Source organism: Coregonus clupeaformis, unplaced genomic scaffold, assembly GCF_020615455.1.
Source record: "Coregonus clupeaformis isolate EN_2021a unplaced genomic scaffold, ASM2061545v1 scaf1837, whole genome shotgun sequence".
Classification (NCBI taxonomy): domain Eukaryota; kingdom Metazoa; phylum Chordata; class Actinopteri; order Salmoniformes; family Salmonidae; genus Coregonus; species Coregonus clupeaformis.
This window is the reverse complement of record NW_025535291.1, coordinates 1-107426: the sequence shown is the minus strand read 5'-3', so window position 1 is coordinate 107426 and position 107426 is coordinate 1. Positions and strand designations below refer to the sequence as shown.

At 44.4% G+C, this 107426-nt stretch overlaps 1 protein-coding gene across 1 annotated transcript; it reads right to left on the bottom strand.

Annotated features, from left to right (window-relative positions):
* Positions 1 to 23633: 23633 nt before the first annotated feature.
* LOC121549204 (fibronectin type III domain-containing protein 4) lies at positions 23634 to 85193 on the bottom strand (the record flags this gene model as incomplete). Its single annotated transcript, XM_045218830.1, has 3 exons — positions 84520 to 85193; positions 35060 to 35175; positions 23634 to 23838 (listed from the first exon to the last, which is right to left on the bottom strand). Coding segments are annotated over exons 1-3 (397 nt in total), but the record flags the coding sequence as incomplete, so codon positions are not given.
* Between the last annotated feature and the right edge of the window lie 22233 nt (positions 85194 to 107426).

The window sequence follows — 107426 nt, the reverse complement described above, 5'->3', positions numbered from 1 at the left end:
TGGAGTGGAAACCTGGCACCATCCCTATGGTGAAGCATGTGGTGGCCATCATGCTGTGGGGATAAGTTTTTCTGCGGCAGGGGAATAGGAGACTAGTCAGGATCGAGGCAAATATGGAGCCAGCAAAGTACAGAGAGATCCTCGTGATGAAAACCTGCTCCAGAGTGCTCAGGACCCTCAGACTGGGGTGAAGGTTCACCTTCCAACAGGACAACGACCCTAAGCACACAGCCAAGACAACGCGCAGAGTGGCTTTGGGACAAGTCTCTGAATGTCCTTGATTCCAACCCAGAGCCCGGACTTGAACCCAATCTAACATCTCTGGGAGACCTGAAAATAGCTGGGCAGGCAATGCCCCCCATCCAACCTGACAGAGCTTGAGGAGGATCTGCAGAGAAGAATGGGAAAACTCCCCAAATATTTCATTTACATGTCATTTACATTTCAATCATTTAGCGACGCTCTTATCCAGAGCGACTTACACTTAGTGAGTGCATACATTAATTTTGTTTTTTTCTATACTGGCCCCCTGTTGAATAATAGGAACCCACAACCCTGGCATTCCAAACACCATGCTCTACCGAACTGAGCTACATCCCTGCCCGGCCATTCCCTCCCCTTACCCTAGACCAATTGTGCGCAGCCCCATGGGTCTCCCGGTCGTGACCGTTTACTACGACAGAGCCTGGATTCGAGACCAGGATCTCTAGTGCCAAGTTTGTAGCGTCATACCCAAAATACTCGATGCCTGTAATCGCTGCCAAAGGTGCTTTAACAAAGTACTGAGTAAAGTGACTGAATACTTCACAGTGGGAAAAAAGTGTTTAGTCAGCCACCAATTTGCAAGTTCTCCCACTTCTAAAAAGATGAGAGGGCCTGTAATTTCATCATGGTACACGTCAACTATGACAGACAAAATGAGAATTTTTTTCCAGAAAATCACATTGTAGGATTTTCCAATGAATTTATTTGCAAATTATGGTGGAAAAAAAGTATTTGGTCAATAATAGGATGTTCTCAATACTTTGAGTTATATACCCTTTGTGCAAGCAATGACACGGTCAAACGTTTTCTGTAAATCTTCACAAGTTTTCACACACTGTGCTGGTATTTTGGCCCATTCCTCCCATGCAGATCCTCTGAGCAGTGATGTTTTGGGGCTGTCGCTTGGGCAACACAGACTTTCAACTCCTCCCTGAAAGATTTTCTGGGGTTGAAATCTGAGACTACAAGCCACTCAGACATTTGAAATGCTTCTTACCGCCCACTCCCGTTCCCGGGCGTGTGTTTTTAGGATCTATTGTCCTGAAAGACCAGCCACGTTTCATCTTCAATGCCCTTGCTGATGGAAGAGAGGTTTTCACTCAAAATCTCACGATACATTGCCCCATTCATTTTTCCTTTACACGGATCGGTCGTCTGGTCCATTTGCGGAAAAACAGCCCCAAAGCATGATGTTTAGCCACCCCTGCTTCACGTGGTATGGTGTTCTTTGGATGCAACTCATAGCATTCTTTATCACTCCAAACCACGACGATTTGTATTTTTACCAAAAGTTCTGGTTTTTGGGTTTCATACGACATTCTCCCCAATCCTCTTCTGGATCATCCAATGCACTCTAGGAAACTTCAGACGGGCCTGGACAACTGGCTTAAGCAGTGAGGACACGTCTGGGCACTGCAGGATTTTTTAGTCCCTGGCGGCGTAGTGTGTTACTGATGGTAGGCTTTGTTACTTTGGTCGTGCTCTCTGCCCAGGTCATTCACTAGGGTCCCCCCTGTGTGTTTTGGGATTTTTGCTCACCGTTCTTGTGATCATTTTGACCCCACGGGGTGAGATCTTGCGTGGAGCCCCAGATCGAGGGAGATATCAGTGGTCTTGGTGGTGTCTTCCATTTCCTAATAATTGCTCCCAAAGTTGATTTCCTTCAAACCAAGCTGCTTACCTATTGCAGATTCAGTCTTCCCAGCCTGGTGCAGGTCTCTGGTACACACAGGTGTCCTTTGACAAGCTCTTTTGTCTTGGCCATAGTGGAGTTTGAGTGTGACTGTTTGAGGTTGTTGGACAGGTGTCTTTTATACTGATAACAAGTTCAAACAGGTGCCATTAATACAGGTAACGAGTTGAGGGACAGAGGAGCCTCTTAAAGAAGAAGTTACAGGTCTGCTGAGAGAGCCAGAAATCTTGATTGTTGCAGGTGACCAAATACTTATTTTCCACCATAATTTGCAAATAAATTCATAAAACTCCTACAATGTGATTTTCTGGATTTTTTTTCCTCAATTTGTCTGTCATAGTTGACGTGTACCTATGATGAAAATTACAGGCCTCTCTCATCTTTTTAAGTGGGAGAACTTGCACAATTGGTGGCTGACTAAATACTTTTTTTCCCCACTGTATGTAAATGTGATATTTCAGTTTTTTTCTAAATATAAATTATCAACATTTCTACTAACCTGTTTTTGCTTTGTCATAATGGGGTATTGTGTGTAGATTGATGAGGAAAAAAACAAATACATGTTTGAATAAGGCTGTAATGTAACAAAATGTGGAAAAAGTCAAGGGGTCTGAATACTTTCCGTAGGCACTGTATACACACACAAAACAGTTTGTTCAATCAATTAAACAAAGCACACTAATTACAATTGAACATAGACTCAGTGTAAAAAAAAAAAGAATAAAAAATTTGTTTTTGTGTGTAAAGGACATCACGCTGAATACCACTTCCTCCTGATTCAGCTCATACCAAGGCTCGAACCCAGGACCACTGCCTTGCTAACACATGACTGCCCTCCTGAAGCATCTCACCAGTCCAGTGCCTACAGCTAGCAAATTTAGTGGTGCAAGGACAACTTCAGGCTGAGGAGTACGTTTTTTACACATCACCCGTATGCTGTGTATATTAGGCTGCATCAGGGGATTACTAGTTTGGTACATCAGGCTGACCCCCTAGTCTATGCTTGGTAGTTTGGTACATCAGGCTGACCCTAGTCTATGCTTGGGTAGTTTGGTACATCAGGCTGACCCCTAGTCTATGCTTGGGTAAGTTTGGTACATCAGGCTGACCCTAGTCTATGCTTGGGTAATTTGGTACATCAGGCTGACCCCTAGTCTATGCTTGGGTAGTTTGGTACATCAGGCTGACCCCTAGTCTATGCTTGGGTAGTTTGGTACATCAGCTGACCCTAGTCTATGCTTGGGTAGTTTGGTTCATCAGGCTGACCCCTAGTCTATGCTTGGGTAGTTTGGTACATCAGGCTGACCCCTAGTCTATGCTTGGGTAGTTTTGGTACATCAGGCTGACCCCTAGTCTATGCTTGGGTAGTTTGAATACATCAGGCTGACCCCTAGTCTATGCTTGGGTAGTTTGGTACATACAGGCTGACCCTAGTCTATGCTTGGGTAGTTTGGTACATCAGGCTGACCCCTAGTCTATGCTTGGGTGAGTTTGGTACATCAGGCTGACCCCTAGTCTGCTTGGGTAGTTTGGTACATCAGGCTGACCCCTAGTCTCGTGCTTGGGTAGTTTGGTACATTCAAGCTGACCCCTAGTCTATCTTGTAGTTTGGTACATCAGGCTGACCCCTAGTCTATGTTAGGTAGTTGTATATCAGGGCTGACACCCTAGTCTATGCTTGGGTAGTTTGGTACATCAGGCTGACCTTAGTCTATTTGGGTAGTTTGGTACATCAGGTGACTAGTCTATGTCGAGGGAGTAGTTTGTACATCAGGCTGACCCCTAGTCCCATGCTTGGGTAGTTTGGTACAAAGTCAGGCTGACCCCTAGTCTATGCTTGGGTAGTTTGGTACATCAGGCTGACCCCTAGTCTATGCTTGAAGTCACTGAGGGATGATGATTCTTTGGCAATGTGAAGATAACAATTCGCAATGTGAAGACAAGAATGTGAAGAGAACCTCTGTATTGACAGACCACAGACCCTGTTAATACCAAAACCACCAGACCCTGTTAATACAAAACCACCCAGACCCTAGTTAATACAAAACCGACCAGACCCTGTTAATAGCAAACAATGCAGACCCTGTTATTAGCAAAACCACCCAGACCATCACAAGTGAGAGCGAAACCACCCAGACCCTATTAATACTAAAACCACCCAGACCCTATTAATACCAAACCACCCCGACCCTGTTAATACTAAACCACCCAGACCCTGTTAAATACCAAACCACCAGACCCCTATTAATACCAAACCACCCTGACCCTGTAAAACCAAACTACCAGACCTGTTATTACTAAACCACCCAGACCCTGTTAATACCAAACCACCCCAACCCTGTTAATACTAAACCACCCAGACCCTGTTAATACCAAACCACCCAGACCCTATTAATACCAAACCACCCCGACCCTGTTAATACCAAACCACCCAGACCCTGTTAATACCAAACCACCCAGACCCTGTTAATACCAAACCACCCCAACCCTGTTAATACCAAACCACCCAGACCCTGTTAATACCAAACCACCCAGACCCTGTTAATACCAAACCACCCAGACCCTGTTAATACCAAACCACCCCAACCCTGTTAATACCAAACCACCCCAACCCTGTTAATACCAAACCACCCCAACCCTGTTAATATCAAACCACCCCAACCCTATTAATACCTACCACCCAGACCCTATTAATACCAAATCACCCAGACCCTATTAATACCAAACCACCCCAACCCTGTTAAAACCAAACCACCCCAACCCTGTTAATACCAAACCACCCAGACCCAGCATTTATAATAAAACCACCCCAACCCTATTAATACCAAACCACCCAGACCCTATTAATACCAAACCACCCCGACCCTGTTAATACCAAACCACCCAGACCCTGTTAATACTAAACCACCCCAACCCTATTAATACCTACCACCCAGACCCTATTAATACCAAATCACCCAGAACCTATTAATACCAAACCACCCCAACCCTGTTAATACCAAACCCTCCCAACCCTGTTAATACCAAACCACCCAGACCCTGTTAATACCAAACCACCCCAACCCTATTAATACCAGACCACCCAGACCCTATTAATACCAAACCACCCAGACCCTATTAATACCAAACCACCCCAACCCTGTTAATACCAAACCACCCAGACCCTGTTAATACTAAACCACCCAGACCCTATTAATACCAAACCACCCAGACCCTGTTAATACTAAACCACCCAACCCTATTAATACCAAACCACCCAGACCCTGTTAATACTAAACCACCCAGACCCTGTTAATACCAAACCACCCAGACCTGGTTAATACTAATCCACCCCAACCCTGTTAATACCAAACCACCCAGACCCTGTTAATACTAAACCACCCAGACCCTGTTAATACCAAACCACCCAGACCCGGTTAATACCAAACCACCCCAACCCTGTTAATACCAAACCACCCCAACCCTGTTAATACCAAACCACCCAGACCCGGTTAATACCAAACCACCCAGACCCTGTTAATACTAAACCACCCAGACCCTGTTAATACTAAACCACCCAGACCCTGTTAATACCAAACTACCCAGACCCGGTTAATACTAAACCACCCAGACCCGGTTAATACTAAACCACCCAGACCCTGTTAATACTAAACCACCCAGACCCTGTTAATACCAAACCACCCAGACCCGGTTAATACCAAACCACACCCAACCCTGTTAATACCAAACCACCCCCAACCCTGTTAATACCAAACCACCCAGACCCGATAATACCAAACCACCCCAACCCTGTTAGCATACCAAACCACAGACCCGGTTAATACCAAACCACTCCAGACCCTGTTAATACTAAACCACCCAGACCCTGTTAATACTAAACCACCCAGACCCTGTTAATACCAAACCACCCAGACCCGGTTAATACCAACCCCCCCACCAACCCTGTTAATACCAAACCACCCCAACCCTGTTAATACCAAACCACCCAGACCCGGTTAATACCAAACCACCCCAACCCTGTTAAAACGAAACCACCCAGACCCTGTTAATACCAAACCACCCAGACCCTGTTAATACCAAACCACCCAGACCCTGTTAATACCAAACCACCCAGACCCTGTTAATACCAAACCACCCCAACCCTGTTAATACCAAACCACCCAGACCCTGTTAATACCAAACCACCACAACCCTGTTAATACTAAACCACCCAGACCCTGTAAATACCAAACCACCCAGACCCTGTTAATACCAAACCACCCAGACCCGGTTAATACCAAACCACCCCAACCCTGTTAATACCAAACCACCCCGACACTGTTAATACCAAACCACCCAGACCAGTCCCAAAGGAGAGGAAGTGCTGGTCAAAACCACACATCAATCTCCACTATTAATAATCCTAATTTAAAGGGATTGGCCAAAACTAAGGATCCATTTCCTTAAAGATATTATATTCTTTAACCTGTATCATGGTGGAATGCTTCCACAGCCACTATTCTTTAACGTGTAGTGTTACGGATTCCCCTGCCTGCGAGTTTTATAAATTCATGCAGCTCACTCCACCCATCCCCCGATCGTGCCAGAGAGACTAGGGGATTATACACTTTTTTCCTTAACTCCCAGTGATCTCTGCTACCAGGCCACAGATAGGTTGCTAGGGAGGTTGCTAGGGGCAGGACACCTACATTATACATTTTAGTCATTTAGCAGACACTCTTCTCCAGAGCGACTTACAATTAGTGCACTCATCATAAGATAGCTAGGTGAGACAACAACTCATCACAATCGTATCATGTACATTTTCCCTCAACAAAGTATTTATCAGCAAAGTTAGCGCTTAGTGGGAAAAGAGAAGTGCCTTTTTTATCTGGCAAGAGACCAGAGGTGGCGGGAACGAGTGCTCAGGTTGGGATGTAAGGTTTGAGCATAGCCTGAAGGTAAGGAGATGCACTTCCCCTTGCTGCTCGGTAGTTGAGTTTAATCTGCATAGCAATGATAGGCCTAGAACCGAGTCCTGGGGGACACCAGTAGTGAGAGCATGTGGTGCAGACACAGATCCTCTCCATGCCACCTGGTAGGAGCGACCTGCCAAGTAGGATACAATCCAGGAGTGTGCAGAGCCTGAGACGCCCAACCCTGAGAGGGTGGAGAGGAGGATCTGATGGTTCACGGCGTTGAAGGCAACGCCGTGAATAGATCTAGGAGAGGAGATAGAGTCAGCTTTGGCAGAGTGGAGAGTCTCTGTGACACAGAGGAGAGCGGTCTCAGTTGAGTGAGCCGTCTTGAAGCCTGCCTTGTTAGGGTCAAGAAGATCGTTCTGAGAGAGATAACGAGAGAGTTGGTCATAGACAGCACGCTCAAGTGTTTTGGAAAGAAAAGAAAGAAGGGATACCGGTCTGTAGTTTTTTTTACATCAGAGGGGTCGAGTGTTGGTTTCTTGAGGAGGGGAACTCTTGCCATCTTGAAGTCAGAGGGGACACAGCCAGTGGTCAGGGAAGAGTTGATGAGGGAAGTGAGGAATAGGAGAAGGTTTCAGAGCTGGTCTGGGAGAAGGGAGGAGGGGATGGGGTTAGTGGGCAGGTTGTCGGGCGGCCAGACATCACTAGTCGCAGGATTTCATCTGGAGAGAGATGAGAAGGAGGTCTAAGCGTAGGGTAGTTCTGTGTGAGTGGCACCATTGGACTCAGTAGGCTGAGTGAAATAGGAGCGGATGTCGTCAACCTTTTTTTCAAAGTGGTTGGCAAAGTCATCCACAGAGAGGGAGAAAAGAGTGGGAGGAGGTGGAGGAGGATTAAGGAGGGAGGAGAAAGTGGAGAAGAGTTTCTCAGTGTTGGAGGCAGAAGCTTGACATTTAGAGTGATAGAAAGCGGCTTTAGCAGCGGATACAGAGGAAGAGAAGGTAGAGAGGAGGGAGTGGAAGGAAGATAGGTCCTCCGGAAGTTTAGTTTTCCTCCATTTCCGCTCAACTGCCCGCAGCCCTGTTCTGTTAGCATGCAGTGAGTCACTCAGCCACGGAGCGGGAAGGGAAGGTCGGGCCGGCCGGGAGGAAAGGGGACAGTGAGGTCAAAGGATGCAGAAAGGGAGGAGAGTAGGGTCGAAGAGGCAGAGTTAGGAGACAGGAGAGAGCTGGATTTAGCAGAAGGAAGAGAGGATAGGATAGAAAATGAGAGAGTAGCGGGAGAGAAAGAGAGCGAAGATCTGGGTAGAGTTGGAGGAGAGATGGAGAGAAAAGGAAACAAAGAAGTAATCAGAGACATGGAGGGGGTTGCATTGACATTAGTAGGTGAACAGCCTCTAGTGAAGATGATGAGGTCAAGCATATTGCCTGCCTTGTTAGTGGGAGGTGACTGTGAAAGGGTGAGGTCAAAAGAGGCAAGGAGTGGAAAGAAATTAATTGAAGTCAGACGTTGGGAGGTTAAAGTCGCCCAGTACGATGAGTGGTGAGCCATCGTTGGGAAATGAGCTTATGAAGGTGTCAAGCTCATTGAGGAACTCTCCAAGGGCACCTGATGGGCAATATATGATAACAATGTTAAGCTTGAGTAGACAAGTGACAGTGATAGCATGGAATTCAAATGACTGGGGAGAGAGGGGGGAAAGCGAAAATCTCCACTTCTGAGAAATAGTCAGAACACATAGTCAGATGAAGAGAGAGCAGCTGGAGTAGCAGTGTTCAATGGGGTGATCCATGTCTCCGTCATGGCCTAGAACTCTTCCACAGCAACTATCCTTTAACCTGTAGCATGGTGGAACTCTTCCACAGCAACTATCCTTTAACCTGTAGCATGGCGGAACGCTTCCACAGCAACTATTCTTTAGCCTGTTTGGTGGAACTCATCCAGAGAGAAGAGACACTTTGGGTTTGGGTTAAGTTTAGGAGTTAGGTTAAAGGCTTAAGGTTAGGATTAGGTGAAGGGTTAGCTAAAACGGTTAAGGTTAGGGGAAGGGTTAGCTAACATGCTAAGTAATTGAAAAGTATTAAAAATGGGTAAAAGTTCCTAATTAGCTAAAGTTGTCCATGATGAGATTTGAACTCGCAACCTTTGGGTTGCTAGACATTCCCATTAAACGCCAACCCATCCACCCCTGACCAACAACCTTCCTTTCATTTTTGCCTTAAGTAACCATCTGTCTTATGTAACCATACCTAACGTAAAATATCATACTAAATGGAGTGTTATATATTTACGTACAGAATAATACGAAATGCTCTGAGACCAGGTAGCTAGCTAGCTACAGTTACCCATAGCTAGCTAGCTAGTTTTATAGTTTGGTCATTTATTCCAATACATTTCAGACTTCCCCAAAATAAGTTTATGAAACTAGCTACGTTTTATAGGCTCCTCACCACGAGACTAAGCCAATTTGCCAACGCTAAAACCAATGTTGTCTATGTATATTCTTTAGCAAGCTAGCATCATCATTTTGTCTGACATGCCGAAAATGCAGCCGTGATGATGAAACTTGACACTTCGCGGCCACCGGAGTATGACACGTGACTACAGTTTACATTGAATTGTGGGTCAAATCATCCCCACAAGTGATCATCCCCACAAATCGAGGGCCGAAGGGACAACGTTACTGAATTGGACGGCACTTAAGACGGCAATCAAACTGCATCCGCTTTCGACTGGGATTCCCCCTAGGGAAAGTGGTTAGCGCAAGGACTGTGGGGTTTAAAATAATGTGTTTGGACTGCAGCCCTGGACTTTGAAGACCTGATATAAAATCAATGCAAACCCTCCCCAGTTTCTACCATGCTCAGCAGATGCAATTGTACACACAATCAATAAAACCTGATGGACTGTCACTAAGTTGGTATTGTCTTCAGATGTTCACAGTTCTCTCTCTCGAACGCTTTCTAGTCTGGTTTAATGGTGATGATTCGATTTACATCCGGAACGATTCTTGAGAGATCTATTAGTATAGTTTGTCTACAGTTGTAGTTAATTTGATGTAAACTGAACAAGCTTATCTTTTTCCTGCCCAAGTGTGTTTGTGTTTTATCTGCTGTCTCTCTAGAAATGTGCATTTGTTTACATTTATTTATTATTTATTAAATTAGGCAAGTCAGTTAAGAACAAATTCTTATTTACTGACGCCTACCCGCCAAACCTGGACGACACTGGGCCAATTGTCGCCGCCTCATGGGACTCCCAATCACGGCCGGGGTTGTGATACAGCCTGGAATCGAACCCGGGGTCTGTAGCGACGCCACTAGCACTGAGATGCAGTGCTTTAGACCACAGCCACTGGGAGCCCGATCACACTTACTCAAAACAGACAGACACAGACACAGTCAAACACCCACACACACACAGACAAACACACACACACACACAGACAAACACACACACACACACACACACAGACAAACACACACACACACAGACAAACACACACACACACACACACACACAGACAAACACACACACACACACAGACAAACACACACACACACACACACACAGGCAAACACCCATACACACACAGATAAACACACACACACACACACAGACAAACACACACACACACACACACACACACACAACACACACACACACATACACACACACAGACAAACACCCACACACACACACAGACAAACACCACACACACACACACAGACAAACACCCACACACACACACAGACAAACACCCACACACACACACACAGACAAACACCCACACACACAAAGACAAACACCACACACACACACAGACAAACACCCACACACACACACACAGACAAACACCCACACACACACACAGACAAACACCCACACACACACACAGACAAACACCCACACACACACACACACAGACAAACACCCACACACACACAGACAAACACCCACACACACACACACGAGACAAACACCCACACACACACACAGACAAACACCCACACACACAGACAAACACCCACACACACACAGACAAACACCCACACACACACACAGACAAACACCCACACACACACAGACAAACACCCACACACACACACAGACAAACACCCACACACACACACAGACAAACACCCACACACACAGACAGACAAACACCCACACACACACACAGACAAACACCCACACACACACACACAGACAAACACCCACACACACACACAGACAAACACCCACACACACACACAGACAAACACCCACACACACAGACAGACAAACACCCACACACACACACAGACAAACACCCACACACACACAGCCAGTGTTGTGTTGCTCTCTGTAACTGCTGTCTGCTGCCAGGACCAGAAGACTGGTTTTAGATAGCGAGTGACTCAGCAGTCAGAACCGAATCGCTCCGTTTAAGTTTCACACCAACTGTGTCTCTTACTGAACCTCTTTCCCAGCTGTGTTTGACAGCACAGATCATCTTTATTCTCTGACATGTTGTGGCCTGGAAAAACACATGTATACATTTGTCTGTTTTTACTAGGCAGTAATGAAATTGAACTATAGTCTCCTTTTAGAAGACCGTATATATATATAACACAATAAAACATCACTCAAGTTGCTGTTTCCTGTTCCTGAGGGGTAAGTCCCCACACGTAGATGTGTCTCAAATAAAGGGTACCCTATAAAGGGTATAGGGTACCATTTGGGATGCTGAAGTGTGTATCCGGAGGGCAGATTTGTCCCCTTTTAGAACACTGTGTAAATAAAACATATTAAAACTTCACTCAGTGTTTTTTTCCCAGCTGCCCTGAAGACTGTTCTGAGAGCAAGGAGAAACTGTCTGTCTGGGGGTTTAGGGCTTTAGATCTGGGTCTGCATCCTAAATGGTACCCTATTCCCTTTATAGTGCACTACTTTTTAACTCTGGTGCACTATGTACACTACATGACCAAAAGTATGTGGACCCCTGCTCGTCGAACATCTCATTCTAAAATCATGGGCGTTGATATGGAGTTGGTCCCCCCCTTTGCTGCTATAACAGCCTCTATTCTTCTGGGAAGGCTTTCCAACTTGATGTTGGAACATTGCTAAGAGGGACTTGCTTCCATTCAGCCAAAAGAGCATTAATGAGGTTGGGCACTGATTTTGGGGCGATTAGGGCTGGCTCGCAGTCGAGCTTCCACTTCATCCCAAAGGTATCGATGAGGGGTTGAGGTCAGGGCTCTGTGCAGGCCAGTCAAGTTCTTCCACACCGATCTCGACAAACCATTTCTGTATGGACCTCGCTTTTTGCACGGGGGCATTGTCATGCTGAAACAGGAAAGGACCTTCCCCAAACTGTTGCCACAAAGTTAAAAGCACAGAATCATCTAGAATGTCATTCTATGCTGTAGCGTTAAGATTTCCCTTCACTGGAATTAAGGAGCCTGAACCATGTAAAACAGCCCCAGACCATTATTCCTCCTCCACCAAACTTTACAGATGGCACTATGCATTGGGGCAGGTAGCATCTCCTGACATCCGCAAACTCCAGATTAGTCCGTCGGACTGCCAGATGGTGAAGTGTGATTCATCACTCCAGAGTCCACTGCTCCAGAGTCCAATGGCGGCGAGCTTTACACCACTCCAGCCGATGCTTGGCATTGCACATGGTGATCTTAGGCTTGTGTGCGGCTGCTCGCCCATGGAAACCATTTCATGAAGCTCCCAACGAACAAAGTTATTGTGCTGATGTTGCTTCCAGAGGCAGTTTGGAACTCTGTAGTGAGTGTTGCAACCGAGGACAGATGATTTGTACGCACTACGCGCTTCAGCACTCAGCGGTCCCTGCTCTGTGAGCTTGTGTGGCCTACCACTGCAAGGCTGAGCCGTTGTTGCTCCTAGATGTTTCCACGTCACAATAACAGCACTTACAGTTGACCTTGGCAGCTCTAGCAGGGCAGAAATTTGACAAACTGACTTGTTGGAAATGTACCATCCTATGACGGTGCCACGTTGAAAGTCACTGAGCTCTTCAGTAAGGCCATTCTACACCAATGTTTGTCTATGGAGATTGCATGGCTTTGTGCTCGATTTTATACACCTGTCATCAACGGGTGTGGCTGAAATAGCTCGAATCCACCAATTTGAAGATGTGTCCACATACTTTTGGCCATGTAGTGTAGGTAATTGGGTGTGATTTGTGACTCATCCTCTCTTCTGAAGGCCTCTCTTTAATCTCTGACATGTTGTGTCTTGGAAAAGCACATGTATACATTTTAATGTTTTTATATTTTTACTAGCAGTAATGAAATGTAACTATAGTCTTGTTTTACCACGTTGATTCTTAGGCTTTACAAATTCCACAACAACACCCTATTCAAATTCAAAATTCCCACACACATCCATACATACTGTAATCTCTGGTATTAAAACGCCGGCTTTATCATTGTTAGATTTAATGTATGGAATGTATAGGTTAGGCCCCCAAGAAGAACAGGCTTTACGCTCTCTGGGCATATGCCGATGCATAAACATATTCTATAGAACAAAACGTTTAGATGCGTTGGTGGGAATCCCTCCACAGCTGTATAGATGTACAGTATCTCATCAGAATGAATGCCTGTAAGATGTATGTGATTGAATGGGATAACGGGAAAAAATCTTTCTGCTTTCGGCTGTAACAAAGAATCCCTGAAAAGTTTCTGTTATGTTGTGGGGGAAACCAGATTAAAAAAGGCTTTTTAAAGCACAACGGTAGCTTGGTCGGTCGGTTTGAAGCTCTGATAAAAGAAAGACTTGTGACATTACATTAAGGAGGTGGGTTGTAACTTAATTGTGTGGTGGAGATAGGACTAAGAGGGGGACAGAACAGATTAGGCTATTTTGGGAAGGAGGTGGAGGTTGAATTTCTCTCTCCCTCTCTCTCTCTCTCTCTCTCTCTCTCTCTCTCTCTCTCTATCTCTCTCTTCTTTTTTCTCTCTCTCTCTCTCTCTCTCTCTCTATCTCTCCTATCTCTCTCTCTCTCTCTCTCTCTCTCTCTCTCTCTCTCTACTCTCTCTCCCCCCCCTGCATCCCACTTTTTTCCACATTTTGTTGTGTTACAGCCTTAATTTAAAATGGATTACATTGAGATTTGTGTCACACACAATATCCCATAATGTCAAAGTGGAATTATATATTTAGCACAGGAGGCTGCTGAGGGGAGGACAGCTCATAATAATTAATGGCTGAAACGGAGCTAATGGAATGGCATCAAACACATGGATACCATATGTTTGATACCATTCCACCCATCCCACTCCAGAAATTACTACAAGCCCGACCTCCCCAATTAAGGTACCACCAACCCCCTGTGTTCTTTAAACGTTTACAAATTAATAAAAAAATGAAAAGCTGAAATGTCTCGAGTCCATAAGTATTCAACTTTTATGTTATGGCAAGCCTAACTAAGTTCAGGAGTACAAGTCACATAATACGTTGCATGGACTCACTCTGTGTTCAATAATAGTGTTTAACATGATTTTTAAATGACTACATCGTCTCTGTACCCCACACATACAATGATCTGCAAGGTCCCTCAGTCGAGCAGTGAATTTCAAGCACAGATTCAACCACAAAGGCCAGGGAGGTATTCCAATGGTTTGCAAGGAATATTGGTAGAAAATACATTTAAAAAATAAAACAGACATTGAATATCCCTTGGAGCATGGTGAAGTTATTAATTACACTTTTGATCACTACAAAGATACAAGTGCTCTTTCTAACTCAGTTGCCGGAGAGGAAGGAAACCGCTCAAGGATTTCACCATGAGGCAAATGGTGATTTTAAAACAGTTACAGAGTTTTATGGCTGTGAAAGGAGATAACTGAGGATGGATCAACAACATTGTAGTTATTCCACAATACTAACAGAAATGACAGAGTGAAAAGAAGGAAGCCTGTACAGAATACAAATATTCCAAAACATGCATCCTGTTTGCAACAAGGCACTAAAGTAACACTGCCAAAAATGTGGCAAAGAAATTAACTTTTTGTCCTGAATACAAAGCATTATGTTTGGGGTAAAAACAACACAACACATCACTGAGTACCACTCTTCATATTTTTAAGCATGGTGGTGGCTGCATCATGTTATGGGTATGCTTGTCATCGGCAAGAACTATGGAGATTTTTTGTTGTCGATAACACAGGCAAAATCCTAAAGAAAAACTTGGTTCAGTCTGTAAATTCACCTTTCAGCAGGACAATTACCTAAAACACAAGGCCAAATATACACTGGAGTTGTCAGCGTCTGGGTGAAGTGGAGAAACGGAATCAGGCGCAGGACACAGAACTGAGAAATGAATGACTTTACTAGACTCAAAGTAAACCATAGCAAACCCTCCACGCAGGGAAGAGCAAAAACAACAGCTCAACAGACGACGTAACAACGAACAATCACGCACACACCCAGGAGGGAAAACAGAGGTAATATAGGGATCAAATAAGCCTAATGAGTAACAGGTGGGAATAATAAAGACAGGACTAGTGTGACACAGAAACATCGATCGGTGGCAGCTAGTACTCCGGTGACGACGAACGCCGAAGCCTGCCCGAGCAAGAAGGAGCTGTATCTGTGACAGGAGTTAGCTTAAAAAGACAACAATGAATGTTTCTCAGTTGCCTAGTTACATTTTTTTTATTTAAATCGGCATGAAACTCTATGTCAAGATTTGAAAATGGCGGTTCTAGCAATGATCAACAACAAACTTGAAAGAGTTTTGAAGAAATGTTTAAAGAATAATTGGCAAATATTGTACAATTCAGGTGTGCAAAGCTCAGAGACTTACCAAGAAAGACTCACAGCTGTAATCGCTTCCAAAGGTGATTCTAAAATGTATTGACTCAGGGGGTTGAATACTAATCAAGATATATTAGTGTGTTATTTTCCATAAATGTTTTACAAATGTTAGAATTTTTCTTTCACTTTGACATTACAAAGTACTTTGTGTAGATTGTTGACATAAAATGACAATGAAATCCATTTTAATCGCACTTAGTAACACAACATAATGTGGAAAAAGTCAAGGGGTGTGAATACTTACTGAAGGTATCCTTTCTGTATACCAGAGAATAAACTGATCGCCTGAAAAGTAAACAACACATGAAAAACAGTCTCACTATATCTCTTCGTAGTGCTAGGCTGTCATCATGTATTCTCAGGGCAGTACATGTAGAACACCCACAGATTCAAAACAACTACGAGTTAAGGCCACCTGTAGCTATGGTTACCACATTACCACACTATATAGATCATGTACGGATAACGAGGATGCGGTCCAGAAAGTAAACAAGGAAAAATACGTTTAACTGTGTTGTAAACACCGCAAACATTAACGACCACTCACACAGGAAGCTCAGAGTGATTGGATTGGCTCAGGACATCCAGGGGGTCGCCACGGCAGCCAGCAGACTGTAGATTTATAGGAAGTAACTGGTTGTTTACATCATTCACATTAGTCAACAGCTCGATCAAATATCAGTCAAAAATGAAAAATGGTGAAAGAGCTAGACACGGACACTGAGAAATTAACAGATGGGTTGATTTTGACTATGTCTCCTTCAGCTCTTTCACTTCTGCTGATCATGCAGAATGGTACCCAGCCTTTCCTAATGGTACCCAGCCTGAGTCAGCCAAACTAGCATCAGCTTTAATCATGTACAGCACCTGATAGACTACCACACCATCACTGCTTAAATCATGAAATAGAGCACACTTTTAATAATGTCAGCACTCTATTAATGGAGCCACAAAAAAACACGGGACACCTTGGGATAGGAATCTCCATGATTGGCTGTATAGAGCAGCCATCTTTCAAATTCAGTTCACCAGTCCAATAGACTGAGAGGATAGAGAGCTAATGAAGCCATTGGTCCCAGACCCATCATTTACAGCCACGGCCATCAGCATGGCCCATATGGCAGGTAGCCTAGCAGTTCAGAGCATTGTCGAATCCCCGAGCTGACTAGGTGAAAGATCTGTCTATGTGCCCCCTTGAGCAAGGCACTTAACACTAATTGCTCCTCTAAGTCGCTCTGGATAAGAGCGTCCGCTAATTGACTAAAATGTCAACTGTAATAACCAATCTGAAGTGTTTTAGGGTGTGTGTCAGAATCCTGATTAGCCACCCTGGGTTGAGATTACAGTTGCATAAATTCACAGCAGCGAGAGGAAGAGCGAGAGAGGGACCCAGACTATCTATAATGAATTGAGAGAGAGAGAGAGACACGGACCGTGTCAATAATGAATTGAATGGTGGTAGAAAATAAACTAAGATAGAGACCGTGGGCACCCCCGGGGGATCCTGAAGGCTACAGGCACATAACTGGTCTCACCAGCCTACTGTACTACAGACCTTACAAATACGTTCAAATACTTTAAGAATTTGCTTTACTTCATGTTTTGCCTAGAGTGCCAGATGGGTGGGGTTTGCAGTTTTACAACTATTCCATTGGTTCCATTGCTAGCTCAATCAAGCCAAGCTAATGTATTTTAAAATATTTAAAATAGCATTTCAATCCAGTTCCACACCTCATTCTGTAAATACCTCATTCTGTATCTACCTCATTCTGTATCTACCTCATTCTGTATCTACCTCATTATGTATCTACCTCATTCTGTATCTACCTCATTCTGTATCTACCTCATTCTGTATCTAACCCATTCTGTATCTACCTAATTCTGTATCTACCTCATTCTGTATCTACCTAATTCTGTATCTACCTCATTCTGTATCTGCCTCATTCTGTATCTACCTAATTCTGTATCTGCCTCATTCTGTATCTGCCTCATTCTGTGTCTGTCTCATTCTGTATCTGCCTCATTCTGTATCTACCTAATTCTGTATCTACCTCATTCTGTATCTGCCTCATTCTGCCTCATTCTGTATCTACATCATTTTAAATCTGCCTCATTCTCTATCTGCCTCATTCTGTATCTGCCTCATTCTGCCTCATTCTGTATCTACCTAATAATAATAATAATAATATGCCATTTAGCAGACGCTTTTATCCACCTCATTTTATATCTGCCTCATTCTGTATCTACCTCATTCTGTATCTACCTCATTCTGTATCTACCTCATTCTGTATCTACCTCATTCTGTATCTACCTTATTCTGTATCAGCCTCATTCTGTATCTGCCTCATTCTGCCTCATTCTGTATCTGCCTCATTCTGTATCTGCCTCATTCTAGCTCATTCTGTATCTGCCTCATTCTGTATCTGCCTCATTCTGTATATACCTCATTCTGTATCTACCTCATTCTGTATCTACCTAATTCTGTATCTACCTCATTCTGTATCTACCTCATTCTGCCTCATTTTGTATCAAACTCATTTTAAATCTGCCTCATTCTCTATCTGACTCATTCTGTATCTGCCTCATTCTGCCTCATTCTGTATCTACCTTATTCTGTATCTACCTCATTCTGTATGTACCTCATTCTGTATCTACCTCATTCTGTATCTACCTTATTCTGTATCTACCTCATTCTGTATCTACCTCATTCTGTATCTACCTTATTCTGTATCAGCCTCATTCTGTATCTGCCTCATTCTGCCTCATTCTGTATCTGCCTCATTCTGTATCTGCCTCATTCTGCCTCATTCTGCATCTGCCTCATTCTGTATCTGATTCATTCTGTATATACCTCATTCTGTATCTGCCTCATACTATACCTGACTCATTCTGTATCTACCTCATTATGTATCTGCCTCATTCTATATCTGCCTCATTCTGTATCTGCCTCATTCTGTGTCTGTCTCATTCTGTATCTACCTCATTCTGTATCTACCTAATTCTGTATCTAACTCATTCTGTATCTGCCTCATTCTGCCTCATTCTGTATCTGCCTCATTCTATATATGCCTCATTCTGTATCTGCCTCATTCTGTGTCTGTCTCATTCTGTATCTATCTCATTATGTATCTACCTAATTCTGTATCTACCTCATTCTGTATCTGCCTCATTCTGCCTCATTCTGTATCTACCTCATTTTAAATCTGCCTCATTCTCTATCTGCCTCATTCTGTATCTGCCTCATTCTGCCTCATTCTGTATCTACCTCATTCTGTATCTACCTCATTCTGTATCTACCTTATTCTGTATCAGCCTCATTCTGTATCTGCCTCATTCTGCCTCATTCTGTATCTGCCTCATTCTGTATCTGCCTCCATTCTGCCTCATTCTGTATCTGCCTCATTCTGTATCTGCCTCATTCTGTATATACCTCATTCTGTATCTACCTCATTCTGTATCTACCTAATTCTGTATCTACCTCATTCTGTATCTACCTCATTCTGCCTCATTTTGTATCAACCTCATTTTAAATCTGCCTCATTCTCTATCTGCCTCATTCTGTATCTGCCTCATTCTGCCTAATTCTGTATCTACCTCATTTTATATCTGCCTCATTCTGTATCTACCTCATTCTGTATCTACCTCATTCTGTATCTACCTCATTCTGTATCTACCTTATTCTGTATCTACCTCATTCTGTATCTACCTCATTCTGTATCTACCTTATTCTGTATCAGCCTCATTCTGTATCTGCCTCATTCTGCCTCATTCAGTATCTGCCTCATCCTGTATCTGCCTCATTCTGCCTCATTCTGTATCTGCCTCATTCTGTATCTGCACCATTCTGCCTCATTCTGCATCTGCCTCATTCTGTATCTGCCTCATTCTGTATATACCTCATTCTGTATCTGCCTCATACTATACCTGACTCATTCTGTATCTACCTCATTCTGTATCTGCCTCATTCTATATCTGCCTCATTCTGTATCTGCCTCATTCTGTATCTACCTCATTCTGTATATACCTCATTCTGTATCTAACTCATTCTGTATCTGCCTCATTCTGCCTCATTCTGTATCTGCCTCATTCTATATATGCCTCATTCTGTATCTGCCTCATTCTGTGTCTGTTTCATTCTGTATCTATCTCATTCTGTATCTACCTAATTCTGTATCTACCTCATTCTGTATCTGCCTCATTCTGCCTCCTTCTGTATCTGCCTCATTCTGTATCTGCCTCATTCTGCCTCATTCTGCATCTGCCTCATTCTGTATCTACCTCATTCTGTATATACCTCATTCTGTATCTGCCTCATACTATACCTGACTCATTCTGTATCTACCTCATTCTGTATCTGCCTCATTCTATATCTGCCTCATTCTGTATCTGCCTCATTCTGTGTCTGTCTCATTCTGTATCTACCTCATTCTGTATCTACCTAATTCTGTATCTAACTCATTCTGTATCTGCCTCATTCTGCCTCATTCTGTATCTGCCTCATTCTATATATGCCTCATTCTGTATCTGCCTCATTCTTTGTCTGTCTCATTCTGTATCTATCTCATTCTGTATCTACCTAATTCTGTATCTACCTCATTCTGTATCTGCCTCATTCTGCCTCATTCTGTATCTACCTCATTTTAAATCTGCCTCATTCTCTATCTGCCTCATTCTGTATCTGCCTCATTCTGCCTCATTCTGTATCTACCTCATTCTGTATCTACCTCATTCTGTATCTACCTTATTCTGTATCAGCCTCATTCTGTATCTGCCTCATTCTGCCTCATTCTGTATCTGCCTCATTCTGTATCTGCCTCATTCTGCCTCATTCTGTATCTGCCTCATTCTGTATCTGCCTCATTCTGTATATACCTCATTCTGTATCTACCTCATTCTGTATCTACCTAATTCTGTATCTACCTCATTCTGTATCTACCTCATTCTGCCTCATTTTGTATCAACCTCATTTTAAATCTGCCTCATTCTCTATCTGCCTCATTTTGTATCTGCCTCATTCTGCCTAATTCTGTATCTACCTCATTTTATATCTGCCTCATTCTGTATCTACCTCATTCTGTATCTACCTCATTCTGTATCTACCTCATTCTGTATCTACCTTATTCTGTATCTACCTCATTCTGTATCTACCTCATTCTGTATCTACCTTATTCTGTATCAGCCTCATTCTGTATCTGCCTCATTCTGCCTCATTCTGTATCTGCCTCATCCTGTATCTGCCTCATTCTGCCTCATTCTGTATCTGCCTCATTCTGTATCTGCCTCATTCTGTATATACCTCATTCTGTATCTGCCTCATACTATATCTGACTCATTCTGTATCTACCTCATTCTGTATCTGCCTCATGCTATATCTGACTCATTCTGTATCTACCTCATTCTGTATCTGCCTAATTCTGTATTTTAATAATTCTGCCTCATTTTGTATGTTCCTAATTCTGCCTCATTCTGAAAATACGTCATTATGTACCTACCTCATTCTGTATCTACCTCATTCTGTATCTACCTCATTCTGTATCTACCTCATTCTGTATCTACCTCATTCTGTATCTGTGTCATTCTGTCTCATTATGTATCTGCCTCATTCTACCTCATTATGTATATACATCACACTTTATCTGCCTCATTCTACTTAATTCTGTATCTACCTCATTCTACCACATTCTGTATCTGCCTCATTCTATCTAATTCTGTATTTACCTCATTCTGTATCTACCTCATTATGTATCTACCTCATTATGTATCTGCCTCATTCTACCTCCTTCTGTATCTGCCTCGTTCTACCTCCTTCTGTATCTGCCTCATTCTACCTCATTCTGTATCTACCTCGTTCTGTATCTGCCTCATTCTACCTCATTCTGTATCTGCCTCATTCTGTATCTACCTCATTCTGTATCTGCCTCATTCTACCTCATTCTGTATCTGCCTCATTCTGTATATACCTCATTCTGTAACTACCTCATTCTGTATCTACCTCATTATGTATCTACTTCATTCTGTATCTACTTCATTCTGTATATACCTCATTCTGTATCTTCCTCATTCTACCTCATTCTGTATCTACCTCATTCTGTATCTACCTCATTGTGTATCTGCCTCATTCTACCTCGTTCTGTATCTGCCTCATTCTACCTCATTCTGTATCTACCTCATTATGTATCTACCTCATTATGTATCTACTTCATTCTGTATCTACTTCATTCTGTATCTGCCTCATTCTGTATCTGCCTCATTCTGTATCTGCCTCATTGTTTATCTGCCTAATTGTGTATCTGCCTCATTGTGTATCTGCCTCATTCTACCTAATTCTGTATCTACCTCATTCTACCTCAGTCTGTATCTATCTCATTCTACCTCAGTCTGTATCTATCTCATTCTATCTCAGTCTGTATCTGCCTCATTCTACCTCAGTCTGTATCTACCTCATTCTACCTCAGTCTGTATCTATCTCATTCTACCTCAGTCTGTATCTATCTCATTCTATCTCAGTCTGTATCTACCTCATTCTACCTCAGTCTGTATCTGCCTCATTCTACCTCAGTCTGTATCTATCTCATTCTACCTCAGTCTGTATCTATCTCATTCTACCTCAGTCTGTATCTGCCTCATTCTCTATCTGCCTCATTGTTTATCTGCCTCATTGTGTATCTGCCTCATTGTGTATCTGCCTCATTCTACCTAATTCTGTATCTACCTCATTCTACCTCAGTCTGTATCTATCTCATTCTACCTCAGTCTGTATCTATCTCATTCTACCTCAGTCTGTATCTATCTCATTCTACCTCAGTCTGTATCTGCCTCATTCTACCTCAGTCTGTATCTACCTCATTCTACCTCAGTCTGTATCTATCTCATTATACCTCAGTCTGTATCTGCCTCATTCTACCTCAGTCTGTATCTACCTCATTCTACCTCAGTCTGTATCTATCTCATTCTACCTCAGTCTGTATCTATCTCATTCTACCTCAGTCTGTATCTATCTCATTTTACCTCAGTCTGTATCTATCTCATTCTACCTCAGTCTGTATCTACCTCATTCTACCTCAGTCTGTATCTATCTCATTCTACCTCAGTCTGTATCTACCTCATTCTACCTCAGTCTGTATCTATCTCATTCTACCTCAGTCTGTATCTATCTCATTCTACCTCAGTCAGTATCTACCTCATTCTACCTCAGTCTGTATCTATCTCATTCTACCTCAGTCAGTATCTACCTCATTATACATCAGTCTGTATCTACCTCATTCTGTATCTGCCTCATTGTGTATCTGCCTCATTCTACCTCAGTCTGTATCTACCTCATTCTACCTCAGTCTGTATCTATCTCATTCTACCTCAGTCTGTATCTATCTCATTCTACCTCAGTCTGTATCTATCTCATTCTACCTCAGTCTGTATCTACCTCATTCTACCTCAGTCTGTATCTATCTCATTCTACCTCAGTCTGTATCTACCTCATTCTACCTCAGTCTGTATCTATCTCATTCTACCTCAGTCTGTATCTACCTCATTCTACCTCAGTCTGTATCTACCTCATTCTACCTCAGTCTGTATCTATCTCATTCTACCTCAGTCTGTATCTACCTCATTCTACCTCAGTCTGTAACTATCTCATTCTACCTCAGTCTGTATCTACCTCATTCTACCTCAGTCTGTATCTATCTCATTCTACCTCAGTCTGTATCTACCTCATTCTACCTCAGTCTGTATCTACCTCTTTCTACCTCAGTCTGTATCTGCCTCATTCTGTATCTGCATGCAGAAACGCAACAACTTCACAAAGAGGCAGAGCGGATTAGGGTTACCTTGGCTGGAGCTGTTGGTGGGAAATGGTAAGGGTTAGGGGTCAGGGTTAGTGTAAATGTACCTTGGTTGGAGGGTTAGTGATAGGGCTAGGGGAAGGGTTAGTGTGACTGTACCTTGATTGGAGCTGTTGGAAAGGAAGCGGTCAGACTTCTTGAGGGTTCTGAAGTGGACCTTCTTGCTGGCCTGACTCTCTCCATACAGACCAATGGACTGGACCTGGATAATGTAGTCTGTCTCCTCGTCCAGATCCCACAGAACACAGGCCCTGCTGGTGGTGTTCACCTCCCTGATGAAGCGCTGGGTGTGGCCCTGCTGTCTCTGAAATATAAGACAGAGATATAGGGTATTCATATAAATCAAATCCAATTTTAATTGTCACATGATTCGTAAACAACAGTGAAATGCTGACTGACGGGTCATTTTACAACAATGCAGAGTTAAAGATAAAGGAAGAAAATTAACAATAAAATAGAAATAGTGACACGAGGAATAAATACACTGTGAATAACGAATAACAATAACAAGTCAAAAATAACATGGCTATATACAGGAAGTACCAGGTAATAACATGGCTATATACAGGAAGTACCAGGTAATAACATGGTTATATACAGGAAGTACCAGGTAATAACATGGTTATATACAGGAAGTACCAGGTAATAACATGGCTATATACAGGAAGTACCAGGTAATAACATGGTTATATACAGGAAGTACCAGTACTGAGATGATGTGCAGGGGTACCAGGTAATAACATGGCTATATACAGGGAGTACCAGTACTGAGTCAATGTGCAGGGGTACCAGGTAATAACATGGCTATATACAGGGAGTACCAGTACTGAGTCAATGTGCAGGGGTACCAGGTAATAACATGGCTATATACAGGGAGTACCAGTACTGAGTCAATGTGCAGGGGTACCAGGTAATAACATGGTTATATACAGGAAGTACCAGGTAATAACATGGTTATATACAGGAAGTACCAGGTAATAACATGGCTATATACAGGAAGTACCAGGTAATAACATGGTTATATACAGGAAGTACCAGTACTGAGATGATGTGCAGGGGTACCAGGTAATAACATGGCTATATACAGGGAGTACCAGTACTGAGTCAATGTGCAGGGGTACCAGGTAATAACATGGCTATATACAGGGAGTACCAGTACTGAGTCAATGTGCAGGGGTACCAGGTAATAACATGGCTATATACAGGGAGTACCAGTACTGAGACGATGTGCAGGAGTACGCGGTAATTGAGGTAGCTATGTACATATAGGTAGGGGTAAAGTGATTAGTCAACAGGATAGATAATAGACAGTAGCAGCAGTATACTGTAGGTAGGGGTAAAGTGACTAGACAACAGGATAGATAATAGACAGTAGCAGCAGTATACTGTAGGTAGGGGTAAAGGGACTAGACAACAGGATAGATAATAGACAGTAGCAGCAGTATAATGTAGGTAGGGGTAAAGTGACTAGGCAACAGGATAGATAATAGACAGTAGCAGCAGTATACTGTAGGTAGGGGTAAAGTGACTAGACAACAGGATAGATAATAGACAGTAGCAGCAGTATAATGTAGGTAGGGGTAAAGTGACTAGGCAACAGGATAGATAATAGACAGTAGCAGCAGTATACTGTAGGTAGGGGTAAAGTGACTAGACAACAGGATAGATAATAGACAGTAGCAGCAGTATACCGTAGGTAGGGGTAAAGTGACTAGGCAACAGGATAGATAATAGACAGTAGCAGCAGTATACTGTAGGTAGGGGTAAAGTGACTAGACAACAGGATAGATAATAGACAGTAGCAGCAGTATACCGTAGGTAGGGGTAAAGTGACTAGACAACAGGATAGATAATAGACAGTAGCAGCAGTATAATGTAGGTAGGGGTAAAGTGACTAGTCAACAGGATAGATAATAGACAGTAGCAGCAGTATACTGTAGGTAGGGGTAAAGTGACTAGACAACAGGATAGATAATAGACAGTAGCAGCAGTATACTGTAGGTAGGGGTAAAGTGACTAGACAACAGGATAGATAATAGACAGTAGCAGCAGTATACTGTAGGTAGGGGTAAAGTGACTAGACAACAGGATAGATAATAGACTGTGCTGTAGCGTATGTCAAAGTCCATCTGTGTTTTTTATTTTTTATTATTTAACCAGGCAAGTCAGTTAAGAACAAATTCTTATTGACAATGACGGCCTACCCCGGCCAAACCCGAACGACGCTGGGCCAATTGTGCGCCGCCCTATGGGACTCCCAATCACGGCCGGATTGTGATACAGCCTGGAATCGAACCAGGGGGTCTGTAGTGACGCCTCAAGCACTGAGATGCAGTGCCTTAGACCGCTGCGCCACTCGGTCTGTAGTGACGCCTCAAGCACTGAGATGCAGTGCCTTAGACCGCTGCGCCACTCGGTCTGTAGTGACGCCTCAAGCACTGAGATGCAGTGCCTTAGACCGCTGCGCCACTCGGTCTGTAGTGACGCCTCTAGCACTGAGATGCAGTGCCTTAGACCACTGCGCCACTCGGGAGTGTGTGTGTGTGTGAGAGAGTGGCGTCTGTATTCATGTGTGCGCACGTTATGTGTGTGTGGGCGTATGTAGTGTAGATGTGTGTGTTGGGGTGTCAGTGTAAGTATGTGCCAGCGTGTGTGAATAGAGTCAGTGCAAGAGAGTTAGTTCAAAAAAGGGTAAATGCAGGTAGTCTGGGTAGCCATTTGATTAGCTATTTAGCAGCCTTGTTTAGCTGTTCAGGGTCCTGCTGGTTGGTACACTGGTACCGTTTGCCGTGCGGTAGCAGAGACAACTGTCTATGGCTTGGGTGGCTGGAGTCTTTGACAATTATTTAGCCCTTCCTCTGACACCGCCTGGTATAGAGGTCCTGGATGGCAGGGAGCTCGGCCTTCCTCTGACACCGCCTGGTATAGTGGTCCTGGATAATAATAATAATAATAATAATATGCCATTTAGCAGACGCTTTTATCCAAAGCGACTTACAGTCATGCGTGCATACATTTTTTTTTTGTGTATGGGTGGTCCCGGGGATCGAACCCACTACCTTGGCGTTACAAGCGCCGTGCTCTACCAGCTGAGCTACAGCTGAGCTACAGTGGATGGCAGGGAGCTCGGCCTTCCTCTGACACCGCCTGGTATAGAGGTCCTGGATGGCAGGGAGCTCGGCCTTCCTCTGACACCGCCTGGTATAGAGGTCCTGGATGGCAGGGAGCTCGGCCTTCCTCTGACACCACCTGGTATAGAGGTCCTGGATGGCAGGGAGCTCGGCCCCAGTGATGTACTGGGCCGTACTCACCACCCTCTGTAGCACCTTGCGGTCGGGTGCCTTGCAGTTGCCGTAACAAGGCGGTGATGCAGCTAGTCAAGATACTCTCAGTCAAGCTGTAGAACTTTTTGAGGATCTGAGGGCCCATGTCAAATATTTTCAGCCTCCTGAGGGGGAAGAGGTGCTGTCTTGCCCTCTTCACAACTATGTGGGTGTGTGTGGACCTTGTTAATTCCTTAGTGATGTAGACACAGAGGAACTTGAAGATCTCGACCCGCTCCACTACAGCTCCATCGATGTGGATGGGGGCGTGCTTGCCCCTCCGTTTCCTGTAGTTCAAGATCAGATTTGTCTTTTTGACGTTGAGGGAGAGGCTGATGTTCTGGCACCACACTGCCAGGTCTCTGACTTCCTCCCTAGAGGCTGACTCATTGTCATCGGTGATCAGGCCTACCACCGTTGTGTATTCAGCAAACTTGATGATGGTGTTGGAGTCGTGCACGGCACCCAGTCTTACAGCCCTGTGGGGCCCTCGAGTTGATGGTCAGTGTGGCAGATGTGTTGTTGCCTACCCTCACCGCCTGGGGGCGGCCCGTCAGGAAGTCCTGGATCCAGTTGCAAAGGGAGGTGTTTAGTCCCAGGGTCCTGAGCTTGGTGATGAGCTTGGAAGGGACTATACTGTTGAATGCTGAGCTGTAGTCAATGAACAGCATTCTTGCATAGGTATTCCTTTTGTCCAGGGCAGTGTTAAGTGTGATAGAGAGAGTATCATCTGTGGAACTGTTGGGGAGGTATGCGAATTGGAGTGGGTCCAGGGTGTCTGGGATGATGCTGTTGATGTGAGCCGTGACCAGCCTTTCAAAGGATTTTATGGCTATAGATGTGAGCGCTACGGGGCGATAGTCATTTAAACAAGTTACCTTGGCTTTCGTGGGCATGGGGACTATGGTGGTCTGCTTGAAACAAGTTGGTATTACAGACCGTGTCAGGAATAGTTTGAAAATGGATGTGAAGACACTTGCCAGCTGGTCAGTGCATGCTCTGAGTACGCATCCTGGTTTCCATTTTGCCTGCGACCTTGCGAATGTTAACCTGTTTAAAGCTCTTACTCACAATGGCTACGGAGAGCGAGATCACACAACTGGTGCTCTCATGCATGGTTCAGTGTTGCTTGCCTCGAAGCGAGCATAGAAGGCATTTAGCTCGTCTGGTAGGCACGCGTCGCTGGGCAGCTCGCAGCTGTGTTTCCCTTTGTAATCCGTGATAGTTTGCAAGCCCTGCTACATCCATCGAGCGTCAGAGCCGGCGTAGTATGATTCGATCTTAGTCCTATATTGACGCTTTGCCTGTTTGATGTCTCGTCTGAGGTCCTAGCGGGATTTCTTATAAGTGTCCGGATTAGCGTCCTGCTCCTTGAAAGCAGCAGCTCTAGCCTTTAGCTCAGTGCGGATGCTGCCTGTAATCCATGGCTTCTGGTTGGGGTACGTACATACAGTCACTCTGGGGACGACGTCGTCGATGTACTTATTAATGAAATAGATCACTGATGTGGGAAACTCCTCAATGCTATCGGTGGAATCCCAGAACATATTCCAATCTGTGCTAGCAAAACAGTCCTGTAGTTTGAATCCGCTTCATCGGACCACTTCCGTATTGAGCATGTCACTGGTACTTCCTGTTTGAGTTTCTGCTTCTAAGCAAGAAGCAGGAGGATAGAGTTATGGTCTGATTTGTCAAAGGGAGGGCGAGGGAGGGCTGTGTATGCATTTCTGTGTGTGGAATAAAGGTGATCTAGAGATTTGTCACCTCTGGTGGCACAGGTGACGTGCTGGTAAAAATGAGGTGAAATAGATTTCAGTTTCCCTGCATTAAAATCACCGGCCACGAGAAACGCCGCCTTTCAATGTGCATTTTCTTGTTTCCTTGTGGCCCAATACAGCTCGTTGAGTGCGGTCTTAGTGCCAGCATCGGGTTGTTGTGGTAAATAGACAGCTACGAAAAATATAGATGAAAACTGATATTAAGGGGTATTGTATGTAGGCCAGTGACCAAAAAATCTACATTTCATCCATTTCAAATTCAGGCTGTAACACAGCAAAATGTAGAAAAATCAAGAGGTGTGAATACTTTCTAAAGCACTGTATATGGCTGGATGGAGGGTTGATGCCACAGCACACAGGCCATACTGGTGGTGTTCATCTCCCTGATGAAGGGTTAGGTTTGGCCCTGCTGCTTCTGAGCTATAGAACAGAGTTATAGGATATTTATTATTATATATTATAAAAACAAAGGGCCCTAACCCTACCTCTGAGGTAGGACAGAGCTCAAATCAAATCAACGTTTATCTGTCGCGGACACAGTTTATCAGATGTTATAGCGGGTGCAGCGAAATGCTTGTGTTAGTAGCTCCTAACAGTGTGTCACATATACGCTGGGAGTCAGGAAGCAGGTGCAGAAGGTGAGTTTAATAATGAAGAATGCAGATAAACAAAACATGAGAAGCGTACAGAACGTGAATGAAAACAAACCAATACTGCCTGATGACTGAGGCTACTGAGGGCTAAATAAAGGGAAGGTCATCAAGGTGATGGTGAAGTCCAGGTGTGGGTAATGATGGAGAGCAGGTGTGTGTAATGATGGAGAGCAGGTGTGTGTAATGATGGAGAGCAGGTGTGTGTAATGATGGAGAGCAGGTGTGTGTAATGATGGGGAACAGGTGTGTGTAATGATGGGGAACAGGTGTGTGTAATGATGGAGACCAGGTGTGTGTAATGATGGAGACCAGGTGTGGGTAATGATGGGGAACAGGTGTGTGTAATGATGGTTACCAGGTGTGTGTAATGATGGGGAACAGGTGTGTGTAATGATGGGGAACAGGTGTGTGTAATGATGGAGAGCAGGTGTGTGTAATGATGGAGAGCAGGTGTGTGTAATGATGGAGAGCAGGTGTGTGTAATGATGGGGAACAGGTGTGTGTAATGATGGGGAACAGGTGTGTGTAATGATGGAGACCAGGTGTGTGTAATGATGGAGACCAGGTGTGGGTAATGATGGGGAACAGGTGTGTGTAATGATGGGGAACATGTGTGTGTAATGATGGAGACCAGGTGTGGGTAATGATGGGGAGCAGGTGTGTGTAATGATGGTTGCCAGGTGTGGGTAATGATGGGGAGCAGGTGTGGGTAATGAAGATTGCCAGTGGTTAGTAGAACGGCGACGTCTAGTGCTGGAGCTGGGGACTAGGCGTGACACAGTGCAGTAAAAATGGAAACAAGAAATCAGGTATAAATGAGTATAAAATATATACAAAATATATATTGGGTATAAATGAGTATAAAATATATAAATATATATATATATATCGGGTATAAATGGGTTTAAAATATATCAGTATAAAATATATCAAAATATATATCATGTATAAACTGGTATAAAATATATGAGTATTAAATATACATAAAAATTATATTGGTTATAAAATATATGAGTATAAAATATAGAAAATATATATATATATATATTGGGTATAACAAAGATATAGGGTATACATGGATTTATTGGGAATAAAGTTTTGAGTTGAAGAGTTGAGTTGAGTGAAAATGATGCCTCAGACTTTTCTCAGAAACAGCTTGAAATTGGTTGGTGTGACCTTGAAAATGTAAATTAGACTCCCAGAATCCAAAATGCATGCCCTGTCCAACTCCCTGCTCTCTTTCTGCCCTCCCTGCTCCCTACTCGGCTTTGGACCAGATGTCTTGCGTTCACTGGTTTTATTGCCGAGCCTAACAGAGGACAGAGCAATCTGGCCACCCCTCAGAGCCTGGATCCTCTCTAGGTTTTCTTCCTAGGTTCCTGGCTTTCTAGGGAGTTTTTCCCTAGCCACCGTGCTTCTACATCTGCATTGCTTGCTGTTTGGGGTTTTAGGCTGGGTTTCTGTATACGCACTTTGTGACATCTGCTGATGTAAAAAGGCCTTTATAAATACGTTTGATTTGAATTTGATTTGATAAAGGAACTCTACATTTACATTTCATTTAGCAGACGCTCTTATCCAGAGCGACTTACAGGAGCATTTAGGGTTAAGTGCCTTGCTCAAGGGCACATCTCTACAGCTATTTTAAACAATGAATAATGCACACACACCAACCAATTACAAGAGATGTTCCTGAGATGAGTTCTATAATGAAAAGCCCATAGCTGTTTAGTTGTCACACAGAGCTCACTTGCTACATAATTCATTGGAATTCTATAAAACCTAAACAGGCAGGAGGCTGTGTATATCCCTTTTTTCAAAATCAGCATGCCTAGGTAGTTTCACTATTCTAACAGAGATGGGAAGTGGCTCTATGACAAAAGCGATTAAAACAGGCGATACAGGACAACCTTGTCTGGTTCCACGCTTTAACGAAAATGACGGTGATTTAATGCCGTTTGTATTAGACTGAAGGTGAGGTGTATAAGGGCCGGTTTTCCGAACACAAATAAATCCTGGACTAAAAAGTGCTGCAATGGAGAATCTCTTAGATCTCTTAACGTTTTAGTCCAGGACTAGGATTAATCTGTATCTGGGAAACCAGCCCTAAAGGACTCTACACACTATACGCAAACAGAGCGACTGCGCATCGCATATGGTCCGTTCCTAAAAATTCAGCCACACAAAAGTACACAGAACTACGCAAACGGACATCCGTCGCTCCGTTTGCTTAGATTATGTATAGCCCTTAAGAATTTTACTCATGGCATATAGTTGTAACCATCCTCAGCGGGGGAAACAACTAGATGCATTCAGTTTTGAGGGAGATGGAAGAGAACATGTGACTTCCACATTTGGATGTTTACCAGTATTTCTGTGTTAACGAGGCAACACTCTATCTTAACTCCTCCTCCACATTTACTGGACTGGTTGAACAGTGCAGAAGAGAACCCTACCCCAACAAATGATTTTTTCTCGTCAGGAACTGAAAGAAGGAAACGCATCTCAGGCATTTATTTTACGTTAGGTTAGGTTGGAACCAAAAATACATTTATCCAATGTTGCAAACTCACATGCTACATCATTCATTGGAAGTACATAAAGTTAAACAAGTATGAGGGTGTTATTTTCCTAATATGCACAGAGTGTGGATAGAGATCAGTATTCATAGGTAGTTCCACTTTTCTAAGCATTCTAAGCATTCTAAGCATTCTAAGCATTCTAAGCATTCTAAGCATTCTCAAAGCTAATCAACCAGAAAATTGCTCTCTGGCAGCTGAGGATATTAACCCTGGAACCGTATATTTCTTCACAAATCAAACATGGTGAGCTTTATTTTAGATTCTTAGTTTGGGGGGCCTTGGGGGGAGTCAAACTTTCCTTCATGGTAATTTATATTAGCATGTGAACCAAGCCTTTCGGTAATGCTGAGAAAACCAAACAGTGGAAAATTAAAGGCCAGGCTTACAGACATCTTTATTCACCACATCAGACATTTGGAGCCAAGTGTTGGAGCCAAGTGCCTAAACAGGCTATACAATATGTCCAGAACTGTGCTGCACATGTCCTCACCCACACCTCTCCCCCCGCGGGCACATCACTCCAGGACTGTTCAACCTCCAATGGCTCCCCATATGCTCACGCATCAGGTACAGAATCCTGGTTCACACCTACCAAGCTATCCACAACTCTGGACCCCAAGTACCTGTCTGACCTCATTCTACCCTCCCCTCCCGCCCCACACGCACACTTCACTCATCCAGGCCCATCACCCTTCAGCAGCCCCACAGCTGACTAAAAACTATGGGCGACAGGGCTTTCAGTTGTGCGTCTCCGTGGCTGTGGAACGCACTCCCAGACACTGTTAGGGCTGCCGAGTCTCTGTCCTCCTTTTAAGGCACAGCTCAAGACCTTGCTGTTCAGAAAACCTTTCATGGACCTCTGCAAATTCTGTTCTCATGTCCTCCAGATTTGACGACACCTGTATATAGCTTTGATTGTTGTCTGTGTTCTACAGTGCATTCAGAAAGTATTCAGACCCCTTGACTTCCTCCACAATTTGTTATGTTACAGCCTCATTCTAAAATGGATTAAATTGTCCCCCCCCTCATCAATCTACACACAATAACCCATAATGACAAAGCAAACACAGGGTTTTAGAAATGTTTGCTAATTTATAAAAATAAAAAATAAAATAAAAATATCACATTTACATAAGTATTCAGACCTTTTACTCATTACTTTGTTGAAACACCTTTGGCAGCGATTACAGCCTCGATAATTCTTGGGTATGACGCTACAAGCTTGGCACACCTGTATTTGGGGAGTTTCTCCCAATCTTCTCTGCAGATCATCTCAAACTCTGTCAGGTTGGATGGGGAGCGTCGCTGCACAGCTATTTTCAGGTCTCTCCAGAGATGTTTGATCGTGTTCATGTCCGGGCTCTGGCTGGGCCACTCAAGGACATTCAGAGACTTGTCCCGAAGCCACTCCTGTGTTGTCTTGGCTGTGTGCTTAGGATCATTGTCCTGTTGGAAGGTGAACCTTCGCCCCAGTCTGAGGTCCTGAGCGCTCTGGAGCAGGTTTTCATCAAGGATCTTGCTGTACTTCGCTCCGTTCATATTTCCCTCGATCCTGACTAGTCTCCCAGTCCCCGTCGCTGAAAAACATTCCCACAGCATGATGCTGCCACCACCATGCTTCACCGTAGGGATGGTGCCAGGTTTCCTCCAGACGTGACACTTGGCATTCAGGCCAAAGAGTTCAATCGTGGTTTCATCACACCAGAGAATCTTGTTTCTCATGGTCTGAGAGTCCTTTAGGTGCCTTTTGGCAAACTCCAAGTGGGCTGTCATGTGCCTTTTACTGAGGAGTGGCTTCCGTCTGGCCACTCTACCATAAAGGCCTTATTGGTGGAGTGCTGCAGAGATGGTTGTCCTTCTGGAAGGTTCTACCATTTCCACAGAAGAACTCTGGAGCTCTGTCAGAGTGACCATTGGGTTTTTGGTCACCTCCCTGACCAAGGCCCTTTTCCCCAGTTTGGCCGGGCGGCCAGCTCTAGGAAGAGTGTTGGTGGTTCCAAACTTCTTCCATTTAAGAAGGATGGAGGCCACTGTGTTCTTGGGGACCTTCAATGCTGTAGAAATTGTTTGGTACCCTTCCCCAGATTCATGCCTCGACACAATCCTGTCTTGGAGCTCTATGTACAATTATTTCGACCTTATGGCTTGTTTTTTTGCTCTGACATGCACTGTCAACTGTGGGACCTTATATAGACAGGTGTGTGCCTTTCCAAATCATGTCCAATCAATTGAATTTACCACAGGTGGACTCCAATCAAGTTGCAGAAACATCTCAAGGATGATCAATGGAAACAAGATGCATCTGAGCTAAATTTCGAGTCTCATAGCAAAGGGTCAGAATACTTATGTAAATAAGGTATTTATGTTTTAGTTTTTTTATAAATTAGCAAACATTTCTAAAATTCTGTTTTCGCTTTGTCATTATGGGGTATTGTGTGTAGATAGCTGAGGAAAATAAATATTTAAAGCAATTTTAGAAAAAGGCTTATGACGTAACAAAATGTGGAAAGGGAAAGGGGTCTGAATACTTTCCGAATGCACTGTATGTTCTGTGTTTTAGATTGTTTAAATTATTATTATTATTATTATTATTATTATTATTATTATTATTATTTAGCACAGTATCAGATATTTAACACATCAGATATTTAGCACATTACCAGTATTCACTCAGCAAACAAAACCTCTACAACAATAACATTTACTGAATAAACACATTTACAGTGGAATTCACTCAGAACACTAACCCTATACCAAGATGTCATACACCCATTACATTTGTATGTTTTGTTAACAGGAATGTAATCTCTGGTGGACAGACTATGTCAACATAAATGGTACTGTTGATCTGTCACGATACAAAGGGATGCGTGAGATAATAAAGCAGCATTATTTCTGGTTATTTGGACAAATCACGATTTCAACAGGTGTTAGTATCTTTCGAATTTCGGAAGGGGAGGGCCATAGACTCGCCAATAACTTGCAAAGAGAGGGGGGCGGAGCTCTTCGTTCCGGTTCCAATCCTCATTCTATCTCTTCTCTTAACATGTATGGACCCAGAACTTAATCTAGCATTTTGACCAATTACGCAACACTTTATTTCTGGGTTAACTGAGATGAACAGGAATGAAAGGAGACAATAATTGTAGGTGAGTAGTTAGGGTACATAATAACCCTAGAACACGTCACCTGCTGTGATATGGAGAAGCCGATGACGACGTCACCCTCAGGTACCTCCCAGGAGACGGTGGCGGAGTCGGCCCTCAGGTGCATCACAGACACGTTCACGGGAGCAGGAGGGCGGTCTGAGGAGAGAGAGAAACAAGGCCATCTCAGGGGTGAGTAACAAGTCTCTCAAACTGAACGGATTCAATCATTTGTATCGAAGGTGGTGAACCATCGGCCTCCTGTGCACTACAATAATATATTTGGCTGCTTAGCTTCAGAATGTGTTAGGCCGCTTAGCTTCAGAATGTGTTAGGCCGCTTAGCTTCAGAATGTGTTAGGCCGCTTAGCTTCAGAATGTGTTAGATCGCTTAGCTTCAGAATGTGTTAGACCGCTTAACTTCAGGATGTGTAAGGCCGCTTAGCTTCAGAATGTGTTAGACCGCTTAGCTTCAGAATGTGTTAGGCCGCTTAGCTTCAGAATGTGTTAGACCGCTTAGCTTAGAATGTGTTAGACCGCTTAGCTTCAGAATGTGTTAGACCGCTTAGCTTCAGAATGTGTTAGACCGCTTACCTTCAGAATGTGTTAGACCGCTTAACTTCAGGATGTGTAAGGCCGCTTAGCTTCAGAATGTGTTAGACCGCTTAGCTTCAGGATGTGTTAGACCGCTTAGCTTCAGAATGTGTTAGACTGCTTTAGCTTAGAATGTGTTAGGCCGCTTAGCTTCAGAATGCGTTAGACCGCTTTAGCTTCAGAATGTGTTAGGCCGCTTAGCTTCAGAATGTGTTAGACCACTTAGCTTAGAATGTGTTAGACCGCTTAGCTTCAGAATGTGTTAGACCGCTTACCTTCAGAATGTGTTAGACCGCTTAGCTTCAGGATGTGTAAGGCCGCTTAGCTTAAAATGTGTTAGGCCACTTAGCTTAAAATGTGTTAGGCCACTTAGCTTCAGAATGTGTTAGGCCGCTCAGCTTCAGAATGTGTTAGGCCGCTTACCTTCAGAATGTGTTAGGCCGCTTAGCTTCAGAATGTTTTAGACCGCTTAGCTTCAGAATGCGTTAGGCCGCTTAGCTTCAGAATGTGTTAGACCGCTTAGCTTCAGATTGTGTTAGGCCGCTTAGCTTCAGAATGTTTTAGACCGCTTAGCTTCAGAATGCGTTAGGCCGCTTAGCTTCAGGATGTGTAAGGCCGCTTAGCTTCAGAATGTGTTAGACCGCTTAGCTTCAGAATGTGTTAGGCCGCTTAGCTTCAGAATGTGTTAGACCGCTTAGCTTAGAATGTGTTAGACCGCTTAGCTTCAGAATGTGTTAGACCGCTTAGCTTCAGAATGTGTTAGACCGCTTACCTTCAGAATGTGTTAGACCGCTTAACTTCAGGATGTGTAAGGCCGCTTAGCTTCAGAATGTGTTAGACCGCTTAGCTTCAGGATGTGTTAGACCGCTTAGCTTCAGAATGTGTTAGACTGCTTAGCTTAGAATGTGTTAGGCCGCTTAGCTTCAGAATGCGTTAGACCGCTTAGCTTCAGAATGTGTTAGGCCGCTTAGCTTCAGAATGTGTTAGACCACTTAGCTTAGAATGTGTTAGACCGCTTAGCTTCAGAATGTGTTAGACCGCTTACCTTCAGAATGTGTTAGACCGCTTAGCTTCAGGATGTGTAAGGCCGCTTAGCTTAAAATGTGTTAGGCCACTTAGCTTAAAATGTGTTAGGCCACTTAGCTTCAGAATGTGTTAGGCCGCTCAGCTTCAGAATGTGTTAGGCCGCTTACCTTCAGAATGTGTTAGGCCGCTTAGCTTCAGAATGTTTTAGACCGCTTAGCTTCAGAATGCGTTAGGCCGCTAGCTTCAGAATGTGTTAGACCGCTTAGCTTCAGATTGTGTTAGGCCGCTTAGCTTCAGAATGTTTTAGACCGCTTAGCTTCAGAATGCGTTAGGCCGCTTAGCTTCAGAATGTGTTAGGCCGCTTAGCTTCAGAATGTTTTAGACCGCTTAGCTTCAGAATGCGTTAGGCCGCTTAGCTTCAGAATGTGTTAGGCCACTTAGCTTCAGAATGTGTTAGGCCGCTTAGCTTCAGAATGTTTTAGACCGCTTAGCTTCAGAATGCGTAAGGCCGCTTAGCTTAAAATGTGTTAGACCGCTTAGCTTCAGGATATGTTAGACCACTTAGATTCTAAGACTTCAGGTTTACTCATCACAGGAAAATTCACAAAACTCTCTAACCCATTCACCCAACTCTGCAACCCATTCACCAAACTCTCTAACCCATTCACCAAACTCTCTAACCCATTCACCGAACTCTCTAACCCATTCACCAAACTCTCTAACCCATTCACTAAACTTTCTAACCCATTCACCAAACTCTCTAACCCATTCATCAAACTCTCTAACCCATTCACCAAACTCTCTAACCCATTCACCAAACTCTCTAACCCATTCACCAAACTCTCTAACCACCATTCACCAAACTCTCTAACCCATTCACCAAACTCTCTAACCCATTCACCAAACTCTCTAACCCATTCACCAAACTCTCTAACCCATTCACCAAACTCTCTAACCACCATTCACCAAACTCTCTAACCCATTCACCAAACTCTCTAACCCATTCACCAAACTCTAACCCATTCACCAAACTCTCTAACCCATTCACCAAACTCTCTAACCCATTCACCAAACTCTCTAACCACCATTCACCAAACTCTCTAACCCATTCACCAAACTCTCTAACCCATTCACCAAACTCTAACCCATTCACCAAACTCTCTAACCCATTCATCAAACTCTCTAACCCATTCACCAAACTCTCTAACCCATTCACCCAACTCTGCAACCCATTCACCAAACTCTCTAACCCATTCACCAAACTTTCTAACCCATTCACCAAACTCTCTAACCCATTCATCAAACTCTCTAACCCATTCACCAAACTCTCTAACCCATTCACCAAACTCTCTAACCCATTCACCAAACTCTCTAACAACCATTCACCAAACTCTCTAACCCATTCACCAAACTCTCTAACCCATTCACCAAACTCTCTAATCCATTCACCAAACTCTCTAACCCATTCATCAAACTCTCTAACCCATTCACTAAACTTTCTAACCCATTCACCAAACTCTCTAACCCATTCATCAAACTCTCTAACCCATTCACCAAACTCTCTAACCCATTCACCAAACTCTCTAACCCATTCACCAAACTCTCTAACCACCATTCACCAAACTCTCTAACCCATTCACCAAACTCTCTAACCCATTCACCAAACTCTCTAACCCATTCACCAAACTCTCTAACCCATTCACCAAACTCTCTAACCACCATTCACCAAACTCTCTAACCCATTCACCAAACTCTCTAACCCATTCACCAAACTCTAACCCATTCACCAAACTCTCTAACCCATTCACCAAACTCTCTAACCCATTCACCAAACTCTCTAACCACCATTCACCAAACTCTCTAACCCATTCACCAAACTCTCTAACCCATTCACCAAACTCTAACCCATTCACCAAACTCTCTAACCCATTCATCAAACTCTCTAACCCATTCACCAAACTCTCTAACCCATTACCCAACTCTGCAACCCATTCACCAAACTCTCTAACCCATTCACCAAACTTTCTAACCCATTCACCAAACTCTCTAACCCATTCACCAAACTCTCTAACCCATTCACCAAACTCTCTAACAACCATTCACCAAACTCTCTAACAACCATTCACCAAACTCTCTAACCCATTCACCAAACTCTCTAACCCATTCACCAAACTCTCTAATCCATTCACCAAACTCTCTAACCCATTCACCAAACTCTCTAACCCATTCATCAAACTCTCTAACCCATTCACCGAACTCTCTAACCCATTCACCAAACTCTCTAACCCATTCACCAAACTCTGTAACCATTCACCAAACTCTCTAACCCATTCACCAAACTCTCTAACCCATTCACCAAACTCTAACCCATTCACCAAACTCTCTAACCCATTCACCAAACTCTCTAACCCATTCACCAAACTCTCTAACCACCATTCACCAAACTCTCTAACCCATTCACCAAACTCTCTAACCCATTCCCCAAACTCTAACCCATTCACCAAACTCTCTAACCCATTCAATCAATCAATCAATTTTATTTTATATAGCCCTTCTTACATCAGCTAATATCTCGAAGTGCTGTACAGAAACCCAGCCTAAAACCCCAAACAGCTAGTAATGCAGGTGTAGAAGCACGGTGGCTAGGAAAAACTCCCTAGAAAGGCGAAAGCCTAGGGAAGAAACCTAGAGAGGAACCAGGCTATGAGGGGTGGCCAGTCCTCTTCTGGCTGTGCCGGGTGGAGATTATAACAGAACCATGCCAAGATGTTCAAAAATGTTCATAAGTGACAAGCATGGTCAAATAATAATCAGGGAATAAATCTCAGTTGGCTTTTCATAGCCGATCATTAAGAGTTGAAAACAGCAGGTCTGGGACAGGTAGGGGTTCCATAACCGCAGGCAGAACAGTTGAAACTGGAATAGCAGCAAGGCCAGGCGGACTGGGGACAGCAAGGAGTCACCACGGCCGGTAGTCCCGACAGTATGGTCCTAGGGCTCAGGTCTCTCAGTTGGCTTTTCATAGCCGATCATTAAAGAGTTGAAAACAGCAGGTCTGGGACAGGTAGGGGTTTCGTAGCCGCAGGCAGAACAGTTGAAACTGGAATAGCAGCAAGGCCAGGCGGACTGGGGACAGCAAGGTGTCATCATGCCCGGTAGTCCTGACGTATGGTCCTAGGGCTCAGGTTCTCAGAGAGAAAGAGAGAACGAGAGAATTAGAGAGAGCATACTTAAATTCACACAGGACACTGGATAAGACAGGAGAAGTACTCCAGGTATAACCAACTAACCCCAGCCCCCGACACATAAACTTACTGCAGCATAAATACTGGAGGCTGAGACAGGAGCGGTCCGAGACACTGTGGCCCCATCCGAAGAAACCGCGGACAGGGCCAAACAGGAAGGATATAACCCCACCCACTCCGCCAAAGCACAGCCCCGCACCACTAGAGGGATATCCCCAACCACCAACTTACAATCCTGAGACAAGGCCGAGTATAGCCCACAGAGGTCTCCACCACAGCACAAACCAAGGGGGGCGCCAACCCAGACAGGAAGATCACGTCAGTAACTCAACCCACTCAAGTGACGCACCCCCTCCCAGGGACGGCATGAAAGAGCACCAGCAAGCCAGTGACTCAGCCCCTGCAACAGGGTTAGAGGCAGAGAACCCCAGTGGAGAGGGGAACCGGCCCGGCAGAGACAGCAAGGGCTGTTCGTTGCTCCAGCCTTTCCGTTCACCTTCACACTCCTGGGCCAGACTACACTCAATCATATGACCTACTGAAGAGATAAGTCTTCAGTAAAGACTTAAAGGTTGAGACCGAGTCTGCGTCTCTCACATGGGTAGGCAGACTGTTCCATAAAAATGGAGATCTATAGGAGAAAGCCCTGCCTCCCGCTGTTTGCTTAGAAATTCTAGGGACAATTAGGAGGCCTGCGTCTTGTGACCGTAGCGCACGTATTGGTATGTACGGCAGGACCAACTCGGAAAGATAGGTAGGAGCAAGCCCATGTAACGCTTTATAGGTTAACAGTAAAACCTTGAAATCAGCCCTTGCCTTAACAGGAAGCCAGTGTAGGGAAGCTAGCACTGAGTAATATGATCAAATTTCTTGGTTCTAGTCAGGATTCTAGCAGCCGTATTTAGCACTAACTGAAGTTTATTTAGTGCTTTATCCGGTAGCCGGAAAATAGAGCATTGCAGTAGTCTAACCTAGAAGTAACAAATGCATGGATTAATTTTTCTGCATCATTTTTTTTTCTGATTTTTGCAATGTTACGTAGATGGAAAAAAGCTGTCCTTGAAACAGTCTTGATATGTTCGTCAAAAGAGAGATCAGGGTCAAGAGTAACACCGAGGTCCTTCACAGTTTTATTTGAGACGACTTTACAACCATCTAGATGAATTGTCAGATTTAACAGAAGATCTCTTTGTTTCTTGGGACCTAGAACAAGCATCTCTGTTTTGTCCGAGTTTAAAAGTAAAAAGTTTTCAGCCATCCACTTCCTTATGTCTGAAACACAGGCTTCTAGCGAGGGCAATTTTGGGGCTTCACCATGTTTCATTGAAATGTACAGCTGTGTGTCATCCGCATAGCAGTGAAAGTTAACATTATGTTTTCGAATAACATCCCCAAGAGGTAAAATATATAGTGAAAACAATAACAAAAACAATTCAATTCACCAAACTCTCTAACCCATTCACCAAACTCTCTAACCACCATTCACCAAACTCTCTAACCCATTCACCAAACTCTCTAACCCATTCACCAAACTCTAACCCATTCACCAATCTCTCTAACCCATTCACCAAACTCTAACCCATTCACCAAACTCTCTAACCCATTCACCAAACTCTCTAACCCATTCACCAAACTATCTACCCACCATTCACCAAACTCTCTAACCCATTCACCAAACTCTCTAACCCATTCACCAAACTCTCTAACCACCATTCACCAAACTCTCTAACCACCATTCACCAAACTCTCTAACCCATTCACCAAACTCTCTAACCCATTCACCAAACTCTAACCCATTCACCAAACTCTCTAACCCATTCACCAAACTCTCTAACCCATTCACCAAACTCTCTAACCCATTCACCAAACTCTCTAACCCATTCACCAAACTCTCTAACCCATTCACCAAACTCTAACCCATTCACCAAACTCTCTAACCCATTCACCAAAATCTCTAACCACCATTCACCAAACTCTCTAACCCATTCACCAAACTCTCTAACCCATTCACCAAACTCTCTAACCCATTCACCAAACTCTCTAACCCATTCACCAAACTCTAACCCATTCACCAAACTCTCTAACCCATTCACCAAACTCTCTAACCCATTCACCAAACTATCTAACCCATTCACCAAACTCTCTAACCCATTCACCAAACTCTCTAACCCATTCACCAAACGATCTAACCCATTCACCAAACTCTCTAACCACCATTCACCAAACTCTCTAACCCATTCACCAAACTCTCTAACCCATTCACCAAACTCTAATCCATTCACCAAACTCTCTAACCCATTCACCAAACTCTCTAACCACCATTCACCAAACTCTCTAACCCATTCACCAAACTCTCTAACCCATTCACCAAACTCTAACCCATTCACCAAACTCTCTAACCCATTCACCAAACTCTAAGCCATTCACCAAACTCTCTAACCCATTCACCAAACTCTCTAACCCATTCACCAAACTCTCTAACAACCATTCACCAAACTCTCTAACCCATTCACCAAACTCTCTAACCCATTCACCAAACTCTCTAATCCATTCACCAAACTCTCTAACCCATTCATCAAACTCTCTAACCCATTCACCGAACTCTCTAACCCATTCACCAAACTCTCTAACCCATTCACCAAACTCTCTAACCCATTCACCAAACTCTCTAACCCATTCACCAAACTATCTACCCACCATTCACCAAACTCTCTAACCCATTCACCAAACTCTCTAACCCATTCACCAAACTCTCTAACCACCATTCACCAAACTCTCTAACCACCATTCACCAAACTCTCTAACCCATTCACCAAACTCTCTAACCCATTCACCAAACTCTAACCCATTCACCAAACTCTCTAACCCATTCACCAAACTCTAACCCATTCACCAAACTCTCTAACCCATTCACCAAACTCTCTAACCCATTCACCAAACTATCTAACCCATTCACCAAACTCTAACCCATTCACCAAACTCTCTAACCCATTCACCAAACGATCTAACCCATTCACCAAACTCTCTAACCACCATTCACCAAACTCTCTAACCCATTCACCAAACTCTCTAACACATTCACCAAACTCTAATCCATTCACCAAACTCTCTAACCCATTCACCAAACTCTCTAACCACCATTCACCAAACTCTCTAACCCATTCACCAAACTCTCTAACCCATTCACCAAACTCTAACCCATTCACCAAACTCTCTAACCCATTCACCAAACTCTAAGCCATTCACCAAACTCTCTAACCCATTCACCAAACTCTCTAACCCATTCACCAAACTCTCTAACCCATTCACCAAACTCTAACCCATTCACCAAACTCTCTAACCCATTCACCAAACTCTCTAACCACCATTCACCAAACTCTCTAACCCATTCACCAAACTCTCTAACCCATTCACCAAACTCTCTAACCCATTCACCAAACTCTCTAACCCATTCACCAAACTCTAACCCATTCACCAAACTCTCTAACCCATTCACCAAACTCTCTAACCCATTCACCAAACTATCTAACCCATTCACCAAACTCTAACCCATTCACCAAACTCTCTAACCCATTCACCAAACGATCTAACCCATTCACCAAACTCTCTAACCACCATTCACCAAACTCTCTAACCCATTCACCAAACTCTCTAACCCATTCACCAAACTCTAATCCATTCACCAAACTCTCTAACCCATTCACCAAACTCTCTAACCACCATTCACCAAACTTTCTAACCCATTCACCAAACTCTCTAACCCATTCACCAAACTCTAACCCATTCACCAAACTCTCTACCCCATTCACCAAACTCTAAGCCATTCACCAAACTCTCTAACCCATTCACCAAACTCTCTAACCCATTCACCAAACTCTCTAACATCCATTCACCAAACTCTAACAAATTCACCAAACTCTCTAACCCATTCACCAAACTCTCTAATCCATTCACCAAACTCTCTAACCCATTCATCAAACTCTCTAACCCATTCACCAAACTCTCTAACCCATTCACCAAACTCTCTAACCCATTCACCAAACTCTGTAACCATTCACCAAACTCTCTAACCCATTCACCAAACTCTCTAACCCATTCACCAAACTCTAACCCATTCACCAAACTCTCTAACCCATTCACCAAACTCTCTAACCCATTCACCAAACTCTCTAACCACCATTCACCAAACTCTCTAACCCATTCACCAAACTCTCTAACCCATTCACCAAACTCTAACCCATTCACCAAACTCTCTAACCCATTCACCAAACTCTCTAACCCATTCACCAAACTCTCTAACCACCATTCACCAAACTCTCTAACCCATTCACCAAACTCTCTAACCCATTCACCAAACTCTCTAACCACCATTCACCAAACTCTCTAACCCATTCACCAAACTCTCTAACCCATTCACCAAACTCTAACCCATTCACCAAACTCTCTAACCCATTCACCAAACTCTAACCCATTCACCAAACTCTCTAACCCATTCACCAAACTCTCTAACCCATTCACCAAACGATCTACCCACCATTCACCAAACTCTCTAACCCATTCACCAAACTCTCTAACCCATTCACCAAACTCTCTAACCACCATTCACCAAACTCTCTAACCCATTCACCAAACTCTCTAACCCATTCACCAAACTCTCTAACCCATTCACCAAACTCTCTAACCCATTCACCAAACTCCTAACCCATTCACCAAACTCTCTAACCCATTCACCAAACTCTCTAACCCATTCACCAAACTATCTAACCCATTCACCAAACTCTAACCCATTCACCAAACTCTCTAACCCATTCACCAAACGATCTAACCCATTCACCAAACTATCTAACCACCATTCACCAAACTCTCTAACCCATTCACCAAACTCTCTAACCCATTCACCAAACTCTAATCCATTCACCAAACTCTCTAACCCATTCACCAAACTCTCTAACCACCATTCACCAAACTCTCTAACCCATTCACCAAACTCTCTAACCCATTCACCAAACTCTAACCCATTCACCAAACTCTCTACCCCATTCACCAAACTCTAAGCCATTCACCAAACTCTCTAACCCATTCACCAAACTCTCTAACCCATTCACCAAACTCTCTAACATCCATTCACCAAACTCTCTAACAAATTCACCAAACTCTCTAACCCATTCACCAAACTCTCTAATCCATTCACCAAACTCTCTAACCCATTCATCAAACTCTCTAACCCATTCACCAAACTCTCTAACCCATTCACCAAACTCTCTAACCCATTCACCAAACTCTGTAACCATTCACCAAACTCTCTAACCCATTCACCAAACTCTCTAACCCATTCACCAAACTCTAACCCATTCACCAAACTCTCTAACCCATTCACCAAACTCTCTAACCCATTCACCAAACTCTCTAACCACCATTCACCAAACTCTCTAACCCATTCACCAAACTCTCTAACCCATTCCCCAAACTCTAACCCATTCACCAAACTCTCTAACCCATTCACCAAACTCTCTAACCCATTCACCAAACTCTCTAACCACCATTCACCAAACTCTCTAACCCATTCACCAAACTCTCTAACCCATTCACCAAATCTCTAACCCATTCACCAAACTCTCTAACCCATTCACCAAACTCTCTAACCCATTCACCAAACTCTCTAACCCATTCACCAAACTCTCTAACCCATTCACCAAACTATCTACCCACCATTCACCAAACTCTCTAACCCATTCACCAAACTCTCAACCCATTCACCAAACTCTCTAACCACCATTCACCAAACTCTCTAACCACCATTCACCAAACTCTAACCCATTCACCAAACTCTCTAACCCATTCACCAAACTCTAACCCATTCACCAAACTCTCTAACCCATTCACCAAACTCTCTAACCCATTCACCAAACTCTCTAACCCATTCACCAAACTCTCTAACCCATTCACCAAACTCTCTAACCCATTCACCAAACTCTCTAACCCATTCACCAAACTCTCTAACCCATTCACCAAACTCTCTAACCACCATTCACCAAACTCTCTAACCCATTCACCAAACTCTCTAACCCATTCACCAAACTCTCTAACCCATTCACCAAACTCTCTAACCCATTCACCAAACTCTAACCCATTCACCAAACTCTCTAACCCATTCACCAAACTCTCTAACCCATTCACCAAACTATCTAACCCATTCACCAAACTCTAACCCATTCACCAAACTCTCTAACCCATTCACCAAACGATCTAACCCATTCACCAAACTCTCTAACCACCATTCGCCAAACTCTCTAACCCATTCACCAAACTCTCTAACCCATTCACCAAACTCTAATCCATTCACCAAACTCTCTAACCCATTCACCAAACTCTCTAACCACCATTCACCAAACTCTCTAACCCATTCACCAAACTCTCTAACCCATTCACCAAACTCTAACCCATTCACCAAACTCTCTAACCCATTCACCAAACTCTAAGCCATTCACCAAACTCTCTAACCCATTCACCAAACTCTCTAACCCATTCACCAAACTCTCTAACCACCATTCACCAAACTCTCTAACCCATTCACCAAACTCTCTAACCCATTCACCAAACTCTCTAACCCATTCACCAAACTCTCTAACCCATTCACCAAACTCTCTAACCCATTCACCAAACTCTCCAACCCATTCACCAAACTCTCTAACCCATTCACCAAACTCTAACCCATTCACCAAACTCTAACCCATTCACCAAACTCTCTAACCCATTCACCAAACGATCTAACCCATTCACCAAACTCTCTAATCCATTCACCAAACTCTCTAACCCATTCATCAAACTCTCTAACCCATTCACCGAACTCTCTAACCCATTCACCAAACTCTCTAACCCATTCACCAAACTCTCTAACCATTCACCAAACTCTCTAACCCATTCACCAAACTCTCTAACCCATTCCCCAAACTCTAACCCATTCACCAAACTCTCTAACCCATTCACCAAACTCTCTAACCCATTCAACAAACTCTCTAACCACCATTCACCAAACTCTCTAACCCAGTCACCAAACTCTCTAACCCATTACCAAACTCTAACCCATTCACCAAATCTCTCTAACCCATTCACCAAACTCTAACCCATTCACCAAACTCTCTAACCCATTCACCAAACTCTCTAACCCATTCACCAAACTCTCTAACCCATTCACCAAACTCTCTAACCCATTCACCAAACTCTCTAACCCATTCACCAAACTCTCTAACCACCATTCACCAAACTCTCTAACCCATTCACCAAACTCTCTAACCCATTCACCAAACTCTCTAACCCATTCACCAAACTCTCTAACCCATTCACCAAACTCTCTAACCCATTCACCAAACTCTCTAACCCATTCACCAAACTCTAACCCATTCACCAAACTCTCTAACCCATTCACCAAACTCTCTAACCCATTCACCAAACTCTCTAACCACCATTCACCAAACTCTAACCCATTCACCAAACTCTTCTAACCCATTCACCAAACTCTCTAACCCATTCACCAAACTCTCTAACCCATTCACCAAACTCTAACCCATTCACCAAACTCTCTAACCCATTCACCAAACTCTCTAACCCATTCACCAAACTCTCTAACCCATTCACCAAACTCTCTAACCCATTCACCAAACTCTCTAACCCATTCACCAAACTCTCTAACCCATTCACCAAACTCTAACCCATTCACCAAACTCTCTAACCCATTCACCAAACTCTCTAACCCATTCACCAAACTCTCTAACCCATTCACCAAACTCTCTAACCCATTCACCAAACTCTCTAACCCATTCACCAAACTCTCTAACCACCATTCACCAAACTCTCTAACCCATTCACCAAACTCTCTAACCCATTCACCAAACTCTCTAACCCATTCACCAAACTCTCTAACCCATTCACCAAACTCTCTAACCCATTCACCAAACTCTCTAACCCATTCACCAAACTCTCTAACCCATTCACCAAACTCTAACCCATTCACCAAACTCTCTAACCACCATTCACCAAACTCTCTAACCCATTCACCAAACTCTCTAACCCATTCACCAAACTCTCTAACCCATTCACCAAACTCTCTAACCCATTCACCAACCTCTAACCCATTCACCAAACTCTCTAACCCATTCACCAAACTCTCTAACCCATTCACCAAACTATCTAACCCATTCACCAAACTCTCTAACCCATTCACCAAACTCTCTAACCCATTCACCAAACGATCTAACCCATTCACCAAACTCTCTAACCACCATTCACCAAACTCTCTAACCCATTCACCAAACTCTCTAACCCATTCACCAAACTCTCAATCCATTCACCAAACTCTCTAACCCATTCACCAAACTCTCAACCCATTCACCAAACTCTCTAACCCATTCACCAAACTCTCTAACCCATTCACCAAACTCTCTAACCCATTCACCAAACTCTCTAACCCATTCACCAAACTCTAACCCATTCACCAAACTCTCTAACCCATTCACCAAACTCTCTAACCACCATTCACCAAACTCTCTAACCCATTCACCAAACTATCTAACCCATTCACCAAACTCTCTAACCCATTCACCAAACTCTAACCCATTCACCAAACTCTCTAACCCATTCACCAAACACTCTAACCCATTCACCAAACTATCTAACCCATTCACCAAACTCTCTAACCCATTCACCAAACTCTCTAACCCATTCACCAAACTATCTAACCCATTCACCAAACTCTCTAACCACCATTCACCAAACTCTCTAACCCATTCACCAAACTCTCTAACCCATTCACCAAACTCCTAACCCATTCACCAAACTCTCTAACCCATTCACCAAACTCTAACCACCATTCACCAAACTCTCTAACCCATTCACCAAACTCTCTAACCCATTCACCAAACTCTCTAACCCATTCACCAAACTCTCTAACCCATTCACCAAACTCTCTAACCCATTCACCAAACTCTCTAACCCATTCACCAAACTCTCTAACCCATTCACCAAACTCTCTAACCCATTCACCAAACTCTCTAACCACCATTCACCAAACTCTCTAACCCATTCACCAAACTCTCAACCCATTCACCAAACTCTAACCCATTCACCAAACTCTCTAACCCATTCACCAAACTCTAACCCATTCACCAAACTCTCTAACCCATTCACCAAACTCTCTAACCCATTCACCAAACTCTCTAACCCATTCACCAAACTCTCTAACCCATTCACCAAACTCTCTAACCCATTCACCAAACTCTCTAACCACATTCACCAAACTCTCTAACCCATTCACCAAACTCTCTAACCCATTCACCAAACTCTCTAACCCATTCACCAAACTCTCTAACCCATTCACCAAACTCTCTAACCCATTCACCAAACTCTCTAACCCATTCACCAAACTCTCTAACCCATTCACCAAACTCTCTAACCCATTCACCAAACTCTCTAACCCATTCACCAAACTCTCTAACCCATTCACCAAACTCTAACCCCATTCACCAAACTCTCTAACCCATTCACCAAACTCTCTAACCCATTCACCAAACTCTAACCCATTCACCAAACTCTCTAACCACATTCACCAAACTCTCTAACCCATTCACCAAACTCTAACCCATTCACCAAACTCTCTAACCCATTCACCAAACTCTCTAACCCATTCACCAAACTCTCTAACCCATTCACCAAACTCTCTAACCCATTCACCAAACTCTAACCCATTCACCAAACTCTCTAACCACCATTCACCAAACTCTCTAACCCATTCACCAAACTCTCTAACCCATTCACCAAACTCTCTAACCCATTCACCAAACTCTAACCCATTCACCAAACTCTCTAACCCATTCACCAAACTCTCTAACCCATTCACCAAACTCTCTAACCCATTCACCAAACTATCTAACCCATTCACCAAATCTCTAACCCATTCACCAAACTCTCTAACCCATTCACCAAACTATCTAACCCATTCACCAAACTCTCTAACCACCATTCTACCAAACTCTCTAACCCATTCACCAAACTCTCTAACCCATTCACCAAACTCTAACCCATTCACCAAACTCTCTAACCCATTCACCAAACTCTCTAACCCATTCACCAAACTCTCTAACCCATTCACCAAACTCTCTAACCCATTCACCAAACTCTCTAACCCATTCACCAAACTCTCTAACCCATTCACCAAACTCTCTAACCCATTCACCAAACTCTCAACCCATTCACCAAACTCTCTAACCACCATTCACCAAACTCTCTAACCCATTCACCAAACTCTCTAACCCATTCACCAAACTCTCTAACCCATTCACCAAACTCTCTAACCCATTCACCAAACTCTCTAACCCATTCACCAAACTCTCTAACCCCATTCACCAAACTCTCTAACCCATTCACCAAACTATCTAACCCATTCACCAAACTCTAACCCATTCACCAAACTCTCTAACCCATTCACCAAACGATCTAACCCATTCACCAAACTCTCTAACCACCATTCACCAAACTCTCTAACCCATTCACCAAACTCTCTAACCCATTCACCAAACTCTAATCCATTCACCAAACTCTCTAACCCATTCACCAAACTCTCTAACCACCATTCACCAAACTCTCTAACCCATTCACCAAACTCTCTAACCCATTCACCAAACTCTCTAACCCATTCACCAAACTCTCTAACCCATTCACCAAACTCTCTAACCCATTCACCAAACTCTCTAACCCATTCACCAAACTCTCTAACCCATTCACCAAACTCTCTAACACCATTCACCAAACTCTCTAACCCATTCACCAAACTCTCTAACCCATTCACCAAACTCTCTAACCCATTCACCAAACTCTCTAACCCATTCACCAAACTCTCTAACCCATTCACCAAACTCTCTAACCCATTCACCAAACTCTCTAACCCATTCACCAAACTCTCTAACCCATTCACCAAACTCTCTAACCCATTCACCAAACTCTCAACCCATTCACCAAACTCTCTAACCCATTCACCAAACTCTCTAACCCATTCACCAAACTCTCTAACCACCATTCACCAAACTCTCTAACCCATTCACCAAACTCTCTAACCCATTCACCAAACTCTAACCCATTCACCAAACTCTCTAACCCATTCACCAAACTCTCTAACCCATTCACCAAACTCTCTAACCACCATTCACCAAACTCTCTAACCCATTCACCAAACTCTCTAACCCATTCACCAAACTCTAACCCATTCACCAAACTCTCTAACCCATTCACCAAACTCTCTAACCCATTCACCAAACTCTCTAACCCATTCACCAAACTCTCTAACCCATTCACCAAACTCTCTAACCACCATTCACCAAACTCTCTAACCACCATTCACCAAACTCTCTAACCCATTCACCAAACTCTCTAACCCATTCACCAAACTCTAACCCATTCACCAAACTCTCTAACCCATTCACCAAACTCTCTAACCCATTCACCAAACTCTCTAACCCATTCACCAAACTCTCTAACCCATTCACCAAACTCTCTAACCCATTCACCAAACTCTCTAACCCATTCACCAAACTCTAACCCATTCACCAAACTCTCTAACCCATTCACCAAACTCTCTAACCACCATTCACCAAACTCTCTAACCCATTCACCAAACTCTCTAACCCATTCACCAAACTCTCTAACCCATTCACCAAACTCTCTAACCCATTCACCAAACTCTCTAACCCATTCACCAAACTCTCTAACCCATTCACCAAACTCTCTAACCCATTCACCAAACTCTCTAACCCATTCACCAAACTCTCTAACCCATTCACCAAACTCTCTAACCACATTCACCAAACTCTCTAACCCATTCACCAAACTCTCTAACCCATTCACCAAACTCTCTAACCCATTCACCAAACTCTCTAACCCATTCACCAAACTCTAACCCATTCACCAAACTCTCTAACCCATTCACCAAACTCTCTAACCCATTCACCAAACTCTCTAACCCATTCACCAAACTCTCTAACCCATTCACCAAACTCTCTAACCCATTCACCAAACTCTCTAACCCATTCACCAAACTCTCTAACCCATTCACCAAACTCTCTAACCCATTCACCAAACTCTCTAACCCATTCACCAAACTCTCTAACCCATTCACCAAACTCTCTAACCCATTCACCAAACTCTAACCCATTCACCAAACTCTCTAACCCATTCACCAAACTCTAACCCATTCACCAAACTCTCTAACCCATTCACCAAACTCTCTAACCCATTCACCAAACTCTCTAACCCATTCACCAAACTCTCTAACCCATTCACCAAACTCTCTAACCCATTCACCAAACTCTCTAACCCATTCACCAAACTCTCTAACCCATTCACCAAACTCTCTAACCCATTCACCAAACTCTCTAACCCATTCACCAAACTCTCTAACCCATTCACCAAACTCTCTAACCCATTCACCAAACTCTCTAACCCATTCACCAAACTCTAACCCATTCACCAAACTCTCAACCCATTCACCAAACTCTCTAACCCATTCAACCTCTCTACACCATTCACCAAACTCTCTAACCCATTCACCAAACTCTCTAACCCATTCACCAAACTCTCTAACCCATTCACCAAACTCTCTAACCCATTCACCAAACTCTTAACCCATTCACCAAACTCTCTAACCCATTCACCAAACTCTCTAACCCATTCACCAAACTCTCTAACCCATTCACCAAACTCTCTAACCCATTCACCAAACTCTCTAACCCATTCACCAAACTCTCTAACCCATTCACCAAACTCTCTAACCCATTCACCAAACTCTCTAACCCATTCACCAAACTCTCTAACCCATTCACCAAACTCTCTAACCCATTCACCAAACTCTCTAACCCATTCACCAAACTCTCTAACCCATTCACCAAACTCTCTAACCCATTCACCAAACTCTCTAACCCATTCACCAAACTCTCTAACCCATTCACCAAACTCTCTAACCCATTCACCAAACTCTCTAACCCATTCACCAAACTCTCTAACCCATTCACCAAACTCTCTAACCCATTCACCAAACTCTCTAACCCATTCACCGAACTCTCTAACCCATTCACCAAACTCTAACCCATTCACCAAACTCTCTAACCCATTCACCAAACTCTCTAACCCATTCACCAAACTCTCTAACCCATTCACCAAACTCTCTAACCCATTCACCAAACTCTCTAACCCATTCACCAAACTCTAACCCATTCACCAAACTCTCTAACCCATTCACCAAACTCTCTAACCCATTCACCAAACTCTCTAACCCATTCACCAAACTCTCTAACCCATTCACCAAACTCTCTAACCCATTCACCAAACTCTCTAACCCATTCACCAAACTCTCTAACCCATTCACCAAACTCTCTAACCCATTCACCAAACTCTCTAACCCATTCACCAAACTCTCTAACCCATTCACCAAACTCTCTAACCCATTCACCAAACTCTCTAACCCATTCACCAAACTCTCTAACCCATTCACCAAACTCTCTAACCCATTCACCAAACTCTCTAACCCATTCACCAAACTCTCTAACCCATTCACCAAACTCTAACCAACATTCACCAAACTCTCTAACCACCATTCACCAAACTCTCTAACCCATTCACCAAACTCTCTAACCCATTCACCAAACTCTCTAACCCATTCACCAAACTCTCTAACCCATTCACCAAACTCTCTAACCCATTCACCAAACTCTCTAACCCATTCACCAAACTCTCTAACCCATTCACCAAACTCTCAACCCATTCACCAAACTCTCTAACCCATTCACCAAACTCTCTAACCCATTCACCAAACTCTAACCCATTCACCAAACTCTCTAACCACATTCACCAAACTCTCTAACCCATTCACCAAACTCTCTAACCCATTCACCAAACTCTCTAACCCATTCACCAAACTCTCTAACCCATTCACCAAACTCTCTAACCCATTCACCAAACTCTCTAACCCATTCACCAAACTCTCTAACCCATTCACCAAACTCTCTAACCCATTCACCAAACTCTCTAACCCATTCACCAAACTCTCTAACCCATTCACCAAACTCTCTAACCCATTCACCAAACTCTCTAACCCATTCACCAAACTCTAACCCATTCACCAAACTCTAACCCATTCACCAAACTCTCTAACACCATTCACCAAACTCTCTAACCCATTCACCAAACTCTCTAACCCATTCACCAAACTCTCTAACCCATTCACCAAACTCTCTAACCCATTCACCAAACTCTAACCCATTCACCAAACTCTCTAACCCATTCACCAAACTACTAACCCATTCACCAAACTCTAACCCATTCACCAAACTCTCTAACCCATTCACCAAACTCTCTAACCCATTCACCAAACTCTCTAACCCATTCACCAAACTCTCTAACCCATTCACCAAACTCTCTAACCCATTCACCAAACTCTAACCCATTCACCAAACTCTCTAACCCATTCACCAAACTCTAACCCATTCACCAAACTCTCTAACCCATTCACCAAACTCTCTAACCCATTCACCAAACTCTCTAACCATTCACCAAACTCTCTAACCCATTCACCAAACTCTAACCCATTCACCAAACTCTCTAACCCATTCACCAAACTCTCTAACCCATTCACCAAACTCTAACCACCATTCACCAAACTCTCTAACCCATTCACCAAACTCTCTAACCCATTCACCAAACTCTAACCCATTCACCAAACTCTCTAACCCATTCACCAAACTCTCTAACCACCATTCACCAAACTCTCTAACCCATTCACCAAACTCTCTAACCCATTCACCAAACTCTCTAACCCATTCACCAAACTCTCTAACCCATTCACCAAACTCTCCAACCCATTCACCAAACTCTCTAACCCATTCACCAAACTCTAACCCATTCACCAAACTCTAACCCATTCACCAAACTCTCTAACCCATTCACCAAACGATCTAACCCATTCACCAAACTCTCTAACCCATTCACCAAACTCTCTAACCCATTCACCAAACTCTCTAACCCATTCACCAAACTCTCTAACCCATTCACTTGGATGTTTTTGTAAGTATTACTGTGCTTGGAACAGGGAGTTTCACTCCCCTTTTACTCTCTTGCTGAAAGTATTCAGACCCCTTTAAATTTTTTACGTTACAGCCTTATTCTAAAATGGATTAAATGTTTAAAAAAAATCCTCAGCCTATCTACACACAATACCCCCATAACGACAAAGCAAAAACAGGTTAGAAATGCTTGCACATTTATAACAAATAAAAAACAGAAATACCTTATTTACATAAGTATTCAGACCAATTGCTATGAGACTCGAATTTGAGCTCAGGAAAATCCTGTTTCCATTGATCATCCTTGAGATGTTTCTACAACTTGATATGAATCCACCTGTGGTAAATTCAATTGATTGGACATGATTTCGGAAAGGCACACACCTGTCTATATAAGGTTCCACAATTGACAGTGCATGTCAGAGCAAAAACCAAGCCATGACATCGAAGGAATTGTCCGCAGAGCTCCGAGACAGGATTGTGTCGAGGCACAGATCTGGGGAACGGTACGAAAACATTTCTGCAGCATTGAAAATCCCCAGGAACATAGTGGCCTCCATCATTCTTAAATAGAAGAAGTGTGGAACCATCAAGAATCATCCTAAAGCTGGCCGCCCGGCCAAACTGAGCAATCAGGGGAGAAGGGCCTTGGTCAGGGAGGTGACCAAGAACCCGATGGTCACTCTGACAGAGTTCTAGACTTCCTCTGTGGCGATGGGAGAAGCTTCCAGAAGAACAACCATCTCTGCAGCACTCCACCAATCAGGCCTTTATGGTAGAGTGGCCAGACGGAAGCCACTCCTCAGTAAAAGGCACATAACAGCCCACTTGGAGTTTGCCAAAGGCACCTAAAGACTCTCAGACTATGAGAAACAAGATTCTCTGGTCTGATGAAACCACGATTGAACTCTTTGACCTGAATGCCAAGCGTCACGTCTGGAGGAAACCTGGCACCATCCCTATGGTGAAGCATTGTGGTGGCAGCATCATGTGGGGATGTTTTTCAGCGGCAGGGACTGGGAGACTAGTCAGGATCGAGGGACAGATGAACGGAGCAAAGTACAGAGAGATCCTTGATGAAAACCTGCTCCAGAGCGGAACCACACTGAGTTACAGAGGACCACACTGAGTTACAGAGGACCACACTGAGTTACAGAGAACCACACTGAGTTACAGAGAACCACACTGAGTTACAGAGAACCACACCGAGTTACAGAGGACCACACTGAGTTACAGAGGACCACACTGAGTTACAGAGAACCACACTGAGTTACAGAGAACCACACTGAGTTACAAGAGGACCACACTGAGTTACAGAGAACCACCCTGAGCTACAGAGGACCACACTGAGTTACAGAGAACCACACTGAGTTACAGAGAACCACCCTGAGCTACAGAGAACCACACTGAGTTACAGAGGACCACACTGAGTTACAGAGGACCACACTGAGCTACAGAGGACCACACTGAGTTACAGAGGAACACACTGAGTTACAGAGAACCATCCTGAGCTACAGAGGACCACACTGAGTTACAGAGAACCACACTCAGTTACAGAGGACCACTCAGAGTTACAGAGGACCACACTGAGTTACAGAGAACCACACTGAGCTACAGAGGACCACACTGAGTTACAGAGGAACACACTGAGTTACAGAGAACCACCCTGAGCTACAGAGGACCACACTGAGTTACAGAGAACCACACTGAGTTACAGAGGACCACACAGAGTTACAGAGAACCACACTGAGTTACAGAGAACCACCCTGAGCTACAGAGGACCACACTGAGTTACAGAGAACCACATCGAGTTACAGAGGACCACACTGAGTTACAGAGAACCACACTGAGTTACAGAGGACCACGCAGAGTTACAGAGAACCACACTGAGTTAAAGAGGACCACACAGAGTTACAGAGAACCAAACTGAGTTACAGAGGACCACACTGAGTTACAGAGAACCACACTGAGTTACAGAGGACCACATTGAGTTACAGAGAACCACACTGAGTTACAGAGAACCACACTAAGTTAAAGAGAACCACACTGAGTTAAAAGAGGACCACACTGAGTTACAGAGGACCACACTGAGTTACAGAGAACCACATTGAGTTACAGAGAACCACACTGAGTTACAGAGGACCACACAGAGTTACAGAGAACCAAACTGAGTTACAGAGGACCACACTGAGTTACAGAGAACCACACTGAGTTACAGAGGACCACATTGAGTTACAGAGAACCACACTGAGTTACAGAGAACCACACTAAGTTAAGGAGAACCACACTGAGTTAAAAGAGGACCACACTGAGTTACAGAGGACCACACTGAGTTACAGAGAACCACATTGAGTTACAGAGAACCACACTGAGTTACTGAAGACCACACAGAGTTACAGAGAACCACACTGAGTTACAAGAGGACCACACTGAGTTACAGAGGACCACACTGAGTTACAGAGGACCACACTGAGCTACAGAGAACCACACTGAGTTAGAGAGAACCACACTGAGTTACAGAGGACCACACTGAGCTACAGAGAACCACCCTGAGTTATAGAGGACCACACTGAGTTACAGAGAACCACACTGAGTTACAGAGGACCACACTGAGTTACAGAGGACCACACTGAGTTACAGAGGACCACACTGAGTTACAGAGGACCACACTGAGTTACAGAGAACCACACTGAGTTACAGATACCCACACTGAGTTACAGAGAAGCACACTGAGTTACAGAGGACAACACTGAGTTACGGAGAACCACACTGAGTTACAGAGGACCACACTGAGTTACAGTGGACCACACTGAGTTACAGAGGCCCACACTGAGCTACAGAGGACCACACCGAGTTACAAGAGGACCACACTGAGTTACAGAGGACCACACTGAGTTACAGAGAACCACCCTGAGCTACAGAGGACCACACTGAGTTAAAGAGGAACACACTGAGTTACAGAGAACCACCCTGAGCTACAGAGGACCACACTGAGTTACGGAGAACCACACTGAGTTACAGAAGACCACACAGAGTTACAGAGAACAACACTGAGTTACAGAGAAGCACACTGAGTTACAGAGGACCACACTGAGTTACAGAGAACCACACTGAGTTACAGAGGACCACACTGAGTTACAGTGGACCACACTGAGTTACAGAGGCCCACACTGAGCTACAGAGGACCACACCGAGTTACAAGAGGACCACACTGAGTTACAGAGGACCACACCGAGTTACAAGAGGACCACACTGAGTTACAGAGGACCACACTGAGTTACAGAGAACCACCCTGAGCTACAGAGGACCACACTGAGTTAAAGAGGAACACACTGAGTTACAGAGAACCACCCTGAGCTACAGAGGACCACACTGAGTTACGGAGAACCACACTGAGTTACAGAGGTCCACACAGAGTTACAGAGAACCACACTGAGTTAAAAGAGGACCACCCTGAGCTACAGAGGACCACACAGAGTTACAGAGAACCACACTGAGTTACAAGAGGAATACACTGAATTACAGAGGACCACACTGAGTTACAGAGAACCACACTGAGTTACAGAGGAACACACTGAGTTAAAAGAGGACCACACTGAGTTACAGAGGAAAACACTGAGTTACAGAGGACCACACTGAGTTACAGAGGAACACACTGAGTTACAGAGGACCACACTGAGTTACAGGAGGACCACACTGAGTTACAGAGGACCACACTGAGTTACAGAGAACCACACTGAGCTACAGAGACCCACACTGAGTTAAAGAGAACCACACTGAGTTACAGAGGAACACACTGAGTTACAGAGGACCACCCTGAGCTACAGAGGACCACACAGAGTTACAGAGAACCACACTGAGTTACAAGAGGAATACACTGAATTACAGAGGACCACACTGAGTTACAGAGAACCACACTGAGTTACAGAGGAACACACTGAGTTACAGAGGACCACACTGAGTTACAGAGGAAAACACTGAGTTACAGAGGACCACACTGAGTTACAGAGAACCACACTGAGTTACAGAGAACCACACTGAGTTACAGAGAACCACACTGAGTTACAGAGGACCACACTGAGTTACAGAGAACCACACTGAGTTACAGAGAACCACACTGAGTTACAGAGAACCACACTGAGTTACAGAGGACCACACTGAGTTACAGAGGACCACACTGAGTTACAGAGAACCACACTGAGTTACAGAGAACCACACTGAGTTACAGAGAACCACACTGAGTTACAAGAGGACCACACTGAGTTACAGAGAACCACCCTGAGCTACAGAGGACCACACTGAGTTACAGAGAACCACACTGAGTTACAGAGAACCACCCTGAGCTACAGAGAACCACACATGAGTTACAGAGGACCACACTGAGTTACAGAGGACCACACTGAGCTACAGAGGACCACACTGAGTTACAGAGGAACACACTGAGTTACAGAGAACCATCCTGAGCTACAGAGGACCACACTGAGTTACAGAGAACCACACTCAGTTACAGAGGACCACTCAGAGTTACAGAGGACCACACTGAGTTACAGAGAACCACACTGAGCTACAGAGGACCACACTGAGTTACAGAGGAACACACTGAGTTACAGAGAACCACCCTGAGCTACAGAGGACCACACTGAGTTACAGAGAACCACACTGAGTTACAGAGGACCACACAGAGTTACAGAGAACCACACTGAGTTACAGAGAACCACCCTGAGCTACAGAGGACCACACTGAGTTACAGAGAACCACATCGAGTTACAGAGGACCACACTGAGTTACAGAGAACCACACTGAGTTACAGAGGACCACGCAGAGTTACAGAGAACCACACTGAGTTAAAGAGGACCACACAGAGTTACAGAGAACCAAACTGAGTTACAGAGGACCACACTGAGTTACAGAGAACCACACTGAGTTACAGAGGACCACATTGAGTTACAGAGAACCACACTGAGTTACAGAGAACCACACTAAGTTAAAGAGAACCACACTGAGTTAAAAGAGGACCACACTGAGTTACAGAGGACCACACTGAGTTACAGAGAACCACATTGAGTTACAGAGAACCACACTGAGTTACAGAGGACCACACAGAGTTACAGAGAACCAAACTGAGCTACAGAGGACCACACTGAGTTACAGAGAACCACACTGAGTTACAGAGGACCACATTGAGTTACAGAGAACCACACTGAGTTACAGAGAACCACACTAAGTTAAGGAGAACCACACTGAGTTAAAAGAGGACCACACTGAGTTACAGAGGACCACACTGAGTTACAGAGAACCACATTGAGTTACAGAGAACCACACTGAGTTACTGAGGACCACACAGAGTTACAGAGAACCACACTGAGTTACAAGAGGACCACACTGAGTTACAGAGGACCACACTGAGTTACAGAGGACCACACTGAGCTACAGAGAACCACACTGAGTTAGAGAGAACCACACTGAGTTACAGAGGACCACACTGAGCTACAGAGAACCACCCTGAGTTATAGAGGACCACACTGAGTTACAGAGAACCACACTGAGTTACAGAGGACCACACTGAGTTACAGAGGACCACACTGAGTTACAGAGGACCACACTGAGTTACAGAGGACCACACTGAGTTACAGAGAACCACACTGAGTTACAGATACCCACACTGAGTTACAGAGAAGCACACTGAGTTACACAGGACAACACTGAGTTACGGAGAACCACACTGAGTTACAGAGGACCACACTGAGTTACAGTGGACCACACTGAGTTACAGAGGACCACACCGAGTTACAAGAGGACCACACTGAGTTACAGAGGACCACACTGAGTTACAGAGAACCACCCTGAGCTACAGAGGACCACACTGAGTTAAAGAGGAACACACTGAGTTACAGAGAACCACCCTGAGCTACAGAGGACCACACTGAGTTACGGAGAACCACACTGAGTTACAGAGGACCACACAGAGTTACAGAGAACAACACTGAGTTACAGAGAAGCACACTGAGTTACAGAGGACCACACTGAGTTACAGAGAACCACACTGAGTTACAGAGGACCACACTGAGTTACAGTGGACCACACTGAGTTACAGAGGCCCACACTGAGCTACAGAGGACCACACCGAGTTACAAGAGGACCACACTGAGTTACAGAGGACCACACCGAGTTACAAGAGGACCACACTGAGTTACAGAGGACCACACTGAGTTACAGAGAACCACCCTGAGCTACAGAGGACCACACTGAGTTAAAGAGGAACACACTGAGTTACAGAGAACCACCCTGAGCTACAGAGGACCACACTGAGTTACGGAGAACCACACTGAGTTACAGAGGTCCACACAGAGTTACAGAGAACCACACTGAGTTAAAAGAGGACCACCCTGAGCTACAGAGGACCACACAGAGTTACAGAGAACCACACTGAGTTACAAGAGGAATACACTGAATTACAGAGGACCACACTGAGTTACAGAGAACCACACTGAGTTACAGAGGAACACACTGAGTTACAGAGGACCACACTGAGTTACAGAGGAAAACACTGAGTTACAGAGGACCACACTGAGTTACAGAGGAACACACTGAGTTACAGAGGACCACACTGAGTTACAGGAGGACCACACTGAGTTACAGAGGACCACACTGAGTTACAGAGAACCACACTGAGCTACAGAGACCCACACTGAGTTAAAGAGAACCACACTGAGTTACAGAGGAACACACTGAGTTACAGAGGACCACCCTGAGCTACAGAGGACCACACAGAGTTACAGAGAACCACACTGAGTTACAAGAGGAATACACTGAATTACAGAGGACCACACTGAGTTACAGAGAACCACACTGAGTTACAGAGGAACACACTGAGTTACAGAGGACCACACTGAGTTACAGAGGAAAACACTGAGTTACAGAGGACCACACTGAGTTACAGAGAACCACACTGAGTTACAGAGAACCACACTGAGTTACAGAGAACCACACTGAGTTACAGAGGACCACACTGAGTTACAGAGAACCACACTGAGTTACAGAGAACCACACTGAGTTACAGAGAACCACACTGAGTTACAGAGGACCACACTGAGTTACAGAGGACCACACTGAGTTACAGAGAACCACACTGAGTTACAGAGAACCACACTGAGTTACAGAGAACCACACTGAGTTACAAGAGGACCACACTGAGTTACAGAGAACCACCCTGAGCTACAGAGGACCACACTGAGTTACAGAGAACCACACTGAGTTACAGAGAACCACCCTGAGCTACAGAGAACCACACTGAGTTACAGAGGACCACACTGAGTTACAGAGGACCACACTGAGCTACAGAGGACCACACTGAGTTACAGAGGAACACACTGAGTTACAGAGAACCATCCTGAGCTACAGAGGACCACACTGAGTTACAGAGAACCACACTCAGTTACAGAGGACCACTCAGAGTTACAGAGGACCACACTGAGTTACAGAGAACCACACTGAGCTACAGAGGACCACACTGAGTTACAGAGGAACACACTGAGTTACAGAGAACCACCCTGAGCTACAGAGGACCACACTGAGTTACAGAGAACCACACTGAGTTACAGAGGACCACACAGAGTTACAGAGAACCACACTGAGTTACAGAGAACCACCCTGAGCTACAGAGGACCACACTGAGTTACAGAGAACCACATCGAGTTACAGAGGACCACACTGAGTTACAGAGAACCACACTGAGTTACAGAGGACCACGCAGAGTTACAGAGAACCACACTGAGTTAAAGAGGACCACACAGAGTTACAGAGAACCAAACTGAGTTACAGAGGACCACACTGAGTTACAGAGAACCACACTGAGTTACAGAGGACCACATTGAGTTACAGAGAACCACACTGAGTTACAGAGAACCACACTAAGTTAAAGAGAACCACACTGAGTTAAAAGAGGACCACACTGAGTTACAGAGGACCACACTGAGTTACAGAGAACCACATTGAGTTACAGAGAACCACACTGAGTTACAGAGGACCACACAGAGTTACAGAGAACCAAACTGAGCTACAGAGGACCACACTGAGTTACAGAGAACCACACTGAGTTACAGAGGACCACATTGAGTTACAGAGAACCACACTGAGTTACAGAGAACCACACTAAGTTAAGGAGAACCACACTGAGTTAAAAGAGGACCACACTGAGTTACAGAGGACCACACTGAGTTACAGAGAACCACATTGAGTTACAGAGAACCACACTGAGTTACTGAGGACCACACAGAGTTACAGAGAACCACACTGAGTTACAAGAGGACCACACTGAGTTACAGAGGACCACACTGAGTTACAGAGGACCACACTGAGCTACAGAGAACCACACTGAGTTAGAGAGAACCACACTGAGTTACAGAGGACCACACTGAGCTACAGAGAACCACCCTGAGTTATAGAGGACCACACTGAGTTACAGAGAACCACACTGAGTTACAGAGGACCACACTGAGTTACAGAGGACCACACTGAGTTACAGAGGACCACACTGAGTTACAGAGGACCACACTGAGTTACAGAGAACCACACTGAGTTACAGATACCCACACTGAGTTACAGAGAAGCACACTGAGTTACACAGGACAACACTGAGTTACGGAGAACCACACTGAGTTACAGAGGACCACACTGAGTTACAGTGGACCACACTGAGTTACAGAGGCCCACACTGAGCTACAGAGGACCACACCGAGTTACAAGAGGACCACACTGAGTTACAGAGGACCACACTGAGTTACAGAGAACCACCCTGAGCTACAGAGGACCACACTGAGTTAAAGAGGAACACACTGAGTTACAGAGAACCACCCTGAGCTACAGAGGACCACACTGAGTTACGGAGAACCACACTGAGTTACAGAGGACCACACAGAGTTACAGAGAACAACACTGAGTTACAGAGAAGCACACTGAGTTACAGAGGACCACACTGAGTTACAGAGAACCACACTGAGTTACAGAGGACCACACTGAGTTACAGTGGACCACACTGAGTTACAGAGGCCCACACTGAGCTACAGAGGACCACACCGAGTTACAAGAGGACCACACTGAGTTACAGAGGACCACACCGAGTTACAAGAGGACCACACTGAGTTACAGAGGACCACACTGAGTTACAGAGAACCACCCTGAGCTACAGAGGACCACACTGAGTTAAAGAGGAACACACTGAGTTACAGAGAACCACCCTGAGCTACAGAGGACCACACTGAGTTACGGAGAACCACACTGAGTTACAGAGGTCCACACAGAGTTACAGAGAACCACACTGAGTTAAAAGAGGACCACCCTGAGCTACAGAGGACCACACAGAGTTACAGAGAACCACACTGAGTTACAAGAGGAACACACTGAGTTACAGAGGACCACACTGAGTTACAGAGGAAAACACTGAGTTACAGAGGACCACACTGAGTTACAGAGGAACACACTGAGTTACAGAGGACCACACTGAGTTACAGGAGGACCACACTGAGTTACAGAGGACCACACTGAGTTACAGAGAACCACACTGAGCTACAGAGACCCACACTGAGTTAAAGAGAACCACACTGAGTTACAGAGGAACACACTGAGTTACAGAGGACCACCCTGAGCTACAGAGGACCACACAGAGTTACAGAGAACCACACTGAGTTACAAGAGGAATACACTGAATTACAGAGGACCACACTGAGTTACAGAGAACCACACTGAGTTACAGAGGAACACACTGAGTTACAGAGGACCACACTGAGTTACAGAGGAAAACACTGAGTTACAGAGGACCACACTGAGTTACAGAGGAACACACTGAGTTACAGAGGACCACACTGAGTTACAGGAGGACCACACTGAGTTACAGAGGACCACACTGAGTTACAGAGAACCACACTGAGCTACAGAGACCCACACTGAGTTAAAGAGAACCACACTGAGTTACAGAGGAACACACTGAGTTACAGAGGACCAAACTGAGTTACAGGAGGACCACACTGAGTTACAGAGAACCACACTGAGTTACAGAGGACCACACTGAGTTACAAGAGGACCACACTGAGTTACAAGAGGACCACACTGAGTTAGAGAGGACCACACTGAGTTACAGAGGACCACACTGAGTTACAGAGGACCACACTGAGTTACAGAGAACCACACCGAGTTACAGAGAACCACACTGAGTTACAGAGGACCACACTGAGTTACAGAGGACCACACTGAGTTACAGAGGACGATACTGAGTTACAGAGGACCACACTGAGTTACAGAGAACCACACTGAGTTACAGAGACCCACACTGAGTTACAGAGAACCACACTGAGTTACAGAGGACCACACTGAGTTACAGAGGACCACACTGAGTTACAGAGGACAACACTGAGTTAGAGAGAACGACACTGAGTTACAGAGGACCACACTGAGTTACAGAGAACCACACTGAGTTACAGAGACCCACACTGAGTTACAAGAGGACCACACTGAGTTACAGAGGACCACACCGAGTTACAAGAGGACCACACTGAGTTACAGAGGACCACACTGAGTTACAGAGAACCACCCTGAGCTACAGAGGACCACACTGAGTTACAGAGGAACACACTGAGTTACAGAGAACCACCCTGAGCTACAGAGGACCACACTGAGTTACAGAGAACATCTTTGACGTACAGAGGACCACACAGAGTTACAGAGAACCACACTGAGTTACAAGAGGACCACGCTGAGCTACAGAGGACCACACAGAGTTACAGAGAACCAAACTGAGTTACAAGAGGACCACACTGAATTACAGAGGACCAGACTGAGTTACAGAGAACCACACTGAGTTACAGAGGACCACACTGAGTTACTGAGAACCACACTTAGTTACAAGAGGACCACACTGAATTACAAGAGGACCACACTGAGGTACAGAGAACCACACTGAATTACAGAGGACCACACTGAATTACAGAGAACCACACTGAGTTATAGAGAACCACACTGAGTTACAGAGAACCACACTGAGTTACAGAGAACCACCCTGAGCTACAGAGGACCACACTGAGTTACAGAGGACCACACTGAGTTACAGAGGACCACACTGAGTTACAGAGAACCACACTGAGTTACAGAGAACCACACTGAGTTACAGAGAACCACACTGAGTTACAGAGGACCACACTGAGTTACAGAGGACCACACTGAGTTACAGAGAACCACACTGAGTTACAGAGGACCACACAGAGTTACAGAGAACCACACTGAGTTACAAGAGGACCACACTGAATTACAGAGAACCACCCTGAGCTACAGAGGACCACACTGAGTTACAGAGAACCACACTGAGTTACAGAGAACCACACTGAATTACAGAGGACCATACTGAGTTACAGAGAACCACCCTGAGCTACAGAGGACCACACTGAGCTACAGAGGACCACTCTGAATTACAGAGGACGACACTGAGTTACAGAGAACCACACTGAATTACAGAGAACCACACTGAGTTACAAGAGGACCACACTGAGTTACAGAGAACCACACTGAGTTACAGAGGACCACACTGAGTTACAGAGAACCACACTGAGTTACAAGAGGACCACACTGAGTTACAGAGGACCACCCTGAGTAACAAGAGGACCACACTGAGTTACAGAGAACCACCCTGAGCTACAGAGGACCACACTGAGCTACAGAGGACCACACTGAATTACAGAGGACCACACTGAGTTACAGAGAACCAGACTGAATTACAGAGAACCACACTGAATTACAGAGGACCACACTGAGTTACAAGAGGACCACACTGAGTTACAAGAGGACCACACTGAATTACAGAGAACCACACTGAGTTACAAGAGGACCACACTGAGTTACAGAGAACCACACTGAATTACAAGAGGACCACACTGAGTTACAGAGAACCACACTGAGTTACAAGAGGACCACACTGAATTACAGAGAACCACACTGAGTTACAGAGGACCACACTGAATTACAGAGGACCACACTGAGTTACAGAGAACCACACTGAATTACAGAGGACCACACTGAGTTACAGAGAACCACCCTGAGCTAGAAAGGACCACACTGAGCTACAGAGGACCACACTGAATTACAGAGGACCACACTGAGTTACAGAGAACCACACTGAATTACAGAGAACCACACTGAATTAAAGAGGACCACACTGAGTTACAGAGGACCACACTGAGTTACAAGAGGACCACACTGAAATACAGAGAACCACACTGAGTTACATGAGGACCACACTGAGTTACAGAGGACCACACTGAGCTACAGAGAACCACACTGAATTACAGAGGACCACACTGAATTAGGAGAGAACCACCCTGAGTTACAGAGGACCACACAGAGTTACAGAGGACCACACTGATTACAGAGGACCACACAGAGTTACAGAGAACCACACTGAGTTACAAGAGGACCACACTGAATTACAGAGAACCACCCTGAGCTACAGAGGACCACACTGAGTTACAGAGAACCACACTGAGTTACAGAGAACCACACTGAGTTACAAGAGGACCACCCTGAGCTACAGAGGACCACACTGAGTTACAGAGAACCACACTGAGTTACAGAGAACCACACTGAGTTACAAGAGGACCACACTGAGTTACAAGAGGACCACACTGAGTTACAGAGAACCACACTGAGTTACAAGAGGACCACACCGAGTTACAGAGAACCACACTGAGTTACAAGAGGACCACACTGAATTACAGAGAACCACACTGAGTTACAGAGAACCACACTGAGTTACAGAGGACCACACTGAGTTACAGAGAACCACACTGAGTTACAAGAGGACCACACTGAGTTACAGAGGACCACCCTGAGTAACAAGAGGACCACACTGAGTTACAGAGAACCACCCTGAGCTACAGAGGACCACACTGAGCTACAGAGGACCACACTGAATTACAGAGGACCACACTGAGTTACAGAGAACCACACTGAATTACAGAGAACCACACTGAATTACAGAGGACCACACTGAGTTACAAGAGGACCACACTGAGTTACAAGAGGACCACACTGAATTACAGAGAACCACACTGAGTTACAAGAGGACCACACTGAGTTACAGAGAACCACACTGAATTACAAGAGGACCACACTGAGTTACAGAGAACCACACTGAGTTACAAGAGGACCACACTGAATTACAGAGAACCACACTGAGTTACAGAGGACCACACTGAATTACAGAGGACCACACTGAGTTACAGAGAACCACACTGAATTACAGAGGACCACACTGAGTTACAGAGAACCACCCTGAGCTAGAAAGGACCACACTGAGCTACAGAGGACCACACTGAATTACAGAGGACCACACTGAGTTACAGAGAACCACACTGAATTACAGAGAACCACACTGAATTAAAGAGGACCACACTGAGTTACAGAGGACCACACTGAGTTACAAGAGGACCACACTGAAATACAGAGAACCACACTGAGTTACATGAGGACCACACTGAGTTACAGAGGACCACACTGAGCTACAGAGAACCACACTGAATTACAGAGGACCACACTGAATTAGAGAGAACCACCCTGAGTTACAGAGGACCACACAGAGTTACAGAGGACCACACTGATTACAGAGGACCACACAGAGTTACAGAGAACCACACTGAGTTACAAGAGGACCACACTGAATTACAGAGAACCACCCTGAGCTACAGAGGACCACACTGAGTTACAGAGAACCACACTGAGTTACAGAGAACCACACTGAGTTACAAGAGGACCACCCTGAGCTACAGAGGACCACACTGAGTTACAGAGAACCACACTGAGTTACAGAGAACCACACTGAGTTACAAGAGGACCACACTGAGTTACAAGAGGACCACACTGAGTTACAGAGAACCACACTGAGTTACAAGAGGACCACACCGAGTTACAGAGAACCACACTGAGTTACAAGAGGACCACACTGAATTACAGAGAACCACACTGAGTTACAGAGGACCACACTGAATTACAGAGGACCACACTGAGTTACAGAGAACCACACTGAATTACAGAGGACCACACTGAGTTACAGAGAACCACCCTGAGCTAGAGAGGACCACACTGAGCTACAGAGGACCACACTGAATTACAGAGGACCACACTGAGTTACAGAGAACCACACTGAATTACAGAGAACCACACTGAATTAAAGAGGACCACACTGAGTTACAGAGGACCACACTGAGTTACAAGAGGACCACACTGAAATACAGAGAACCACACTGAGTTACATGAGGACCACACTGAGTTACAGAGGACCACACTGAGCTACAGAGAACCACACTGAATTACAGAGGACCACACTGAATTACAGAGAACCACCCTGAGTTACAGAGGACCACACAGAGTTACAGAGGACCACACTGATTACAGAGGACCACACAGAGTTACAGAGAACCACACTGAGTTACAAGAGGACCACACTGAATTAAAGAGAACCACCCTGAGCTACAGAGGACCACACTGAGTTACAGAGAACCACACTGAGTTACAGAGAACCACACTGAGTTACAAGAGGACCACCCTGAGCTACAGAGGACCACACTGAGTTACAGAGAACCACACTGAGTTACAGAGAACCACACTGAGTTACAAGAGGACCACACTGAGTTACAAGAGGACCACACTGAGTTACAGAGAACCACACTGAGTTACAAGAGGACCACACTGAGTTACAGAGAACCACACTGAGTTACAAGAGGACCACACTGAATTACAGAGAACCACACTGAGTTACAGAGGACCACACTGAATTACAGAGGACCACACTGAGTTACAGAGAACCACACTGAATTACAGAGGACCACACTGAGTTACAGAGAACCACCCTGAGCTAGAGAGGACCACACTGAGCTACAGAGGACCACACTGAATTACAGAGGACCACACTGAGTTACAGAGAACCACACTGAATTACAGAGAACCACACTGAATTAAAGAGGACCACACTGAGTTACAGAGGACCACACTGAGTTACAAGAGGACCACACTGAAATACAGAGAACCACACTGAGTTACATGAGGACCACACTGAGTTACAGAGGACCACACTGAGCTACAGAGAACCACACTGCATTACAGAGGACCACACTGAATTACAGAGAACCACCCTGAGTTACAGAGGACCACACAGAGTTACAGAGGACCACACTGATTACAGAGGACCACACAGAGTTACAGAGAACCACACTGAGTTACAAGAGGACCACACTGAATTACAGAGAACCACCCTGAGCTACAGAGGACCACACTGAGTTACAGAGAACCACACTGAGTTACAGAGAACCACACTGAGTTACAAGAGGACCACCCTGAGCTATAGAGGACCACACTGAATTACAGAGGACCACACTGAATTACAGAGAACCACACTGAGTTATAGAGAACCACACTGAGTTACAGAGAACCACACTGAGTTACAGAGAACCACCCTGAGCTACAGAGGACCACACTGAGTTACAGAGGACCACACTGAGTTACAGAGGACCACACTGAGTTACAGAGAACCACACTGAGTTACAGAGAACCACACTGAGTTACAGAGAACCACACTGAGTTACAGAGGACCACACTGAGTTACAGAGGACCACACTGAGTTACAGAGAACCACACTGAGTTACAGAGGACCACACAGAGTTACAGAGAACCACACTGAGTTACAAGAGGACCACACTGAATTACAGAGAACCACCCTGAGCTACAGAGGACCACACTGAGTTACAGAGAACCACACTGAGTTACAGAGAACCACACTGAATTACAGAGGACCATACTGAGTTACAGAGAACCACCCTGAGCTACAGAGGACCACACTGAGCTACAGAGGACCACTCTGAATTACAGAGGACGACACTGAGTTACAGAGAACCACACTGAATTACAGAGAACCACACTGAGTTACAAGAGGACCACACTGAGTTACAAAGAACCACACTGAGTTACAGAGGACCACACTGAGTTACAGAGAACCACACTGAGTTACAAGAGGACCACACTGAGTTACAGAGGACCACCCTGAGTAACAAGAGGACCACACTGAGTTACAGAGAACCACCCTGAGCTACAGAGGACCACACTGAGCTACAGAGGACCACACTGAATTACAGAGGACCACACTGAGTTACAGAGAACCACACTGAATTACAGAGAACCACACTGAATTACAGAGGACCACACTGAGTTACAAGAGGACCACACTGAGTTACAAGAGGACCACACTGAATTACAGAGAACCACACTGAGTTACAAGAGGACCACACTGAGTTACAGAGAACCACACTGAGTTACAAGAGGACCACACTGAGTTACAGAGAACCACACTGAGTTACAAGAGGACCACACTGAATTACAGAGAACCACACTGAGTTACAGAGGACCACACTGAATTACAGAGGACCACACTGAGTTACAGAGAACCACACTGAATTACAGAGGACCACACTGAGTTACAGAGAACCACCCTGAGCTAGAGAGGACCACACTGAGCTACAGAGGACCACACTGAATTACAGAGGACCACACTGAGTTACAGAGAACCACACTGAATTACAGAGAACCACACTGAATTAAAGAGGACCACACTGAGTTACAGAGGACCACACTGAGTTACAAGAGGACCACACTGAAATACAGAGAACCACACTGAGTTACATGAGGACCACACTGAGTTACAGAGGACCACACTGAGCTACAGAGGACCACACTGAGCTACAGAGGACCACACTGAATTACAGAGGACCACAATGAGTTACAGAGAACCACACTGAATTACAGAGAACCACACTGAATTACAGAGGACCACACTGAGTTACAAGAGGACCACACTGAGTTACAAGAGGACCACACTGAATTACAGAGAACCACACTGAGTTACAAGAGGACCACACTGAGTTACAGAGAACCACACTGAGTTACAAGAGGACCACACTGAGTTACAGAGAACCACACTGAGTTACAAGAGGACCACACTGAATTACAGAGAACCACACTGAGTTACAGAGGACCACACTGAATTACAGAGGACCACACTGAGTTACAGAGAACCACACTGAATTACAGAGGACCACACTGAGTTACAGAGAACCACCCTGAGCTAGAGAGGACCAAACTGAGCTACAGAGGACCACACTGAATTACAGAGGACCACACTGAGTTACAGAGAACCACACTGAATTACAGAGAACCACACTGAATTAAAGAGGACCACACTGAGTTACAGAGGACCACACTGAGTTACAAGAGGACCACACTGAAATACAGAGAACCACACTGAGTTACATGAGGACCACACTGAGTTACAGAGGACCACACTGAGCTACAGAGAACCACACTGAATTACAGAGGACCACACTGAATTAGAGAGAACCACCCTGAGTTACAGAGGACCACACAGAGTTACAGAGGACCACACTGAATTACAGAGAACCACCCTGAGCTACAGAGGACCACACTGAGTTACAGAGAACCACACTGAGTTACAGAGAACCACACTGAGTTACAAGAGGACCACCCTGAGCTACAGAGGACCACACTGAGTTACAGAGAACCACACTGAGTTACAGAGAACCACACTGAGTTACAAGAGGACCACACTGAGTTACAAGAGGACCACACTGAGTTACAGAGAACCACACTGAGTTACAAGAGGACCACACTGAGTTACAGAGAACCACACTGAGTTACAAGAGGACCACACTGAATTACAGAGAACCACACTGAGTTACAGAGGACCACACTGAATTACAGAGGACCACAATGAGTTACAGAGAACCACACTGAATTACAGAGAACCACACTGAATTACAGAGGACCACACTGAGTTACAAGAGGACCACACTGAGTTACAAGAGGACCACACTGAATTACAGAGAACCACACTGAGTTACAAGAGGACCACACTGAGTTACAGAGAACCACACTGAGTTACAAGAGGACCACACTGAGTTACAGAGAACCACACTGAGTTACAAGAGGACCACACTGAATTACAGAGAACCACACTGAGTTACAGAGGACCACACTGAATTACAGAGGACCACACTGAGTTACAGAGAACCACACTGAATTACAGAGGACCACACTGAGTTACAGAGAACCACCCTGAGCTAGAGAGGACCACACTGAGCTACAGAGGACCACACTGAATTACAGAGGACCACACTGAGTTACAGAGAACCACACTGAATTACAGAGAACCACACTGAATTAAAGAGGACCACACTGAGTTACAGAGGACCACACTGAGTTACAAGAGGACCACACTGAAATACAGAGAACCACACTGAGTTACATGAGGACCACACTGAGTTACAGAGGACCACACTGAGCTACAGAGAACCACACTGAATTACAGAGGACCACACTGAATTAGAGAGAACCACCCTGAGTTACAGAGGACCACACAGAGTTACAGAGGACCACACTGAATTACAGAGAACCACCCTGAGCTACAGAGGACCACACTGAGTTACAGAGAACCACACTGAGTTACAGAGAACCACACTGAGTTACAAGAGGACCACCCTGAGCTACAGAGGACCACACTGAGTTACAGAGAACCACACTGGAGTTACAGAGAACCACACTGAGTTACAAGAGGACCACACTGAGTTACAAGAGGACCACACTGAGTTACAGAGAACCACACTGAGTTACAAGAGGACCACACTGAGTTACAGAGAACCACACTGAGTTACAAGAGGACCACACTGAATTACAGAGAACCACACTGAGTTACAGAGGACCACACTGAATTACAGAGGACCACACTGAGTTACAGAGAACCACACTGAATTACAGAGGACCACACTGAGTTACAGAGAACCACCCTGAGCTAGAGAGGACCACACTGAGCTACAGATGACCACACTGAATTACAGAGGACCACACTGAGTTACAGAGAACCACACTGAATTACAGAGAACCACACTGAATTAAAGAGGACCACACTGAGTTACAGAGGACCACACTGAGTTACAAGAGGACCACACTGAAATACAGAGAACCACACTGAGTTACATGAGGACCACACTGAGTTACAGAGGACCACACTGAGCTACAGAGAACCACACTGAATTACAGAGGACCACACTGAATTACAGAGAACCACCCTGAGTTACAGAGGACCACACAGAGTTACAGAGGACCACACTGATTACAGAGGACCACACAGAGTTACAGAGAACCACACTGAGTTACAAGAGGACCACACTGAATTACAGAGAACCACCCTGAGCTACAGAGGACCACACTGAGTTACAGAGAACCACACTGAGTTACAGAGAACCACACTGAGTTACAAGAGGACCACCCTGAGCTACAGAGGACCACACTGAGTTACAGAGAACCACACTGAGTTACAGAGAACCACACTGAGTTACAAGAGGACCACACTGAGTTACAAGAGGACCACACTGAGTTACAGAGAACCACACTGAGTTACAAGAGGACCACACTGAGTTACAGAGAACCACACTGAGTTACAAGAGGACCACACTGAATTACAGAGAACCACACTGAGTTACAGAGGACCACACTGAATTACAGAGGACCACACTGAGTTACAGAGAACCACACTGAATTACAGAGGACCACACTGAGTTACAGAGAACCACCCTGAGCTAGAGAGGACCACACTGAGCTACAGAGGACCACACTGAATTACAGAGGACCACACTGAGTTACAGAGAACCACACTGAATTACAGAGAACCACACTGAATTAAAGAGGACCACACTGAGTTACAGAGGACCACACTGAGTTACAAGAGGACCACACTGAAATACAGAGAACCACACTGAGTTACATGAGGACCACACTGAGTTACAGAGGACCACACTGAGCTACAGAGAACCACACTGAATTACAGAGGACCACACTGAATTACAGAGAACCACCCTGAGTTACAGAGGACCACACAGAGTTACAGAGGACCACACTGATTACAGAGGACCACACAGAGTTACAGAGAACCACACTGAGTTACAAGAGGACCACACTGAATTACAGAGAACCACCCTGAGCTACAGAGGACCACACTGAATTACAGAGAACCACACTGAGTTACAGAGAACCACACTGAGTTACAAGAGGACCACCCTGAGCTACAGAGGACCACACTGAGTTACAGAGAACCACACTGAGTTACAGAGAACCACACTGAGTTACAAGAGGACCACACTGAGTTACAAGAGGACCACACTGAATTACAGAGGACCACACTGAATTACAGAGAACCACACTGAGTCACAAGAGGACCACACTGAGTTACAGAGAACCACACTGAGTTACAAGAGGACCACACTGAGTTACAAGAGGACCACACTGAATTACAGAGAACCACACTGAATTACAGAGGACCACACTGAGTTACAGAGAAACACCCTGAGCTACAGAGGACCACACTGAGCTACAGAGGACCACACTGAATTACAGAGGACCACACTGAGTTACAGAGAACCACACTGAATTACAGAGAACCACACTGAATTACAGAGGACCACACTGAGTTACAGAGGACCACACTGCGTTACAAGAGGTCCACACTGAATTACAGAGAACCACACTGAGTTACAAGAGGACCACACTGTGTTACAGAGAACCACACTGAGTTACAGAGTACCACACTGAGTTACAAGAGGACCACACTGAATTACAGAGAACCACCCTGAGCTACAGAGGACCACACTGAGTTACAGAGAACCACACTGAGTTACAGAGAACCACACTGAATTACAGAGGACCACACTGAGTTACAGAGAACCACCCTGAGCTACAGAGGACCACACTGAGCTACAGAGGACCACACTGAATTACAGAGGACCACACTGAGTTACAGAGAACCACACTGAATTACAGAGAACCACCCTGAGCTACAGAGGACCACACTGAGTTACAGAGAACCACACTGAGTTACAAGAGGACCACACTGAGTTACAGAGAACCACACTGAATTACAGAGAACCACCCTGAGCTACAGAGGACCACACTGAGTTACAGAGGACCACACTGAGTTACAGAGGACCACACTGAGTTTTCAGAGGACCACACTGAGTTTTCAGAGGACCACATTATACGCTGTAACTGTACTCTAACAAATGGCCTTGTAGAACAGAATACATGACAAGCTTGTCAGCAGCCATTTCTACTTAATCAACTCATTACTCATCTAGCCACTTACGCACTGCTTGGCAATTACCAGACATGCCAGAGAGTGCTACTACAGCAGGGTTTCCCAACCCTCTCCCCAGAGCCCCGCCAGACATTTCACATGTTAGTTTTAATCCTAAACTGGCAGTACCTGGTTCCATCAGTCAACTAATCATCAAGCCTTTGACTGATGGAATCAGGTGTGTCAGTTTATGGTTATCAAGGGAAATAAAGTATTATTTCTAACAAAGATATCTATATATATTTTCAGGATGCGATGCAGTGCCTTAGACCGCTGCGGTACTCGGGAGGCCAACCACTATCTTTTTTAAACCATGTCTATCTTTATTTCCCAAACACAATTCAAACACGATCACAATTGCTTTTTTGTCTTTTAATAATTTTAAGCATATTTTAACACAGGCTTAAAGTGGAACTGACAGCATTTTAGCAACATTAAATCTTAAAATCTGTTCATATCAGTGGAGTCTCCTCAGAGGAGGAAGGAGAGGACCATCCTCCTCAGTGACTTTCATAAAATAAAATAAAAAGTAAAACATTGAAAAAGTTATCCTTTTTAGATAAAACTATTCTAAATATAGTCAAATCTCACCAAATAATTGATTAAAACACCCTGTTTTGCAATGAAGAACAGTAGCCTCAACAGCACTCTGTAGGGTAGCACCATGGTGTAGACGGAGGACAGCTAGCTTCCGTTCCTCCTCTTCAATACAAAACCTAGGAGGCTTTTAATTCTCACCCCCTTCCATAGACTTACACAGTAATTATGACAACTTCCGGAGGACGTCCTCCAACCTATCAGAGCTCTTGCAGCATGAACTGACATGTTGTCCACCCAATCAAAGGATCAGAGAATGAATATAGTACTGAAAGCATAAGCTACAGCTAGCTAGCACTGCAGTGGAGAAGGAGAAGCGAGAGAGAGAGATTGTCATTTTTTTTCAGTTTCACTTACTTAGCTAGCAAATGCAGCTGGCTAGCTTAGTTACTCAAACACCCGGCTCAAACAGAGAGATGCTATGTTAGCTAGCTGGCTATGACTATCCAACACAACTCTGGAACTCTTCCAAGTCAAGGTAAGCTTTTGGTTTTATTAATTTATTTCCACCGGGGCCCGCCGGTGTAACTGCTTACTGACTGTACACTGTAACGTTACTGCATGATTGTAGCGGGTTTACTAACGCATTAGTTCTATTAGCTATGTTGACTAGGACGTTACTTTAGCTAATATGGTGACAAGGATGTAGGCTGTGTGTAGCGGTTATGAAATAGTTTGGAAAGGTTTTTTTGCCAGGTCACATACAACTGATGTGTTGTTCATTGAAGTCAACAAACGAAGGGAAAAGGTGAGAGGAGGAGAGTGCATAGAGGCGAGAAGGAATACAACGTGGCTGCTATGAAAGTGAACTGTGTATGCGTGATCAGGGGTGTATTCCTTCCTCCGATTCTGTTGAAAAACATTTCACTTTCACAAACTAAACGGGAATAAAAAAAACTGAATTTGTCCAATAGAAACTCTTGTTTGCAACTGTTGGACTAATGATTACACCGTAGATAAGCTAGATGCAGGCAAGAGTGTGCAAGGCGGTACTGAATGTGTCACTGTCTGTCCATATGTCACTGTCTGTCACCTCAAATTTTTCTCTCGAACCTGTGTGCACCTACGTTGTAAACTTTCATTCATAGGCTAGGTTGTAGCAACCTCATGATGGGTATAGAGAAAATGTGAGTATCATGTAGTAGCCTAAACCTATCGACGTTACGTTGAACTGGGTGAATGGAATATGAATGATAGTCGTCCAACATGCTGTAATAGAAATAAGTCCATGATCATGAGAAAAAAAAATTGTCCTCCCTCATCATAAACGGCACTGACCGCCACTGGTTCATATACACCACCACAACTGAGTTACAGTTCATATAAGGAAATCAGTCAATTGAAATTAATTCATTAGGCCCTAATCTATGGATTTCACAAGACCGGGCAGGGGTGCAGCCATGGGTGGGCCTGGGAGGGCATAGGCCCACCCACTGGGGAGCCAGGCCCAGCCAATCGGAATTAGTTTTTTTCCCTGCACATAAAGGCTTTATTACAGACAGAAATACTCCTGTTTCATCAGCTGTCCGGGTGGCTGGTCTCAGACGATGCCGCAGGTGAGGAAGCCGGATGTGTGGGTCCTGGGCTGGCGTGGTTACACGTGGTCTGAGGTTTTGAGGCCGGTTGGACATTCCTCCAAATTCTCTAAAACAACATTTGAGGCGGCTTATGGTAGAGAAATGAACATTAAATTCTCTGGCAACAACTCTGGTGGACATTCCTGCAGTCAGCATTCCAATTGCATGCTCCCTCAAAACTTGAGACATCCGTGGCATTGTGTTGTGTGACAAAACTGCACATTTTAGAGTGGCATTTTATTGTCCACAGCACAAGGTGCACCTGTGTAATGATCATGATGTTTGATCAGCTTCTTGATATGCCACACCTGGTCAGGTGGATGGAGAAATGCTCACTAACAGGGACGTAAACAATCCTCACTAGCATCATGCTGGTATAATTCAAAGCGTAAATGATTGTTTGTCTCAACACTGGTAAATTTCCACCTGAGACAATGGTTAACAGTGAACATGGCTTAACACCTTTCTGTGGTTAGGCTGACGCCTTGTCACAAAGCCACTGTCTTGATGATACAGAGGTTGTTGATTCTGCTCACCCCAAGTCTTTAGTGTCACACAATAACACTAGAGCTAACATTAACATAAATACCGGTGACACAATGGTGTGGGGGGTAAGGAACAGGTGGAAACGCCCCATAACAACCCTATTTCTCTTCTCAGTTTCGCACCATTCGGACGGAGAAGATCAACCCAAGGTTATTTAGCCTATTATAACCCCTGCTGATGCCTCCTGTTCGTGTGTGTGTGTGTGTGTGTGTGTGTGTGTGTGTGTGTGTGTGTGTGTGTGTGTGTGTGTGTCAGTTTTGTATTCTGCACAGGGACTCTACCGTGGGGCAAGTGACCATGGTGACATTGCAGATGTCGGTGAGTCGGGTGACACAGTCGAGGGAAATGACCTTGTTTCTGACACCATTTTGGACCACGTCTTGTCGTATTCCTTCCTGTCTTGTCGTATTCCTTCCTGTCTACATTTCTACAGTAGCCTGATAGACGGGTTAGCTGACAACGTCACGAAAAATATGATGCTCACGCTTCAATGGTGCAGAAGTCTGTGTGTTGTGACTCTGGATGGCCAGACTGCTACAATGAAAGGAGCTTGTTTCAGTTCGTTTTTATCTTGTTCTTGATACCGTGTCTTGTTTTGAGGTGTTTTGACTGATATGGCTCAAATTAGCCAGGTAGCTAAACCAACAACTGTAACAATGTGTTGTGCAAATGTGTGCAAATGTATTTATGTTTTCAGTAAACATTGGAGATGAAATATAGTTTAAATGTTGTCAACAATCTAAGCCAACCCCGTCTGTTCTGCCTCCATAGTTGCACACGCGTTGGTTTTGTTGTTAAACAACCAACCCGTCTATGAGCAGACCTCACTTTATTCAGAGACCAAATTCCACTTTTCTCTATGGTGGCACAGTCTGGCTGGATGTGAAATGTCGGACATGATTTGACCTGTTAGCTAGCTGCAACACTGATAGGTGGGCCTAGAGCGAACCATTCATTTATACATTATTTTCCCACTGTAACAGATATTTCACGCATTAAATTCTTCATCTATTCATTGCTGTCATGCAATTTAATCTTTCAAATAAAACTCAATGGGGAACTATAAAACTTAACACAAGTCATTTATTTTCTGTTTGCTGTTCAAATTAATATGGGACGGACTGTAAATCCCAACGGTCTCGTTTCTGCTTTGATGACAATAGGCAACATTCCTGCCACAGCTATTTCATCATCCAGGCCCATTTGCAACGACCCCATTCATGAGAGTCCTAATTGTTATTTTAATGGTATTCTGGATTTTGATGGCTCTGAGAATTTCCTTTTCCCGCGGAGATTTAACATCAATGCGCGTTTTCAGGTTCCAAAAATTCTTCCATTTAAGAATGATGGAGGCCACTGTGTTCTTGGGGAACTTCAATGCTGCAGAAATGTTTTTATTTTTTTGTACCCTTCCCCAGGTCTGTGCCTCGACACAACCCGATCGAACATCTCTGGAGAGACCTGAAAATAGCTGTGCAGCGACGCTGCCCATCCAACCTGACAGAGTTACTTTACAGCTACTCTGTAGGCTATCCTATCTAGGTTAGCCTACTTGCTTGCTCTCCATAGGATACCTTTTAGTGGCCACACTTTTCACGCAGGGGGGGCACCTTTATTTAACCAGGTAAGCCAGTTAAGAACAAGTTCTCATTTACAACTGCGACCTGGCCAAGATAAAGCAAAGCAGTGCGATGAAAAACAACAACAACACAGAGTTACATATGGGGGTACAAAACAAAACATGAAGTCAAAAATAAAGTCAAAAATACAACAGCAAGGGAGCGTGAACAGGGCGGGACCAAAGTTGGGGAAAACGGAACATTTTCTGCATTCTTATTACCACTCATCCACGCCAGGCATGTGCTTCTTCATCTGTTCGCGGCAGTGCATGATAGGCTACTGGACTGGTCAAGAATCGCCCAAAGACGCTGTTTCTAGGGACCATTTGTAATAGGCTATAGGCCATGGGGTAAGCTATTGAAGAATTTGATGGACTATTATAGGACTATTTCCGTGCCCTGGACAGTGGACTGTGACGAAGCGGGAATCGCGGTCTTGTCATAAACGCGCATTATTTATAAATTGTTTAGGGTGTTCATGTTTCTCATGTGGGTCTAGGCCCTAGTAAATCAGTTCTACAACATGTATATATTGCTGTTCCTTTTTGCGTTCGCCAGTAGGCCTATCATCAGAATTTACTGTGTCTAAAAAAGCCTCATCATGTGTCGATGAAATGTTTGTTTGGAAAGGTATTTCCTGCCAGAATATGCGGCCATTTGGCCTACCGTTCTGTCTAGCCTCAGAGTGCACAGATTCATCGCAACACTCACAAAATATAATCTCTATTTATTTAATTCAATTTAAGGTTTCCTTGCTTCACATTTCCCGCATTGTGTCGGAGGTCGGTGTGTCTGTGTCAGTCAATCTGCTATGGTTGACCATTCCTATATCCTAGGCCCGAGACTATCACTTTGTTTTATGAGAAAATACTTCTGTTACACATATACAGTGCCTTCAAAGAGTATTTACACAGCTTGACTTTCTCCACATTTTGTTGTGTTAGAGGCTGATTTTAAAATGGATTACATTTTGATTTTGTGTCACTGGTCTACAAACAATACCCCATAATGTCAAAGTGGATTTAAAAAATATATTTTATTTGACAAATTAATTAAAAATGAAATGGCTGAAATGTCTTGCGTCAATAAGTATTAAACCCCTTTGTTATGGCAAGCCTGAATACTTTTTAAAGATGACTGGCAAAAGTATCAAACAACATAACACTTAATAATAATAATAATAATAATGCTCATTTAGGCTTCATTAAATTTTGTGAAGATGTCATTTTCTGGCCACAGAATGCAAGGATGACATCACTTCAGGGCGAAAAGAACAATGACTTACTACAAGGAACACAAGCTACAGACATGACTTACTGCAAGGAACACAAGCTACAGACATGACTTACTGCAAGGAACACAAGCTACAGACATGACTTACTGCAAGGAACACAAGCTACAGACATGACTTACTGCAAGGAACACAAGCTACTGCCATGACTTACTGCAAGGAACACAAGCTACAGACATGACTTACTGCAAGGAACACAAGCTACTGCCATGACTTACTGCAAGGAACACAAGCTACAGACATGACTTACTGCAAGGAACACAAGCTACAGACATGACTTACTGCAAGGAACACAAGCTACTGCCATGACTTACTGCAAAGGAACACAAGCTACAGACATGACTTACTGCAAGGAACACAAGCTACTGCCATGACTTACTGCAAGGAACACAAGCTACAGACATGACTTACTGCAAGGAACACAAGCTACAGACATGACTCACTGCAAGTAACACAAGCTACAGACATGACTTACTGCAAGGAACACAAGCTACAGACATGACTTACTGATGGGAACACAAGCTACTGCCATGACTTACTGCAAGGAACACAAGCTACAGACATGACTTACTGCAAGGAACACAAGCTACTGCCATGACTTACTGCAAGGAACACAAGCTACAGACATGACTTACTGCAAGGAACACAAGCTACAGACATGACTCACTGCAAGTAACACAAGCTACAGACATGACTTACTGCAAGGAACACAAGCTACAGACATGACTCACTGCAAGTAACACAAGCTACAGACATGACTTACTGCAAGGAACACAAGCTACAGACATGACTTACTGCAAGGAACACAAGCTACAGACATGACTTACTGCAAGGAACACAAGCTACAGACAGGACTTACTGCAAGGAACACAAGCTACAGACATGACTTACTGCAAGGAACACAAGCTACAGACATGACTTACTGCAAGGAACACAAGCTACTGCCATGACTTACTGCAAGGAACACAAGCTACAGACATGACTTACTGCAAGGAACACAAGCTACAGACATTAGATCAGAAATTAAACAAATGACACTGGCATGATTTGAGAAGACACTTGTAAATCTGGGCAATAAACACATATGTCAATAATGATTACTCGTACGCCGATGATGAGATATGGTCTAGCTTGCTAACTAACATACTGTATCAAGGATACTAAATCTACCTGGACCAAAATATTACTGTAGATCATTTTATTATGTATTATTTAGCAGTTGAATAAAGAAAGGTTTGGAAAAACAGGGAAACCTTTGCCTGTCACCTTTAATGACAGTCTCTTCATAAGGAGATCGTATAGGAGCTTCCTCACATCAATGCCTGGTTAGTAAGATATATTAAGGTGAGTAATTCAGTAACCATGTGTTAATAATCACTGGCTAATTAGGAACAGGTTATAGGTTACTTATAAAAGTTGAAGTAAACAATCAGGTCATTAAAATATGCCAGATATGAGTCTGAATCATTTGTGATTACTTGATAACAATTCAGCACAACATGGTGCAGCAAATACAGCTGCACCCACAGCATTAACCCCCCATCCTACCCACAGAATTAACCCACCAACCTACCCACAGCATTAACCCACCAACCTACCCACAGCATTAACCCACCACCTACCCACAGCCTTAACCCACCACCTACCCACAGCCTTAACCCACCAACCTACCCACAGCATTAACCCACCAACCTACCCACAGCATTAACCCACCACCTACCCACAGCCTTAACCCACCACCTACCCACAGCCTTAACCCACCAACCTACCCACAGCATTAACCCACCAACCTACCCACAGCATTAACCCACCACCTACCCACAGCCTTAACCCACCAACCTACCCACAGCATTAACCCACCAACCTATCCACAGCATTAACCCACCAACCTACCCACAGCATTAACCCACCAACCTACCCACAGCATTAACTCCACCACCTACCCACAGCCTTAATCCACCAACCTACCCACAGCATTAACCCACCAACCTATCCACAGCATTAACCCACCAACCTACCCACAGCATTAACCCACCAACCTACCCACAGCATTAACCTACCAACCTATCCACAGCATTAACCCACCAACCTACCCACAGCCTTTAACCCACCAACCTACCCACAGCATTAACCCACCAACCTATGCACAGCATTAAACCACCAACCTACCCACAGCATTAACCCACCAACCTACTCACAGCATTAAACCACCAACCTATCCACAACATTAACCCACAAACCTATCCACAGCATTAACCCACCAACCTACCCACAGCATTAAACCACCAACCTATCCACAACATTAACCCACCAACCTACCCACAGCATTTACCCACCAACCTACCCACAGCCTTTAACCCACCAACCTACCCACAGCATTAACCCACCAACCTATCAACAGCATTAACCCACTAACCTACCCACAGCTACAGCGCATATGTCTGCACCCACAGCATTTACCCACCAACCTACCCACAGCCTTTAACCCACCAACCTACCCACAGCATTAACCCACCAACCTATCCACAGCATTTACCCACCAACCTATCCTCCACGGGGACTGCGCATACAATGTCCCCATGTGCAGTTGGATATTATATTTTGACACAGTGATTGAGAGAGGATTGCTAGAAACAGTTAATTAGAGACTATAACCAAACATATTCTATATTCACTTACTTGCTCTGACCAAGAACATGTCGCTGGCGAAGAGCAACAGGATCACACAGTTCACAAACACCAGCACACAAGACATGGCTTGGTGTTTTAGTCTTCTCAGATCTATAGATCAAAATGTATAGATGTCCGATATTCAAGCACCCACTTGTAGGCTACTTAATGAGTTCAATTCATAGCATATTGCATTTTTTTAAAACTATTAATTTCCCGAATCATCCCTTATTATCCAAGCGACCATCGAAACCGTTGAGTCGAAGTATTCAGAGTAGATCAATTAACTTCAGGTATGTGACAAAAGAGATCATATTGACGAACATTTTGTCAACACTTCCCGGTACATTCATGTCCACAATAATCCCATATGTATTCCTTAACCATCACACCGACTTCTCTCCTTTCTCAAACCGCGGTACCCAAATGGAATCTCACGGCGTTCTGATGACTCCGATCTTACTCCAAGGCTTTTAAAGGAGGCTTCTTAGAAATCGAAAGTTTATGCCTGTGATTCTCAATCTCCTATTATGTGAGTTCGTCGTGCCTCTCGTGGTCAGTGCATATAGGCTACAGGTAACCTGTGACTGAACACGAGGTCCCTGAGGGGACGCGTTGAGAAGGTTCCGCGCTCTGAAACTATAGAACAGACAGCGCCTTGGGCAGCAGGCAGCGCGCCTCTCTCTCTGGTGGCCAGCACTGCTTTCTGATTATTTATTCATGTTGATCTGTCATTCTGCAGTGCCTCTCTCTCTCTCTCTCTCTCTCTCTCTCTCTCTCTCTCTCTCTGTCTCTGTCTCTCTCTCTCTCCCTGCTTCAATGGAATTCTAAAGACCACAGCCTTTTTTATAGCAGCCTTTTTTTTTATAGCACTTGGCACAACCATGTACAATTGGAGCATGTGTTTAATTCGAGATTATAGTAAATTGACGCTCTATATCGGATGATGACCAGTGAGTGATTGTATTTGTTCTTGCTGTGTAATGGGCTCTCGCTCACAGCGAGCTCTTTTTTTTTTCTAGGGAGATGTCAAATGAAACCGTGTTCACCGCAATATGATTTAGCGAGACGCATGTAGGATAGCGAAAGCCTAATAATCACAGTGTTTAGAACTACAGTGCGAACATTTTTTGCTGTCACGTCTGAACGTAACAACCTGTTTCTGTTTCTCTCCCTCGAGCCATAGTTTTTATTTATTTACGCAAAATCCTCCTCCATGCATGGAATTAAATCGTTCGTGTGAAATTCGGTGTATAGTCCTCAATACAAACTATTTTTTTTTTTTTTTTACTCCACCTGTCATATCATTATTGAAATTATTGGCAATGATTCCTTTCAAGAATCATACCTATTATGTAGTCTCAGACAGATCCACAGCCATGTATTTAGATATATGCCTCTGGCCAGACACAAATTGCGTTTTTGGATTGTCTGTGGGCGTGGTGGTTATAGCGGCTGCATGGGTGGGTGCGTGTCTCTCTCAGCTCACGTTGCACACACGCACACCATTCATTACATTAGGAGTTAGTAGCCTAACCCTCTGATGCATGTTTAATGGGAAACGTGCGGTTCCTCCGAAGTTGTAGGCTAACGTGGAGGCAGGATTTTAGCCTAAGGATGAAGAAGAAAAAAAAGTTGCTCATTTTCTTCCACAGCCTGAGGCTACATGCTATCCTATCCCAGTCTCAGCAAATGTGTGATGAAAGCCGACACAGTGCATGGTCACGATAACTCGTATTAATAATTGGCTGCATCCATTCATCGTAGGCCTAGGACTGATTTGAGGTCCATATCTAATGCCTCTGTAGCTAGCCTGTTGGGTGTTGCGAGCAGCACATCATGCAGTAAATTCCCTTTTGAAAACTGTCTCTCCAAAAGCTGAAAAGTGCGGTAATGCACACAAAATGTACAGTAACCTATGAATGTACCTCATGTTTTAGGCCTACCTCATTTGCCTATTAATCAGTTTGAATATCGACATTTGAATGTTTTTATTCTATCAGCATAGATGGGGTTAAATTGAACTCAGAATTCCGTTGACCAGATTGGCACATTCAACAAATCTCTGATCTAACAAAGTGGATATTCATCAAATCCGTCATGATTTATGGACAGTGAGGGGAAAAAAAGTATTTGATCCCCTGCTGATTTTGTACGTTTGCCCACTGACAAAGAAATGATCTGACCTCCTCCCTATAGGCTGTCTCACCATTGTCGGTGATCAGGCCTACCACTGTTGTGTCATCAACAGTGGTAGGCGGGGCGGCAGGTAGCTTAGTGGTTAAGAGCGTTGTGCCAGTAACTGAAAGGTCGCTGGTTCTAATCCCCGAGCCGACTAGGTGAAAAATCTGTCGATGTGCCCTTGAGCAAGGCACTTAACCCTAATTGCTCATGTAAGTCGCTCTGGATAAGAGCGTCTGCTAAATGACGTAAATGTAAATCAGCAAACTTAATGATGGTGCTGGAGTCGTGTTTGGCCATGCAGTCGTGGGTGAACAGGGAGTACAGGAGGGGACTAAGCACGCACCCCTGAGGTGCCCCAGTGTTGAGGATCAGTGTGGCAGATGTGTTGTTGCCTACCCTTACCACCTGGGGGCAGCCTGTCAGGAAGTTTAAGATCCAGTTGCAGAGGGAGGTGTTTAGTCCCAGGGTCCTTAGCTTAGTGATGAGCTTTGAGGGCACTATGGTGTTGAATGCTGAACTGTAGTCAATGAACAGCATTCTCACATAGGTGTTCCTTTTGTCCAGGTGGGAGAGGGCAGTGTGGAGTGCGATTGAGATTACGTCTCAATCGATGGTGCTGTCATGCATGCTTCAGTGTTGCTTGCCTCGAAGCGAGCATAAAATGCATTTAGCTCGTCTGGTAGGCTCGTGTCACTGGGCAGCTCGCGGCTGGGTCTCCCTTTGTAGTCCGTAATAGTTTGCAAGCCCTGCCTCATCCGACGAGAGTCAGAGCCGGTGTAGTAGGATTCAATCTCAGTCCTGTATTGACGCTTTGCCTGTTTGATGGTTCATCTGAGGGCATAGCGGGATTTCTTATAAGCGTCCGGATTAGAGTCCCGCTCCTTGAAAGCTGCAGCTCTAGCCTTTAGCTCGCTGCGGATGTTGCCTGTAATCCATGGCTTCTGGTTGGGATATGTACGTACGGTCACTGTGGGGACGACGTCGTCGATGCACTTATTGATGAAGCCGGTGACTGAGGTGGTATACTCCTCAATGCCATTGGATGAATCTCGGAACATATTCCAGTCTGTGCTAGCAAAACAGTCCTGTAGCGTAGCATCTGCGTCATCTGATCACTTCCGTATTGAGCGAGTCACTGGCACAAAGCAAGGTCCATACAGAATTGGTTTGTCGAGATCGTTTTAAATTGTCATGCTACTTTACACGGTTGCTAAAGTAATCGTCCCGCAATCCCTTCTCAAAGTCAAGGTATGAGTCGAGAAATCTGCCTACTTTCCTCGAATGTATGTAATGTCATGATTCCAAAGCTATACGATACTACAGATGGCAAGTTAATTATCTCACATCTCGGAAAATATTTGTAATGTTTTACCCATCTCCTCAAAAGTATCTCTACCTAAGATAGGCCAAAGCCTGTCATTTCCAATGGGAGCAAATGAATCATAGTGGGCAGAACAAGCAAGGAGGTGGTCAGAGCCAAGCACGAGCTAGTGAGATCCTATTGGAGCGTTCTAGCACTTATTTGCATATTTCCGTTATGGAACGCCTACCCTGTAAAGTGCGCGTGACTCAATAACTCAATTCACCCTTGCACTCCTTCTAAACACCATTAAAAAAAACTTTGACAAAGTGTAAAGTCTACAAAACGCAGTCCACTCTGTTTGTTACAGATTACAGTTTTGGAAACAGAAAACTGTATGGAGATCAAATGTTTAATTGACAATAAAATTAGCAGAATGTCTGCCAAAATCCATCTAGCTCCATCATCTCCCACTGCCGGCCACTGGGCTTCCTCTCATCACCATATTTGGTAGTGAATGGAAACGCCAACCGGACGCTTCACATTTATACATCCAGTGAAATATCTGGCTCATCGTTCTATCTCTGGTTCCCGGTATTTCCATGGTAGCTCTTGGTGATGCCATGTTTCAAAACAACTTTTATGTGTGGCTGTATACACGTATTCATCGTTTGTTGGGGTATTGATCTGTGGAAAGTTTCTACCATCAATATCAGCCAGCAGGATGCTAATAGAGCTTTTCTTATATATGGATGTTGTCATGGTTTCTATGCGCTCAACATCATCAACCTTCTGGGCACCTGCCGTTCAGTGGAGACGCAAAAACTAAAGCAGGAAGCACCAGTGACTCGGTCAATAAAAAAGTGGTCAGATGAAGCAGATACTAAGCTACAGGACTGTTTCGCTAGCACAGACTGGAATATGTTCCTGGATTATTCCAGATGGCATTGAGGAGTACACCACATCAGTCACTGGCTTCATCAATAAGTGCATCGATGACGTCGTCCCAACAGTGACTGTACGTACATACCTCAACCAGAAGCCATGGATTACAGGCAACATCCGCACTGAGCTTTCAAGGAGCGGGAATCTAACCCGGAAGCTTATAAGAAATCCCGCTATGCCTTCCGACGAACCATCAAACAGGCAAAGCGTCAATACAGGACTAAGATTAAATCGTACTACACCGGCTCCGACGCTCGTCGGATGTGGCAGGGCTTGCAAACTATTACAGACTACAAAGGGAAACACAGCCGCGAGCTGCCCAGTGACACAAGCCTACCAGATGAGCTAAATTACCTCTATGCTCGCTTCGAGGCAAGTAACACTGATACATGCGTGAGAGCATCAGCTGTTCCGGATGACTGTGTGATCACGCTCTCCTTGGCCGATGTGAGTAAGACCATTAAACAGGTCAACATTGACAAGGCCGCAGGGCCAGACAGATTACCAGGACGTGTAGTCCGAGCATGCACTGACCAATTGGCAAGTGTCTTCACTGACATTTTCAACATGTCCCTGACTGAGTCTGTAATACCAACATGTTTCAAGCAGACCACCATAGTCCCTGTGCCCAAGAACACTAAGGTAACCTGCCTAAATGACTACAGAACCGTAGCACTGACATCTGTAGCCATGAAGTCCTTTGAAAGGCTGGTCATGGCTCACATCAACAACATTATCCAAGAAACCCTAGACCCACTCCAATTTGCATATCGCTCCAACAGATCCACAGATGATGCAATCTCTATTGAACTCCACACTGCCTTTCACACCTGGATCCTCAACACTGGGGCCCCTCAGGGGTGCGTGCTCAGTCCCATCCTGTACTCCCTGTTCACTCATGACTGCATGGCCAGGCACGACTCCAACACCATCATTAAGTTTGCCGACGACACAACGGTGGTAGGCCTGATCACCGACAACGACGAGACAGCCTATAGGGAGGAGGTCAGAGACCTGGCCATGTGGTGCCAGGATAACAATCCCTCAACGTGATCAAGACAAAGGAGATGATTGTGGACTACAGGAAAAAGAAGAGGACCGAGCACGCCCCCATTCTCATCGACGGGGCTGTAGTGGAGCAGGTTGAGAGCTCCAAGTTCCTTGGTGTCCACATCACCAACAAACTAACATGGTCCAAGCACACCAAGACAGTCGCGAAGAGGCCACGACAAAGCCTATTCCCCCTCAGGAGACTGAAAATATTTGGCATGGGTCCTCAGATCCTCAAAGGTTTCTTCAGCTGCACCATTTAGAGCATCCTGACTGGTTGCATCACCGCCTGGTATGGCAACTGCTCGGCCTCCGACCGTAAGGCACTACAGAGGGTAGTGCGTACGGCCCACTACATCACTGGGGCCAAGCTTCCTGCCATCCAGGACCTCTATACCAGGCGATGTCAGAGGAAGCCCCTAAAAATGGTCAAAGACTCCAGCCACCCTGGTCATAGACCGTTCTCTCTGCTACCGCACGGCAATCGGTACCGGAGCGCCAAGTCTAGGTCCAAGAGGCTTCTAAACAGCTTCTACCCCCAAGCCATAAGACTCCTGAACATCTAATCAAATGGCTACCCAGACTATTTACATTGCCCCCCCCCCTCTTTTATTCTGCTGCTACTCTCTGTTTATTATCTATGCATAGTCACTTTAATAACTCTACCAACATGTACATATTACCTCAATTACCTCGACTAACCGGTGCCCCCGCACATTGACTCGGTACCGGTACCCCCTGTATATAGCCTCGCTATTGATATTTTTACTGCTGCTCTTTAATTATTTGTTACTTTTATTTCGTTTTATTTTATATAGTATTTTTCAGTGATTTTTTTTTTGGTATTCTTTCTTAAAACTGCATTGTTGGTTAATGGCTTGTAAGTAAGCATTTCACTGTAAGGTCTACACATGTTGTATTCGGCGCATGTGACAAATAAAATGTGATTTGATTTGATTTGATATAGATGTGTCCCAAAAAAAAGCTTTTGTCCCAAATGGCACCCTATTCCCTATATAGTGCACTACTACCCCAAAAATAATAAGTTCACTAATATAGGGAATAGGGTGCCATTTGGGACTCGAAAGCTTTTTGTCCAGCCTGACATTGGCCTACTAAATATTACATTAGAGTTGCCATGGCAGCTGTCCTGATCCCACAGTGTCTATTTGTAGAACTAGCGGCAGAATACCTCCGACCATTACAGGGTATTGGGGATCTATTGTGAATGGTTTCTCCTTAAAAACAGAACCTGTATGCTCTCAACATTGACAAAAAAACACCATCTGAGCTTTCCTTGTTATGACATGGCTGTCTAAAGCTGGGATTCATTCAAACCCGCCATAGCAATGTTTACACAGTGTCTTTATTTACAGTATTCATCCCGGGCCCACACACTTCTAATTCTGAACAGTGAAAGCTGTGAGGGCGGGGGGTCGCCCTGGTAGTAGGTGTAGGTTTTTATACAGGACCCAAGACCAGTCTGTGAGGTAATTTGACCATTGGAAAAATAGCTACTGTGTAAATACTGCAATGCAGGTTTGATTGAATTGAGGCTGCTGTAACAGGTGTAATAAGGAGATTAGAGGTGTTAAAGATGTTAGAGGTGTTAGTTTAAATGAGTTCGAACATTGACCTTTTATTTTACGCAAATAATAAATTAATCCAGCTCTGATGGTGCTGTCACTGTTTAAAATGCACAGGGGCTCGCTTCCCAAACCCACACAACATCTTAGGCTTTTGGACTCAACACAGAAGGGGCATACATTTCTCGCTTCACCCTCCCTGCGTCAGCTGAACCATCTTTCCTTAATATTGTTAATGACTTTAATTATCCTGATGAGTTTTGTAGCGTCCAACAACCCCAAGGTTGCCTAAGGAGAGAGAACGCCCAAATTGTAAAATTTCCCCCTCGCTGGCTTTGGGAGAGAATCAAATGTTAATTGCTTTTGTATTCAGTGCTTTGTAAAAGTACTTGGTGAGAAACACCAGAGCTTTAAATGGAGTCCAGGGATGAGTCACAAAATGGGACCCTGGTCAAAAGTTATGAAATATATTTACATTGTAGTCATTTAGCAGATGCTCTTATCCAAAGTGACTTACAGTTAGTGCATACATTTTATACTGGCCCCCCGTGGGAAACGAACCCACAACCCTGGCGTTGCAAGCGCCATGCTCTACCAACTGAGCTACAGGGGACTTAGAGAATAGGATGCCATTTGATACGTGCCCGAAGAGTTTGAATGGAGTTGCTTATGGAAATAGCTAAGGCCTTTCCACTTCTGTCCTTCTCTTGGATGCCTTTAGATTTACTTCCAATTTACTTAAATTGGAAACATTACGATGGGGGTGTACTTGTACATCAAGCTGTCTCACTACAGAAACAGGAGATAGACTAGTGTCCTGTCCAGGTGGTGTACTTGTACATTAAGCTGCTTCATGCTAGAGAAACAGGAGATAGACTAGTGTCCTGTCCAGGGGGTGTACTTGTACATCAAGCTGCCTCACTACAGAAACAGGAGATAGACTAGTGTCCTGTCCAGGGGGTGTACTGGTACATCAAGCTGTCTCACTACAGAAACAGGAGATAGACTAGTGTCCTGTCCAGGGGGTGTCCTGTACATTAAGCTGCTTCATGCTAGAGAAACAGGAGATAGACTAGTGTCCTGTCCAGGGGGTGTACTTGTACATTAAGCTGCTTCATGCTACAGAAACAGGAGATAGACTAGTGTCCTGTCCAGGGGGTGTACTGGTACATCAAGCTGTCTCACTACAGAAACAGGAGATAGACTAGTGTCCTGTCCAGGGGGTGTACTGTACATCAAGCTGTCTCACTACAGAAACAGGAGATAGACTAGTGTCCTGTCCAGGGGGTGTACTGTACATCAAGCTGTCTCACTACAGAAACAGGAGATAGACTAGTGTCCTGTCCAGGTGGTGTACTTGTACATTAAGCTGCTTCATGCTACAGAAACAGGAGACAGACTAGCGTCCTGTGAGCCGTTCTCGCTCGGACAAGGCTTCCTTATTTGACTGATGATGGAGGATTCTTTCCAAGTTCAAAGAGTGTTTCTGGCTTGGCTGATGTGACCCCTAGTATCATGGTCACATCATCAAATCAAATCAAATGTTATTTGTCACATGCTTCGTAAACAACAGGGTCCTCATTTATCAGTATTGCGTAGTAACTATTCTAAAATTTTACTTACGAACGGAATTTACAATGGTCGTATGCATAGAAAATGTGTGATTTATCAAATAATCCTTAGAGCGTCGTACGTACACCGATGGGAGATAACCATTGATAATTACCAGTTGTTGTCAGTCTCAGTGCTCGTGCACAACCTTGGCTGTTTTGCATTTCGAAACGCCCCTAATTAACCATATACGGTCAAAATCATCCCTTTAACCCGCGGGAATACACAACGCCATACCATGAAATAAAAAAAGCACAACCAAAAAAGCTACGAAAAATAAAACATTCCGAGACTGAAATAGAGGTGCTAGTGTCAGGGATTGAGTACAACCAAAAGGTTTGATTTAAAATCAAATCCCACAAAAAATGTCACATGCGCCGAATACAACAGGTGTAGACCTTACCGTAAAATGCTTACTTGCAAGCCCTTAACCAACAATGCAGTTCAAGAAATAGAGTTAAGAAAATATTTACTAAATAAACTAAAGTCAAAAATAAAATAAAAAGTAACACAATAAAATAACAATAACGAGGCTATATACAGGGGTACCGATACTGAGTCAGCGTGCAGGGGTACAGGTTAGTCAAGGTCATTTGTACATGTAGGTTGGGGTAAAGTGACTTTGCATAGATAATAAACAGAGAGTAGCTGGTCGGGGCATTTTATTAATTGTTCAGCAGTCTTATGGCTTGGGGGTAGAAGCTGTTAAGGAGCCTTTTGGACCTAGACTTGGCGCAACGACACCCTAGATCCACTCCAAATTGGAGTGGGGTCTAGCGTGTCTGGGCTGATGGAGTTGATGTGTGCCATAAACATATATACTTCATGATTACAGATGTCATTGTGGCATGAAGCCTTAGAGTTCATGGGGACAGGAATGATGGTGGTCATCATAAGACATGTGGGGATTACAGACTGGAACAAAAAGAGGTTGAAAAGTACATTGAATATGCCAGTTGAACTGTGCATGCACTGAGCACGCGCCCTGAAACACCGTCCGGCCCCGCGGCCTTGTGGGTGTGACCTCTAAGTAGAACGCGCCCTGAAACACCGTCCGCCCCCCCAAATTCCTCTTTATTTTTCCAATGGTTTTGCCAAAGAGAGAGGCGGGGCTGAATTGTCGCGAATCTTTCCCCGAAGTCAAAATTAATTAAGACAAAAAAACATTATGGTTAGCAGTGTGATTAAGGTTACGGTTAGGATTAAAATCTGATTGTATGACTTTGTGGCTGTGCCAGCTAGTGACCACTCTACAGAGCTGCCCCCAGTACATGAGTCATCCCAAAGAATGCCAACGAGAGAGAGAGAGAGAGAGAGAGAGAGAGAGAGAGAGAGAGAGAGAGAGAGAGAGAGAGAGAGAGAGAGAGAGAGAGAGAGAGAGAGAGAGAGAGAGAGATCTGAATATTTACGAGCAGCATGTTTCTTCTGCTATATATTGACATTTGGTACAGAGACTACTGGCAGGGCTGTGACACACACACACACACACACACACACACACACACACACAGTGACACAAGAGGCCTTTAAACTAGAGGGGCCACAGTTCCGCATACTGATCTGAGATAATGCGCCATGTCTTAGAGGTCACCTAGCTAGTGAGACACTGGAACCATGGTGACGGGCGATATAATAAGGTGTTATATCAACAAGATATCATGATTTTACTTCAGTATTCAACGTTTGTCCGGGGGGGGGGATTAATGTCTATGGGTGAATTAAACAAGGTAAGGGTTGTTAAAACAGAAAAACTTGATGGTTAATTACAAAACTGGAAGTTTAAGTTTAGGCATTAATTCCGACTGGTTAAGGTAAGGGGTCCTAGCAAGCCGCGAGCCTACTTGGTGGTAATACTTCGCCCCTATTGGACAGTATTGAGGTCATCTCTCGATGGAGACCCGGACAAACGTCAAATATAGAAGTCATATCCGGTGTGATCTTGCTGGTTATATAGATTCTGTGGCTTTTGTGAATGAAGCATGTCTCTTAGGGTTAGGGTTAGGGTAAAGCACGTCTCTTAGGGTTAGGGTTAGGGTAAAGCACGTCTCTTAGGGTTAGGGTTAGGGTGAAGCACGTCTCTTAGGGTTAGGGTTAGGGTAAAGCACGTCTCTTAGGGTTAGGGTTAGGGTAAAGCACGTCTCTTAGGGTTAGGGTTAGGGTGAAGCACGTCTCTTAGGGTTAGGGTTAGGGTGAAGCACGTCTCTTAGGGTTAGGGTAAAGCACGTCTCTTAGGGTTAGGGTGAAGCACGTCTCTTAGGGTTAGGGTTAGGGTAAAGCACGTCTCTTAGGGTTAGGGTTAGGGTAAAGCACGTCTCTTAGGGTTAGGGTGAAGCACGTCTCTTAGGGTTAGGGTTAGGGTGAAGCACGTCTCTTAGGGTTAGGGTTAGGGTGAAGCACGTCTCTTAGGGTTAGGGTTAGGGTAAAGCACGTCTCTTAGGGTTAGGGTTAGGGTGAAGCACGTCTCTTAAGGTTAGGTTAGGGTGAAGCACGTCTCTTAGGGTTAGGGTTAGGGTAAAGCACGTCTCTTAGGGTTAGGGTGAAGCACGTCTCTTAGGGTTAGGATTAGGGTGAAGCACGTCTCTTAGGGTTAGGGTAAGGGTAAGGGTAAGGGTTAGGGTTAGGGTTAGGGTTAGGGTAAAGCACGTCTCTTAGGGGAAATATACTATCACTTCTGCTCGTTCTTAGTTAACTGCCTTCACAATTAAGAGGATTGAAGATGATACTCTGTTGTATATTGTATTATTATGTATATGTATATTGACTCTCTATGTCCCCTATCCTCCCAGCCGGCTCGGTCCTCCCCTCCTGCTCCGTTGCTTGACGACTCATTGTGAGCTCTCAGAACAGGGCTCCGGGCAGCCGAGCGGAAAAATTGAGGAAAACTAGACTCCCTGCGGACCTGGCATCTTTTCACTCCCTCCTCTCTACATTTTCTTCCTCTGTTTCTGCTGCTAAAGCCACTTTCTACCACTCTAAATTCCAAGCATCTGCCTCTAACCCTAGGAAGCTCTTTGCCACCTTCTCCTCCCTGCTGAATCCTCCTCCCCCCCCCCTTCTCCCTCTATGTGGATGACTTTGTCAACCATTTTGAAAAGAAGGTTGACGACATCCTATCCTCGTATGTTAAGTCAAATGACACCGCTGGTCCTGCTCACACTGCCCTACCCTATGCTTTGACTTCTTTCTCCCCTCTCTCTCCAGATGAAATCTTGTGACTTGTGACGGCCGGCCGCCCAACAACCTGCCCGCTTGACCCCATCCCCTCCTCTCTTCTCCAGACCATCTCCGGTGACCTTGTCCCTTACCTCACCTCGCTCATCAACTCATCCTTGACCACTGGCTATGTCCCTTCTGTCTTCAAGAGAACGAGAGTTGCACCCCTTCTCAAAAAAACCTACACTCGATCCCTCCAATGTCAACAACTACAGACCAGTATCCCTTCTTTCTTTTCTCTCTCAAAACTCTTGAGCGTGCCGTCTTTAGCCAACTCTCTTGCTATCTCTCTCAGAATGACTTTCTTGATCCAAACCAGTCAGGTTTCAAGACTGGTCATTCAACTGAGACTGCTCTTCTCTGTGTCACGGAGGCTCTCCGCACTGCTAAAGCAAACTCTCTCCTCTGCTCTCGTCCTTCTAGACCTATCTGCTGCCTTTGATACTGTGAACCATCAGATCCTCCTCTCCACCCTCTCCGAGTTGGGCATCTCCGTCGCGGCTCACTCTTGGATTGCGTCCTAACTGACAGGTCGCTCCTACCAGGTGGCGTGGCGAGAATCTGTCTCCGCACCACGTGCTCTCACCACTGGTGTCCCCAGGGCTCAGTTCTAGGCCCTCTCCTATTCTCGCTATACACCAAGTCACTTGGCTCTGTCATATCCTCACATGGCCTCTCCTATCATTGCTACGCAGACGACACACAATTCATCTTCTCCTTTCCCCCTTCTGATAACCAGGTGGCGAATCGCATCTCTGCATGTCTGGCAGACATATCAGTGTGGATGATGGATCACCACCTCAAGCTGAACCTCGGCAAGACGGAGCTGCTCTTCCTCCCGGGGAAGGACTGCCCGTTCCATGATCTCGCCATCAGGTCCTAATCCAGGCACTTGTCATCTCCCGTCTGGATTACTGCAACTCGCTGTTGGCTGGGCTCCCTGCCTGTGCCATTAAACCCCTACAACTCATCCAGAATGCTGCAGCCCATCTGGTGTTCAACCTTCCCAAGTTCTCTCATGTCACCCCGCTCCTCTGCACACTCCACTGGCTTCCAGTTGAAGCTCGCATCTGCTACAAGACCATGGTGCTTGCCTACGGAGCTGTGAGGGGAACGGCACCTCCGCACCTTCAGGCTCTGATCAGTCCCTACACCCAAACGAGGGCATTGCGTTCATCCACCTCTGGCCTGCTGGCTCCCTACCTCTGCGGAAGCACAGTTCCCGCTCAGCCCAGTCAAAACTGTTTTTGCTGCTCTGGCACCCCAATGGTGGAACAAGCTCAATCATGACGCCAGGACAGCGGAGTCACTCACCACCTTCCGGAGACACTTGAAACCCCACCTCTTTAAGGAATACCTGGGATAGGATAAAGTAATCCTTCCACCCCCAAAAAAAAAAAAAGAACTATTGTAAAGTGGTTGTCCCACTGGCTATCATAAGGTGAATGCACCAATTTGTAAGTCGCTCTGGATAAGAGCGTCTGCTAAATGACGAAAAATGTAAAATGTAAGTGTAACTTCACCACCTTTGAGTCAGATGCCAAAACACAAAACACGTGTACCAACAAATGTCCAAACATTTACGTTCATGTGTACTTTCTATTTGTCTTTGCTTCATATGTTCTAGTAACGTAAGTATTACTATAGCACTTACACTTGGGAAGAAACGGGCCACCCACAAATCTATCGTTGCCCCCCTTGTGCTGCAGGTCTGTAGAGCAGAGACCTCAAAGGAAACTCCATTAGTGGCCACTTCATAAAAATCTACGTTGGTTCTAGAAATAATGGCATCTAACTGTAATGTATGAGCAGGGGAGCAGCTAATGAATTCAATCTCTTTCCAAGTCCATTTCTTAATTTTTCATTTTTTTTCCGCCCGCTTGGCATTCTCCTCACTCGTTCAACGCTGACGGTTTGGAACAGGAGTCAGAGGCAAAGTGGCGTCTCACCTGAGATGAAATGATGGCAATGTAGGGAGAAAAAGATGGACAAAGAGAGATTTTTCTTTCGCTCCATCTGTGGAGTGAATTTGATTAACATATAGAGCTCTCCCCAAGTGCACTAAATAGGTTGGGGATATCTGCTGCACTCAGTTGCAATATGCAAAGTTCCAATTAGTAAGACTTACAACGAGTGGATCTGGCAGTCTTCAAATGTTGTCTTTACTCAATTGCATTGCCTTGATTCCTTGCCCCCTCTCTCCTTGCCCCCTCTCTCCTTGCCCCCTCTCTCCTTGTCCCCCCCATCCTTGCCCCAACTCTCCTTGCCCCCTCTCTCCTTGCCCCCTATCTCCTTGCCCCCTCTCTCCTTGCCCCCTCCATCCTTGCCCCATCTCTCCTTGCCCCCTCTCTCCTTGCCCCTATCTCCTTGCCCTATCTCTCCTTGCACCCTCTCTCCTTGCCCCCTCCCTCCTTGCCCCCCTCCCTCCTTGCCCCCCTCTCTCCTTGCCCCCTCTCTCCTTGCCCCCTCTCTCCTTGCCTCTTTCTCAAAACCATTAGATCCATTTATGGACTTAAAGGACATTTTCACCCAAAAACTATCTTTTGGTATTTGTTTCATTTGTCGCAAAATGTTTTGGCTTGTCAGCAATCAAGTTTTCAAGATATGTAACTTTCAAAATACAGAAATCATCCATGAATGATGCATTTTACACCATATGATGCTACGTTTTGCATCATCTTGTAAACAAACACTGTATAGCCTCAAAACATGGTTTAAACTATACTGTGGATCTCATAGATGGTCAGTCCTTGCATCCATAGCTCTGTCTATATATTTGAGAGTGGTTACATTTATCCAGCCCCATCCCTCAGCTTTTACTGAAACCGTGGCGGGGAGGATGCTTTGTTATTGTTGTCCACCACGATGAAATCGTGGAGGGGGACTGTGGATCTGTCTCCGTACGTTTGTCCTTTCGTACATTCCTACGTTAGTCACACACGATTTCTCAGACAGCACTGGCCCAATTTTTGACAAAACTTGGGTGAATGATGGGTCTTGCCATAGAGATCCGTCATTTACAAAATTACACTGATTGGCCAGATGGTGGCGCTATAACAAGAGAATGCAAACTTTGAAAGGTCATGCCCATCTCCCCGTTTGACATAAAGTCATACAATTCGGTCCCTCTCCTCACAAGGAACACATTTGCATCAGGGACCCATAAGGTCCGCCATGATGGATTTTCCGCCATTTAGAATTTTGTGAAAACCACTTAAAAATGCTACTTTTCTGGCACCGCATGATTGGTCTGCACAAAACTTGATATGTGGCATCTATGGACAAAGGTCTCTCCAGTATTCTCCAGGCTAGGACCTAAAATGTTGTAGATCTTAATGTTTTTCCACAAAATCCTGGACTATCGGACCACCATTTTATTACGTTTGCAATCGCAACAAATAATCTGCTCAGACCCCAACCAAGGAGCATCAAAAGTCGATGCTATAAATTCTCAGACAACACAAAAATTCCTTGATGCCCTTCCAGACTCCTTCTGCCTACCCAAGGACGTCAGAGGACAAAAATCAGTTAACCACTTAACTGAGGAACTCAATTTAACCTTGCGCAATACCCTAGATGCAGTTGCACCCCTAAAAACGAAAAACATTTGTCATAAGAAACTAGCTCCCTGGTATACAGAAAATACCCGAGCTTTGAAGCAAGCTTCCAGGAAATTGGAACGGAAATGGCGCCACACCAAACTGGAAGTCTTCCGACTAGCTTGGAAAGACAGTACCGTGCAGTACCGAAGAGCCCTCACTGCTGCTCGATCATCCTACTTTTCCAACTTAATCGAGGAAAATAAGAATAATCCCAAAAAAATTTTTGATACTGTTGCAAAGCTAACTAAAAAGCAGCATTCCCCAAGAGAGGATGGCTTTCACTTCAGCAGTAATAAATTCATGAACTTCTTTGAGGAAAAGATCATGACCATTAGAAAGCAAATTACGGACTCCTCTTTGAATCTGCGTATTCCTCCAGGGCTTAGCTGTCCTGGATCTGCACAGCTCTGCGAGGGCCTGGGATCGGGAGAGACACTTAAGTGTTTTAGTACTATATCTCTTGACTCAATGATGAAAATAATCATGGCCTCTAAACCTTCAAGCTGCATACTGGATCCTATTCCCTACTAAACTGCTGAAGGAGCTGCTTCCTGTGCTTGGCCCTCCTATGTTGAACATAATAAACAGCTCTCTATCCACCGGATGTGTACCAAACTCACTAAAAGTGGCAGTGATAAAGCCTCTCTTGAAAAAGCCAAACCTTGACCCGGAAAATATAAAAAACTATCGGCCTATATCGAATCTTCCATTCCTCTCAAAAATTTTAGAAAAAGCTGTTGCGCAGCAACTCACTGCCTTTCTGAAGACAAACAATGTATACGAAATGCTTCAGTCTGGTTTTAGACCCCATCATAGCACTGAGACTGCACTTGTGAAGGTGGTAAATGACCTTTTAATGGCGTCAGACCGAGGCTCTGCATCTGTCCTCGTGCTACTAGACCTTAGTGCTGCCTTTGACACCATCGATCACCACATTCTTTTGGAGAGACTGGAAACCCAAATTGGTCTACACGGACAAGTTCTGGCCTGGTTTAGATCTTACCTGTCGGAAAGATATCAGTTTGTCTCTGTGAATGGTCTGTCCTCCGACAAATCAACTGTACATTTCGGTGTTCCTCAAGGTTCCGTTTAGGACCACTATTGTTTTCACTATATATTTTACCTCTTGGGGATGTTATTCGAAAACATAATGTTAACTTTCACTGCTATGCGGATGACACACAGCTGTACATTTCAATGAAACATGGTGAAGCCCCAAAATTGCCTCGCTTGAAGCCTGTGTTTCAGACATAAGGAAGTGGATGGCTGAAAACTTTTTACTTTTAAACTCTGACAAAACAGAGATGCTTGTTCTAGGTCCCAAGAAACAAAGAGATCTTCTGTTAAATCTGACAATTCATCTTGATGGTTGTAAAGTCGTCTCAAATAAAACTGTGAAGGACCTCGGCGTTACTCTTGACCCTGATCTCTCTTTTGACGAACATATCAAGACTGTTTCAAGGACAGCTTTTTTTCCATCTACGTAACATTGCAAAAATCAGAAATTTTCTGTCCAAAAATGATGCAGAAAAATTAATCCATGCATTTGTTACTTCTAGGTTAGACTACTGCAATGCTCTATTTTCCGGCTACCCGGATAAAGCACTAAATAAACTTCAGTTAGTGCTAAATACGGCTGCTAGAATCCTGACTAGAACCAAGAAATTTGATCATATTACTCCAGTGCTAGCTTCCCTACACTGGCTTCCTGTTAAGGCAAGGGCTGATTTCAAGGTTTTACTGTTAACCTATAAAGCGTTACATGGGCTTGCTCCTACCTATCTTTCCGAGTTGGTCCTGCCGTACATACCAATACGTACGCTACGGTCACAAGACGCAGGCCTCCTAATTGTCCCTAGAATTTCTAAGCAAACAGCGGGAGGCAGGGCTTTCTCCTATAGATCTCCATTTTTATGGAACAGTCTGCCTACCCATGTGAGAGACGCAGACTCGGTCTCAACCTTTAAGTCTTTACTGAAGACTTATCTCTTCAGTAGGTCATATGATTGAGTGTAGTCTGGCCCAGGAGTGTGAAGGTGAACGGAAAGGCTCTGGAGCAACGAACAGCCCTTGCTGTCTCTGCCAGGCCGGTTCCCCTCTCCACTGGGGTTCTCTGCCTCTAACCCTGTTGCAGGGGCTGAGTCACTGGCTTGCTGGTGCTCTTTCATGCCGTCCCTGGGAGGGGTGCGTCACTTGAGTGGGGTTGAGTTACTGACGTGATCTTCCTGTTCTGGGTTGGCGCCCCCCTTGGTTTGTGCTGTGGTGGAGACCTCTGTGGGCTATACTGGCCTTGTCTCAGGATTGTAAGTTGGTGGTTGAGGATATCCCTCCTAGTGGTGCGGGGGCTGTGCTTTGGCAGAGTGGGTGGGGTTATATCCTTCCTGTTTGGCCCTGTCCGGGGTTTCTTCGGATGGGGCCACAGTGTCTCCGGACCGCTCCTGTCTCAGCCTCCAGTATTTATGCTGCAGTAGTTTATGTGTCGGGGGCTGGGGTTAGTTGGTTATACCTGGAGTACTTCTCCTGTCTTATCCAGTGTCCTGTGTGAATTTAAGTATGCTCTCTCTAATTCTCTCGTTCTCTCTTTCTCTCTGAGAACCTGAGCCCTAGGACCATACGTCAGGACTACCGGGCATGATGACACCTTGCTGTCCCCAGTCCGCCTGGCCTTGCTGCTATTCCAGTTTCAACTGTTCTGCCTCTGGTTACGAAACCCCTACCTGTCCCAGACCTGCTGTTTTCAACTCTTAATGATCGGCTATGAAAAGCCAACTGAGAGACCTGAGCCCTAGGACCATACGTCGGGACTACCGGCCGTGGTGACTCCTTGCTGTCCCCAGTCCGCCTGGCCTTGCTGCTATTCCAGTTTCAACTGTTCTGCCTGCGGTTATGGAACCCCTACCTGTCCCAGACCTGCTGTTTTCAACTCTTAATGATCGGCTATGAAAAGCCAACTGAGATTTATTCCTGATTATTATTTGACCATGCTTGTCACTTATGAACATTTTTGAACATCTTGGCATGGTTCTGTTATAATCTTCACCCGGCACAGCCAGAAGAGGACTGGCCACCCTCATAGCCTGGTTCCTCTCTAGGTTTCTTCCTAGGTTTTCGCCTTTCTAGGGAGTTTTCCTAGCCACCGTGCTTCTACACCTGCATTACTAGCTGTTTGGGGTTTTAGGCTGGGTTTCTGTACAGCACTTCGAGATATTAGCTGATGTAAGAAGGGCTATATAAAATAAAATTGATTGATTGATTGATAAAACAACATGGCCGCCGCTATTGACCAATACACATTCACGTGGGCGTGGTCTGGCACATAAACGCATATATATATATATATATAAGTCAAGGATATTCATATTTTAACACATGTTGCAAACACTGTCAAGGCTCAACATATTCAAGAACATTCATATCGACCACACGGTGGCGCCATAACGGGCAAATGTTTATATCTCTTGATCTGTTTGACTTAGATTGATGGAATTTGGCACACATGCTCAGGGATATGAGTCTAGCTAACCCACACGATATCTCAGACACCACTGGCCCGATTTTGACGAAACTTGGGTGAATGATGTGTCTTGCCATAGAGATCCGTCGGGGGACGACATGTTTACGGTTGCCTTGTTTTAAATGCTGATTACCACTTTAAAAGCTGCCTTTCAGGTTGTCTTCCTTCTGTCGAGGTTCAGCGCAGTCCAAATTCCAGCACCAAGCATCACCTACCTTTATAATATACCTTGTAATATGGTGCTTCCCCAAAGAATATCTGCTGAGACATTTTTATGTTGTTGGATGTACTTTTTTTTTTGTCTTCGACTTCTGTCGTTATGAAAGGGAAGTGTTGTTTTGTAACACAGAGAACATAACCTTGCCTAGTATCCATATCAAAGGGGTTGGAAACAACTTATCGGAAACCTGTGGAAAGACTGTGTTTTTAGAGCCCCCTGTGCAGACACTTTCGAGAGAACGATTACTCCTGTTGTTGTTTTACCAAGTAGATAAACTGTCTTAAAAAGACCCATAAAAACAGCCATAGAGTCCATAATGTAGCGACAACAATGATCATTTGATCAATTTGGTCACCGTAGAGGCCAAGCAATCAACACATTTATACTAGACACATTTAAACCAGTATCAGTCTCAGATTTTAACGAATTAACTTTGTTTGACATGTAAACGTCTTTTATCTGAGTAACTTTATTGATGGCCTTTCAATTCATTGAACCTCTCTAATTAAGAAAAAAAATTGAATCTTAAGTCAGGAGTCAACAACAAGAAACAGGGACATCATCAATGTTAACCCATATCTTTCATATCAGTGCTAGTGATGGGCTCATTGTTACCCAGAGGACTTTGCAAGGGGGCTTCCGGCAAGGTGCACGTTCTGTCCACATCTCTCTATTGTCTACGTCTCAAATGGCACCCCTATTCCCTATGTAGCGCACTACTTTTGACCAGGGACCATAGTTATTACACTAGGGAATAGGGCACCCTTGTGGTATATAAACTATGTCTTGACATCAGAGGATGTTCTATGAATCAGACTATAGAGTTTCTGTATTTATTCAGGTAAGTCATTGAGAACACGTTGTCTAACTATAAAGTCCAAAAGTTGTCACGCCCTGGCTCTGGGGACTCTTAAATGTTGAGCCAGGGTGTGGATTTGCTATGTTTAGTTTTTCTATGTTTTTGTTCTAGATCGGTTAGATCTATGTTGGCCAGGGTGGTTCCCAATCAGAGGCAGCTGTTGCTCGTTGTCTCTGATTGGGAACCATACTTAGGCAGCCTGTTTTGCACTAGTCTTTGTGGGATCTTGATCCGTAAAGGTTTGTTGTGTTATAACCTCAGGACTTCACGTATCGTTTCGTTTTGTTTTGTGTCGTGTGTTGTGTACGAATAAATGATGTACGCTTATCACGCTGCGCCTTGGTCTGTGTCTTCAGTCAACGAACGTGACAAAAGTTATGGGTGGAGTTACAAAGTTGGCTGTTATAATGTAAATTTACTTTAAATCTGTGTGCCTGCATACTTCAAGACATGTCATACGAGGGTGCAGTGAAATACCCGATGGACTGGACAATGGACTTCTTGTCAATTATCTTGAAAAAAACGTATACTTAAAAACTGAAATCAACCAATCCTCCACCGTTAAGACAATGGGAAAATCATATGCTTCATTATCTAAAATTTGAAAGAGCGTGCGCGACGGTGAGGACATGTGGCGGAGGGTAGTGCAGGCACTGGAGAGAGGGCTGAGAACAGGTGGGTCTGGGTAGGTGTGATGTCATTGATGTTTGTGTGCTTTCGTACGTGTATGTTTTTTTTTTTTTTATGTAGATGTTTTTTTTTTTTTTTTACACATTATCTTTTGCTTTTATTTAATCAGGTAAGTCGTTGAGAAGACATTGGCACTGTCCAAATACCCTTTACACTGTCCAAATACCCATCCTAAATATTAGGCCGTTTGAGTATGTGAAAAAAGAAAGTTTAATAGTATGCAACATTTTGAAAATCAAGTATACTTTAAATGCCCGGATGTCATACTCATTTTGGCTTTGACAACAACTGATGATGAGACATGGGGAGGAGCTACCGGCATCAAGGAATAACGGGAAACAACGCAATCGTGCAATTATTTTAAAATGGAGTATGATTTAAATGCCAGGATGTTGTACTCTTCTTAGCTCTTCATCTAGTAGAATTAGATTAACACTTTTCCTTGGAAGTGGTGGGCTGCGAGTGATAGGCCCCAGATCTCTTCAAGTAGCCAAACAACAAAACTAGGCTACTTAATTGGGAAGTTGCCGAATGACGAAGCTTTTGCGGTGGTGTTCAAATGTACACTGATCAAAAAATATAAACGCAACATGTGAAGTGTTGGTCCCATGTTTCATGAGCTGAAATAAAAGATCCCAGAAATTTTACATACGCACAACAAGCTTATTTCTCTCAAATTTTGTGCACAAATTTGTTTATATCCATGTTAGTTAGCATTTCTCCTTTGCCAAGATAATCCATCTACCTGACAGGTGTGGCATATCAATAAGCTGATTAAACAGCATGATCATTACACAGGTGCACCTTGTGCTGGGGACAATAAAAGGCCACTCTAAAATGTGCAGTTTTGTCACACAACACAATGCCACAGATGTCTCAAGTTTTGAGGGAGTGTGCAATTGGCATGCTGACTGCAGGAATGTCCACCAGAGGTGTTGCCAGAGAATTTAATGTTCATTTCTCTACCATAAGCCGCCTCCAACGTCATTTTAGAGAATTTGTCAGTACGTCCAACCGGCCTCACAACTGCAGACCACGTGTAACCACGCCAGCCCAGGACCTTCACATCCAGCTTTTTCACCTGCAGGATCGTCTGAGACCAGCCACCCGGACAGCTGATGAAACTGTGGGTTTGCACAGCCAAATAATGTCTGCATAAACTGTCAGAAACCGTCTCAGGGAAGCAACATGTTCCTGTTCCCTCCAATATCCAGCAACTTCGCACAGCCATTGAAGAGGAGTGGGACAACATTCCACAGGCAACAGCCTGATCAACTCTATGTGAAGGAGATATGTCGCGCTGCATGAGGCAAATGGTGGTCACACCAGATACTGACTGGTTTTCTGATCCACGTTTTGTTTAGAACATATGGATTATTTTAGTTGTGTATGGATCAAGCCTTAGCAGTCTGATCTCCTTCCCAATGATCAGCGCTTTAGTTTATTATGTTGCTGTCCAGCGGTTCACCTGACTGTCCACGTTTTTCTGCGCAATAGCCTTTTGATTTGAACATTTGAAAAGTGTTGGTGCAATATGTAACCTTTTGGACAACCTGACCAAATTAACATAGAAATGTGAGTTATAGATATGTCATTCTCATTGAAAGCAAGTCTAAGAAGTGGTAGATATGTTCTATGTGTGTTATTTCTACGCTTCCAGTTCTTAAGTTTAGTTTTTGCGTCTTTTACTTCCGGTTTTGTACACCAGCTTCAAACAGCTGAAAATACAATATATTTTTGGTTATGGAAAATATATTTTACAGAGGTTTAGATGGTACAATGATTCTCTATACTATACTTGCTTGTTTGGTCACATAAACTGAAATTAAGTGAACTTTTAGAATTTTAGCAACCAGGAAATGGCTTTTTCTGCATAGTGCACCTTTAATCAGGTAAGTCATTGAGAACACATTATCTTTTGCGTGTATTTAATCAGGTAAGTCATTGAGAACACATTATCTTTTGCCTGTATTTAATCAGGTAAGTCATTGAGAAACACATTATCTTTTGCCTGTATTTAATCAGGTAAGTCAATGAGAACACATTATTTTTTGCAAACGATTGTGTTGTTATGCATATAGAGTAGTTGATGGCTTTGGTGACTGGTTCCCAATACTATTTAATGGCTGTGGTGACTGGGTC